The sequence below is a fragment of the Bubalus bubalis genome, chromosome 1 (assembly GCF_019923935.1).
Source record: "Bubalus bubalis isolate 160015118507 breed Murrah chromosome 1, NDDB_SH_1, whole genome shotgun sequence".
Classification (NCBI taxonomy): domain Eukaryota; kingdom Metazoa; phylum Chordata; class Mammalia; order Artiodactyla; family Bovidae; genus Bubalus; species Bubalus bubalis.
The window spans coordinates 171,027,736-171,149,631 of NC_059157.1; the positions used below are offsets into that span (position 1 = coordinate 171,027,736).

General features: G+C 42.0%; 1 protein-coding gene, 1 non-coding gene and 1 pseudogene across 2 annotated transcripts; 2 read left to right on the forward strand and 1 right to left on the reverse strand.

Annotated features, from left to right (window-relative positions):
* Positions 1 to 22,079: 22,079 nt before the first annotated feature.
* Positions 22,080 to 26,382, reverse strand: LOC102398042 (annotated as a pseudogene).
* PCOLCE2 (procollagen C-endopeptidase enhancer 2) lies at positions 26,100 to 118,527 on the forward strand. Its single transcript, XM_006078003.4, has 9 exons — positions 26,100 to 26,463; positions 27,461 to 27,569; positions 90,624 to 90,879; positions 97,188 to 97,312; positions 100,565 to 100,701; positions 108,454 to 108,608; positions 112,580 to 112,663; positions 114,612 to 114,779; positions 117,960 to 118,527. Exons 1-9 carry the CDS (start codon positions 26,381 to 26,383, stop codon positions 118,088 to 118,090), a joined length of 1,248 nt encoding a protein of 415 aa, XP_006078065.1. The 5' UTR covers positions 26,100 to 26,380; the 3' UTR covers positions 118,091 to 118,527.
* Positions 34,509 to 34,581, forward strand: TRNAG-CCC. Its single transcript has one exon. It is a non-coding gene; the product is annotated as a tRNA-Gly (tRNA).
* Positions 118,528 to 121,896: the final 3,369 nt, after the last annotated feature.

The window sequence follows — 121,896 nt, forward strand, 5'->3', positions numbered from 1 at the left end:
TCCCAGAGAACCACTCTGTGACCTTGTTGCTGTTGTTCAGTCATTCAGTCATGTCCAGCTCTTTGCAACCCCATGGACTGAAGCATGCCAGGTTTCCCTTTCCTTCACTTCCCAGAGTTTGCTCGAACTCATGTCCATTGAGTCAGTGATGCCATTCAACCATCTCAACCTCTGTGGCCACAAGGTCCCTCTGTGACCTTTGGAAATTCTTTAATCAACTTGAATTCCTGTTTTCTCATTCACAAAATGGAAAACAGTGACCAAAAAGGCAAAAAGAGGACACTAAGAAATCATACCTGTAGCACCTGTGGGCAGCAAATACCTTCCCACAAAGTGGAGCAGAGAGACAAAAACCAAGTAACGGGCACAAACATCATCTATGGAACACTTACTCCATGCCAGGCACAATGCCAAATGCTTCACATGCCTTACTTTATTTGGTTATATTAACAACTTAGGGCAATGTCCCCATTTTACAGGTGTGTATGTAAAGAAGTTGGGTTTATCTGACTCCTTAACTCCTCTGCCATATATAATGAGACATTGTCTGGATCTTATCTCAGTAAGCAGACATCCCTCCCACCTCTACCCTCCCTCCCAGTTCCAATATATTCAATATTCTCAGAGCTTGGCAGATCCTGGGGAGAGGCAAAGGGAATGAAGAGTCAGACAAACTTACAGAGGACCTGTGGGGAGGAAGTGGACCCATTTTGTGGTTCAGAAGTGTATAACGTGACCCTGACAATAGGCAGATGGGAAGGAAGAGCAAGAAGGAATTCACCTGGCAGGAATTCACTAGGAAGGAGGAGTCTGAACTCATCGCCCTTGGTTCACTGGGGAACGGTGGTGCTGGTCACTGAAGCCTTGGGAGATGGTCTGATCCAAGAGGGTCACCAGCGTGGAAGGTTCATAGGCAGGACTGTGAAGCTGGGGTGGAGCTCCTGAGAGAATCTTGAAGGGAAGAAGCCTTCTTCTTTGTATCTTAAGCCATCACTATGACCTGGAGCACTGGAATGAGACAGCCATCTCTGGCCATCAGGGCTGGACAAAGGGTCCAGTTTAGAAAGAGCAGCTGTGATGAAGGGTGGCATCTTCCTGAATTTTGGAGGTTTCAGTGAAGAAGGCAAAGGTTTTTGCAGCAACAGCCCATAGTCATGTCACCTCAAACAGTTCTAGAAAAAGAGTCAAGCTCTAGAGAGGATTGTTGAGGTGAGAGTCACAAGGCTGAGTGAGTAACGTGTTCCATCTGCCTTGGGTCGAACTGCCTAGAGACGGACTCTGAGATGGAGACTTGCAAGTAGGTGGCTCACCAAGGTGTTTAGTCAGCAGTGACACCTATAAAGAAGTGAGGAAAGCAAGACTGGGCAGAGGAGGGACTGAACTGCACTGCAGATGCAACAGAGGCCTGCCTAGCTGACTCCAGCCTCAGTGGGAACTGGGATGGCCCCTCAGAATGTTCCCAAACTGGGACTGGTCTTTTTAACTCCCACATAAACTTACCACTGGATGCCATTCTGGGGGAATGGTTGTAAATCTTGTCCTGTGGGAAATTCCTAGACATATACCAATCGGGAGACCTTAGCATCTGACACCTCAGCATGCTGACACCCCAGCAGTTGGGGCAATGATTGCCTTGGTCCCAAATGAGAGATCAAAGAAGCCCACCACAGCATACCCTGTACATCCATCAATTTTAAAAGTATTTCTCAGATAACTCCTCTAAGTCAGGCATCATATGGAGCACAAGAAACACAACAGTGATTGAGATGGACAAATATTCAGCCTCAAAGTACAGTTACATTTACTAAACTTTTCTTTGCTTCAGTAATCTCATCTACAAACTGGGTAATAATAGTTCCTAATGCAGAAGATTGCTGTTAAGAAGGAATGAGGTGCTTCCCTAGTAGCTCAGTGGTAAGGAATTCACCTGCCAATGCAGGAGACATGGGTTCGATTTCTGGTCCAGGAGGGTCCCACAAGCCACAGAGCAACTAAGCCTTTGTGCCACAACTATTGAGCTGGTGCTCTAGAGCCCAGGAGCCACGGCTCCTGAAACCTGCCTGCCCTAGGGCCCATGCTCCACAGCAAGAGAAGCCACAGCAATGAGAAGCCCGCACACCACAACAAAGAGTAGCCTCCACTCCCTGCAACCGAAGAAAAGCCCACGCAGCTACCAAGATCCAGCACAGCCAAAAATAATAAATTAATAAATAAGCTTATTTTTAAAAAGAGTGAATAAGACAGCATATGTAAAACCCTTAAATCCACCCAGTACACAGCAAGCTCTCAATTGTATTAAATGTTGTTTTCATGATGTGCAATGTCCACTCTGCAGTATTTGAGCACTGCCTGGAGAACCAGCAGGGCAGTCAGCTCCACCATTGCCATCTTCCCAGGCAAGAATTTGCATGAAGAATGGATCATCCCCCAAGGGACAAAGAGTTGGAACTCTGGCACTGATCCAAGAGCAACAGTGAGCAACTCCTGCAGGAGAGACGTGGTTCTCTGTAGTTTACCTTGTGGACTGATGGCCAGCCCAGCCCGCAGGGACTCAGAGAGGCAGAGGACTGCAGGAAAGACTAAATATTAACACACATGGTGGTTTGACTAATCTCTGTGGCCAACTGAGCACAGCCTGGCCCAGCCAGCAGCTCTGAGAGAGAGGACACTCACCGGGCAATCAACTCAAGCTCAAGTTCATTTTTCCCCTTTGGTGCTTCTCAACTATCTGTTCCCCTTCCCTGGACTTGGGCTTTGAACTGGGACTTGAACCAGGCACTGCATCCAGGAATTTCCCTGGACTCTATGGATTCATTTCCTTGGCTTTGTAACCACAAACAGCTGTGCCCCAACCTTCTTCTGGCTTACTTGTTGGCTGGGCACACCTGAGCCCTGTCTGTCAGGTAAGAGGGCCTGAATGGCAAAAACGAGAGCAGAGGGTATTGTCTTCACACGGAGTCCTTGTTGGAGAAGTGAGGAGACGCCATGTTTTAAAGGGTTTGGTCCTTTCAGCAACATGTTCATTGCCTCCGCTGTCTCTGAAGGCCCTGGACACTGCAGCGGCAGCCCTGTGCTTTGAGTACCTTGGCTTTAGCAGCCACAGAAACGCCACCAGAGGCCACCGCAAAGGGGGAAGAGGTTACAGGTCCTGAGCGATACCCAGAAGAACTGTTCCGCACATGTACACGGGACTCCTCGCTAAAGTCTCCAGGGACTCCCCAAATGATTTGGGAGGAAGCTGAGGTTCTGAAGTTCCCACATAGCAGGGAGGGATAAACCCAGAGAAATTCTAGTTTGTATGCTCTTGTGACCCTCTTTGTCTCTCCTATCTGCATCCAGCCAATATCACCACTCTTGTGTGTCCTGAGGTCTTAAGAGTTATTTATAGATAATTGACATTTGTTTTGTCATGTAGCTTCTATTCTCCCTACTACTAACCACAGTATAATTTCCCTTGAAATATCCATTGCAATTTCCCTTGAAAGAGTTGGGGAATCACCAACTCTTCTTCTCTCAGTTCATAGAATGAATATGGGGTTGATTGTACCCTTGGCTCAACATATGGACATGTGTCTCAGCCTTGATAATCAGAAAAAGATATATGACATTTCTTTTGGTCACACTGATTGGTTTGCAGATGGGCACATGATTCAGTCATAAAGCTCAATGAAGTTTTTACTGGGAGTCTTAGGGAATAATTACTTTTTCCCAACATACTTGAATGAGGTCTGCTGCTCCTGGAAGCATCTTCTAACCACATAATATTCGGAAATTGAACTAACACTGAAGATAACCAGAGATGAGAGTGTCTGGGTTCCAGTGATGCCATTGGATCCCAGATCTGTCTTGGGATTTTTCAATTACAAGGGCCAAACATCTTTTCAGTTAAAGCTGATTGGGTTGTTTTTCTGTCACTTGCAACCAAGAAAATAAAGACAGATGCAGTCTGTAACCTGTGCGCTGAAGGATACAGAACTTAAAAGGCATGCACGCTCACTTTAGTTTCCATCTCTCCTTTCATTTAATCCTCGTTTCAACTATGAGATGTATTAATAAGTAAGGATGAGGATTTTATTGTCCCATTGAGGAGGTGATAAAGCTATACCCTTGATATGCTGAATGACTTGCCCAAGGTTTTCTAGTTAATATTAATAGATGATGGAACTTAGGGTTGGTGACCTTCTCATTTGGGAGATAGAAAAAGTCAACAAGATCGGTTCACAACATGACTGGTGATCAGACCTACTTACTGATAGTACTGTGGTAAGGATACTTTTGAGAAAGAATCTAATACTGCAAACATTTTCTGTTTATATCCACTAATGTCATTTTATTTTGCCTTTGGTCATATTTATAACCCTAAGTGGGCTTCTCATATTAATGGAGACAAAAAAAGTGCCTGGAGGAAACAAACTCAGTTGATCAATAAGAATTTATCAAATACTGAGAAACTATTCCATGACTTTCAACCTCATCCCTCAGGTTTTCTGCCCTTGGCTCTCCAGAGCTGCTCACCCAGATCTTCTGAGAGAGAACAGAGTTGGGGAAAGGTTGCCACAAAAATCAGTTCTGGGCATTAGGGGGCTTTTAAACAGCCCTGGGTTTCCTATTTCCAAGCATGAATCACTCCTCAGCCTAGGAGTTCCAGCTGTGAGTGATGCCTAAGTAGATTTGGATAGACTGACTGACTGACTGACTGATGAACAGATTGGTTCTTTCCACTGTTAACCCAAAATTCTCCATGACGTCACTCTGTCCAGCTGCTAGGATGTGAATATCACTTATAGGAAAACTTGGATACAGACTCTTGCCCCATTCACTGATTCATGTAACAAATGCTAGTCGTATACCCACTATGTGTCAGACACTGGACTAGACTCTGAGGATACAAAACCAACGCATAGACAGCTCCTGTCCTCAAGAACTTTACAACTTGAGAGAGAGAGAGCCACCAATGATAAGAATAAGGGTTCTAAAGCAATTTAGGCGTTTTGATACAAATGTGTATGGAGTACAGTGGAGGGAAATGAAGGAAGTTCCACCTTGGGCAGGAGAGCCAGAAAAGACTTAGAGGTGATTGGTGCATAAAGTGAATCTTGAAAGAGAAGGACATATTTGCCAGTTGATGGAGGTGGGGTGGGGTGGGGTAACTCCATGCAGTGGAAGCAACAGGAATTTTCCATTTCAGTTGCACGAGACAGAAAACCTGACACCGGTGGGTTTAAAGAAGGGAATTGACTAGGAAACTGAGTGAGAAAACAGAGAGTCCCAGGATGGACTCATCAATCATGGTGGGATTCTGGGCCCGAGCACTGTCTTTAGGACCTGCTGTCTATCTCTCATCTGATTTCCTTTAAGATAGCTCCGGTGGCAGCAGATCTGACCCAACATCCCCTCAGATCTTAGCCTCAGAGCAAAAATAACTCCACATCCCACTCTTCACAGAAATGTCTCATTCTCCAAAAATGTTTCATGGCAACCCATGGGCTCTGGGGAGGGAGCAGTCAGATGCCCATCCCTGAACTCCTCGCTGCGGCCAGGGGAGTAGGAAGCTCTGATTTACTGCTGCCTGAGTCACTGTTCTCCCCCAGAGAGCCAGGGTGGAGCCTCCTTGCCAGGACAACTTGGACTAAAAGTGGGGAAGGACAATCCAGGCACTAAGAGCACAAGAATGGGGAGTTGACCACAAGCATCCGTTTCAGCTCTAGCCCTGCCAATCTCTGCTGCCTGGTGTCATTCAGACCAGAAACCTGGAACCAAGCAATTCACCACCACAGAGTCCCAGGTGAGCAGCTCCAAGTCAGAGTCTCCAAGAGGACCGATTTCTGGTCAACTCTCTTGTGAGCCTTGTCTTCTCTTGAGCCCATACTGTGGGAAAGGCTTTCTCTTCATTCCCACTGGAGAGTCCCCACCTCTAGGGGGAGCCAGCAAGCAGCTGCAGTCCCAGAGAGGCCCCTGGAGTCTCAGGGGAGTCAGCGCTGCCCCTGCCCCCGCTACCACCGTCCTCCCCAGGGACCTAATGAGGCCAGGCCACAGGTATTACCACCTCAGTTTTTTACTTTGTATTATGCTCTATTGGAATCTATGAGCCACTGCTTAGGAAGAGCAGCTAGAAGCCTACCCTCCCAGGAACTGAATTTCCAGTGTGTGCAATGGCCTCACTCCTATATTTTGGAATCTATTTCTACCTGCTCATTGCATGTTATCCTCAAAGCTAAGAAACATGCTCATTCTTGGTACAGTGTCTTCCTTGTCTGGAACTTTGGCTTACATATAGGTCCCTACATCTTCATAAACCTTCTTATACAGAGGAAAGGGAATTTAAGAACTGCTACTGCTAAGTCACTTCAGTCGTGTCCGACTCTGTGCGACCCCATAGACGGCAGCCCACCAGGCGCCCCCGTCCCTGGGATTCTCCAGGCAAGAACACTGGAGTGGGTTGCCATTTCCTTCTCCAATGCCTGAAAGTGAAAAGTGAAAGTGAAGTCGCTCAGTCGTATCCGACTCTTAGCCACCCCATGGACTGCAGCCCACCAGACTCCTCCATCCATGGGATTTTCCAGGCAAGAGTACTGGAGTGGGGTGCCATTGCCTTCTCTGATTTAAGAACACACACACATATATATACATTTTATAGGTAGATATATATATATATATGTTTAATTTTTTTTATTGATATATAAATTTCATACAACATCTACCTATTTTAAGTGTACAATTCAGTAGGTTGTGACAAAAGCATATACCCATGGAACCACCACCACAATTGAGCTATAGAACATTTCTACCTCCCCCAAAAGTCCTCTTGCACCCTTTGTTATCTATACTCATCCACTACCCACCCCTATTTCTGGTCCCAGAAAACCACTGATATGCTTTTTGCTGCTCCAGATTAGTTTTCCTGATTCAAAATGTCATATAAATGGAATCATATTATGTACTCTTTTAGGCTGGCCTCTTTTGCTCAGCATAATGTTTTTGAGATTCATCCATGTTCTGGCAGGCATTAAAAAAAGGTTCTTCCTTTTTTGTGACTGAGTAGTTTCCCATTGTATACACGTACTGCAATTTGTTTATCTACGTTCCTATTGTTGAACACCTGGGCTATTTTACCTTTGAGCTAGTATGAATAAAATGACAATAAATATTCATGTATAAGTCTTTTTGTAGACATATATTTTTATTTCTCTTGAGAAAAGATGTAAGAATGGGATTTCTGGGTCAAAAGTACATGTTTAACTCTTTAGGAAAACAGGCAAAGCAATGGGCTTCCCCTGTGGCTCAGCAGTAAAGAATATGCCTACAGCACAGGTTACATGGATTCAGTCACTGGATAGGGAAGATCTCCTGGAGCAGGGTATGGCAACCCACTCTAGTATTGTTGCCTGGAGAATCCCACGGACAGAGGAACCTGGTGGGCTACAGTCCATAGGGTCTCAAAGAGTCAGACATGACTGAGCACAGCACAGGCAAAGTAACACGGATATATTTACAGGACAGAGAATTGTAGACATTATTTTGTAATAACTTTTTTTCACCTAGTACAAAGTATTTATTTTAATTGTAAAAGAAAACTTAAATTATAAAATTGCCATATTCTTATTGTAAATAATTCATATATTCAGAAGAATGTAAGGTAAACATAGAAGTCCCTCTTGCAGTTGCTTACTTTCCAGATTTTTCATGCATATACAAATACATATGGATAAATATAAACATGTATGTGTGTATACAAATATGTACATGTACATACACAGAGACATCTATATTATTTCACAAATGGGATCCTATTATAACAATATTTAACAACTTACTTTTTAAACATATAAAACTTGATCATCGTTTCTTACCAGTACACAGAGATTTACTCCATTGCTTTTTTTTCCTTCCAGTTTTTTTGAGACATAATCTACGTAAGATTAGTAGTACTGTATAAGCTTAAGCTGTGGTGCATGATGATTTGACCCGCATACACCATGAAGTGATTATCACAAGTCCAGTTACCACCTCCCATAGGTATTGTGAACTTTAAAATGTAGTCACAACCTAGGAGTTCAAAGTCTCATTTTATTTGTTGGGAATTTTTAGGACTTCAGCCTGGGAGGCAGCATCTCAACTGACCCTGAGAGAGCTGCTCCAAGGAGGCACGAGGAGGAGTCAGTTTAGACAGAAGTTTTCAGCAAGGGGCAGGTAGTTTGAACACTGAAAGATTATTGTTAATTAAGGAAAACCAGATATCTCAGTTTAAGAAATTCAGTGCTTTTCTATATATGGGAAGATGCAAGAGTCTGGACTTACTGAAATCATTCCTTTCACGTGCATCTCAGCCATCTGGGGCCAGCAGCCTGCAGTTTGATTACTCATATTCTTAGTTCCTTGCTCACCATAGGGAGTGGTGGCAGCTTGTGGTGGAAGCTCGACTGCTGTCAGATAGCAGGCATTGCTCTTCCTGGGCTCAGAAATTCATATCTGGAGGGCTGGATTCACGGATGCCTGGGACATCCTTATTTATTGAGATGGCAGGAAATATTGCATTTCACAGTACAGAAGTAAAGAAACATAAAACTTTTTTCTTGTGATGAGAACTTTCAGTACCCATTCTCTCCAAAATGTTCACACATAACATGCAGCAGTGTTAATATATTTAACATGTTGTACATGGCATCTTTGGTTCTCATTTATCTTATAACTAGAAGTGTGTACCTTTTCACAGCCTTCATCCGATTCTTTTCCCTGTGCTGCCTTCCACTTCTGGTAACCACAAATGTTCTCTCTTTTTCAAATGTTTCTGAAGTATAATTGACATAAAACACTATGCTAGTGTCTGATACACAAGATGATTTAGTGATTTAGTATTTCTTTGAATGGAATATAATCTATAGAAATACTGAACTACTATGTTATGCAACTAAAACTAGGACACTGTATATCAACTATACTTCAATAAAAAATAATTTTAAAAAAGAAAGACAGATGGATATTTAATAGAGAATAGAGCACTCATAGATGTCAATACTCCAGGCTTTGGTTTCCTCATTAGCAAGATGGAAATAATATCTACCCTAATTCTTGCCACCATTGCAGTGGTCAGAATGGATAATGCATTCAATACATCATAAAGTGCTAAGCTGCACAGCATGGAAAAAGGGCCAAAGGGATTCCAAGGGAGGGGAGAGAGGAAAGGGTTTAAGTAGGACTGGATCAAGAAGGACCTGACCCTTGTATATTTGATGAAATCTACCCAACAGGTGGATGGATGTATGGACATACAAATAGGTGGACAGATGACATAGCCTCAAGAAATAAATAATTTAAAGACTTTAGAGAGAATATTAGATGTATATTAATTAAGACGTGTGTGTGTTTGTGTGCTCACTCATGTCTGACTCTTTGCAACCTCATGAACTGTAGCCTGCCAGACTCCTCTGTCCATGGTATTCTCCAGGCAAGAATACTGGAGTGAGTAGCCATTTATGTCTCCTGCTTAACAGGCAGATTCTTTACTACTGGGAAAGAATAGTAGAGCCACCTGGGAAGCCCTTTAATTATGATACATGTTTTGAAAAATCACATTGGCATAAAGAAGTTCCCCAAGAACTTCACCATACATATTTCTTGTTTTGGTGCTTAACTGAGGCAAGAGTGACAACTGGCTAGTGTGGTCCTGCAAGAAAGATGATGCTCCTGTGAAAGAAAGAGCATCATCTTGGCTCTTGCTTCAAAAATTATGTTATACCAAACTCCAGACTTTCTTAATATTATTTCTGTTCTGTGCTATTCTTTGTCACTCAGTCATGTCCAACATTTTGCAACCCCATGGACTGCAGCCTGCCTGGCTCCTCTGTCCATGGGGATTCTCTAGGCAAGAATACTGGAGTTGGTTGCCATGCCCTCCTCCAGGGGATCTTCCCAACCCAGGGATTGAACCCAGGTCTCCTGCATCGCAGGCAGATTCTTTACCAGTTGGGCTATTTTCTACTAAAAGTAAAAAAAAAAAAAAAAAAAAGTTACACAAGGAATAGAAAATGAAAGGGGAGAAGTGCACAAGTTCATTAAAGAATGCTTACTTTTGTGTGGTAAAAGCCTAAGATAATATGAAAGCTTCTTTTTCCTAAGATTTACTGGTTGCCCAAGTCCCTCCCTTACTGAGGTAGCCAGATGCATTGCTCAGGGTTAGGGGGGAGATACACTATCCCCTTTGCTGCTGCTGGAGCTCATGGAAGTCTTCGGAGACTAGAAGCCAAGCTCTTTCTCACCTTTGAGCTGGTGTCTCCTGTTTCCTTCATCCAAATGCTCTTTTCTCTTTCTCAAGCCTGGTTCTTTCTTATTATTCAGGTCTTGGCTTAAATATTATCACAGTGAGGATTCCCTGTTCACCCAGGGCTTTCTACCACAACATACTGTTTTAATTTTCTCTAGAGCTTTTACTAGGGTCAATATTTTTCATGTATTTATTTGTTTGCTTTCTTATTGTCCTCCTTCCCGACTGGAACACATGCTCTCTGAGGGGAAGGACTTTGTCTTTTTTTTTTTTTAATTATTGTGCACACATGGCTTCTCTCTAGTTGTGGTGCATGCACGGAGCTCAGTTGTTATGGCATGAGGGCTTGATTGCCCCTGGGCAGATGGGATCTTAGTTTCCCAACCAGGTATCCAACCCATGTCCCTATTATTGGAAGGCAGATTCTTAAAGCACTGAGCTACCCGGGAAGTCCTATGACTTTGCCTTATTTGCCATCATATCCCCAGTGCCTGGTTCCTGCTGAATAGTGGTAGCTCAGTAAATATTAGATGAGTGAATTAATGAGGTCACTCCTTGAAGAAGAGGAAGAGAAGGGAAATGATGACCACTGAGTAACTACCCAAAATAAACTGAGAAGAAACTGGCAGTGATTTGGGTTTAGACTCAAGAAGTAGGATGAGGCTTTCTGCCTTCTAGGGCTTTGTGTGTGTTAAGTCACTTCAGTCGTATCCCACTCTTTCAGACTCCATGAATTGTAGCCCGCCAGGCTCCTCTGTCCATGGGATTCTCCAGGCAAGAATACTGGAGTGGGTTGCCCTGCCCTTCTCCAGGGAATCTTCTCAACCCAGGGATCAAATCCAAGTCTCTTAAGGCTCCTGCAGGCAGGAGGAATCTGGCGGGCAGGTTCTTTCCCACTAGTGCCACTTGGGCTTGAGAGATGGCATAATTTCAGCTCTAGAAAAATTGAGAAAGTTTCGCTTTTGTAACATCTAGCTCTATCACTAGAGGATTCATATGTGCTGCACAATTAAATTCAAAACTAGTGTCTGATTTGATGGGCAAGATTTTATTAATGATTTAAACAATAGACCTAATTATAGTCCCTAATTATATATGTGACATTTGACCAAAGTAAGTATAAAAATATTTCTGATTTCTTTGAAACACTGTAAGTTTCACATATTGTAAAATTTTTAGAATTTCAGAGAGGCCATTGATTTTTCTAAAGACTCCTCTGAAAAGATAATTAAAGCTGTTTGTCCTAGCTTTCAAATATATTTTTAATTTTTATATAATTGTAAGTTCTTTTAAATCTGTACTTGGCTAAATAATATACAGAATTAAGATAATACGATTTTAATTCTAACAATTTGAACTTAACCTGTTGATAAAGCTCATTTTCAAGAGGAAGGGTATCAATCTCCAGTTGGTTATGTTGAAATTCTAACTGATCTAAAGTCTATCTTTTCCCCTGGGCTTTAAACACCAGGGATGGGAGAGGCAGGCTAAACCTGCTGAGAATGTTTGGGAGCAACTGGTCTTCACACCATACAACAAAAGAATCAATGAAAGGAAGGGCAAGAAAGAAGAGAGTGGGAGGTCAGCAAGGAGGGGAGTTCTCACAGTGAGAGAGATAAGTTATAAACATTTGCTAAGGCAAACACACTATTTATTTAAACACTTGCAAGTGAGAAGCTGTTTGACTATCTTGTAGACCAGGCCAATTTATTTAAAATCTAACCAGTCATCTAAATCAGTGCTGCCCCATAGCTGTGGCTCCTGGATACTCAAAATGTGAAGTGTACAACTGTGGAACTGAATTTTTAAATTTTATTTTAATTGATATAAGTTTAAATTTAAATAGTCACATGTGACTGGTGGCTGTCATTGAATAGCACACATCTGGATACTCAGCTAAAGTATGTTTTAATATACTGTTTCTCAGAACATTAAAGACATCATAGTTACGCTTTAAAATTAATGTAGGGAGCTAGTATTTTGGATAAGTGTAGATTGGCACCCCACTCCAGTACTCTTGCCTGGAAAATCCCATGGACGGAGGAGCCTGGTAGGCTGCAGTCCATGGGGTCGCTGGGAGTCGGACATGACTGAGCGACTTCACTTTCACTTTTCACTTTCATGCATTGGAGAAGGAAATGGCAACCCACTCCAGTGTTCTTGCCTGGAGAATCCCAGGGACAGGGGAGCCTGGTGGGCTGCCATCTATGGGGTCGCACAGAGTCGGACATGACTGAAGCGACTTAGCAGCAGCAGCAGCAGATCCAACCACAAAAATGTTGAGAAGTAGCAATAGCGAGAATCTCCTAATCTCCTTCTCATTGTGTCTAATGTTCTCATGTTTCCCTTTTTGGAAACCAAGAAGCGAGTTTCTCCTGTTTCTTTAGCCTTTTAGCAGAGATTAAAAAAAAAAAAGTCCAACCACCATGTCTTCATCTGAAATACTACCCATCTGGACACTCAGTATTCAGTTATTTGTTTTTGCCCTGAAGAATTCAGTTGTCTGCTGATATTCAATTTTTTCTTGGTGATAATCATTTTGGAGATGGAGAATTGTTGGCTTGCTACACTATCGGTTAAAATCCTTTGGACTGCCTATGTTTTCAGACCCACTAGAGCTACCTGATGGGAGGACAAGCTGGAGGAGGGTCCAATGGAAATGCATTAGGGTACAATTATTCTGGAGATAATCACATGGTTTTGTAGTTTTCATTTTTTAATCCATTTTTTAACTTGGTCTATCTTTTCCTCAACTACAAGTCTTTTGGTGGTGGTGGTGGCATGGGATGGTGTGGTTTTGGCTTAATTTTGTTTAAGAGAAGAGGAAAGGCAATCCAAAATGTCCTACAACTGCAAGTCTGGATGTCTTAGATTTGTAGGTAGCACAAGCAGTCTAGAAGAGACAGGCAATATAGGATGCCTGCTGTGTGTCTTATACCTTACTGCTGGTAAGTGTCTGTTGTGCAAGAGTGAAAAAAGGGATTTGGAGCCTTAAACATCCAAAGAAATGCATCATTACAAATAGTCCTATATACACTTTTAGTGGAGTTGGACCATGGAGGGCGCTAGACCTCTCTCCTAAAACAGAAGAACACAGTAATGCACTTGTTTGGGTGTTACAAAATTAATTTTTTTTCACACAAAATTATTTTTGTTAAATTTCACCTTTCAAATTTTGTACCATCACTGTGAATTCGTAGTATAAATTTTTATTCATATTATTTATTCTTTTTAATAAATTTATTGAATATAGTTGATTTACAATATTGTGTTAATCTCTGCTAAACAGCATAGTGACTCAGTTATACATATATGTAGATACATAATCTTTTTCATATACTTTTCCATTATGGTTTAATCACAGGATAGTGAATGTAGTTCCCTCTGCTTGCTTGTGTCCCTTGTTACCAGACAGTTAAATTCTTGATATAGCAGTCTTTACATGGGGGCAGAAGTGAAATGTTTCTTCCACTCTCACTGTCCTTCTATGCCTTCCAAAAACTTGAAAATAAAGTTGCCTCTGAAGATCATCTCCCAGGTGGCTCCATGGTAAAGAATCTGCCTGCCAACACAGGAGACACAGGTGACTCGGTTTTGATCCCTGGGTCAGGGAGATCCCCTGGAGAAGGAAATGGCAACCCACCCCATTATTCTTGCCTGGAAAATTCCATGGACAGAAGAGCCTGGAAAGCTACAGTCCACGGAGTTGCAAAGAGTTGGACACAACTGAGCATGCAGATATTGTACAATCTGTGGATAAAACCCTAAAATCTATCTACGTGGCAGCCATGGAGTATACCAAACAGTTGTCCCTCAGGAGAGAACCTGGGTTAAGAACTGTCATTAGCTGGTAGCCTTCAGCTGCCATACTTTAGGAATCTACTAAGATGCATGCCAAGGCCACCAGGCTATTCCCACTCAATGGCAGAAATACTAGAGCCAGGCCCTTCCTACCCAACCCAGGTCTCTAACAGGCTCCCTGCGGGAGCTTCTTGATGATGTGGCCCGGCTTTTGTTCAGGACTGCACTGTTACCCAAAGTTCTTCCAACCCAACCCCACTTCTTTCTCTAACTCCTTTCACAGGTGCCAGTCTGCATTGCAGTCTGAGGCTCCCCATCTACTCGTGCCTCCTCTTGCCTTTATCTCCCACAGGCATTTCTTGGACACCTAAGTCTGTACTAGTGTTTGCCTCCCAGAGGACCAAACCAACACCATACAAAATGAAAAAGATTAGTTCCCTTGAATTACCAAGGAGAAATAACCTTGAAGGGCATTCTCAATGGTGAGAATACAAGCTGGGTCTGCTCTATTCAACACTGTATATCCAGGACTTAGTGCAGCAATTGACATAAAATAGACTCTCAAAAATTTATGAAAGGAAGAGAGGGAGGGAGGAAAGGAAGATTTTGGATTAGCTGAGATTAAAAAATCGAATTAAACTTTGTTATTGTGTTGCTATTGGTCAGTCCTCAAGTCTTGTTTGACTCTGTGCAACTCCATGAACTGTAGCATGCCAGACTTCCCTGTCCTTCACCATCTCCCAGAGTTTGCTCAAATTCATGTCCATTGAATCAGAACCATAGCATTATAGGGAAAAACATGTAGTTAGAAGAGGCTGGTCAGTTTGGCATTTAGAAAAGGGCACTTCAAAGAGTAAAAAATCTGTTATTGCATTCTCAGCACTGTCTAGGGACGCTGCATATACACATTCAAAGCTGCATCCTTATCTACATAGGCATAAACAGTACATGTACAGAAAATGCTGGGTATATTATACATATATGTTCATATACTACTTTGTTCAGAATTCTCAATATTTACCAAAAATAAAGCACAAAGTTCAAAGGAAAATGAAACAAACAAACAAAATCTCTCCACACTGCCAATGGAAACATTACCAATTGAGAAAACAGACAATGCCAGCTCCAGGCACAGACACAGCACTTCTGTTGGTACAACTTCTCATTTGTGCAATTAGTTCTATACAGAGAGCCAGGGTACTCCTGTCATTAGCGTCTGGCACACATCCCTCAGTTAGGATGTTGCAATTGCAGTGTCCCTGAGAAGAGGCTCTGGACTCTGTCAAGAGCTGTAATCCTATTAAATTCCATCAAACAAGTCTCATGCAAATTTTTAAAATGAATAACCACTTAATATCCACAATAAATATATGTTGATGTGCAAACCTTCGGGCTTCATTTAAATTTATGCAAAGTGATATTTTCTTACATATATCTTCTTTTGCAATTATCTTAGTGGAAAAAAATACGTATTCAGATTTCAACTCTTTTCTTAGGAAAAATGAAGTTTTCGTTGGGATTATTTCAAAAGCATTTACAAGACTATAAAATGTCCTTAGAACTCTGAAGTCAAAGGCCTTGGGACACATACTTGAAGCTAGTTTTATTAACAGCATGGATTTAGAACTGTGTTCATAGCCATAATTTATATATATTTATATATAAACATATTCATGTACTATACTGCATATAAATTCTTTACACATAATTTTATATTAATAAATTCTTTATATATAAAGTTTTTAGAGAAATTCTTAAATTTAATTTTAATTTTCATTCATTCTCAAATTGCAATATTTCTACAGAAATGCTTAAAAGAAAACAAACTGCATAATTCACAGCACTCTAAAGAATGTCTTAATGATTCAGTCTCATAGTTCTGCAGTCTTTGTTTACATATAATATTTATTTGGATAATGGCTTTTAGCTAGTTACCTCACTTTTTCAAAAGCAATAACCCCTAAACAATCTTGCAACTCATAACAAACAAGGTTCAGATTGCAAACACAATTTTTTTTATTCCAGATGTTTAATGAGCAATGAATGTGAATCTTTTCCTTGAGGGACAAATAAAAGACAATTAAGTGGATGTAGATTTGCTAGTTCTGCCTGTGATTAGAATTGGTTTCTCCAAACAGCAGTTTAGAAGAGCGATGAGTAAGCAGGAAGTGACTTGTGAATGGAGTTAAGATAGAAAAAGATAAACCACCATTCCTCTTAGGAAGTCATGTTCAGCCTGTCATTGCGGTAATGTTGACACTATAAAATTATCATTGATTTTCTCTATTGTAACTTTCCCAAAATCAAAGAAGGACTTGGATTGAAAACAAACTCTTCAAATCCCTAGATACAATTTTATAGTAGAAGAGGCGCATCAGAAAGGACGGGGAACAAAATGGACACCAGTATCATGTTCCGGAGGCAAAGCTAATGGTGATTTTCTTCTTTCTCTTTTTAAATGTGCCCCAGATTTTATATCATAAGCATGCATTTCCTTTTTACTGAGGGAAATTTTGACTTAAAAAATAAAAAGATGAAGACATGGTGACCAAAGATGAACACCCACATAGCTTAAGAGAGAGTTTCAGTTTTCGCTCCTTGGTGCTGGTTAGGGTTGGGTCTGACACCAAACTCTTGAGCTTTGAGGATCAGTGAGGAGGGCATAGGACCTCAGGGTGGTCTAGGGCAAAGGGATCTGAGCTAATACTCTGTGGTACTCTGGTATTTCTTATTCCAGACTCCTGGTTCCTTGTTAATGGGCAATCACGGTGGCATTCCTCTAATCTCTGGGGTCCCATCACTTTCCCCCAAGTGACTCTACTGTGCTGCCTTCTTGAAGACAGCTGCCATCTTGGCATGACTCATGATTATGAGTAAAGTTGAGTCCTGGTGAGATAGCTGGATGAGTTAGCTACAAAAAACATCCAAATGACTTTTTTTTTTACTTAATTATGGGATGTATATCTAACAAATAAAAAGAAACCTCTTACCTAGAGTTAATAATAATCATTCTTTTAGGCAAATGTTTATCCCCAAAAGTCAACATAATAAAATCATTCGGAGGTGTTTTGGTTTGATTTGGTCATGTTGATAATTATACTCTTTACTTCATGGCCCTCAGTATCATTAATGTTCCACTCACTGAGGACTTTTTAGGATCAAGTTAGTTTTTTGATTAACACTGGTACTTATATCTTTTCTCATGACCAAGTCTCCTTATTCTGTGGTAGAATCTTGGGTTCCCAACAGAATCTTTTTCAAATTCTTGGAGGTTCATCTTCATGTGGAAATTGAATATGTTGTTTCTCTGAAGCATTTACCTCAGGCTCGCTCCTCTTTCCTATAACATCTGCTTACATGCTGCTTCCAGAGGGTAGAAGAACCTTTTCGCCAAAACCTCCAGTAGAAGAGATGCAGGTTTGATCCCTGGGTTGGGAAGATCCCTTGGAGAAGGAAGTGGCATCCCACTCCAGTATTCTTGGACAATCCTGTGGACAGGGGAGCCTGATGGGCTACAGTCTGTGGGGTTGCAAATAGTCTGAGGCAACTTAGCACTAAACAACAACATAAGAATCCTGGGAGAGCTCTCTGATTAGACAGTCCTTGGTCACACTCCCCAAGAGGGGCAGGTGAGGCAGAGGCTGGAGAAACACTGAAAATGGAATCAGTGTTCCTGGGTGCATATACACAGCATATATCCATCAACTCCAGGCACCATCTCCATGTACACTGAACTTAGAATCCCCTGCAAGGCTCTGTTGAATTGATGCGCAGTGTTGATCAAGAGCCTGGACTTTCTAGTCAATGTGAGTTCCAATTCTAGCATTTCTTTTACATATGGCAGGTTTTGGTTTATTGGTTAACCTCTATACATCTCAGAATCTTCACCTGTAAAAATAGTGATAATCATTTTTACTATATAGGGTTTTTGAGATAATTAAACAAAATATTGTGATAAAGCATTTATATCACAGTTTCTGGTGTATAATATTGAAAGTGAAAATGAAAGTCACTCAGTCCAGTCGTGTATAGTCATGGACTATACAGTCCATGGAATTCTCCAGGCCAGAATACTGGAGTGGATAGCCTTTCCCTTCTCCAGGGGATCTTCCCAACCCAGGGATCAAACCCAGGTCTCCCGCATTGCAGGCGGATTCTTTATCAGCTGAGCCACAAGGGAAGGCCATAATATTAGTGCTCAGTAAAAGTTAGAGATGGTGATGATGATTATGGTGATGATGTCGATGGTGATGATTTATCATGGAGTGCTTCCATTGGACAAAGTTTCATTCCAAACCAGGGAAATGTTGCTGACCTCTTTGTCCAATATGGGCAGATGAGTGGAGTTGGTTTCATTCAACACACATTAGGTTTCTTCGGGACCTGTTTACATAAAGACCACCTGGGAGCCGATTTCCTGAATCAGTTCAGTTGCTCAGTCATGTCTGACTCTTTGCGACCCCACGGACTGTAGCATGCCAGGCTTCCCTGTCCATCACCAACTCCCAGAGCTTGATCAAACTCCTGTCCATCGAGTCGGTGATACCATCCAACCATTTCATCCTCTGTTGTCTCCTCCTCCCACCTTCAATCTTTCCCAGCATCAGGATCTTTTCCAATGAGTCTGTTCTTCACATCAGATTTCCTCACTTAGTTCAGTTCAGTTCAGTCACTCAGTCATAGAGATAGGTTAATGGAACTTCATATATTCCCCTGTCTTGGACATTAATCATATTTGTGCCTGCCATTATTTTTTGAGTTGCTTTTTAATATTGAGAGAAATTTATTCAACATGCAATTTTATCACCCACAAAGAGTTGAGCTCCTAGCTTTTCTTGCAGCTGAGATGCAGGCACGTGACATGAACATTACCATATGGCTTGCAGGAGACTCATTCAAGAGATCCAAGCAAAGAGGGTCTGTGATGAGCTTTCCTTCTGTAGGTGGCAGCAGAGCTGTCTGGCCTTTGAGGTAGGAGTGTTGGAGACTGAATTTCACTGGGCAGAAATCCATGAGCTATGCTCACAGAGGTGGCAATGGCAATAAGTTGAAGTACTTGCATTTAGTGCTTAGCCTTGGTGGCAGCAATGTCAACAGATTTCTCATGGGGCCATTTCTGAAGCAAGGTTTTATCTGTTATTCTGGGGGAAATAGCCTTGAAATAAGTTTCTCCAGTTCTCTTAATGGTAATATAAACTACCTTCTATTTTAAAATACATTCCTTATACTGCTTGAGCCAGCCAGAATAAACTCAGTTGTTTGACGCTAAGAAGACTAACCAGTACAATTCCCTTCCAAAGGTCTGTTCTTAGGAGGAATAGTATGGCTACTAGTCATCATAAAAAAAAAAAAAAAAAAAATTGAACTTTTAATTTCCAAAATCCTTGGTCACAAGAACAGAGTATCTATGCACAAGAATTCAAAGATTACAGAGTGTTCCTAAATGTTGATAGTATCTAGAAAACTGAATTCAGGAAAGGCATTTCATCACTTAAGTATTAATATCATAGCTCTACACTATTCTATTTTCCTAGATAAAAGAACACAGGGAGATTCCAGTGTGATAGTTTTGAAGAATGACACACGTTATGGAAACAAACATCCTGAACATTGTATTGTCACTAACTTGGGCTGCATAAAAAAAAATTCCACACATTGCTTTGCACATACTTTTCATTTCCTTTATACATTTGGAGCACTTATAAATCTTGAGACTCGTGTGCTGCAGTTGGAGCAGTGTCAAGTTCAAGGAAGCACAGAGCACACCTGAGTTCCAGATACGGCTCATGCCTCTCAGAGAACAAATGGGAGGGATGTGAGGATAGAACCCAGATCCCTATTATGTCCTCTCTCGGCCTCTCCTCTTCAATCTGATGCAGAGCCCTCATTGTGGTTCAGGTGCCTTTCAGAGTAATTAGAGATGATCACAGCTGAGATTAAAAGGCCACTTAAAATGTACTGAAAACAAGTTCCAAATTTTCACAGCAGATATTGAAAAACTGTTTAGAATTTTACCTTCAAAAACAAAACTAAAAAATTTTAAATTAAATATTGTATAAACAAAATTTCATCTATATTTTCAGCTATGTGCCAATTCTCAAAATACTGAATCAAATGTGGATTTTCAGAATAATTTTCCCTATGAAAATGCATTTGAGCAAGATACAAACATTCTTCCCTCCACCTTTGACTTTCACAAAATCATAAAGTAGATTACTTTAGAAAAAAATAGCTTAGGGACTTTTAATTGTTCACATGGGCATCTCTAATATTTTTGGCATTAAAAATCTTTTTTTTTTGGTCAGAGACCTTTAGCTTTTTTCCTTCAGTTGTTCACTGGATGATTGTTCTAGGTTTTCATTTGTCAAAAAAGTCCATCATCCCTCCACTTCTTTCAACATCACTTGTTTCCATCTTGTGAGATTCTGGACCTTTTACAAGATCAGTACTGCACCATGAATTAAATGTGCAATGTATTTATGTTGCATTTTCAGATATTTGCAAGGTTGATGAACTGACCAGGTACTAACTAACAAAGAAGTTGACATATTGGGCCTAGCTAGGGAGTTTCCCAGGTGGCTCAATGGTAAAGAATCCACCTGTTATGCAGGAGACACAGGAGAAATGTGTTTGATCCCTGGTTCTAAACGATCCCCTGGAGTAGGAAATGGCAATCTGCTCCAGTATTCTTGCCTGTAAAATGCCATGGACAGAGGGGCCTGGAAGGCTACAGTCCATGGGGTCGCAAAGGGTCAGACACAACTGAGCGAGTGAGTACAGACAGTTCAGTTCAGTCGCTCAGTCGTGTCTGACTCTTTGCGACCCTGTGAACTGCAGCACGTCAGGCCTCCCTGTCCATCACCAACTCCCGGAGTCCACCCAAACCCATATCCATCAAGTTGGTGATGCCATCCAACCATCTCATCCCCTGTCGTCCCCTTCTTCTCCTGCCCTCAATCTTTCCCAGCATCAGGGTCTTTTCAAATGAGTCAGCTCTTTGCATCAGGTGGCCAAAGGATTGGAGTTTCAGCTTCAACATCAGTCCTTCCAATGAACCCTCAGGACTGATCTCCTTTAGGATGGACTGGTTGGATCTCCTTGCAGTCCAAGGGACTCTCAAGAGTCTTCTCCAACACTGCAGTTCAAAAGCATCAATTCTTTGGCGCTCAGCTTTCTCTATAGTCCAACTCTCACATCCGTACTTGACCACTGGGAAAACCATAGCCTTGACTAGGCCGACCTTCATTGGCAAAGTAATGTCTCTGCTTTTTAATATGCTATCTAGGTTGGTCATAACTTTCCTTCCAAGGAGTAAGCGTCTTTTCATTTCATGGCTGCAGTCACCATCTGCAGTGATTTTGGAGCCCAGAAAAATAAAGTCTGACATTGTTTCCACTGTTTCCCCATCTATTTGCCATGAAGTGATGGGACTGGATGCCATGATCTTTGTTTTCTGAATGTTGAGCTTTAAGCCAACTTTTTCACTCTCCTCCTTCACTTTCATCAAGAGGCTCTTTAGTTCTTCTTCACTTTCTGCCATAAGGGTGGTGTCATCTGCATATCTGCAGTTATTGATATTTCTCCTGGCAATCTTGATTCCAGCTTGTGCTTCATCCAGCCCAGTGTTTCTCAAGATGTACTCTGCATATAAGTTAAATAAGTAGGGTGATAATATACAGCCTTGACATACTCCTTTCCCAATTTGGAATCAGTCTGTTGTTCCATGTCCAGTTCTAACTGTTGCTTCCTGACCTCAATATAGGTTTCTCAAGAGGCAGGTCAGGTGGTCTGGGATTCCCATCTCTTGAAGAATTTTCCACAGTTTATTGTGATCCAGACAGTCAAAGGCTTTGGCACAGTCAATAAAGCAGAAATAGATGTATTTCTGGAACGCTCGCTTTTTCGATGATCCAGAGGATGTTGGCAATTTGATCTCTGGTTCCTCTGCCTTTCCTAAAGCCAGCTTGAACATCTGGAAGTTCACGGTTCACATATTGCTGAAGCCTGGCTTGGAGAATTTTTTTTTTTTTTTAATGCTTCAAAAAGCTTTATTGTTTCCATTTGGTCCAAGGCTTGAGAGAGGGCTCCAGGGTGTTAAAAAGCTGCCTAGTAGCTGCAGAGAGGGGCTTCAGGCAGCCCTGATGTTGGTGGGTTCTTCAATGGCCACTGGTCTCCAGAAGCTCCTAGTCGTGCTTGAGGGTGAGCCTTTCGAAGAGATACTCGCCCAACACAGCTTGGAGACCAGCCAGCCTGAGGAGGTTGGTCAGGTGGTCACCCATCTTCTTGATGAGTTTCACTTCCTCATCTAGGAAGTGGTTCTCCAGGAAGTCACAGATGTGGGGGTCTCCGCGGGCAGAAGCCAGGCCATGCAGATCCAACAGGGCTTGATTCAGGTTCTTCTCTACGAGAAGGGCGGCTTCCAGAGCGTCCTGGGTTTTACCCCACTCATCTTGAGCTGGCTTTTGCACGTCCAGGAAGAGGGTGTGGCCGCCACGCTGGTTTTGCTATTTCAAGAGACGCTCCGCGCCCTCGCGCTTCTCCTTGGCCAATTCGCGAAAAAAGTGACCCACACCCTCCAGGGCCACATCGTCGCGGTCGAAATAGAAGCCCAGAGAGAGGTAGGCGTAGGAGGCCCGCAGTTGCATGTTAACCAGGCGGTTGACGGCGGCCTCCACCTCTGTAGAATAATTCTGACGAATCTGGGAGCTCAGATTCGGTAATAATCTGGTCGGTAATAATGAGTTAAAAAATGTTGGCTGGTCCTGGTGATCGTGGACAGCTGGGTGGCTGACTCCAGAGGTTGCAACTGGAAAAAAGGTTGGAGGGTGGTCGGAGGCTGGAGCAAGGGGCGTCCCTGTGTCTGTTCCGTCCAAGCACTATTGAAGCAAGAGACAGATCTGCGGGGCCGCAGAGCACACTTCTGGCTTGGAGAATTTTAAGCATTACCTTACTAGCGTGTGAGATGAGTACAATTGTGCGGTAGTTTCAGCATTCTTTGGCATTGCCTTTCTTTGAGATTGGAATGAAAACTGACCTTTTCCAGTCCTGTGGCCACTGCTGAGCTTTCCAAATTTGCTGGCATATTGAGTGCAGCACTTTCACAGCGTCATCCTTCGGGATTTGAAATAGCTCAACTGGAATTCCATCACTTCCATTAGCTTTGTTTGTAGTGATGCTTCCTAAGGCCCTCTTGACTTCACATTCCAGGATGTCTGGCTCTAGGTGAGTGATCACACCATCGTGATTATCTGGGTCGTGAAGATCTTTTTTGTACAGTTCTTCTGTGTATTCTTGCCACCTCTTCTTAATATCTTCTGCTTCTGTTAGGTCGCTATCATTTCTGTCCTTTATTGAGCCCATCTGTGCATGAAATGTTCCCTTGGTGTCTCTAATTTTCTTGAAGAGATCTCTAGTCTTTCCCATTCTATTGTTTTCCTCTATTTCTTTGCACTGGTCACTGAGGAAGGCTTTCTTATCTCTCCTTGCTATTCTTTGGAACTCTGCATTCAAATGGGTATATCTTTCCTTTTCTCCTTTGCTTTTCACTTCCCTTCTTTTCACAGCTATTTGTAAGGCCTTCTCAGACAGCCATTTTGCTTTTTCGCATTTCTTTTCCATGGGGATGGTCTTGATTCATGTCTCCTCTACAATGTCACGAACCTCCGTCCATAGTTCATCAGGCACTCTGTCTATCGGATTTAGTCCCTTAAATCTATTTCTCACTTCCACTGTATAGTCATAAGGGATTTCATTTAGGTCATACCTGAATGGTCTAGTGGTTTTCTCTACTTTCTTCAAAATGTACACACAGGTGTTGATATTATGTACACACAGTTGCTGATATTATGCAGCAAAATACATTTGAGTGTGGTCTGATTTTGTTAGTGGTTAGTCCACTGGTGAATATCCTCATACTCTTATGACTTTGAGTCTCTGTGCAATTTGGTTTACTGCAAAGGCTGGGTAATATACACTTTGAACAACAAGGATCACCTCACCTACCACTCTGCATCCACAGGGTTTGGTCCCCTCCACCTTTACCCTTTCCTAGTGCCTGGAATTCTGTGGCTACCTACCATCATAGCAACACTGCATCTCTAAAGTCCAAAAATCAGTCTCACTGAAGGTTCTTACATGAACCTTCAGAGTCCACTTGGGTCTGTCTCAATTTTAACACATTAAACTTCTCAGGACATTAAAGGTTTATAATTTTGGTCAGAATTGTAATTCGAAGTTAAATATTTATTTCTAACAGCAAATAATAAGGTCTTAGTAAATTTCTAAAATCATATGGTAACATCCATGTCTTTTTACATATCTCAACAATAATAGAACTATCAGTGCTGAAACTCTAACTTTTTTAGTGAGGATATAAACACAGTAATAAACACAGTCATTATATAAACACAAATTAAGAAAAGAGTTGTTGTGTACTTATGTTCAAACAGTTATCTATCCACTTAGTCATGTTTAATACTTTTTTAATTTAAAATTTTGAAAACTTAGCTTAGTCCTAAGAATGAAGTATTTTCTGGCTATGATCACTTCAAATCATTACCAGAAAGTGAGTTGAGTAATATTTTCACTCTATAATTTAAAACTCTGACTTTTCAATAAAATATCATCTAAAACACATATGCTATTGGACAGCATACTCTTGAAACATGTGCAAAATAAACAATCATTTATTTTCCTATTTGCTGTTTTAAAACAATTTTATTGGGTTGAGGGTGTAGGTTTCAGGATGTAATGTTGTTTGCCAAATTCTGTAATCCTTTTTTTCATTTTTTAATGTCTCACAGGGTGTGGTGCCTTTAGAAAATTTTTTAAAAGTTGTAGTTCTTGGTGTATTTTTCCTTCACGTTTTCAAAAATAGTAAGAAAATCTAAACCCCACAGGGAAATTCTGGTTCCTACTATTGACTCCTGGAATCCACTTTTCTAAAAATAAGATTATTCTATGTAGTCAACTTTTGTTTATTTCCTTGCCAGGAGTATTTATGTTCTTAACACTGTAGGTTCTTAACACTGTAGGTTCATTATTAGAAATGAAGTCTTGGTAAGTACTATCTTAATGCTTATTATTATTATTCTGCTTAGAATGGTGAAAATAATGTAGGAGGAACATCTAAAAGGAGGCATGTAAATTCAGCTATATCCCTTTTGTGGGGACCTGGTCATTGAAAAACCTCAGTGAATCCATTCTGTTCTTGTTTTTCTTTTACTACTCTATGGTTATTGAGAAGCACTTAGCAAAATAAATATTTAAAATTAGTCTTGACTCCATAAGACTGCAATTGTTCTTAGAAAAACAAATTCTCTGTAAAAAGTAATTAATACTGCAGAAAAAGACATTGTTGGAAAATATCTTTTTAAAAAGAGAGAGATGCCAGCAAAGAAATACTATTTTCAAAACATAACAGGGGATAGTGAGAACTGATGATCCGGATTTTGTCTTATATTTGGCACAATAATGATAATTCGGTCACAAATCGCATGGCTGAAAACTTGTTTCTAACTCCTAATCCCTCTCCCAATAGAAACTATCTCCCTATTCTCACACACCAGTAAATACATAAAAGAATCTACTGACACTGTACGTGTGTATAGAGGGGTGTGTGTGTGTGTAGGTCCGTGTTTGCTTAAAGTAAGAGAATTAGGATAGGAGTTAAAAATATGATAGAATCCCTCTTTTATTTCCCCTTTCTGTCCTTGGAGCTGGGTGCTTGAAGGAGGAACCCTACGTTTTCCAGCAACCAGCAAGCGCCAATACTTTTTATTTAAAAGCAACTAGAGAAAAACACCCCCTAAACAAACCAAGGCCACACCACCCCCCATCATCTGTGGATCAAGGCACCAAGTCCCATTTGGGTACCACTTGGCAGGGGGTTCTCTTTCATCCTTCTCCTCACCGCCCCTGCCGGCGGGATGTGACCAGGACTGCGGGTCTCGGGGTGCCAGCGAGGAGCCGCCCGCCCGCCCGCCCCAAGGGAGGAGGAGGCTCCAGCCTGGGAGCCGCCCCCTCTCGCCGCTGGAGAACAAACGGGATATTCAGCAGTGGCCTGTGGCTGCCAGAGCAACTCCTCAGGGGACATCCAGCGGCGAAGCAGACTGCACCGTAATCGCCTCTAGAAAAGCGGCCCGGCCCCGCCTGCCGCGCACACCCAGCTACCTGGGCTACCCTGCGGCGGCGCGTGCGAGCGAGCGGGAGAAGCCGGGGTGCGGGGCGCGCCGGGGCGGGAGCCCGGGCGGGTGCGGAGCGCGCGGTGCTCCGGTGTGCGCGCCGGGGTGGGGCGAGCCCCGAGCGTCTTCACCAGCCATGAGGGGCGCGGGCGCCTGGGCCCCGCTCTGCCTGCTGCTGGTCGCCGCCGCCCAGCACTCGCGGCCGCAGCTCTCCGAGAGGTAATGCGACCCCCAACCGCACTCCTCCCCTTCTCCCTCCCTGCCCCTCGCCCGCTGCTTTACTTTACCGAGTCCGCTTTGGGGCGCCGGGGGACCCACGCGCCACCGGGACACGGGACGGCGCCCGTCGTCGGGGCTCCCTCCTGCGCCCCCAGTTTCGCCCGCTGGACGGCCCTGCAGCTGGCCAGCCACCACGTGGTAGGGGCTTAACCTGCCCTGGGTCTCCTCTGCCCGCAGCTTTATGCGGGTGCAAAGAAGCACTGGGGCCCAAATATGTGAACTTTGGTTTACTTCTGTTTTCTTCCCTGGAGACGCTTTGCCCAGAGGCTTAAGCCTACGGAAAAGCCCGAGTTGCCCGGCGCCCTGGAGCAGCTCTCGGAAAGTTAACTCTTCAACCTCTGAGCTGCCGGATGGCTCCAGGACCTGGGCTGGGGACTCGTCCTATGGCCAACTTTGGCATCTCCTTTTCCACCTCCATCACCATCAACATCCCTTTTCAGTGGGAGGCTCTGCCAATGGCCAGCTGTTTTCCAAAACAGGGAGAATTAGGCATCTCTCTTCATCTAGGAAATTAAAACTTTTCCACATTAACTAATTACTTGTCTATCTTTAAAACCATGCACTTCATAGAGCCTAGCTCTCACCCCTTCTCTCTCACTCCCCCCAGTTACATTTTCTATTTACCATTTTCCAGTGACATCTTATCACTTGATATGGACTTGATTGCATATGGATGGTGGATGGATGGATGGATAGATCGGTAGATTGATCTTGTTATTATAGTGTTACTACGGTGGAGATCATTGTAGCTGGACTGAATGTTTTATTAGGCTATAATTTAAATATTCTAAGAGCTAATAAGTATTTCAAATTCTCTATATGATGCAGGCACTTAATAGTATTCATTTTATCCCTATTAATAAACTACATCTTTCTGAAATTGACAGTGAATTGTTAGGCTCTGTTTCAGATTTCTTTTCCTCTCTTATTTTCCCAGACCTGTTTTCACATGTGGCGGCATTCTTACCGGAGAGTCTGGATTTATTGGCAGCGAAGGTTTTCCTGGAGTGTACCCTCCCAATAGCAAATGTACCTGGAAAATCACAGTAAGCAGTTGTTAAAAGATTATTCTCGAAAAATGAATACTGAAAACTGGAAGAGCTGCTGCTTTTTTCTTCTGGTGACAGAATTTGGGTTGGGGGTAAATGTCTGAAATAGTGAAATGTTGGCTTTGCCTCAACTATTTGGGAGATTTTTAATAGAACTGATGGTGTCCTGCATTAACAATTAGAAAGGGCTCGAGATAATGCTTGGAGGGATAAATTCTTAAAGCAGATGTGTTTTCTGAAAACCCAGTTGGACTCAGCTGAATTTCATGGGTTCAGAATGAAGGCTATTTTCAAGCAAAGGCCCCTTGTAAAGACTTTTAGGAGCTATTTATTGCTTGTGCCTTTCATAAATGTCTCCCAGTGGTGGATAGAAAATCAAAGGTAGTACTCACCTCTGACTACTTTATATCCATTGGAGGGCGGTTAGGCAAAAGAAAAAGAAAAAAAAAAACATCCTATTAATGTCTCTGACTTAAAACCACCCTAAAGGGACTTCCCTCGTGGTCTAGTGGCTAAGACTCTGAGCTTCCAATGCAGAGGGCAAGGGTTTGAGCCCTGGTGGGGCAAGTTCCACATACTTCAACTAGAAGTTAGCATGCTGCAGCTAAAAAGGATCCCACAACACAAGATCCTGCATGCTGCAGCTGAGACCTGGTATAGACAAATAAATAAATATTAAAAAAATTAAATGATTGTTCTCAGAACTGCATTTGGGGGCAATGGATATTTTTTAAAAACCACCATTAAAGGCAATCTAAAAATAGAGAATAATAATAACTTAGTGGGGAAAAGGGCTTCCCTTATGGCTCAGCTGGTAAAGAATGTGCCTGCAATGTGGGAAACCAGGGTTCGATCCCGGGGTTGGGAAGATTCCCTGGAGAAGGGAACGGCTACCCACTCCAGTATTCTGGCATGAATAATTCTGTAGTCCATGGGGTCGAAAAAAGTCAGACAGGACTGAACAACTTTTACTTTCACTTTCCGGGGGGGGAAATGCCTAAATGTCAAACAAAAACTAACAGAATGCCCAGGCTGGTTAGTAATAGCATAGATTAAGTTAAGTCAAGATAAGAAGTCAGATTTAAAGACAGCTAGCTTAAAAAAGAGAAGGCGATGGCACCCCACTCCAGTACTCTTGCCTAGAAAATCCCATGGACGGAGGAGCCTGGTGGGCTGCAGTCCATGGGGTTGCTAAGAGTCGGGCACGACTGAGCGACTTCACTTTCACTTTTCACTTTCATGCATGGGAGAAGGAAATGGCAACCCACTCCAGTGTTCTTGCCTGGAGAATCCCAGGGACAGGGGAGCTTGGTGGGCTGCCGTCTATGGGGTCACACAGAGTTGGACATGACTGAAGCGACTTAGCAGCAGCAGCTTAAAAAAAATAAGTCTGGATTTAGTCAACTAGACCAAGTCATCTTTCCAGTCAGCACAGTAGTGACTGTTATCTTCTGTATTTTTTCATTTTAGGGAAGTTGTTTAATAATTGAACATATTAGTTCACTAAAAGCTTCATTCAATGTCAGCCATGAATTATGATTTTTTTAAGTAGATACCTCTTGTTGAGCACTGTGTGCCAGAAGTTAACAGGCATAATTTTACCGAATCTTTGAAATCACTGTGAGAAAGTACTATTATTCCCATATTATAGATGAGGAAACTGAGTTTCCTCAGAGCAGGGGTATAAATGTTCCCAGAGCAGGGGTATAAATGTTCATGCTCAGTTGCTTCAGTTGTGTCCGACTCAATTGTAGCCCTGCCAGGCTCCTCTGTCCATGGGGATTCTCCAGCAAGAATACTGGAGTCAATTGCCATGCCCTCCTCCAGGGGTCTTCCTGACCGAGTGATGAAGCTCGGGTCTCTTGCATTGCAGGTAGATTCTTTACTGCTGAACCACCAGGGAATCCCCTCGAAATATTGATATTAGCATAAATGTGAAATAAGGCTCTGAAATAAACATGTAACTTGGTTTTCATGTTATAGTTGTGTTTCAGTTGTAAGTAAATGGCTATGAGTTAAAAATGATCCAAGGAAATTAGGGACTGAGAGGCATCTTGTGCCTGACAAGTAGACTCCATGGTTAGCCCAGTGTTTTGGGTGTTAGGGGCATTGTTAGTGTTGGCGGGACAGAGGAGGGTGTCCAGTGAAAGTTCTCCTTGACAAACTAGAGTGCTCTAGAGAGCCCTGACTACCCCATTCTTATGTATGGGGGAGGGAAGTATTAATGGATGCTGCATATGGATACAATGCAAAGGTGAGGTAGGTGGGCTCACATTTCTTCACTCATAAGCTGTGTGATGGATTTATCTTCTTTAAACCTCAGGATTGTTGTAAAGACAACATGAGATGGTACATATAAAGCTCTTGGGCTGAGTGCCTGGGATATAATAAGTGCTCACTAAATATTAGCCAACACTGTTACCCTTTGTTGCTGGTATTGACTCATCTTTCCTTCTGACCCACAGGCAATGTGGCAGATCACTGCCACCCACTTAGTATATTGGCTTAGCTGGGCTTGGCATCAGCTTAAAGCAGCTCATCTTTGATGGAACAATCAATGTTGTCACGTACCTTTAGGAAATTTTTGTACTTCAGTTCTCCTATAATCTTCTTGGGGAGATTCTATGTGAGTTAGGACTAGGTCAGCTCCCAGTTAAAGGGATCCAAAGTAACAGTAGCTCAACCAGAAGCTTGGGTTTCCCTGGTGGCTCAGTGGTAAAGAATCTGCCTGTCAATGCAGGAGACGCAGGTTCGATCCTTTGGTTGGGAAGATCCCCTGGAGAAGGGAATGGCAACCCACACCAGTATTCTTGTCTGGGAAATCCGGTGGACAGAGGAGCCTGGCGTGCTACAGTCCATGGGGTTGCAAAGAGTCGGACACAACTTAGCAATTAGAGCAACAACAAAACCAGAAGCTTGGTTCTCTCTTACGTGAAGGGATCTGGAGGTAGACAATCCAGAATTGGTGTGGCTGCTTCAAATCATTAGTAACTCAGTATCCATTCAGATGTGTGCTCAAGTTCCAGCCATCAGGTAGGTACATGGTCTAGCCAGCAAAAAGGAAGAGAAGAAGGGTACAGATCCTCCCTTTAAGGACATTGTGCAGAATTTCGTGCACCTCGCTGTTCACATCACATTTGCCGGTTACTAATTACATGGCCCTTACTAGCTTCAAGGAAGCCCTGAAATGAAGGCTTCTTGTCAGGAATCTGTGTGCTCCGCTAAAATCCAGAAGTCTTCTTTTGAATAAACATCTTCTATCACCTGTGGAAAGAAGGGAAAACAAGCAGACGACAGGCAGTCTCTGTGACATATTTATTTGTGGTTTGCCTAGGCTGCCCGAACTAATGTTCAAAAGTTGAGTAACAAATGCCAGCCTTTTTAGAAAAAAAATATATTTTTAGAAAGCATAGGTAATGTACAAGAAAGGACGGCACAATTTGTTTTTCTAGTGAAAAGCTTTATAGTTTTCACTCTTAGCTGGTTGATTCTATTTCAAGCAGCTGCCTCTTGTATGTTTGCATGTGAATAGGACCAAGAGCTTCCAGAGGAGCCCAGCACATTCTCCTGGTTATAATTGTACCCTCAGCAGAATGTTCACAAAAGCTGTGGATGCTCTCAAGGTTATAGTTTGACGGTATCTTCTTTTCTTCATATTTCACAAGGAAAAGAACTGCATCATTGGTAAAAATCTTTACAGTTCTTTCTAATGGTCCTCTGGTGTGTCAGAGTAGCTAAAAGAAACTCCCTAGCTTCTGTGTGGGAGAAGGCAATGACAACCCACTCCAGTACTCTTGCCTGGAAAATCCCATAGAGGGAGGAGCCTGGTAGGCTGCAGTTCATGGGGTCGCTAAGAGTCGGACATAACTGAGCGACTTCACTTTCACTTTTCACTCTCATGCATTGGAGAAGGAAATGGTAACCCACTCCAGTGTTCTTGCCTGGAGAATCCCAGGGATGGGGGAGCCTGGTGGGCTGGTGTCTATGGGGTCACACAGAGTCGGACACAAATGAAACTACTTAGCAGCTTCTGTGTGTCCCTGGGTTGATAATAGAAAGAGAACTATGGTTGGGCTACAGTTTGTAGAAGCTTGTAGCCCTAAGGTCTATTATTCATTCAACAAATGTGTTCGGTCTTGGATACCACTGGAGTTATGGTGAACAAGCTCCTTGCCCTCATGCAGCTAGCATCCTAGTTTGGAGAGATGAGGGAATTAATGTTTAAACAAACAAGTAAATAAGAAAATATTTAAATATTTCTTATTTAAATACGTAAATAAGTAATGATGAGTGAATTATAAAAATAAAGTGGCTACTACTTCACACCCATTAGGATGGCTATTATAAAAAATAGAAAATAACAAGTGTTGACAAAGAAGCGGAGACATTGGAACCCTTGTGCATTGCTGGTAGGAATGTAAAATTATGCAGCTGCTGTGGAAAACAATGGGACACTTTCTCAAGAAATTAAGCATAGAATTATCATATTACCCAGAAATTCCACATCAGGGTGTATACCGAAAAGAAGTGAAAGCTGGAATTTGAACAGATATTTATATGTCCATGTTCTTGGCCACGTTATTCACAATAGCCAAAAGGTAGAAGCAACCCAGGTATCTATCTACAGATGAATGGACAAACAAAATGCGGTATACAGAGGAATATTATTCAGCTCTAACTATTAAAGAAATTCTGACACCTGCTACAACATGGATAAACCTTGAAGACATTATGCTAAGTGAAATAAGCCAGTCACAAAAGGACAAATATTGTATGATTCTTTTAACATGGGGGCACCAAGAGTAGTCAGAATCAGAGAAAGGAAGTAGAATGGTAGTCTTCTCAGGCTGGGGAGTAGAGGAAAGGAGTTAGTATTTAATGGATATAGAGGTTCAGTTGGGAGGGATGAGAAGGTTCTGGAGTTGCGTGTTGGTGATGGGCGCACCACAATGTGAGTGCACTTAATGCTACTGACCTATACACTTACAATAATGGCGGAAATGGGTGCATTTTATGTTATGTATATTTTACCAAGATCAAAAATATTTTCAAAATAAAATAAGGGAATTTCCTCGTGGCTCAGTGGTTAGGATGCTGTACTTCCATTGCCGAGGATGCAGGTTCAGTCCCTGGTCAGGGAAATAAGATTCTGCAAGCTGCATGGCACAGTCAAAAGAAAAGAATAATTAAAATAAAACAGAGCAGTGGAGTATTAGATAATAATTGTATAATTCATTTACATGAAATATTCAGAAAAGGCAAATCCGTAGAGACAGAGTATTATCGATTAGTGCTTGCCTGTGGCAGGGGACAGGTAGGTATGGGGATTAACAGTTAATGGTCACGAGGGATCTCAAGAAGGTGGAAATAGTCTAAAATTGACCTATGGTGGTGGCTGTACAACTTGGTATTTTCACTAAAAGTGCACTTAAAATGGGTGAGTTTTATAATATGTTAATATTCCTCAGGAAATTTGTGAAACAACTAAACAGACATAATTTAGCGGTGGAATAGCAGGAGCAATGAATGAGGTGATCAGGAAAGGCCACTCTGAGGAGGTGACATTTGAACTGAGGCCTGAGTGATAAGGAGCCAGCCATGTGAAGGTCTGGGGAAGAGCATTTTAGGCAGAAGAAACAGCAAGCATCGGAACAAAGGCCCTGAGATTCAAAGAAGCTTGACTTGTCTGAAGAACAGCCAGGAGATCAGTGTGGCTGGGAACAGAATGAGCAAAGGGGATGATCAGAGAAGAAGTCAAAAAGGTGAGCAGGGCCTTGCAGGCCATGGTGAAGAGGTTGAATTTTTTGAGTAGGAAGCTACCAGGGAATCTTGCAGAGGAGTCAAATGATCTGATTTTTTTTTTTTAAGATTTTTTTCTTTGATGTGGACCATTTTTAAAGTCTTTATTAAATTTGTTATAATATCATTTCTGTTTTATGTTTTGGTCTTTTATCCTTCAGGTATGTGGGATCTCAGCTCCCTAACCAGGGATTGAACTCGCACACCTGAATTGGAAGGCAAAATCTTAATTAACCCCTGGACTGTCAGGGAAGTCCAGAGATGATTTGATTTGAAAAGATGATTCTGGCTGCTGTGTGGAAGACGAGTTGTAGGGAGCTAAGAGTAAAAGCCAGGAGACCATTTAGGAAGCTCTGTGGTCTCCAGGAGCGAGAAGGTGGTAGAATGGACAGGGTAGTTACCAAGGAGATAAAGAAATATGGAGCCTTCTGCCTAAAGCAGTTGTCTTAGAGGTTCTGAATGCAGCAAGGGTGGAGTGGTACCAGCCAAGAGGCCCGATCCTCCAGGCTCTCTCTGGACCCTTCCTTGTCACCTGCTCCAGATAGGGCTGTGTTCTGGTATAGCCTCAAACAAGGCAGTTTATTAAAAGCTTTCGGAAAGCCAGTGGATCCAGTCTACCTTCCAGCTCCTGCAGTCAGTAAACTGAGGAGTTCCCACTGGTGACTCAGTATCATAGAGACCCCTCAAGATGGAAGAGTCTCAGAGTAGCCCTCAAACTCAAGTTCCCATAGCTAGAAATATCCCACCTCTCACCCTCATCTGCCTCCCAGTCCATTCTTCTAGACTGGAGATGTGTCCCAGCAGGGTGGCTTTCACCATCAAATCCTTGTCCTCAAACTGTGTCTTATCACTGGGGGGTTGGGGAAGTCTGATGTTAATGTCTGTATACTTTGAGAAAGGTGAAGGCTAGTTAGTGGTCACAAGCAAACTTTCTAGCCATTTGTATTGGACTTTCTGATATGGAAGTTCAATTTGCAGAGTGGAAATTTAGATTTGTCCTTAAATTATAGTACTTAAAAGAATTCATTGCTATTCTGTGGACAACTGCACTGTCTAAATGTACAATCAACATTGGCTATTTAAATTTAAACTTAATTAAATTTAAGTTACACATTTTAAATCCAGTTCTTTGGAACTTCTCTGGTGGTCCAGTGGCTAAGACTCTGCACTCCCAATGCAGGGGATCCAGGTTCGATACCTGGTCAGGGAACTAGGTCCCAGATGCCAGAACAAAAGATCCTGCATGCCACAACTAAGACCCAGCATGGCCAAAAAAAGCTTTTAAAAAATCCAGTTCCTCGGTCATATTTCAAATGCTCAGTGGCCACATGTAGATGGCAGTCACCGTATTAGACAGTATTTAATATGAATATGTCCATCATCACAAAAAGTTCTTTTGGACGGTGCTGTTGTAGATAACGTTCAAGGTTTTGTTTTTTTTTTTAATTGGAATGTAGTTCCTTTACAACATTGTGTTCATTTCTGCTGTATAGCAAGTGAATGAGCTATATCCCCACCCTCTTAGACCTCCCTTCCAACCCCCCCGCACCGACTTCCCACCCTTCTAGGTCATCACAGAGCACTGAGCTATGCTCCCTGCTCTGCACAGAAGCTTCCTGCTAGATACCTGTGTTACGCGTGGTAGTGTATACATGTCAGTGCTACTCTCAGTTTTTCCCACTGTCTCCCTCCCTTGCTGTGTCCACATGACCATTATCTAAGTGTGCGTCTGCATTCCTGCCCTGCAGACAGGTTGATCCATACTGTTTTTCTAGATTTCATATATATGCAGTATGACCCTCATAACTCAAAAAGACACATGTGCTCTAATGTTCACTGCAGCACTATTTACAATATCCAGGACATGGAAGCAACCTAGATGTCCATTGATGAATGGATAAAGAAGATGTAGTGTGTGTGTGTATATATATATATATATATACACACACACACAGGAATATTACTGAGCCTTAAAAAGGAAAGAAATTGAGTCAGTCGTAGTGGTGCGGATAAACCTAGAGCCTGTCGTATGCAGTGAGGTTAGTATTCAGTTCAGTTCAGTCGCTCAGTCGTGTCCGACTCTTTGCGACTCCATGAACCGCAGCACGCCAGGCCTCCCTGTCCATCACCAACCCGCGGAGTCCACCCAAACCCATGTCCATTGAGTCAGTGATGCCATCCAACCATCTTATTCTCTGTCATCCCCTTCTCCCCCTGCCCTCAATCTTTCCCAGCATCAGGGTCTTTTCAAATGAGTCAGCTCTTCCCATCAGGTGGCCAAAGGATTGGAGATTCAGCTTCAACATCAGTCCTTCCAATGAACCCTCAGGATTGATCTCCTTTAGGATGGACTGGTTGGATCTCCTTGCAGTCCAAGGGACTCTCAAGAGTCTTCTCCAACACCACAGTTCAAAAGCATCAATACTTCAGCGATCAGCTTTCTTTATAGTCCAACTCTCACATCCATACATGACCATTGGAAAAACCATAGCCTGACTAGACGAAACTTTGTTGACAAAGTAATGTCTCTGCTTTTCAATATGCTATCTAGGTTTGTCGTAACTTTCCTTCCAAGGAGTAAGCGTCTTTTGATTTCATGGCTGCAATCACCATCTGCAGTGATTTTGGAGCCCAGAAAAATAAAGTCTGACACTGTTTCCACTGTTTCTACATCTATTTGCCATGAAGTGATGGGACTGGATGCCATGATCTTAGTTTTCTGAATGTTGAGCTTTAAGGCAACTTTTTCACTCTCCTCTTTCACTTTCACCAAGAGGTGATGTCATCTGTAGGTGGTGTCATCTGCATATCTGAGGTTATTGATATTTCTCCTGGCAATCTTGATTCCACCTTGTGCTTCATCCAGCCCAGCATTTCTCATGATGTACTCTGTGTATAAGTTAAATAAGCAGGGTGACAATATACAGCCTTGACGAACTCCTTTTCCTATTTGGAACCAGTCTGTTGTTCCATGTCCAGTTCTAACTGTTGCCTCCTGACCTGCATACAGGTTTCTCAAGAGGCAGGTCAGGTGCTCTGGGATTCCCATTCCTTTCAGAATTTTCCACAGTTTATTGTGATCCACACAGTCAAAGGCTTTGGCATAGTCAATAAAGCAGAAATAGATGTTTTTCTGGAACTCTCTTGCTTTTTCCATGATCCAGCGGATGTTGGCAATTTGGTGCCTCTGCCTTTTCTAAAACCAGCTTGAACATCTGGAAGTTTACGGTTCATGTATTGCTGAAGCCTAGCTTGGAGAATTTTAAGCATCACTTTACTAGCGTGTGAGATGAGTTGGTATTAGGTTTTACTAATTAATTTTGCTGACTGTGTTCTAAAAAATGTTCAAATCAATTTTCCTGAGTGTGTTCTAAAAAAGAGATCAAATAAGAGAATTTGAGGATTAAGAAATTTTAAAATATTTTGTTATCAGTGATGGGGTTAAGGGTTTCTTAGTTTCCTTTATGAGTTGATGTTCCCTACTGTGACCTAGGGAGTGTCTGCATAACATACTAAGCCTGCATACATAGGGGTGGTCAGGAGTTAAGTATGATTTGACAGCTGAAGGATGTCTAATTTTTAGAAACTGGTGGCTGGTCTTCTAAACAGGCTTGGAAGGACATGACTGGGTTGAGGCAAAAGTCATCCAAAGTGATTGAAGGATAAGAACTGTTAATAGTAACTGCACCTGTATCAAACCTGGCAACACGAAGGGAAGCTCCACTTACTGACATGTCACCACCTGGACCTCTCTGTTACAGTGGTCCTTGTGCTGGGCACATATGCCCAGAGGGCCAGGACTGTGCTGGAGACCGTCCTGCCAGAGATCCCCCCCGCCCAAAAGTCAGGAAGAGTGGACCATTGTCAACAAGAGCACAGCCAGTGGGATATGGCTTACTGCTACATTGGCAAGGCACGTGTACGAAGAGCCCCCTAGGCATGGTTCTAGGTGCTGGAGACACACAGATGAATACGTGGGAGATGTGAGCACGGCGGGCTGGGCAGCTTGGGATGACGTGTTTCCCAGGCTCTGAGTGGGAAGGGAGGTAAAGCCCAATAGGCACCTTGACTTCTTGATTCCAGAGGCACAAAGATCACCATTCTATTAATGGTTTCCTGATAAATTCATTGCTAACTTGCCACATCACCAATGCTTCTAAACCTTGACGGTCTCATCCATAACTTGTTCATTATTCAGTCTCACAGTAGAACTAGAAATTCATAGTGATGATTTGAAACAATTTTTTAAAATAAGAAGACCATACATAGGTAGCAAAATAACACCTTGCGAAAGCAATTCTCTTCAGAGTCTGACTTGGGCTGCATGTGGCATGGCCAGCTAAGTGGAACCAGCTGAACCTTTGTTTATAGCCGCTATGCAAATTAGAGGAAACTTGAAGCCTAGAACCTTCTGGGAACTCTCCTCTACTAGGTATGTAGAAATCTTTCTTTTAAATTGGTTCCTGACGTTAAAACTAAGTATTCCATCTGAATTGCTGTTATTATCTAAATAAATAGCAGTTGGTATGCAGATGTCAGTGAAAATTATTTTGTCCTTACATTTAAAAGTGGGCATCATTAACAAAACAGTTTTTAAAAATGAGATAATTCATGTATGTGGTCCTATTGTTATAAATCATCATTGAAATTGCAAAGTATTTATTTATGATTTATATCTCTTCATTTCCAATTTTTTTTAAAGGCACTGAAATTAGAGAGCAGATTATTGAAGGTTTCAGTTATTATTTTTGGCAGAAATCTGGCTTGGGAAAAAAACCAGCTAACATTTGAGCAGTTTAAAATTTGGTACTGGAGGTTCCTTTAACTCTGAAGTAAGTAATGTGGGCCGATCAGAAAGTCACAGACCTATGCCAGAAATGGGAGAATTACAGCAATGAATAGAGTCAGTCCCATTTAAGCTGAAAGTATGTGGCAAAATTTTCCTTGTTTAGCTGATTCATACAGAAGAAAAAAGGCATCGTCATATGTAGATCTTCAGGTTCCCCAAGTAATATACGTACTGTCAATTTGATAACTACCTTTTTTCTGTTCAACAGCAATTAAATATACTAGTTATTATGTAGGTCACAGATCTAAAATAATAACATGTAGTTATTTCATCTGCATCCTATTCTGTGATGTCAATGGATACATGTTATGTCCATTTCACAAATGGTGAAACTGAGGTCTAACGCATTTCTATCTTTACAAATATCCCTGAAAATGGCATGAAAAGACTAGCACATTTCTAACTTGGTGATACAAATGCACACTTATGCCCTTCTATAACAAATAAACAAACATTCATTCAATGCTTGTTGAGCATCTACTATGTACTGAGCATTGGGTGGGGTCCTGGGAGTAAAAGGGGAAGACCTAGTTTCTATCCTTAGGGAGTTTATAATCTGGTAGGGAGTAGTTAGGGTTCCCTGGTGGCTCAGTGATAAAGAATCCACCTGCCAAAGCAGGAGACCCGGGTTCGATCCCTGGGTTGGGAAGATCTGGGGAAGGAAATGGCAACCCACTCCACTATTCTTGCCTGGGAGATCCCATGGACAGAGGAGCCTGGTGCACTGCAGTCCATGGAATTGCCAAACATGAGTCAAACATGACTTAGCAACTAAACAACAACAGAAAATAGTTGGGAAAATCAAGGACTTCCGTGATGCTCCACTGGTCCACTTGCCAATGCAGGGGACACCAGTTCAGTCCTTGATCCGGGAAGATCCCACATGCTGCAGGGCAACTAAGTCCATGCACAACAGCTGAGCCCGAGCCCTAGAGCCTGTGAACTGCAACGATTGAAGCCCATGAGCCCTAGAACCGGTGCTTCACAATAAGAGAAGTCACCACAATGAGTAGCCCCTGCTTGCTGCAGCTAGAGAAAGCCTTCATGCAGCAACAAAAACCCAGTGCAGCCAAAAATAAATAAATGGATAAAATTTTTTAGAAATAAACACCTTAAAATAGAAAATCAATAGCAATTCTGTTGTGTAAATAATTATGCTGCTCACTGTAAGTATAGTTTTAAATATTGATAATGTGGAATAAGGCTTATGAGATTTTAAAAATTATTGAAGGTTTTAGATGATTTAAATGAAAATAGTTCTTACCTCATGCAAAGAGTAAAAGATGCCATGACTCATTTTACCTCTGTGCTGCTCTGAGACTTGAGAAATTGTTATATGCCCTTTGTTTGACAGCACAGGGCTATGTCACAACACATGCCTTCATATTTCTAAGTATGCCTAACAAACAATGATGTATAGGCATTCCCGAACCATGGGGGGATTTTGTTACTAATGTGTGTTAAAGTCATCATACGGAATACATCCTCCAAAATCCTGATTAAATTTAAATGGCATTCACATTTAGTTTAAAGAAATGATAGACTGAAATTTTGATTGGGATGTACATCATCCCCATAACCTTCATATGGCTTCATGAAAATAAAGCAGGGGTGGGACATGGAATTTCATGGAAATTGATACATATAGTGATTATTTATTAAGATTAGCACTAGGTATATAATTTGAGAAAACAAATAGGGAATTTAGACAGGAACTCAACATTTAAGTCCCTTAATTATACTGAAGGCTATAGCAAAGAGTTCTAAAATTACTGTAATTATTATTTGCCTGGCATAACCACAGCAGGACAGATAGGGGAATGGAATTTTGGCCTTCAACAAATATTTCCTGGCTTTAAACTACATGTAGGATTTAGAGTTAAATAGAGATTTAAATTCCAGTCTTAACTGTGGGGTTTGTCTTAATGTACATATACATTGGTTGGACTAGGCTTCATTATTTCAGCTGCCTGAGTAGTAATTTAACCCAGTGCTTGACTTAATATTATTTATATCTAAGTCCTTAGTAAAAATGAGTACAGTTAACAGAAATGTCTCATACCCAAACTTGATTGTATGAACAAGAGCGCCATAGCTGCTTGTTGTTTGTTTCTTAATTAGGAGAGTGTCATTCAGAAACTTTGTGATTCTTACAACCCTTGTGTGTGTGTGTGTGTGTGTGCGCGCGCGCGCACGCTCAGTTGCTCAGTTGTGTCTGACTCAGTCGTGTCTTAGACTGTAATCTGCCAGGCTCCTCTGTCCATAAGATTTCCCAGGGAAGAATAGTGGAGTGGGTTGCCATGGCCTTCTCCAGGGGATCTTCCCAACCCAGGGATTGAACCTGCATCTCCTGCATTGCAGACGAATTCTTTACCCACTGAGACATTGGGGAAGCCCCCTTATGACCCTTAAATTGTCCCAGTGAGGTTTCAGTTGATAAAACGCTGAAAGAATTAAAACGTTTCCCTTGCTGCCTTCCATCCTTGTGAGAAGGAGGGAGGAATATAGATCCTAAATAAATAAGCCAAGTAGATGACGTTTTCCCACTGGGGTCTCAGTCCAATTTTTCTGAATGTGTTTATTTTGCTGTTTGCTTTTAAGGGCTTCTGTTGCTTGTTTTTGTTTTGTTTTTCTTTGCTGTCTCACATGGAAATCAAATATGTTTTTGTTGATTGACAACATGATGTTTTATTAATGTGCTTATTTGTACTGCCTGTATTTTTAGTGCTCGGTGAAGGCAGATGCCTTAGAAAGGGCTTAATGAATAGAGAAGGAAATGAGAGACCATGAAAATGAACTCCTCTTTGGGTATTTTTTCTAAAAAAGATTCTCTTTAATAATATATTAATGACAAAAAGTCATTTTTCTGAAATATTGCTATAAAAGAGCACAAATATTACAATCTAAAACTCTCTATTAAAAAGCTGTCTAATAAAGCAAGGGGTAAAACACCCAGAAGTGATTTTAAGTATTTTATTATTAAAAAGACTGGTGGAGTTACTTTCCCAGAGTTCCCTTTCTCAGAGTTCAATTTATGATATGGAATTATAGGCAAATTTGAATTGTTCCAAGAATTTTGTGGATTCCTTGCTGTTGGAATGGGTTGCCATGGAGTGGTATTTCTCCTGGAGTGGGTTTCCATGTCCTCCTCCAAGGGATCTTCCAGACCCAGGGATGGAACCTGAGTCTCCTGCATTGCAGGCAGATTCTTTACTGACTGAGCCACCAGGGAAGCCCTTGAACTTACACACCCACCCCTTATAATTTAGCAACTTTATCAACAGTGGCAATGGCACTTTGGGGGTATTCTTGAATTTCTTACTCTAGGAACTTGGGAGAATAGAAGGGTTTTCTTCAGTTACATTATTTCTTAGATCATAAACGTTAATGTGGCAGGTCTCTGCAAAACCAGTATGCTGCTGCTGCTTCTAAGTTGCTTCACTTGTGTCTGACTCTGTGCGACTGCAGAGACGTCAGCCCACCAGGCTCCCCCGTCCCTGGGATTCTCCAGGCTAGAACACTGGAATGGGTTGCCATTCCCTTCTCCAAAGCATGAAAGTGAAAAGTGAAAGTGAAGTCGTTCAGTCGTGTCCGACTCGTAGTGACCCCATGGACTGCAGCCTTCCAGGCTCCTCTGTCCATGGGATTTTCCAAGCAAGAATACTGGAGTGGGGTGCCATTGCCTTCTGCGGGAAAACCAGTATAAATATCTGAAAATAAATGGAACACCCATAGAAATGTGGGGAGTTGCAGTTAAAGCAGGACAAGTCCTGCCCCTAAGTGTCACCTCTCTTTTACCACCTCTCCAACACACTGCTGAGCATGACACATAATAAAATAGTGTTTGCCAAAGTGCGGAGGGAGAGGGAGATCTTTTAGTCACAGATGGGCTGTTCCATGGACCAGGCTGAGAAGAAGCACAGGGAAGCCAATGGAGATTGGATTGCTGTTTACTGCTCCCAGAAAGGAGTTGATATTGTTACTGACAAGGGTTCTTGGCCCTTCTTAATCAATGGAGACTGATAAGAAGCCAGACAAGAAATTCAGGCAAGGCTTCATTGGGGCCCCTGCAGCAGCAGAGGGGAGTGGAAACAAGTAACACGCTCCCTTGCTCATTCCCTGAAGAGGGGTGAGCTGGTTCCTCATATGGGGTGAGGGTAGGGGTGTGTCCTGGGGTTGGGTCAGAGGCGTGGCTGAAGTGGTTGGCCCACCCCTGAGGTGGTGTTGAGTGCAGGGGTCATTCACAGTACCCTGTTTTTGCTCCTGGCTCTTCAGAAGTGGCAGTTGGGTATTTGGTCTCTTTGTATCTTGTTGTCCAGAATTTGCCCCAGCTGCACATGTGCATGGCTCAACTGCATATGCGCACGGTTATTTTTAGTCCCTTAAAATTTCTTTATATTTTGTTGATGGAGGAGATGTTTTTCCAGGTACAGGCACTGCAGCAAAAAGTCTGAAGTCTCAGCCTGTCTCAGTGGGGGTGTGATGGAGGTCTGACCTAGACTTCCTAAAAGCCTGGGCTATGACTGATCTTCTGTGAATAAATCATACTTCATGACAATTTAAAGTACCTACCAGAGATCAGGTGCTGGGTTGGGCACAGAGACTGTAATGATTGGAAAACCATGTCCCAGAACAGAGCTTGGAATAATAAGGAAGAGTCAGTAGTCTGGGAGATGTCCGGGAAATGAATCATGGTAGCACATTGTGCCCGGGTTCATGGTGGGACTTTGTGAGTATGGCATTATCCAGTAACTAGAAAAAAGGGCACTGGCAAGTCATGCTGAAATATCGTTCAGCCATTTGCTAGGAATGTGATGCAGTTTCCAGAACTTTCCAAAGTTGGTTATCATGGCCAGACCTGCCTCATAAGGGTAGTGTGAGGATTGAAGGAGGTAGTAGATGAAAGGCCCTTGGCACAGCGCTTGATGCAAGAAAGTACTCAATAAATGTGTTTTTTTTTTCAACCTCTCTTCCAGGGTTGTAATAAGGCATAAAAGTGTGGTGTTTGTGTAGAATTTGTCTGCAAGCCAATGCATTTCAAACTGGATGGTAATCCCTTTGGGGCATGGCTAGCTCACACTGGAAATATCCATTCCTACTTACTATGTCCTTTCTTCACTTAAAATATGGTCTTTCATAAGACTTTGTCAACAGAAGCGCTTCCAAACCTTCCCTGGTTCTCCTCAAGCCATGGGCCCTCAACCAACCATCCCCATCCCACACCACCTGAGAATGCCCTTTAACTTTTTTTTTAATTACTTTATTTTTTAATTGAAGGATAATTGCTTTACAGAATTTTGTTGTTTTCTGTCAAACCTCAGCATGAATCCTCCATCAGATCAAATCAGATTAGTCGTTCAGTCGTGTCTGACTCTTTGCGACCCCATGAATCGCAGCACACCAGGCCTCCCTGTCCATCACCAACTCCCGGAGTTCACTCAGACTCACGTCCATCGAGTCAGTGATGCCATCCAGCCATCTCATCCTCTGTCGTCCCCTTCTCCTCCTGCCCCCAATCCCTCCCAGCATCAGTCTTTTCCAATGAGTCAACTCTTCGCATGAGGTGGCCAAAGGACTGGAGTTTCAGCTTTTGCATCATTCCTTCCAAAGAAATCCCAGGGCTGATCTCCTTCAGAATGGACTGGTTGGATCTCCTTGCAGTCCAAGGGACTCTCAAGAGTCTTCTCCAACACCACAGTTCAAAAGCAGTAATTCTTCAGCACTCAGTTTTCTTCACAGTCCAACTCTCACATCCATACATGACCACAGGAAAATCCATAGCCTTGACTAGACGAACCTTTGTTGGCAAAGTAATGTCTCTGCTTTTGAATATGCTATCTAGGTTGGTCATAACTTTCCTTCCAAGGAGTAAGCGTCTTTTAATTTCATCCTCCATAGATATACATATATCCCCTCCCTCTTGAACCTCCCTCCCATCTCCCTCCCCATCCCACCCCTCTAGGTTGATGCGGAGCCGCTGTTTGAGTTTCCTGAGCCATAGAGCAAATTCCCACTGACTATCTATTTTACATATGGTAATGTAGGTTTCCGTGTTACTCTTTCCGTACATCTCACTGTCTCCACCCCTCTCCCCAATGTCCATAAGTCTGTTTTCTATGTCTGTTTCTCCATTGCTGCCCTGCAAATAAATTCATCAGTACCATCTTTCTAGATTCCATATATATGCGTTAGTGTATGATATTTATCTTTCTCTTTCTGACTTACTTCACTCTATATAGTAGGCTCTAGGGTCTTCCACCTCATTAGAACTGACTCAAATGTATCCCTTTTATGGCTGAGTAATATTCCATTGGTTATGTACCAAAACTTCTTTATCCATCTGTCAATGGACATTAGGTTGCTTCCATGTTCTAGCTATTGTAAATAGTGCTGCAGTGAACATTGGGGTACATGTGTCTTTTTCATTTTTGGTTTCCTCAGGGTACATGCCTGGGAGTGGGATTTCTGGGTCATATGGTGGTTTTATTCCTTGTTTTTAAAGGAATCTCCATACCGTCTTCCATATGAAAATGCCCTTTAAGTTTTAAAACTAAGATATTAGAGGCAGAGAAGTAATTGCCAGCTAAAAATTAGAAATAATTTTTTGTCTTTAGAGATGGAGATTTTAATTCACTTTTGGAGCCTCAAACCATCAGAATAGTCCCCATTATTACAAATTAAGTAATGAATTTATTCATTATTCCTAATAGAGACACTTCCATGAGTATAGTTTCTGGAGCCAGACTGCCTGGGTTCCAACACCAGCTCTACAGTTGTGGTGGAGAATCCCCAACGATGACCTTTAAATGGCCTCACCTTCCGGTGTTCACGCCTTCTCCTAGCCTCTCCAAACGTTGCATCTTGATTGACCTGATGAAAAAATAGAATGAGGCAAAAGTGACACTACATGACTTCTGGAGTTAGGGCATAAGAAACCTTAAAGCTTTTGTCTTAGTCTCTTAAAACATGAACTCTGGGGAAAGCTAGCTGCCATGTAAGGACGACCATGCTGTGAGGAAGCCCAAGCTAGCCCTGTAGCGAGGCTTCATGGAGAGAGAGAGAAACATGGTCAGATAACCCCCAGCTGTTCCAGTATTCTGAGCTAGGGTGAGTGGAAAAGCCATCTTGGAGGACCAGCCCAGTTAAGCCTTCAGATGACTTAAGCCCTAATGGAGAACTCATAGTAATTGCATGAGATAATTCAAGCAAGAACCACCAGCTGAGACCAGTGAATTCACAAAACCATAAGAAATGAGAGTACGTGAAAGAACCCACCTGCCAGTGCAGGAGATGCAGGTTTGATCTCTGGATTTAAAATAGCTTCTGGTGGAGGAAATGGCCACCCACTCCAGTATTCTTGCCTGGGAAATCCTATGGACAGAGGAGCCTGGAGGGCTACAGTCCATGTGGTTGCAAAAAGTCAGACACGACTTAGCAACTAAATGATAACAACACTGCTATATTTAAAATAGATAACCAACAAGGACCTACTATAAAATAATAATAAATGTATTATTAAAAGAAACGAGTACATTGTTGTTTCAAGTCATCAAATTTTGGGGTTGTAACTTACTAGCTGTATGAGGTTGAGTTTGGAATTTGTTAGTTTCCTCCATGGCCCAGTTTCCTTGTCTATAAATGGCTACTATATGGCTATGACATATAGCCAATGTCTATATGGCTACTAATACTCCCTACCTCATAGGACCACTTTGAACATTAAGTTAGCTATTGCATGTACAGTGTTAAGAACAGTGGTAAATGCTAAAATACTGTTAGCATGTGGTAAATACTAAAACAAAGATATTTTTTCAGTCAGGAAATATTTGCTGAATGCTTAGTATGTGTCAAGTCTTGTTTTATATTCTGAAGATACAGTACTGAACGTTCTTGCATTGATGATGTTTACTTTCTGGGGGGAAAGAGAGACAATAAAATAGATCACTGATTGTAGGATGGGAATGGGTACCATGAAGACAGTAAAAGAAGATGATACAATAGAGATTGATGCTGATGATGTGACATTTGAACTGAAACCTGAATGATGCAAAGCATTTCCCCACTGATGTTCCCTGAAGAAATGGTGAGGTCATCATTGCTCTGAATGCAGATGACTTGGTACGTGGCATTCAGCAACTTCTGAGGTTTCTTGCCTTTGTGAATATGAAATATCTTCCAGATGATTATGAGTGCAAAGGCCTTACTGACGAATTAAGGTTAGCTCCTGTGGAGAGAGTAGTGGATTTGGTTTGCTTTTTTGTCTATTTATGTTTAAATTGTTTGGTGTTTACTTGAGAAAGCTGCTTTAGAATATAGGGAGGGTGGGGCTTAAGGGTCAGTTTTTGTGAGTAGTGTTGCCTTGGGTTCCAGGTGACACAGTGGGATGCAGAATGGGAGGTAGGTGTTCTCATCATCCCAGCTCACAAGTTTCTGCAACCTTTGTCGGGGGAGGGAGGGGGGGGAGTAGTGCAGAATCTTAGGAGCATCAGGAGATAGCACCCTTGAAATAGATAGAGGCTTCCTCTTTATCGACCTGTTCAGGGGACTTGGATGGCACATCAGTTACCAGGAACATTCTGTTTATCCATTTGTCTGTGAAGGAACACTTGGATTATTTCCACCTTTTGGCAATTTTGGATAATGCTGCAGCAAAGATGGATGTACAAATGCCTATTTGAGTCCCTGCTTTTAATCCCTTTGGGCATACCCCTTGGAGTGGAATTGCTGGATCATGTGGTAATTCTTGGCTTTTTCAGGAGCCATCAATTTGTTTTCCTGGAGAAGGAAGTAGAAACCCACTTCAGTATTCTTGCCTGGAAAATCCCGCAGACAGAGGACCCTGGTGGGCTACAGTTCATGGGATTGCAGAGTTGGACACACTTGGTGACTGAGCACGCACACACGCAACTTACTTTCCAGCAGTAAGAGAAGAAAGACCTGTGAATACTATCACTAGGGAGCCAGACTGCTTTGTGGGCCTGTGTAGATATCCCTTTGGGATACTCCAAGGCAACTGAGATTTTAGGAGGGATTCTGGCACAGTCATCAAGTTAATATGAACCTGCACCTTTGTTTTTAGGGATTACAGCTAAGCATGTATTGTTTGGGGGATGCATATATGTTCAGTTCAGTTCAGTTCAGTTGCTCAGTCATGTCTGACTCTTTGCGACCCCATGAATCGCAGCACGCCAGGCCTTCCTGTCCATCACCAACTCCCGGAGTTCACTCAGACTCATGTCCGTCGAGTCGGTGATGCCATCCAGCCATCTCATCCTCTGTCATCCCCTTCTCCTCTTGCCCCCAATCCCTCCCAGCATCAGAGTCTTTTCCAATGAGTCAGCTCTTCGCATGAGGTGGCCAAAGGACTGGAGTTTCAGCTTTAGCATCATTCCTTCCAAAGAAATCCCAGGGCTGATCTCCTTCAGAATGGACTGGTTGGATCTCCTTGCAGTCCAAGGGACTCTCAAGAGTCTTCTCCAACACCACAGTTCAAAAGCAGTAATTCTTCAGCACTCAGCTTTCTTCACAGTCCAACTCTTACATCCATACATGACCACTGGAAAAACCATAGCCTTGACTAGATGGACCTTTGGTAGCTGAAAAAAATTTTTTGGAGCAAAAGCTTTATCAGAAGCCAGGCAGCTAGCCTAAGAGTTATCTAATATACTTGTTTTTATTATTATAATTGTGAGTTACAGTTTTAATGAACTTGCTTTATTATTCTCCATAAATCTTATATATATTTATCCATATAAATCTTAGCAATACATATATTATTTCATTACTTGCATCATTGTATTTAGGGATTACAGTGGTGTAGAGACAATTTATAGAGACAAATCTTAGCTATTTATATATCTGAAAATAATGAAACTGTATTTCTTGTTAGAGAAATGAATCATAGAATTATTAAGTCAGAAAGGAGTTCCCAGTTAACATTCCTAGCTGTCTCTCTATCCCGCAGTGAAGACGGGAATCTACTTCCTCTGTGACCCCAAAGCATCCGGGGAATATCTGTGTTACAGCACTGATCACTGATCATCTGTTCACTAATCTGTCTTCTGTACTAAACTGCAAAGCTCTTGAGGATGAGATCCTTGTTTTAGTTTTCTGTTCTCCTAGTAGTTTAACATAGTGCTTGACACATGCAGTAGTAGCTGAGTGAAAGAATGAATGTATAAATGAGTGAATGAATGAGTGAACAGATCCAATGACCAAACCTGATTTTAGGCAGAACAGCACAGAAGCTACAGATCCCTGCAGAAGAGTATCTATTTGTTGCCAAAGCTCTCTGGGGAAGGAGACAATCTGAAGATGTTCATAATCTGCAGAATGCTGCTGCTGAAAGAAACGTTCCCTTCCTCCATCCTCCCTTGTGTCTAGTTGTGTTACACGTGTGTGCTGTCTGCACTTCCCCCAGGGTTCATGCATTATAAGTCGCTGTATGGTTGTACTGGGTGACTGCCAGTCAGTTTGCGTATCAGTGACACGAGCGAACGACACAGCCTGTGGATTGAATGTTGATTTCTGAATGTTTACTTTCCTTGCCAGTATGGGTGAGCAGTCTTAGATGCATCATGGAGTGAAGCTCTTCTTTGCCTTCTGTTCCACTGCGCAGTGTTAGCATACGTGTACTCGTGTATGTATTCATTTTGTATAGGCGACAGTACAGTGCTGCACTCTTCGTGTTGACTTTCAAAGCTGCAGCTTTACATAGACAACCATTTGGGACTGGAATCTGTAAATAATAAAACAGAGAAATCGATGAACAGCTAATATAAATTAAGAGTGTATTCTACTAGCTAGTTCACTTTGGGAAAAATGTTATTGATTTTTCAAGCCAGCCAGTCTTACGAAAACGTGAGTGATATAGAGCTGAATGAAATGGGTTAGATTATAGTATCATTGTAACATTTGTAGAATTGTTTGGTGAATGAGTGTTTATAACATCCAGTCACAACATCTTAAGTGTTATATTTAAGTTTACATATTTCATTCCATTTACGCCATACATCTTTTGGGGGAAAAAAAAAAGTCATTTGAGGGGAATTGTTCACATCTTGTGAGGTTGAATTAACAGTTAAATTGTCATCTTGTTGCTGATGATACTTCTTTCTGGCTGAATAGCGATTTCACACTTCGCTAAGATATGTATTTAGTGATCCTGGGGACCTTTATCAGGGGAACAGACATAGTGGCTTGTGTTGCAAATCCAGGCAACAAGAGACAAGATTTTTCTTTCCACTTGATGTTATTTTGTGAGCTGTGATAAAGACACAAGATGCAGCATCTGTTAGGGACACAACAGGGAACAATGCTAGTATGGAAATTGATGAAATGATTTTATTTGATTTATGCAAAAAATATTTACTGAGCAATGTGTTCCAGGGGGGCTTCTCTGGTGACTCAGTGATGAAGAATCCACCTGCCAATGCAGGAGATGCCAGTTGGATCCCTGGATCAGAAAGATCTCCTGGAGAAGGAAATGGCAACCCACTCCAGTACTCTTGCTTGGAAAATTCCATGGGCAGAGGAGCCTGGCGGGCTACAGTCCTTGGGGTCGCAGAGTCATACACAACTGAGCGACTAAACAACAACTGTGTTCCAGGCACTGTTTGGGCACCAGGGATACATCAAAGAACCTGGCAGACAGAGCGTCTTGCCCTCAAGGAGCTTTGCATGCCTGGCATGTGCTGGGAGCAGCGAAGAGGCCTGTGGTATGAACCAAGGGAAGGGGAGCAGATGCTGAGGTCACACAGGGAAGTGAAAGTTGCTCAGTGAAAGTGTGAAAGTTGGTCAGACAGAGAAGTGAAAGTGTGAAAATCGCTCAGACTCTTTGTGATCCCATGGACTGTAGCCTGCCAGGCTCCTCTGTCCATTGAATTCTCCAGGCAAGAATACTGGCATGGATAGCCCCTCCCTTCTCCAAGGGATCTTCCTAACCCAGGTCTCCCACAATGCAGGTGGATTCTTTACCATCTGAGCCACCAGGAGATCACATAAGGCCTGGAGACCAGTGTGAGCAAGGTAGTCTTATCAATCAGAGTCTCCATAGAAAACAGCACATTCAAAAGATGATGATGATAGGGGGTAAGTGTTGTTTACAAAGAAGATGTTTTAAAAGGTAAGGGAAGCCTGGAGGAGGGAGACATTACTAGAACACAGGAGTCAACCCATGATGACCTCAGAAAGAACCAGGGAAGTTAACATCCCGATCTCACTCTTCCTAGTTTCAGTTTCCTGTTGAGGGCTTCCCTTGGCTCCAGCACCCTGAACACAATGGTTGATATATGGATCCAGATCAACCATCCAGGAAGGGGAGTAGGGTGGAGGTGGGAAGAGAATGGACCCAGAGGGGCCAATGGAAGGCACTGGACATGGGGAACTTGTGTCAGCGGTCTCCAGAGAAACAGGACCAGTAGGAACTAGATAAACATATACACACATACAAACATATGCATCTGTGCATATAAATATGCAACATGTATATGTATATACGGGCTTCCCAGTTGGCTCAGTGGGTAAGGAATCTGCAATGCAGGAAACACAGGAGATGAGGGTGCTATCCTTGGGTTGGAAAGATCCTCTGGAGAAGGAAATGCCAACCCACTCCAGTATTCTTGCCAGGAAAATCCCATGGACAGAGGAGCCCGGTGGGCTACAGTCCATAGCGTCACAAAGAGTTGGACATGACTGAAGTGACTTAGCACACATGCATACATATATACATCCATATATACGTGTGCTGTGCTGTGCTTGGTAGCTCAGTCATCCATGCAACCCCATGGACCACAGGCTCCAGGCAAGAATACTGGAGTCAGTTGCCATGCCCTTTTCCGGGAAATCTTCCCAATCTAGGGATCAAACTCAGGTCTCCCATATTGCAGGCGGATTTTTTATCATCTGAGCCACCAGGGAAGCCCAAGAATACTGGAGTGTGTAGCCTATCCCTTCTCCAGGGGACCTTCCCAACTCAGGAATTGAACTGGGATCTCCTGCATTGCAGGTGGATTCTTTACCAGCTGAGCTACCAGGGGAAGCCCCTCATATATACATCAAATCAGATCAGATCAGTTGCTCAGTCGTGTCCGATTCTTTGCGACCCCATGAATCGCAGCACGCCAGGCCTCCCTGTCCATTACCATCTCCTGGAGTTCACTCAGACTCACGTCCATCGAGTCAGTGATGCCATCCAGCCATCTCATCCTCTGTCATCCCCTTCTCCTCCTGCCCCCAACCCCTCCCAGCATCAGAGTCTTTTCCAATGAGTCAACTCTTCACATGAGGTGGCCAAAGGACTGGAGTTTCAGCTTTAGCATCATTCCTTCCAAAGAAATCCCAGGGCTGATCTCCTTCAGAATGGACTGGTTGGATCTCCTTGCAGTCCAAGGGACTCTCAAGAGTCTTCTCCAACACCACAGTTCAAAAGCATCAATTCTTCGGTGCTCAGCCTTCTTCACAGTCCAACTCTCACATCCATACATGACCACAGGAAAAACCATAGCCTTGACTAGACGAACCTTTGTTGGCAAAGTAATGTCTCTGCTTTTGAATATGCTATCTAGGTTGGTCATAACTTTCCTTCCAAGGAGTAAGCGTCTTTTAATTTCATGGCTGCAGTCACCATCTGTAGATATAAATATATACACACGTATACATACACACATATACCAACACATGCGTGTGTGTGCTCAGTCGCTCAGTCATGTCCAACTCTGCAATGTTATGGACTGTAGCCCTCCAGGCTCCCTGTCCATGGAATTTTCCAGGCAAGAATCCTGAAGTGGGTTGCCATTTCCTCCTTCAGGGGATCTTCCCCATCCAGGGATCAAACCCGAGTCTCATGTCTCCTGCATTAGCAGGCGGATTCTTTACCACTGCTCCACAGAAGTACATATGTAAAGAGATTTGTTTCAAGGAATCAACTTATGCGATTGTGGAGGCTGGCCAATCTGAAATTTGTAATGCAGGTCAACAGGCTAGCACTTGTCAGTCGGGGTCGAAGATGTTGCAGTCCTGAAGCAGAGTTCTCTCTTCCTCAGGAAAACCTCAGTTTTGCTCTTAAGGCTCTTCAGCTGATTGGATGAGGCTCCACCTTATCAAGATAATCTTTATTTTAAGTGAGGTGATTGTAGGAACTTCAGTGGTAAAGAATCCACCTTGCAGCGGACTCAGGTTCAATCCCTGGACTGAGAATTAAGATCTCACATGCTGCAGGGCAACTCAGCCCTTATGCCACCACTACGGAACCTGAGCGCCACAACTAGAGAATCTATTAGCTGCATGGAAAGAAAGATCCAGCATGCCACAACTAAGACCCAACACAATCAGATAAATAAATAAATAGAATAATTAAAAAAATAAAACAAGGTGATTGTAGATGTGAACACATCTGTGAAATACCTTCACGGCAACACCTAGATTAAGTGAATCTAATTAATTAGATTCAGTTAGAATCTAATTGTGTGAGATTGAATCACTGGGTGCTACAGGCCAGCCAAGCTGAAACTAACCATCCAGAGCCAGTGCGGAGCTCTGGGCGAGCAGTGACACAACATAATGGGTGTTGTAATAGATCCCTGGATGCTATGTTAAGAGCAAAGCATGGGGGGGAGGGGGGTGGCAGGGATGGAAGAGGGGAGGTTGGTTAGGTGGCTCTTTCTATAATTTAGGCAAGAAGTAATGATGCTTGGACCAGCATGGGAGCCACAGAGGAGTAGGTGAGAGCTGGTTAGTTTCTGGATATACTTTAAAGTAGAGCCAATAAGAATTGTTGATGGACAGAATGTGGGGTGGAAGAGACAGGGAAGAGCCAAGGATGGCTTCAAAGTTACTGGTTTGAGCATACCGGAAGGATGAGTCCAAGTGTGGCAGGGAAGGTGGGATGGAGCAGATTTGCCGGGGTGATCAGGGGTGGTGTTTCAACATCCAGAGTGTAAGCTGGAGTGTACATCCGACCCCACACCAAAATGTCCTCCCAAATACTGCTTAACTCGGAAAGAGAACAGGTGGCAGTTAACAGTTGGATTCCTACTGAATCAGTGCTTTAGGAAAATAAGGAAAATACAAAAATGATCACATGACATCAGCGAGCCCCCATCTTTAAAATTTGCAGTTCAAGGGACTAGCTGCAGTAAAGGATATGCTTAGGTGTCTGGCAGCTGAAGATAAATGTGCTCATGCAAGTTTTTGAAATGAAGTGGCATATAGAGTTAAAAAAAATAGCTTTGCTTCACTGATAATATTGATAAAGACATTTCTTTTACTTCAAATGACTTGCTCTGATGTATGACGGCAATAAATCATGTTTCTTGCCTAGAGTAAACCTATTATTCAGATCCATAATGTCAGTATTTTACATTAAAAATTAGGAATTAGAACCTTTTGAGATTGAATTGGGGTACATAAGGTTTAGTTGCTGAGAATTTGGCATATTCCCAACACTGGATGTTTTTCTTCACTTTTCAGAGAAATAAATCAACAACTTAATAATAGATATGTTTTCTAACCACACCCAAATGCTTCAGCAGAACACACTTTCTAGAGCTAAATGTTATCATAGACAGAATCAGGAACCCATTCACTGTTCCTGCCCAAATTGAAACAGTCAGCTTTCTAGGCCTTGAGTGTGATAAACCCATCAACCTGACATTTTGCAGAATGCTGTCATTTATAATGAGAAGTCACTCTGTTATTCTGGATCCTGATTTGATTTGACTCACCAGAACTTTCCGACAGAGCCAGGAAACACTCGCTGCCTTTATTGACATCCTATGATTCTTACTATTTTCTAAGTTTTAGAGACAAGAATAAAAAACAAAACTGACTGCCTCTGGGACTATTATAAAATGTATTGGTACACTTTTTTTGTGAAAGTGTAATTGATTTACAATGTTGTGTTAATTTTTGCTATACAGCAAAGTGAGTCACATATATATATATATAGAGAGAGAGAGAGAGAGAGAGACAGAATGTGGTCCACTGGAGAAGGGAATGGCAAACCACTTCAGTATTCTTGCCTTGAGAACTCCATGAACAGTATGAAAAGGCAAAATGATAGGATACTGAAAGAGGAACACCCCAGGTCAGTAGGTGCCCAGTATGCTATGGGAGATCAGTGGAGAAATAACTCCAGAAAGAATGAAGGGATGGAGCCAAAGCAAAAACAATACCCAGTTGTGGATGTGACTGGTGATAGAAGCAAGATCCGATGCTGTAAAGAGCAATATTGCATAGGAACCTGGAATGCCAGGTCCATGAATCAAGGCAAATTGGAAGTGGTCAAACAGGAGATGGCAAGAGTGAATGTTGACATTCTAGGAATCAGCGAACTCAAATGCACTGGAATGGGTGAATTTAACTCAGATGACCATTATATCTACTACTGCTGGCAGGAATCCCTCAGAAGAAATGGAGTGGCCTTCATGGTCAACAAAAGAGTCTGAAATGCAGTACTTGGATGCAATCTCAAAAATGACAGAATGATCTCTGTTCATTTCCAAGGCAAACCATTCAATATCACAGTAATCCAAGTCTATGCCCCAACCAGTAACGCTGAAGAAGCTGAAGTTGAATGGTTCTATGAAGACCTACAAGACCTTTTAGAACTAACACCCAAAAAAGATGTCCTTTTCATTATAGGGGACTGGAATGCAAAAGTAGGAAGTCAAGAAACACCTGGAGTAACAGGCAAATTTGGCCTTGGAATACGGAATGAAGCAGGGCAAAGACTAATAGAGTTTTGCCAAGAAAATGCACTGGTCATAGCAAACACCCTCTTCCAACAACACAAGAGAAGACTCTACACATGGACATCACCAGATGGTCAACACAGAAATCAGATTGATTATATTCTTTGCAGCCAAAGATGGAGAAACTCTATACAGTAAACAAAAACAAGACCAGGAGCTGACTGTGGCTCAGATCATGAGCTCCTTATTGCCAAATTCAGACTGAAATTGAAGAAAGTAGGGAAAACCACTAGACCATTCAGGTATGACCTAAATCAAATCCCTTATGATTATACAGTGGAAGTGAGAAATAGATTTAAGGGCCTAGATCTGATAGATAGAGTGCCTGATGAACTATGGAATGAGGTTCGTGACATTGTACAGGATACAGGGATCAAGACCATCCCCATGGAAAAGAAATGCAAAAAAGCAAAATGGCTGTCTGGGGAGGCCTTACAATTAGCTGTGAAAAGAAGAGAAGCGAAAAGCAAAGGAGAAAAGGAAAGATATAAGCATCTGAATGCAGAGTTCCAAAGAATAGCAAGAAGAGAAAAGAAAGCCTTCCTCAGCGATCAATGCAAAGAAATAGAGGAAGACAACAGAATGGGAAAAACTAGAGATCTCTTCAAGAAAATTACAGATACCAAGGGAACATTTCATGCAAAGATGGGCTCAATAAAGGACAGAAATGGTATGGACCTAACAGAAGCAGAAGATATTAAGAAGAGATGGCAAGAATACACAGAAGAACTGTACAAAAAGATCTTCACGACCCAGATAATCAGGATGGTGTGATCACTGACCTAGAGCCAGACATCCTGGAATGTGAAGTCAAGTGGGCCTTAGAAAGCATCACTACGAACAAAGCTAGTGGAGGTGATGGAATTCCAGTTGAGCTATTTCAAATCCTGAAAGATGATGCTGTGAAAGTGCTGCGCTCAATATGCCAGCAAATTTGGAAAACTCGGCAGTGGCCACAGGACTGGAAAAGGTCAGTTTTCATTCAATCCCAAAGAAAGGCAATGCCAAGAATGCTCAAACTACCACACAATTGCACTCATCTCACACGCTAGTAAAGTAATGCTTAAAATTCTCCAAGCCAGGCTTCAGCAATATGTGAACCGTGAACTTCCAGATGTTCAAGCTGTATTGAGAAAAGGCAGAGGAACCAGAGATCAAATTGCCAACATCCGCTGGATCATGGAAAAAGCAAGAGAGTTCCAGAAAAACATCTATTTCTGCTTTATTGCCTATGCCAAAGCCTTTGACTGTGTGGATCACAATAAACTGTGGAAAATTCTGAAAGAGATGGGAATACCAGACCACCTGACCTGCCTCTTGAGAAACCTGTATGCAGGTCAGGAAGCAACAGTTAGAACAGGACATGGAACAACAGACTGGTTCCAAATAGGAAAAGGAATACGGCAAGGCTGTACTCCTTGTCACCCTGCTTATTTAACTTCTATGCAGAGTACATCATGAGAAACGCTGGACTGGAAGAAGCACAAGCTGGAATCAAGATTGCCGGGAGAAATATCAATAACCTCAGATATGCAGATGACACCACCCTTATGGCAGAAAGTGAAGAGGAACTAAAAAGCCTCTTGATGAAAGTGAAGGAGGAGAGTGAAAAAGTTGGCTTAAACCTCAACATTCAGAAGACGAAGATAATGGCATCTGGTCCCATCACTTCATGGGACATAGATGGGGAAACAGTGGAAACAGTGTCAGACTTTATTTTTGGGGGCTGCAAAATCACTGCAGATTGTGACTGCAGCCATGAAATTAAAAGACGCTTACTTCTTGGAAGAAAAGTTATGACCAAGCTAGATAGCATATTCAAAAGCAGAGACATTACTTTGCCAACAAAGGCCCATCAATCAAGGCTATGGTTTTTCCAGTGGTCATGTATGGATGTGAGAGTTGGACTGTGAAGAAAGCTGAGTGCCGAAGAATTGATGCTTTTGAACTGTGGTGTTGGAGAAGACTCTTGAGAGTCCCTTGGACTGCAAGGAGATCCATCCAGTCCATTCTGAAGGAGATCAGCCCTGGGATTTCTTTGGAAGGAATGATGCTAAAGCTGAAACTCCAGTCCTTTGGCCACCTCATGCAAAGAGTTGATTCATTGGAAAAGACTCTGATGCTGGGAGGGATTGGGGGCAGGAGGAGAAGAGGACGACAGAGGGTGAGTTGGCTGGATGGCATCAATGACTCAATGGACGTGAGTGAACTCCGGGAGTTGGTGATGGACAGGGAGGCCTGGCGTGCTGCGATTCATGGGGTCGCAAAGAATCGAACACGACTGAGCGACTGAACTCAACTGATATACACATTATTTTTTACATTCTTTTCCATTATGGCTTAATCATAGGACACTAAATATAGTTCCCTGTGCTATACAGTAGAAGCTTGTTTTTATCATTGGCACAGTTTGTAGTCACCCCTCTTGTTTATGTGAAAATACTATTAATTATAAGATGTAAATGAGTTTAATTTTAGACTTTTTCAAAACAAACCTAAAGTTGACAAAGTATATATTCTCAGTATCCATAAAATGGTCCTTGGAGGTCGAAAATTTGAGAAACTCTATTTAAGACGATGCTCTTTTGATTTACAATGTTATGTTAATTTCTGCTATACCGAACTGCTACTGAACTGAACTTGGATCCTCTTGTCCACCCATGTGACATAGGCAATCTACTGACACTGAGTACAGTGTTTATTTGCAGAGCACCAAGCAAGACCAGCAATCTCTTCAAGAAAATTAGAGATACATTAGGGAACATTTTATGCAAAAATGGGCACAATAAAGGACAGAAACTGCAAGGACATAACAGAAGCAAAAGAGATTTAGAAGAGGTGTCAAGAATACACAGAACTGTGGATCCAGATAACGACGATGGTGTGATCACTCACCTAGAGCCAGACATCCTGGAGTGTGGAGTCAAGTGGGCCTTAGGAAGCATTACTACAAACAAAGCTAGTGGAAGTGATGGAATTCCAGCTGAACTATTTCAAATCCTAAAAGATGATGCTGATTAAGTGCTGCACTCAATATGCCAGCATATCTGGAAAACTCAGCAGTGGTCACAGGATTGGAAAAGGTTGGTTTTCATTCTAATCCCAAAGAAAGGCAATGCCAAAGAATGTTCATTTCATTTCACATGATAGCAAGGTAATGCTTAAAATCCTTCAAGCTAGGCTTTCAGCAGTACATGAACAAGAACTTCCTGATGGATTTAGAAAAGGCAGAGGAACCAGAGATCAAACTGCCAGCATCCACTGGGTCATAGGAAAAGCAAGAGAATTCCAAAAAAAGCATCTACTCCGGCTTCGTTGACTACCCTAAAGCCTTTGTGTGGATCACAACAAACTGGAAAATTCTTTAAGAGATGGGGATACCAGACCACCTTACCTGCCTCCTGAGAAATCTTTATGCAGGTCAAGAAGCAACATTTAGAACTGGACATGGAACAGTGGAACAACGGACTGGTTCTGAGTTGGGAAAGGAGTACATCAAAGTTATATATTGTCACCCTGCTTATTTACTTTATATGCAGAGTACATCATGCAAAATGCCAGGCTAGATGAAGCTCAAGCTGGAATCGAGATTGCCAGGAGAAATATCAAGAACCTCAGATATGCAGATGACACCACTCTTATGGCAGAAAGTGAAGAGGAACTAAAGAGCTTCTCGATGAAGGTGAAAGCAGAGAGTGAAAAAGCTGACTTAAAACTCAACATTCAGAAAACAAAGATCATGGGATCTGGTCCCATCACTTAATGGCATCAGATAGTTAAATATATCCTTTGAGGAGGAACTAAGACTCTTGTTTTTTCACTGAACTGTTGTTTAGGCTATCATTACTTTTCTTGCTTAACTGCTTTTCTTTTATTTCTGAATTCTACTACATCTCTAATTAGTATAGCTTCTTGAATCTGTTCTCTGGAACTGAGGGAAGGCCCAGGAGACTAAAGTCTTTCTCTGCTGCTAAGTCGCTTCAGTCGTGTCCAACTCTGTGCGACCCCATAGACGGCGGCCCACGGGGCTCCGCGGTCCCTGGGTTTCTCCAGGCAAGAACACTGGAATGGCTTGCCATTTCCTTCTCCAATGCACGAAAGTGAAGGTAAAATCGCTCAGTCGTGTCCGACTCTTAGCAATCCCATGGACTGCAGCCTACTAGGCTCCTTCATCCATGGGATTTTCTAGGCAAAAATACTGGAGTGGGGTGCCATTGCCTTCTCCAAAGCCTTTCTCTACAAACAAGAAATAGGAGACATGGAGGGGCTTTTGTGCCTCAGAAGGCTCTGAAGGGTCCTGCTCAGGTTCACTCCCCACTTCCCTTTGATACTCCTCAATCCTGAGGGGAAGGGAGGGGACAAGAAAGCTCAGTAAAGTTTTGGATTGGTTAATCATAAACTTAGCTGGATAAGTCAGTTTTAAGGAGACTGGGTTTCATTAACAAAACAGGATAAATTGGATGTGGCATACAGTAAGAAGTGAGTTTTTATTCTAGATCACAGGGCAAGGAAATGTGACTAAACTTTACAGCAATTTGTTATACAGGTTCATATCAATTTCAGACTTCCTAAATAGTGGGTTTTAAGTTTGCACAATGTTGTGGGTGGCCTTAACTAGTGGCTGGGTTATAATAGATAATACTTATAATTTTACCCAGTATTTATTGAGCTTTTAATAACTGGCAGGCGCTGTTCTAAACTCAGTAGATTGATAGATATATGTTCTTACCACCTGCATGACATTGCGTGTTTCTGCTTATTTTAGTTTGGGGTTTTTAAGGTATACTTTAAATAGAGTAAAATGCAAATTTAATGTTTACATTTTAGTGTATTTGACAAACACATTACACCTGTGTAACTGATACCTCCATCCATATAAATATTTCCAGCATGCAGAACCTTCTCTCTCCCTTCTTCCCCATTTGTTCCATATCCCTCCATGGCAAAAGCACCATAGATTAGTTTTTCCTATTCTAGAACTTCATAAAAATGGAATAATTTGGAATGCATTCTTTTTCCTTCTTCAGGGTTTACTCAGCATAATGTTTTTGGATTTATCTATATTGTTGTATCAGTAGTTTATTCCTTTCATTGCTAAGTATTATTCCATCGTATGAACCACAATTTGTTTATCCATTCTCCTGTTGACATTTGGGCTGTTATTAATAAAGCTGCTGTGAATGTTCTTCTGTAAGGTTTTTTAATATATACATGTTTTCTCTTGCATAGCTACCTAGGGGTGGAATTGCTGAGTCACGAGATCGGTATATGTTTAACTTCATATGAAACTGCCGGATCAGTTTCCAAAATAGTGACCCTTTTACACTCCAATGGTAGAAAGCAATGGTAGAAAGTTCTGTACGTTCCATGTTCTGGCATTTGATATCCTCATCAGTCTTTCTAATTTTAGCTGTTCTAGAGAGTGTACAGTAATGTCTCACTGTAATTTTAGTTTGCATTTCCCTGATGGCTAATGAAGTTGAACGCTTTTTCATGTGCCTGTTGGTCTGGCTTTGTGACATGTCCAAGTTTTGCTCCCGTGTTTCTTAATTGGATTATCTGTCTGTTATCATTAAGTGGTAGGAGTTCCTTATTTATTCTGAATATAAGTTCTTTGTTAGATACATGTATTGCAAATATTTTCTTATCATCTGTGGCTTATCTACTCATTTTATGAGTTTCTTTGGATGACCAGAAACTGAAAATTTTTTGAAGTCCAGTTTATCGGTTTTTACTCTTATAGTTGCTTTCTTGCTACCCAGGGTTCTACAGATATTCTTCTATGTCTTCTTTTAGAAGTATTATAGATTTAGCTTTTACATTTATGTCTATGATCCATCTCAAATTAATTTTGTGAGATGTGAGGTGGGAGTCAAGATTCTTATTTTTCTGTGTGGATTTCCAGTTCAGTTTTTCAACATCTTTTGTAGAAACTGTTGCTGATTGAGAAATTAAAATGAGAATCCCAGTGTTCCTAACAAACAGATTCTTTAAAAGGTACTGTTGTCAACTCACTGTAATTCTGTGTGGTAACTTCATCAACTAAACTTGTTAGGGGTGCCTTGCACGTTCCTCCTAACATGAAATCGATGTATGAAATCAGGTTTTGCAGTGTGACTCAGATGCTCATCTTTATTACACATTAAGTTTTGATGCTTTCTGTTTGAAATTTGAAACTATTTTAGGGTTAACAATTTAGAAAAACAGGCAAAACATTTGAATACACATTTCACCAAAGAAGATGTACGAATGGTCAATAAATATATGAAGATATGTTCAGCATCATTAGTCACTAGGGAAATACAGCCCTAAACCACAATGAGCTATCACTTCCCTTCCACTAGGATACCTATCATCAAAAAACAGATAATTTTAACAAATGTTGTTGAGGATGTGGAAAAATTGTAACTCTTGTATACAGATGGTAGGAATGGAAAATACTATAGCCACTTTGGAAAACAGATTCTTTTAAAGTTAAACATTTACTAAATGACCCAGCAATTGCACTCTTACGTGCACACATCTGCATAAATTTTGCACAAAGATGTTTATGAAAGCACTATTAACAATAGCCAAGAAGTAAATACATCTCAAATATCCACCAACTGATGAATGGATAAATAATACATGGTATGTCACACAATGAAATATTACTTGCCCATAAAAGGGAGTGAAGTGCCAGTGAAGTTTGTGCTACAACATGCGTGAACTTCAAAGACACCATGCCAAGTGAAAGAAGCCAGATGCAAAAGACCACGTGTTACATAATTCCATTGATATGAAATATCCAAAAAAGCAAATGTATAGAGATAGAAAGTAGTTTAGTGGTTGTCTGAGGCTGGGCATGGGAATGAGGAATGACTGAATGGGCTTGAGGGATCTTTTTGAAGTGATGAAAATGTTAGAAAATTGGATCAAGAGGGAGTTCCTGGTGTCTGGTGGTTAGGATTCATTGCTTTCACTGCCACGGCCTGTGTTCAGTGCCTGGTCTAGGAATTAAGATCCTGCAAGATGCATGGTGCAGCCAAAAAAATTTAACTTAAAAGTAAAAATAAATTCACATATAAAAAATTGGATTGTGATGATGACTGCCCAACTCTAAATATTTACTAAAAATCATTGAGATGAATCAGTGGTATGGTTTGCAAGTTTTACCTCATGTATCCTTAAGAGGAATCAATTGTATGATTTGTAAGTTTTACCTCAGTGAAGTTTCTTGGTGTTTTTTTTAAGTTTTCAGAATTGGAATGGGGTCTGAGATACTAAAGGAACACTAAAACCCTACTTGACACCTGTGGCCAAGTGGGGACTAATAAAAGCAGAACCGCTGTCTGGCATTACAGGGCTCTAGTTTGAAGAATCATTTTCTTGAATTAAAAACCCACACGATAACACCACCTTGGTATCAGCCATCCCTGTAGGCAGCCAAGAGCTTTGAGGAAAGGGTGAAATTTTTTTTTTTTTTTTAATTTTATGAATAAGCCCAAGGTTTGCAGTTGCAGAAACAAGAACAGACAGGGGACAGTGTGGAGGCGGAGCAGGACACCACACCAGGCGGTGTTTGACATAACGACCTCCGCCCTGCCGTGACTTTTCAAACCATCTGTGCCAATTACACGCCGTCTGGACTACTGAGTGCGTTCTCAGCTTCTCTCCAATTTTCTTCTTCCCATCCACGAGTGCCTTCTTTTTGTGATTTTCCCTAAATGTGCTGTTGTCACAGAACATTTAATTTAAATATCACACCATCTGAGCAAAAGGATTCAGCGTCTTTTCTCCTGCTGACTGAACTCTCCTCTGGGAGTCCTGAGGTTTTTCTTAAAAAGCATGTTCGTTTATCCACTTGTGTTTGTAATTTCATTTACATTTTTTGAAAAGCTTCCTTGGGGAATGGGGCTCTGAGGGGAGGAGAATTTATGAGCAGAGTTAGCGAGCTTGTTGATCTTGGGAAGACAGTAGTGGAAATAATGGAGAAGCTGCCTCTGTTTACGCTCCTAACCGCTGTACCAAGGACATGCCCTTTGAGTTGTGGCTTCTGGCATCTCTCAGCCCCGCACACACCCTCCTCTCTTACCCTCGCCTTGTGGCTTCACATTTGGGAGACATGTGGCTAGAGTAAGAGTCATCCCTGGCCTCACACTGTGTTTTCGCTTATAAAAGTTTTCCATGTCCTCTTTCCTGAGAGAACGACACCTTTTAAAATCATTCCCCTCCTTCCAACCATCATTCCAGCTGCCTTTTGATACTGAAATTATAGTCTGATATCTGATACTTGTCATGTTCAAAAGCAAACTTATGACACCCTCTCTCTGTCCATCCTGCTTTCCTCTAAAACAAAACAAAAGCTTTCTCTCTTTCTCACTGTTCTAATGTGGATGGTGTGGGCTTGAAGCCTCAAGGTCATCTTAGAGAAGTTTCTTTTCCCTGCCATTCTCCCTTTCATCTCCACCACCTTAAGTGAACCCAGGTGTCCCTTGCAGATGCCCACTGTAAAATTAAATCAACAGGGGAATGTCATTTTTTTGCCTACCAGATTGATATGTCTTGATTGCATCAGTGTAGCTGAGGGTGTGAAATGAGAATATGCATTAGTTCAGCTTTTTCTTGGGTATATTTTGTAATCATCTAAAATGCCCATACTCCTTAACTTGACCGAGCCATTTCTAGGAATTCATCCTACATAAATATTCCCTTAAAAACAAGAAGACTTATATAGTTGTGATCATATAGTAGTGAAAATTAGAAACATATTGGCATGTGTTAATCACGCAGTTTCAACCCCACAGACTGTAGCCCGCCAGGCTCCTCTGTCCCTGGGATTCTCCAGGCAAGAATACTGGAGTGGGTTGCCATTTCCTTCTCCAGGGGATCTTCCTGACCCAGGGATAAAACCTGGGTCTCCTGCACTACAGGCAGATACTTGACTGCCTGAGCCACCAGGGAAGCCCCATGAAACATACTAAAGGGAGAAAAAGCTGTGATTGTTTCTATAAACTATAGTATAGGCATACACTAGAATAAAGCCATTAAAAATGATAACATAGCTGTCTTTTAGTTCTTTTGAGTCCTCCATAGCATCTAGCATTGTTCTTGGTATTTAAGAATAATGCTTAATAGAATAGAAGAAGCATTATTCCAAGTGCTTAATAGAATCTGGCTTTTGTTTTTAAGCGTGTTCTTATACATAATTTCATAATGTAGTGTTACAAATAACCTAAAATATAGTGTCATCATTCTTATTACTTTCTATCAAACATGCTTAAAACTTATCTTTATCTATGATACAGAGAAAGAAAGGAAGGAAGGAAGAAAAAGGAATGAGGGAAGGAAAGAGAAAGGCGGGTATTTATCAGTAAGGAAAAGTGAGAAAGTGAAAGTCGCTCAGTTGTGTCCAACTCTTTGCGACCCCATGGTCTATCCAGTCTGTGGAATTCTCCAGGCCAGAATACTGGAGTGGGTAGCCTTTCCCTTCTCCAGGGGATCTTCCTAACCTAGGGATCGAACCCAGGTCTCACGCATTGCAGGCAGATTCTTTACCAGCTGAGCCACCAGGGAAGCACTCAAAAAAGGAAAGGGATAAGATAAATGTTAGTCTTTATAAAAATCACCTTAGTGACTTTTGGCTAAGCATAGTAGATTAAATGCTTGTGTTTCTGCCTTCTCTCAAGATCCCACAAAAATTAAGGTAAGGAAATTTAAAAATTTAAACCCACAAGGACAAAGGGAACTGGAGTGGAACTAACAGTAGATGAGAGATACTGACAAAATTTTGGAGGGTAAGAAAGCAGATGATCAGTGGTAACCGAATTAGCAAAGGAGAGAGAATGAAAATTGTGTATCTGCCAGAGGGGAGGGGGGCAGAGCCACTGCAGAGCAAGCTGATTTGTGCCACAGAATCCCTGAAAGGAACTGGAGGTGCCAGATTTCTTGGAAGGCAGCAGAGCAGGGGTGGTTAAAGACTGGAGTTATAGTTGAAAGCCTTTTAAGAGCAATTGGGCTTCCCAGGTGGCACTAATGGTAAAGAACCCGCCTGCCAATGCAGGAGACATTAGAGATGCAGGTTTGATCCCTAGGTTGGGAAGATCCCCTGGAGGAGGGCATGGCAACCCACTCCTGTATTCTTGTCTGGAGAATTCCATGGACAGTGGGGCCTGGGGGGCTATAGTCCATGGGGTCGCACAGAGTTGGACACGACTGAAGAGACTTAACATGCCACACGTAAGAGCAATTAACCACCTCAGTTCCCTCCCCACTCCCTGCAGCATGGGCACCTCCCCTGCCTGTTGCCTCCATCATGGTACGGCTGCTTCTTCAGGAACCAGAGGGATTCTGGACCTGGGAACTGCAGGCCCAGCAGAAGGGGTCAGGCTAAGGTGTGGCACTGAAAACTGGGTAATTAAAGTCTGCATGTGGAAAGGGGAGGCCCTCCTGATCCCCTTATTCTCTGCTCCTTTCATGAAAGCAAGGTCTTTACCCTTTGGGCAAGGCATTGAAGAATCTCAGAGAAAATGAATAGCCCCAAAGGAAGGCCCTCCAGACACTGACTTTTGGGAGACTCAAGGAAAAAGTCAGTCTGTCCCCAGTCACACTGTAGTGATCAGTCCTGCCACAGAGCTTTCTGTCAGCCTGGCCCCAGTTCTGAATATGAATAGACAGCTAGCTGAAGGTCCCTAGATATTTGAGGAAAACCTCTTACCTGAAAGAGTGGAGCCCCAAACAGACAAAAACCAGAAACTCCAAAGAAAGAATGTACAGAGGGCAGAAGAAAATTTCAAAATGAATATTGTTATCTCAGAGAGATCAAAAAGATTATTGTAAAATAAGAACAGGATACTTAAAAAAAGAAACAGGAAGATAAGCAAAATGCTCTTGGAAATTAGTAACTTGGAGAAATGAAAAAATCAAGAGAGGAGCTGGACGATAAACCTGAACACACTCAAAAAGTAGAACAAAAGGAGAAGATAAGATATTGCAGAGAAAAGGAGATTAGGGAACCCCTGTATGACCAAGAAGAGTTCTAGAAAAAAAACAACAGAATATGAAGGGGAGGAAACTATCAAAGAAATAATACTCAGCACAATGAATGGAAAAAGATAAACACCAAGGCACATCTTTGTTAAACTTAGATGAGAAAATCCTTTCTGGAGGAGGGGGAATCACGTAGAAAGAGAAAGGAACATTAACTTATTGGAAACCAGAAGACAGTGGTGAACAAGTCCTTTAAAATTTTGATGAGAAGTATTTTAAGCTACAATTCTATACCCTGCCAAGCTGGCAGACAAATGTGAGCACAGAATTAAGGTGTTTTTAGAAATGCAAGATCTGAAACTTTTCATCTCTGTGTGCCCTTTGTAAGAAAACTATGAGGGTGAGCTCCAGCACAATGAGGGAATAAGGTAAACAAGAAAGAAGCCATAGGAGCCCCGTGGGGATTTCCTGAGTTGATGATGAAGGGAAATCCCAGCCTCGCAGCTGTGCAGCTGCCAGTCCAGACTGGAAAGAGAGAGAGGACAGGAGGGCGGAAGGTTCCAGAATCATTGTTTCCAAGAGGAAAATGGAATTCATAGGACACCAGTGCCTGCCCATTATTGTGAGGGGTTTGAGTGACAGGCACGAGGACCCTTAAGGAACAAGGCAACTTATTAACCTAAGAAAAACAAAAAATTATACAAGAATTGTAACAACTTAGTTCAGCAGTGAGTAATATGTATGTGGTCACAATACTGAAAATTCTAAATATTGATTTAACCAGAATTTTGATGATTGGATTCTCTGGTGGCTCAGATGGTAAAGAATCTGCCTGCAGTGAGGGAAACCTGGGTTCATGCCCTGGGTTGGGAAGATCCCCTGGAGGAGGAAATGGCAACCAACTCCAGTATTCTGGCCTGGAGAATCCCATGCACAGAGGAGCCTGGTGGACTATGGTCCAAGGGGTCACACAGAGTCAGACACAACTGAGCTACTAACACTTTCCCTTCTTGATGAAGGAACGGGGGCAAAGTAGTGAGTAAAGAGATGAAGTTCTAAAAGGATAAGTCAAGAAATAGCAGCACAAGCATTTTGTTAAAAAGCAGGAGGTAAAGGCCAGATAAAACAGATGAAAGAGTTAATTTGATTGTCCCCGAGTAGTGGAAATCAGGGATCGGAAGAGTCAGGGCTGTTATTTTCCATTAAAGTCTTGTAGTGCTCTTTTAAATTATAAAATAGCATGAAATTTTTGGATAAAGGAATCAGGTTTATAATTTTTTTATTTTAAAATTTTATTTATTTTTGGCTGCACTGGGTCTTCAGAAAGCTGCATGGGCTTTCTCTAGTCACGGCTAGTAGGGGCTCCTCTCCAGTTGTGGTGTGGTGGCTTCTCTTGTTGTGGAGCATGGGGCTCTAGAACTTGGTTGGGCTCGGTAGTTGTGACTCATGGGCTTAGACGCCCTGCAGCATATGGAATTTTCTGGGACCAGGGATCAAACTCGTGTTCCCTGAATTGGCAGGTAGATTCTTAACCACTGGACCACTAGGGAAGTCCAGGAATTAGGTTTAAAAACAACTTGAGTTCTTTCTTGTAACAACCTAATGTGGCCACGTGAACCCTGTTTCTTACTCCTCGAGGAGAACATTGGATGCTCACATTTGCATCTGTTTTGCTTGAAATGTGTTTATTACCTTCCTGTGACTTCTCTCATCCCAGAAGGGAAGGGCTTTCTGTTTCACTCCTAGTAAAATAGTAGAATTTTGTATTCCTGGGCCGTTACAGATTTCTCAGATGAAATCACAGATTACAAGATTGTTTTCTTGAAAATATTTCAGATTTTTTTCCTTAGGTCACTGCATAAAAATCAATGCTGTCCTATAAAAGCTTTAAAAAAAAATTACACCCACATGTTCTTAAGGAGAAAACCCCGGGTACTGTATGACAGAAAGGCCCCTCACTAGCAAAGAACAACCCTGGCTTTTGTATCTGTTACCATTAAGCTTCGCTGTCAGAAAACATGAAACAGTGGCTTAGGGTAGAAATGCTTTTTCTCCAAGAATCTCCACCAATCATGTTTATCCCATTCTGGATTAACTTGTGTTGACATCTTCTAGAGAATTGAAAACATATCCTAAAATGACTTAAGTAAGTACCTTGTTCCATATTTTGAAGGCATGAAAAAATTGGCTAGCTTTAATCTCTGTGACCTATCTGCAGTCTGCTGAAACACAGCTAAGAAGAAGCAATGAATATCCTTACTGTAAAAAGTATCGATTATATTCAGGTTGAAAGTGCGTGTGTGCTAAGGCATGTCCAACCCTTTGCAACCCCATGGACTGTAGATGAGGAAACAGGCCCAGAGCAGCAGTATAAATGTTTATGCTCAGTTGCTTCAGTCGTGTCTGACTCTGTGATTGTAGCCCTGCCAGAGTCCTCTGTCCATGGGATTCCAGGCAAGAATACTGGAGTGGGTTGTCATGCCCTCCTCCAGGGGATCTTCCTGACCCAGGGATCGAACCCAAGTCTCTTGCATCTCTGGCATTGGCAGGCAGATTCTTCACTACTAGTGCCACCTGGGAATCCCATGCAGATTGAGAAAATATAACAAAGCAGACAGCTTGGGATGGGTGCTTTTACAAATCAACTTCTTTCTCCTGAGGTCAAGGAAAACTTCTCTCACATGTCTTAGTGAAGCCCTAACTTACTCCAAGCAACTTCCCTGGTGGCTCAGATGGTAACAAATCCTGTGGCCTGAGTAGCCTGGCAGGCTATAGTCCATGGGGTAGCAAAAAGTCTGACATGACTGAAGCGACTTAGCGTGCACAGCTTGCTCCAGGGAGGCACTGTCGGGTCACAGGGAACCTCGGAGTCTGTTTTCTCCAGCATGATGTATGATGCTGTGCCAGCAGCTGGTATTTAACGAATACTTGTTGGTTTGCAGAACAAATAATCAAATACCATAGAAATTCCCCAAACTGTTCACAGATCTGAGATGAAATGATTGGAAACTGTTCCCCATCTCCATTCTAATGATCTTGGAGAGAGCAGTGACCTGTCCTGAAGAGAGATCTTAGTTCCTTGCCCATGATTGAACCTGGGTGGCCTGGATGAAAACCAGGAGTTCTAACCACTAGATCACCCGGGGCTAGAGGCTAGAAGCAAAGAGGTCCTCCATTTGAAAGCAGAAATGTTTCTAGGAGGAAAAAACTGTAAAAACAGGTACAAAGTATATTATTGGAGACACAGTACAAGGTATGGGAGAGCACACAGAGAAGCAGTTTATTATTTAAGACAGACGCTAGGAAGAAATACACACCCAGAAAGGTGTGTGTGTCCTGAATGAGGAACACAGAAAAGGGGTGATTTTAAATCACTTATATAGTTCTTCCGGGTCTTTGTTTGAAAGTGAAAGTCACTCAGTTGTGTTCAACTCTTTGAGACCCCATGGACTATTCAGTCCATGGAATTCTCCAGGCCAGAATACTGGAGTGGATAGCCGTTCCCTTCTCCAGGGCTTCTTCCCCACCCAGGGATCGAACCCAGGTCTCCTGCTTTGTGGGCGGATTCTTTACCAGCTGAGCCACAAAGGAAGCTCAAGAATATTGGAGTGGGGTAGCCTATCCCTTCTCCAGCTGATCTTCCCGACCCAGGAATCGAACCAGGGTCTCCTGCATTGCAGGCAGATTTTCTTTACCAACTGATCTATCAGGGAAGCCCGGATCTTTGTTTACCTTGGCCAGTTGTCTCATTTCTTTTTCCACACCTGACCTGTTCTAGGACCCTCCCCAACAACAAAATGTGCAACATTTTGCTAAGATGGAGTCCATTACTGCAGAGGCCTGTGGGTGCAAGCCCACACTTCTTACAGGGTGGTGCCCCCTCCCTTTTGACCCCGAAGTAACCTTCCTGCACATGTGCAGACAGGGAAGTTTTCCTTGACCCCAAGAGTGGTCATCTTATCTCTGCTTCTGCAGAGCTCAGTTTCTGCCACTAGCTTTGTCCTTGGAGTGTCTGGGTGAAAACAAAGCTTCAGTTTTAATCCACTTGACAAACACCAGCTGTCCAACCCAGGAGCCATCTATCTCCTACCTAACTTTCACTGCACTTTTTTTGATACCTGGCCTCCAGCTGCCTGTGGGTTCAGACTCAGACACAGATGAATCAAAATGAAAAGGTCCTGTCTATGGAAGGTTCGCAGTCCTTCTGGAGGCAGAGAACACACACCCCAGGCCCTGTGGGCCCCGTAGATGCTGAGGGATCTACCAAGAGAGCAGGGAGAACAGTAGATGAGTGGGCTCTGGGAGCAGAAAGACGGAAGATAACATCTCCCTGAGTGTGGACATTGGTGGAGGACTGGGAGGCTGGTGGGTTCCTAGAAAGGTGCCGCTTGGCCCAGAATTTGGGATCAGGGTGGCAGTGGATGGTCTGAGACAGGAAGAAAGAATTCCAGGCAGGGGATGCACATGTGATCTCATAGAGGTGGAAATGGAAAGGGGCTGGGTGTGTTCAAGGATGGGTAGAAAGTCAGAAGGGTGGGCCTCACACACTATTATTCTAAGGAGTTTGGACTTCATTCTCCAAGTATCAGGAAGCCATTCTTTCACCCTTTTATCCATTCAGCAGCTCTTCATTTAGTCAACCTATGGTTTTTATTTATGTATGTATGTATTTATTTGGCTATACCATGGTGGCCTGTAGAACTTCCCCAACCAGGGGTTGAATCTGTGCCCCCCTGCAATGTGGGAGTATGGAGTCTTGATCACTGGACCATCAGGGAAATCCTTTTTCTAAATTTTTAAATTTTAATTTTTTAATTTTTATGGCCATGCCATTTGGCCTGCAGGATCTTAGTTCCCCAACCAGGAATTGAACCCAGGCCCCTGTAGTGGAATCTTAGCATCCTAGCCACCAGATCATGAGGGAAGTCTCTCAACCTGTGGTTTTTAATGGGACAGCTTCAAACTTTAGAGGAAGGACCCAGGTGCCCTGAGGCCAGGATAGCCAGGTGTCCTCATTTGTCCTAGACCATTCTGATGTGTACCTGTCATTCAGGGCATCTCATGTGGTTTACTATTTGTTGTGGATTTTTCATTGTTTTAAAAGGCATATTACTCCTAAGAGTTGCTTCAGTAATCCAAGATGGGTTTGGTAGAGCTTCCCTTGGTGGTTCCATCTTCTGCCGAGATCGTGTCTCGAAGTACATATTTCACATATGCAGTGTGCAGAATTCTCTCTTAAACATGTGGTTAGATGAGAAAGACAAATAGTGAGAACTTGTCTCTTTTTTCCCAACATAGCTAAGACCTCTCAAGGGCAGTATTCAGGACACACAGTGATCACATGAGATAGCTTGGACTTCAGCCACTGTGTTCAGTCTTAGGTGGTGAAAGGATGAGTATTTTATGCTTCTGCTCCCCGCAGCCACGTGGCACCAGTGACACATGAGGCCGCCAAGCTTCCAGTGGGCTGGTCCCATGGACAACATGGGAAGTATAGATTCATTGTCCATTAAACGTATGCTGGGAAACAGAGGCTGAGCTGTTCTGTTTAAAATAGTCTGAGTGCTCTTGCTAGAATGGTTTTGTTATTTATTGCTTGGTATAAATCTACAGCTCTTTGCTGTATAAATCTTTATTTTATTGTTTGGTAGTGATTTTTTATTTTATTGTTGGGTAATGCTTTTTTTATTTTGCAGTAAATCCTTTCAGGAACAAATGGCCAAAAAGGCAGCTTGTGTTTAGTGAAAAATTAAGTAGTGAATTTCCAGTTCTCAAGAAAGGTGATGATGAATTGCCCAACTTGCTCAGATTTGTCATCACTTACATCCACAGTACAGTACTAGTGATGTCGTGAGCCACAGGAGAAGCAGAAGAGGCCCCAGTGTGAAAAGATGTGAGCAGTTTCCTTAAAAAACTAAGAGCTACCATATGATCCTTCAATCCCATTCCTGGGTATATATTGGGAGAAACTGCAATTCGAAATGATACATGCACCCCAGTGTTCATTGCAGCATTATTTACAATCACCAAGGTATGGAAGCAGCCTCAATGTCCATCAACAGATGAATCGATAAAGGAGGTGTGGTAGATATATAGTGAGACACTAGTGAAAGTGAAGTCGCTCAGTCGTGTCTCACTCTTTGCAACCCCATGGACTGTAGCCTACCAGGCTCCTCCGTCCATGGGATTTTCCAGGCAAGAATACTGGATTGGATACTACTCAGACATTAAAAAGTGATGAAATAGTGCCATTTGCAGCAACATGAATAGACCTTCAGATTATCACACTAAGTGAAGTAAATCAGACAAAATGTGAAATCTTAAAAAAAAAAAAGATACAAATGAACTTACATGCAAAACAGACATAGATCCACAGACATAGAAAACAAATTCTTTGTTATCAAAGGGGAAGGGGGAGAGGAATATAGCAATTTGTGATTAACATATACACTCTACTATATAGAGAGTAAACAATAAGAACCTACTGTATAGCACAGAGAACTATAGTCCTTATTTTGTAATAACCTAAAATGGAAAAGAATCTGAAAGAGGATATGTATATATATGTCTCCCTGGAGAAGGGAATGGCAAAACACTCTAGTATTCTTGCCTGGAGAATTCCATGGACAGAGGAGCCTGATGAGCTACAGTCTATAGGGTTGTAAAGAGTCAGACACAACTGAATGACTAACATACACACACAAACAAACACACACACACACTCGTGCACACATGCACACATATATATACCAGTTCAGTTCAGTTGCTCAGTCATGTCCGATTCTTTGTGAACCCATGGACTGCAGCACGCCAGGCTTCCCTGTCCATCACCAACTCCCAGATACACACACACACACACACACACACATATATATATAATTGTTTTATTTATATATATTTGTATATAGTTATATTTTATATATATATATAACTGGATCACATTGCTGTATACCAGAAACTAACACAACTTTGTAAATCAATTATAATTCAATACAAAATAAAATAACTTCATTCAGAATTTTTTAAAAAAGGGATACTCTACATTTAAACCTAACTTTTTCTTCTATCCCAAGCAAAACCTAAACCCAGCTCATTGCCCAGTTGCCTGTCTCCCCATCCTGGCTGGAATTTCCTCAGATCCTGTTGCTCTGGGTTCTGCCTTATTGCTTCTTCAAGTTTTTCCCACCAGAATTTTCCCTTGCAGATAAGCCAAGTCTTCAGTCATAAGATCCATTTCTTTTCCCAGCTGGAGCAGCCCCACTGGTTTCTGACCCTCTTCTCACCTTCACTGCCCAGCCACAGATAAAGGCATTGAGGGGTCACGATGGTGGTGCCAGTTAGACTTTGCAGGAGCCATTGAATTTACAACACATACCTCAGTGACGCCTACTGAATTCACTCACTTTCCTGATTGCTCCAAATTGTCTGTCACCTCTCTCGCCATTCACACAGCCTGAGACGGTGCCCACTTTTTCGGTGGCCATGTTATAATGTTGATTTGTATAGAACTTAACAGGCACCAAAAAACAACAAAGACATCTCTCCAGTTGCCTGTCACCGAGTTGCTTGGTCAGGACAACTGACTCATGTCAGGATAATTAACCCAAAGTGCAAAGCTGTACCCCAAGTCCCCCAAATCTTGGTGGCCTAGTACAACAAATGGAAATTCCTTTTTTAAAAAATTATTTTATTCAGGTATAGTTGATTTACAATGTTGTGTTCATTTCTGCTGTACAGCAAAGTGATTCAGTTATCCATATATATACATTCTCTTTCATATTCTTTTCCATTATGGTTTAATTACAGGATATTGAATATAGTTCCCTGTGCTATACAGTTCAGTTCAGTTGCTCAGTCGTGTCCGACTCTTTGTGACCCCATGGACTGCAACACGCAAGGCCTCCCTGTCCATCACCAACTCCCCGATTTTACCCAAACTCATGTCCATTGAGTCAGTGATGCCGTTCAACCATCTCATCCTCTGTCGTTCCCTTCTTCTCCCACCTTCAATCCCTCCCAGCATCAGGGTCTTTCTAATGAGTCAGCTCTTCACTTCAGGTGGCCAAAGTATTGGAGTTTCAGCTTCAACATCAATCCTTCCAATGAACTCTCAGGACTGATCTCCTTAAGGATGGACTGGTTGTATCTCCTTGCAGTCCAAGGGACTCTCAAGAGTCTTCTCCAACACCACAGTTCAAAAGCATCAATTCTTCAGCACTCAGCTTCTCTATAGTCCAACTCTGACATCCATACATGACTACTGGAAAAACCATAGCCTTGACTAGACGGACCTTTGTTGGCAAAGTAATGTCTATGCTTTTGAATATGCTGTCTAGGTTGGTCATAACTTTCCTTCCAAGGAGTAACTGTCTTTTCATTTCATGGCTGCAGTCACCATCTGCAGTGATTTTGGAGCCCAAAAAAATAAAGTCAGCCACTGTTTCCGCCGTTTCCCTATTTGTCATGAAGTGATGGGACCAGATGCCATGATCTTAGTTTTCTGAATGTTGAGCTTTAAGCCAACTTTTTCACTCTCCTCTTTCACTTTCATCAAGAGGCTCTTTAGTTCTTCTTCACTTTCTGCCATAAGGGTGGTATCATCTGCATATCTGAGGTTATTGATATTTCTCCTGGCAATCTTGATTCCGGCTTGTGCATCATCCAGCCCAGCATTTCTCATGATGTACTCTGCATATAAGTTAAATAAGTAGGGTGATAATATACAGCCTTGATGTACTCCTTTTCCTATTTGGAACCAGTGTGTTGTTCCATGTCCAGTTCTAACTGTTGCTTCCTGACCTGCATATGGGTTTCTCAAGAGGCAGATCAGGTGGTCTGGTATTCCCATGTCTTTCCAATTTTCCACAGTTTATTGTGATCCACACAGTCAAAGACTTCGGCATAGTCAATACAGCAGAAATAGATGTTTTTCTGTAACTCTCTTGCTTTTTCTATGATCCATGGATGTTGGCAGTTTGATTTCTGGTTCCTCTGCCTTTTCTAAATCCAGCTTGAACATCTGGAATTTCACGGTTCACGTATTGCTGAAACCTAGCTTGGAGAATTTTAAGCATTACTTTACTAGCATGTGAGAGGAGTGCAATTGTGCAGTAGTTTGAGCATTCTTTGGCATTGCCTTTCTTTGGGATTGGAATGAAAACTGACCTTTTCCAGTTGTGTGGCCACTGCTGAGTTTTCCACATTTGCTGGCATATTGAATGCAGCACTTTCACAGCATCATCTTTCAGGATTTGAAATAGCTCAACTGAAATTCCATCACCTCCACTAGCTTTGTTCGTAATGATGCTTTCTAAGGCCCACTTGACTTCACATTCCAGGATGTCTGGCTCTAGGTGAGTGATCACACCATTGTGATTATCTGGGTCAGGAAGATCTTTTTTGTACAGTTCTTCTGTGTATTCTTGCCACATCTTCTTAATATCTTCTGCTTCTGTTAGGTCCATACCATTTCTGTCCTTTATTGAGCCCATCTTTGCATGAAATGTTCCCTTGGTATCTGTAATTTTCTTGAAGAGATCTCTAGTCTTTCCCATTCTATTGTTTTCCTTTATTTGTTTGCACTGATCACTGAGGAAGGCTTGCATATCTCTCTTTGCTATTCTTTGGAACTCTGCATTCAAATGGGTATATCTTTCCTTTCCTCCTTTGTTTTTCGCCTGTCTTCTTTTCACAGCTATTTGTAAGGCCTCAGACAGCCGTTTTGCTTTTCTGCATTTCTTTTTCTTAGGGATGGTCTTGATCCCTGTATCCTGTACAGTGTCACGAACCTCAGTCCATAGTTCATCAGGCACTCTATCTATCAGATCTAGTCCCTTAAATCTATTTCTCACTTCCACTGTATAATCATAAGGGATTTGATTTAGGCCATACCTGAATGGTCTAGTGGTTTTCCCTACTTTCTTCAATTTAAGCCTGAATTTGGCAATAAGGAGTTTATGATCTGAGCTACAGTCAGTTCCTGGTCTTGTTTTTGCTGACTGTATAGACCTTCTCCATCTTTGGCTGCAAAGAATATAATCAATCTGATTTCGTTGTTGACCATCTGGTGATGTCCATGTGTAAAGCCTTCTCTTGTGTTGTTGGAAGAGGGTGTTTGCTATGACCAGTGTGTTGTCTTGGCAGAACTCTATTAGCCTTTGCCCTGCTTCATTGCATACTCCAAGGCCAAATTTACCTGTTATTCCAGAAGTTTCTTGACTTCCTACTTTTGCATTCCAGTCCCCTATAATGAAAAGGACATATTTTTGGGGTGTTAGTTCTAGAAGGTCTTGTAGGTCTTCATAGAACCATTCAACTTCAGCTTCTTCAGCATTACTGGTTGGGACATAGACTTGGATTACTGTGATATTGAATGGTTTGCCTTGGAGATGAACAGAGATCATTCTGCATTTTTGAGATTGCATCCAAGTACTGGATTTCAGTCAGACTCATTTGTTCACTGTGATGGCTACTCCATTTCTTCTAAGGGATTCTTGCCCACAGTAGTAGATATAATGGTCATCTGAGTTAAATTCACCCATTCCAGTCCATTTCAGTTTGCTGATTCCTAAACCGTTGACATTCACTCTTGCCATTTCCTGTTTGACCACTTCCAATTTGCCTTGATTCATGAACCTAACATTCCAGGTTCCCATGCAATATTGCTCTTTACAGCATCAGACCTTGCTTCCATCACCAGTCACATCCACAACTGGGTGTTGTTTTTGCTTTAGCTCCATCTCTTCTTTCTTTCTGGAGTTGGTTCTCCACTGATCTCAATTAGCATATTGGGCACTTACCAACCTGGGGAGTTATCTTTCAGTGTCCTATCTTTTTGCCTTTTCATACTGTTCATGGGGTTCTCAAGGCAAGAATACTGAAGTGGTTTGCCATTCCCTTGTCCAGTGGACCACATTTTGTCAAAACTCTCCACCATGACCCATCCATCTTGAGTGGCCCTACATGGCATGGCTCATAGTTTCATTGAGTTAGACAAGGCTGTGGCCCATGTGATTAGATTGGTTAGTTTTCTGATTGTGTTTTTCAGTCTGTCTGCCCTCTGCTGGAGAAGGCTAAGAGGTGTATGGAAGCTTCCTGATGGGAGAGACTGACTGAGGGGGAAACTGGGTCTTGTTCTGATGGGCAGGACCATGCTCAGTAAATATTTAATCCAGTTTTCTGTTGATGGGTGGATCTGTGTTCCCACACAAGAGGCTGACCCAGACTTGCCTGTGAGTCTCCAGGAGTTTCCAGCAGAGGCGTGGGTTGGCGTGGGTTGGTGGTGGCCTGCTGTAGGGTTGCTTCCCTGGTGGCTCAGAGGTTGAAGCGTCTACCTGCAATGTGGGAGACCTGGGTTTGATCCCTGGGTTGGGAAGATCCCCTGGAGAAGGAAATGGCAACCCACTCCAGTACTCTTGCCTGGAGAATCCCATGGACAGAGGAGTCTGGTGGGCTACAGTCCATGGAGTTGCAAAGAGTTGGACATGACTGAGTGACTTCACTTTCACTTTGCTGCAGGGTTGGGGGCACTGAGTGTAGCAGTGCATGCATGGGATCTTTTGAGGGAGGTCACCATTATCTTCATTACCTCCACCATAGTTTGGCCCCAGGTCAATAACAGGCATGCTATACAGTAGGACCATGTTATTTATCCATTCTATTTGGAAGAGTTTGCATCTGCTAGCCCCTAACTCCCAATCCTTCCCTCCCCTGGCAGCCTTCTCTATGTCTGTGTGTGCATGCTAAGTCGCTTCAGCCATGTCTGACTCTGCAACCGCCCTATGGACTGTAGGGCGCCAGGCTCCTCTGTCCATGGGACTTCCAGGCAAAAATACTGGAGTGGGTTGCCATTTCCTCCTCCAGGGGATTTTCCTGACCCAGAGATCGAACCTGCATCTTTTACATCTCCTGCATTGGCAGGTGGATTCTTTACCACTAGCGCTGTGTGTGAAGCACTCTATGTCTGTGAGTCTGAACAGATGGTGATTTCTTGCTTATGACACAGTCCAGTGCTGTTGGATGACTGTCCTGGACAGCTCTTTTGAGCATTAACTCCTGTGTGACTCTGCCTTCTCTTAGAACCTTCCTGTTTCCTCTGTTGAGTTCCCTCCTCAGAGTCAAAAGAGAACTCTGAAAGGATTGGGCAGAGACATTTATGGCTAGGCCTTGACATGGGTACCTGACTTTTCTCACTACATCCCATTGGTCCGGACCCCAGCATCTGGCCTTACCTAACTGCAGTGCAGACTGGGACATGTCAGCTTCCTGTGGGGCTGGGGAAAGGACTTGAGATCTTAAGCACCTCCTCAGCCCCTGCCTGTATCAGGCCACAGGAAACATAGTCGGGAAGGAGTCAGGAGACCTGGCCTCTGCTGCTGACTTGCTGGGTGCCTCTAAGTCATCACAACCACTCCGAGCAGTTTCTTCCTTTTCAGAAGCGTGCCACTACCGCTTGCCTTGAACCTGTTTGTTGTTGATTTTTAGTCACCAAGTTGTGTCCGACTCTGTGCCACCCCGTGGACTGTAGCCCGCCAGACTCCTCTGTCCCTGGGATCTCCCAGGCAAGAAGACTGGAGTGAGTTGCCATTTCCTCTTCCAGGGCATCTTCCTGACCCATGGATTGAACTCACGTCTCCTGTGTTGGTAGGATTCTTTACCACTGAGCCACCAAGGAAGCCCATTAGTTAAAGTACATTGTTACATAAACTTAATGTGCTAGTTATAGGCTTTGTGGTCTGCTCTGTTTTAAAAAATTAAGATTATGGGTGTTTGGGGACTTCCCTGGTAGTCCTGTGACTAAGACTCCATGCTTCCGATGCAGGGGGCCTGGCTTTGATCCCTGGTCAGGGAACTAGATCCCGCACGTGCCAACTATGACCCAGCACAGCAAAATAAATAAATAAAATTTCTTTTAAAAAAAGATTATAAGGATCTCAGTCATTTATTAAATAGTTACTTTTTGAACTCATGTAATAGCCAGGTATTAGACTAGCTGTGGACAAGCTGTGGTCTCGATTGTACATCCTGGTGGAGAGACAGATGAAAATCTATAAAGATATAATATGGTTATGTGGATGACATGATCTAAAGCAACTGAAAGACTCAGGAGAGGGGCCCTCTGGAAAGATGACACTTGAGCTGAGTGTTAAATGATGAGGTATGTAGCAGCAGATGTGTGAATATCAGGGAGGAGAGTGTGCTGAGCAGAGGGGCCTGACTGTGCAAAGGCCCTGAGGTGGAGAACAAGCCTGGAGGGTTACTTGAACAGCCAGATTGTTGCATGACAGAGAAAGATGAGGCCAGAGAGATAGGGGTATTATACGAGGCCTTTCCCTCTCTGTGCCTCAGTTTTCTTACCTGTACACTGTAAAACTGGGCTAACATCACCTTCATAGGGTTGCTGTTATTAAATGGAATAATATGAGTAAAGTGCTTACAAAGAGCTGTGAAAAGAAGAGAAGCGAAAAGCAAAGGAGAAAAGGAAAGATATGCATCTGAATGCAGAGTTCCAAACAATAGCAAGAAGAGATAAGAAAGCCTTCCTCAGCGATCAATGCAAAGAAATAGAAGGAAACAACAGAATGGGAAAGACTAGAGATCTCTTCAAGAAAATTAGAGATACCAAAGGAACATTTCATGCAAAAATGGGCTCGATAAAGGACAGAAATGGTATGGACCTAACAGAAGCAGAAGATATTAAGAAGAGGTGGCAAGAATACACAGAAGAACTGTACAAAAAAGATCTTCCTGACCCAGATAATCACAATGGTGTGATCACTCACCTAGAGCCAGACATCCTGGAATGTGAGGTCAAGTAGGCCTTAGAAAGCATCACTACGAACAAAACTAGTGGAGGTGATGGAATTCCAGTTGAGCTGTTTCAAATCCTGGAAGATGATGCTGTGAAAGTGTTGCACTCAATATGCCAGCAAATTTGGAAAACTCAGCAGTGGCCACACAACTGGAAAAGGTCAGTTTTCATTCCAATCCCAAAGAAAGGCAATGCCAAAGAATGCTCAAACTACTGCACAATTGCACTCATCTCACATGCTAGTAAAGTAATGCTTAAAATTCTCCAAGGCAGGCTTCAGCAATGCGTGAACTGTGAACTTCCAGATGTTCAAGCTGGTTTTAGAAAAGGCAGAGGAACCAGAGATCAATTGCCAACATCTGCTGGATCATGGAAAAAGCAAGAGAGTTCCAGAGAAACATCTACTTCTGCTTTATTGACTATGCCAAAGCCTTTGACTGTGTGGATCACAATAAACTGTGGAAAATTCTGAAAGGGATGGGAATCCCAGACCACCTGACCTGCCTCTTGAGAAACCCATATGCAGGTCAGGAAGCAACAGCTAGAACTGGACATGGAACAACAGACTGGTTCCAAATAGGAAAAGGAGTATGGCAAGGCTGTATATTGTCACCCTGCTTATTTAACTTATATGCAGAATACATCAGGAGAAACACTGGGCTGGATGAAGCACAAGCTGGAATCAAGATTGCCAGGAGAAATATCAATAACCTCAGATATGCAGATGACACCACCCTTATGGCAGAAAGTGAAGAGGAACTCAAAAGCCTCTTGATGAAAGTGAAAGAGGAGAGTGAAAAAGTTGGCTTAAAGCTCAACATTCAGAAAACAAAGATCATGGCATCTGGTCCCATCACTTCATGGCAAATAGATGGGGAAATAGTGGAAACAGTGTCAGACTTTATTTTTGGGGGCTCCAAAATCACTGCAGATGGTGACTGCAGCCATGAAATTAAAAGACGCTTACTTCTGGGAAGGAAAGTTATGACCAACCTAGATAGCATATTCAAAAACAGAGAGATTACTTTGCCAACAAAGGTCCGTCTAGTCAAGGCTATGGTTTTTCCAGTAGTCATGTATGGATGTGAGAGTTGGACTGTTTAGAAAGCTGAGTGCCAAAGAATTGATGCTTTTGAACTGTGGTGTTGGAGAAGACTCTTGAGAGTCCCTTGGACTGCAAGGAGATCCAACCAGTCCATTCTGAAGGAGATCAGCCCTGGAATTTCTTTGGAAGGAATGATGCTAAAGCTGAAACTCTAGTACTTTGGCCACCTCATGAGAAGAGTTGACTCATTGGAAAAGACTCTGATGCTGGGAGGGATTGGGGGCAGGAGGAGAAGGGGACGACAGAGGATGAGATGGCTGGATGGCGTCACCGACTCGATGGACGTGAGTTTGAGTGAACTCCGGGAGTTGGTGATGGACAGGGAGGCTTGCTGCTGCTGCTAAGTCACTTCAATAGTGTCTGACTCTGTGCGACCCCATAGACGGCAGCCCACAAGGCTCCCCCGTCCCTGGCATTCTCCAGGCAAGAACACTGGACTGGGTTGCCATTTCCTTCTCCAATGCATGAAAGTGAAAAGTGAAAGTGAAGTCACTCAGTCGTGTCCAACCCTCAGTAACCCCATGGACTGCAGGGAGGCCTGGCGTGCTGCAATTCATGGGGTCGCAAAGAGTCGGACACGACTGAGCGACTGAACTGAACTGAACTGAATACACACTACCCAGGTGTGTGACTGTAGGTACAGTGAGGATTCTATTCCTACCTCAATGGGAAAGCTTTTGAACAGTTTTCAGAAGAGGAGTGTCTCCATTTTGACTGGTTCTCATAGCCTGGGCTTGAGGTAGATGGGGGTTTCCACCCTCCTTTTAAACATGCAGGTAAATAGAGTTGGGTTTTTTTAATCCCCAGCCAAAAAAATTTCTTTTCTAAACATCACATGTTATTTCCATGAATCAAAATGTGTGTTCTGGTTTCCAAATGCTTATACAGTTCAATGTTTCAAAAGAGTATTTACATAGACACAGAATATACATGAATAAGATCTTGAGGCTTTGGATTTATCCCCCTCTTGAGGCACCGCCAAATATTTGTACATAATTTGTATGTACGTTGCCCTGGATTACATTTGGGGATATAAATGAGCTGACAACAGAGCTGCTATGCCTCTTGAACTTTCCATAAATAAAATGTGGTCAGTGTTTTAGAACACACTTTCCCCAAGGTCTGTTTGTGGAACAGGAGAATCTAGATTAAAACAAGGGCTTTTTTTTTTTTTTAAATTAGAGTATAATTGCTTTACAATATTTTGTTAGTTTCTGCTGTACAACGAAGTGAATCAGCTATATGTATACATATATCCCCTCCCACTTCAGCCTCCTTCCCCCCCCACCATCCCACCCTTCTAGGTTATCACAGAGCACCGAGCTAAGCAACCTATGCAAACCATAATTCGAAAAGATACGTGTACCCCAGTGTTCTCACAATTCGTTCTGTTCATTCAGTTTTTAAGTTGTATCTGACTCTGCAACCCCATGGAGTACAGCCTGCCAGGACATGGAGCCAGGACGTGTGTGTGCTAGTCACTCAGTCATGTCCAACTCTTTGTGACCCCATGGACTCTAGCCCTCCAGACTCCTCTGTCTATGGGATTCTCCAGGCAAGAACACTGGAGTAGGTTGCCAGTTCCTGCTCCAGGAGCTTGGACAGGGAGGCAACTTAATATCCATTGACAGATGAATGGATAAAGATATATAGTACATATGTGCGTGCATGCTCAGCCTTGTCTGACTCTTTTGTCACCCTGTGGACTATTATCCACCAGGCTTCTCTGTCCTTGGAATTCCCATACTGGAGTGGGTTGCCAGGGGATGTTCCTGACCCAGGGATCAAACCCATGTCTCCTGCAGCTTCTGCATCAGCAGGCAGATTCTTTACCACTGAGCCACCTGGGAAGCATGGTATTAGTCATAAAAAGGAATGAAAAACAAGGGCTTTTTAAAAAATCAGGCTTTAGAAACAGATTTTTTTTTGCTTAAATTAGTAAATGGTGTTTTGGGGAAAGAAAAGCTGTAGATATAAAGGAGCGTTCCCATTTCTGTGGAAATCTACTCCTCCACACAAAAGAAGCTGACTTCTATTTGCATTTCCTTATAGTTTCCTGAAAATGCAAACAACCAGCCTAGAATGCAATTCCCAGTTCATTTTCTGGCAGCAGCCCTGGCATTGGCATTGAGCGACTTGGCACTCTTGCCTGTGACCGTGAGGACATCCCAGGAGCTGCGGGGTGAGCTGAGGTCATTGTTGCAGCGCCGGGCTTTGGCCGACGAAGAATTCAGCTGCTGATAGGGAAAAACACGAATACAGACTTATTTTTCTACAGGCAGATAGTTTATCCCCTGGTCAATTTGATCTCACAAATCAGTGGCCTTGTCTAATATGTTACTCCAAGAAAGTGTCTTAATTGAGTTTCTGCATTGTGTTAGCATTTACAGGAGATTTGAGAGATAAAGTTTCCCCAAGGATATGTCTTCTTCTTTTTTTTTTTTTTAAAGAATGACCTGGAAAAGAGAGAGGCCTTCTAGAGTTTTGCTGCTGGATAGGGTATGAGATGTTAAAACTCAAAGAGGCAGAGCCACCCAGGAGGTACCTTGTCCAGGATTTGTGTAAAGAACCTAATGTCCATTTAGCTCTTGATGGATTCATTCATTTAGTAAATCTTTATGATACAACTCTGCTTGCAGCCATGGGTTGTCCAGAAGCTGGGAATGCAACAGTGAACAAGGCATGGGGATCCTTACCTTCTAGAACTCCATCTTTCAGGGAAAACAGACAGGGGCCAAGTAAGTGGGTTGAGCCTCCCAGGGCTCGGAGACCCGAGGGCCAGGCTGTTAACTGGGCAGAGCCCATTTTGAAAGGAGGACGTGGGAGGGGTCTGGATACACCTCCAGGAAGAGATGACCTTGAAAATGAGACCCTGAGCCTGAGTAAGAGAAGGGCAGAAGTGGAAAAGTGCTCTAGGTAGAAGAAATAGCTTACTGAGTCCCTGTTGTTTTAATTTCTCCTGCTTCTCTTCTTCCTCACCCTTGAAAAAATTCAAGGATGCCCATGTTGGAAAGTGATATGTACAGCATTATCCCACTTTCATTCATTTTTAAAACATACATAAAAACACAGTTATGGATTTTGCATGGATACATATACAGGTATATTAATTTAGCTTTTTGAATAGCACAGAAGGAAACTCACTAAATTTGTGAATGTTTGCTTCTGAGAAAGGCAGGGGAATGAGGCTGTACATGAGGACAAAGAAAGCTATTTTATCTGAAATTATTTATTTACTTTATTGAAGGAGACTTTAAAGAATGTTAACAATAATCAATTCTGGCTTGTTGGTATCCAGGTGTATATTACTTTATGTATCTTTCAATATTTTTTTATACTCCTAACAAAGAAAAACCAAGGGTACAGACTATAGATTCTTGAAGTGGAAGGTCATCTTCAGAGAAGATGCTTTCCAAAATCCTTTAGAATGATAATCCAGGAACTCTTAGCAGAGTTCACATCACAGGGCAGCAATCTTCAGTTCAGTTCAGTTCAGTTCAGTTGCTCAGTCGTGTCTGACTCTTTGCGACCCCATGAACCCCAGCACGCCAGGCCTCCCTGTCCATCACCAACTCCCGGAGTCCACCCAAACCCATGGCCATCGAGTCGGTGATGCCATCCAACCATCGTATCCTCTGTCGTCCCCTTCTCCTCCCACCCTCAATCTTTCCCAGAATCAGGGTCTTTTCAGATGAGTCAGCTCTTTGCATCAGGTTGCCAAAGTATTGGCGTTTCAGCTTCAACATCAGTCCTTCCAATGAACACCCAGGACTGATATCCTTTAGGATGGACTGGTTGGATCTCCTTGCAGTCCAAGGGACTCTCAAGAGTCTTCTCCAACACCACAGTTCAAAAGCATCAATTCTTTGGCACTCAGCTTTCTTTATAGTCCAACTCTCACATCCATACATGACCACTGGAAAAACCATAGCCTTAACTAGATGGAACTTTGTTGGCAAAGTAATGTCTCTGCTTTTGAATATGCTATCTAGGTTGGTCATAACTTTCCTTACAAGGAGTAAACGTCTTTTAATTTCATGGCTGCAGTCACCATCTGCAGTGATTTTGGAGCCCAGAAAAATAAAGTCTCACACTGTTTCCCCATCTATTTGCCATGAAGTGATGGGACCGGATGCCATGATCTTAATTTTCTGAATGTTGAGGTTTAAGCCAACTTTTTCACGCTCCTCTTTCACTTTCATCAAGAGACTTTTTAGTTCTTCTTCACATTCTGCCATAAGGGTGGTGTCATCTGCATATCTGCAGTTATTGATATTTCTCCCGGCAATCTTGATTCCAGCTTGTGCTTCTTCCAGCCCAGCGTTTCTCATGATGTACTCTGCATATAAGTTAAATAAGCAGGGTGACAATATACAGCCTTGGTGTACTCTTTTTCCTATTTGGAACCAGTCTGTTGTTCCATGTCCTGTTCTAACTGTTGCTTCCTGACCTGCATACAGAGTTCTCAAGAGGCAGGTCAGGTGGTCTGGTACGCCCATCTCTTTCAGAATTTTCCACAGTTTATTGTGATCCATACAGTCAAAGGCTTTGGCATAGCCAGTAAAACATCAGTCTTGGTTCCTCATATAAAGATGAACAGCATTGTGCTATAGTGAAGGGTTCTCTGCAACGTGCATCTCACTTGCAACAGAATTTCTCTTGGCCTTCAGTGCAAGATGGCCTTTATCTAGTTCCAGGAGACCCACAGTGAATACTGATCTCCCCTGAAATCTTCCCTCCAAAGAGTTTTTGTTAGGGTTGTTGGATTTTGTGTTCAGAGTTACACGCTGTAACCCATTTTCTATTACCAACATATTTGTGTCTTGTTCTCAGAGAAGCTTCAGCTTTTCATTGCATCCAGACCAAGTAAAGAACGTTGGAGAAGAAATGATTTACCCATAGGGAATGGATTTCCAAAGCTTGGGTTACATTTCAACAGCCTCACTGCAGTCACACTATTTTCTCAGTGACAGAGAACTGAGAAATTACCAATGAAACAAGACTATCATGTCCTGTATCCCTCCATATTGCAGTCATCAGAAGACTTCACGACAGCCTTCCACATTTCTTATAAACTTTAGGCTCTGGCTTATGGTCACTGTTTTCAGCACTAATCTTGTCATTATTCACAGTCATTTCAACATCTGTGTGGATGATCCCTTTGGGTCTTTTATCTTCTCTTCTCCATCACTTCTTAGTCATCCACATTCATTGTCATTATCCTTGCCTCCACCACAATCTACAGACTTTATTTTCTTGGGCTCCAAAATTACTGCAGATGGTAACTGCAGCTATGATATTAAAAGATGCTTGCTCCTAGGAATAAAAGGTGTGACTGACTCAGAAAGCATATTAAAAAGCAGAGACATTACTTTGGCAACAAAGATCTGTCTAGTCAAAGCTATGGTTTTCCTAGTAGTCATGTATGGATGTGAGAGTTGGACTATAAAGAAAGCTGAGCACCAAAGAATTGATGCTTTTGAACTGTGGTGTTGGAGAAGACTCTTGAGAGTCCCTTGAACAGCAAGGTAATCAAACCAGTCAGTCCTAAAGGAAATCAGCCCTGAATATTCATTGAACGTCTGATGCTGAAGCTGAAGTTCCAATACTTTGGCTAACTGATGCAAAGAGCTGACTCATTAGAAAGACCCTGATGCTGGGAAAGAGTGAAGGCAGGAGAAGAAGGGGATGACAGGATGAGATGGTTGGATGGCATCACTAACTCCATGGACATGAGTCTGAGCAAGCTCTGGGAGATGGTGAAGGACAGGGAAGCCTGGCATGCTGCAGTCCATGGGGCCGCAAAGAGTTTGACACGACTGAGCCACTAAACAACAACAACTGTCCTCACCCCACTGAGTCCTGACTTCTGTCCTTTTAACCCAGCGTGGATTCCATAGTCCACCATTGTGGTCATTCCCCTGCCTATGTCCCCTCTCCCTTCATCATCCTAACTTGGCAAATATCCCTCCACCTCCCCAACCTCCCCCCACAACACTGCTTAAATTCAACTCTGCCTACTCTGGACCTCCCACCTAGGGAGCTGAACATGGCTGGGGAGAAAGAGAATACAACCATGCAGAGGACTCACTTTTTTCCTTTTAAATGAGACATAGTTTATGTACAAGATTATGTATGTTATAGGAATACAACATAGTGATTCTCAACTTTTAAAGGCTACACTCCATTTATAGTTATTAACATTATAAATTATTGACTATATTCCCTGTGTCATACACTATATCCTTGTAGCTTGTTTATTTTGTGAAAGTGAAAGTCACTTAGTCGTGTCTGACTCTTTGCGACCCCATGGACTATGAAGTTCATGGAATTCTCCAGGCCAGAATACTGGAGTGGGTAGCCTTTCCCTCCTCCAGGGGATCTTCCCAACCCAGGGATCGAACCCAGGTCTTGTTGATTTTGTACATAATAGTTTTTACCTCCTACTCTGCTCCCTTTGCTCCCTGCCCTCTCCCCACTGATTTGTTCTCTGTATCTGTTAACCTGCTTCTTTTTTTACATTCACTAGTTTGTTGTACTTTATAGATTCCACTTTTAAGTGATATCATACAGTATTTGTCTTTCTCTGTCTAAATTATTTCACTTAGCCTAATACTCTCCAAGTCCATCCTGTGCTGTGCTTAGTCACTTAGTCGTGTCTGACTCTTTGTGACCCCATGGACTGTAGCCTGCCAGGCCTCTGTCCATGGGGATTCTCCAGGCAAGAATAGTGGAGTGGGTTGCTGTGCCCTCCTCCAGGGGATCTTCCCAACGCAGGGATTGAACCCAGGTCTCCTGCATTGCAGGAGTTTACCGTCTGAGCCACCAGGGAATCCCAGAGTCCAAGTCCATCCATGTTGTTGCAAATGGCAAAACTGCATTCTTTTATGACTAATATTTCATTGTATATATGTACCACATCTTTATCCATTCATCTACTGATAAACACGTAGGCTGCTTGAATATCTTGACTTTTGTAAATAATGCTGTTATGAACACTGGGGCACAGGTGTCTTTGAATTACTGTTTTTGTTTTTCTCAAATATGTACCCAGGAGTGGAACTGCTGGATCATATGGTAGAGAGGACTCACTTTTAATTCATTTACTTCCAGTGGACCTCAGCACTCATGGCAGCCCTGTTACACTTCCCTAATCTGTTACACCGGAGAAGGCAACGGCACCCCACTCCAGTACTCTTGCCTGGAAAATCCCATGGATGGAGGAGCCTGGTAGGCTGCTGTCCATGGGGTCGCTAAGAGTCAGACACGACTGAGTGACTTCACTTTCACTTTTCACTTTCATGCATTGGAGAAGGAAATGGCAACCCACTCCAGTGTTCTTGCCTGGAGAATCCCAGGGACGGGGGAGCCTGGTGGGCTGCCGTCTATGGGGTTGCACAGAGTCGGACACGACTGAAGCGACTCAGCAGCAATCTGTTACCTATTCATCTGTTCTCAAACTCCCAGTAGCTCCTCCCGTATCCACTCTTTTGCTGCTGATGACCTCATTCTCTATTTTACTGAGAAAAGCAAAGTGATCAGAAGAAAAGTTTCATATGCCACCACAGCCTCATGTACCAACCTCCCTGCATCTGCCTGCCTTCTGCTCACTGGGCAGACCATCCGTGCTCCACGGTGTCTTAGATCAGCTCTCCCCAGCCTGCTAATGTCCAGGCAAAACAGCCACGTCAGAGTCACCAGTGACCTCTGGTTGCTAAACCCAGTGGTCATATCTCAGTCATCATCCTACTGACTAAAGAGCAGCGCCCGATTCCGCCAATCGTCTTTCCTGCTTGACACACTCTCTTCGTCTGGCTTCTGGGCACCACATCCTTCCTCTGGTTGCCTCCTACTTACTGACTCAGTCCCTTTGGTGGTTTGGCTTCATCTTGGAGACACGATGACATTGGAATGCCCCAGGACTCCATCCTTAGACCTCTATCCTTTTTCATCTACACTCACTTTGCGGGTGGATGAGTGTCATAGCTTTGAATTGCCCTCCATAGAGTTTATACATTTACGCAAATAGTCATTATTCACTCAAGGACAATCCAAATTACTTTAGTTAGAAATGTTTTTCTTAACTGGGAATTTTTCAGTGATTCATGGAGAGCTTGCCTACAGTCAAGGTAGCAGATGTGGCATCACATTGTGATAATTTTCTGATCATGGGATAAAGAAAGATTGTATGCAACAAAACAAAACAAAAAAAACCAAGGACATTCTGCAACAAATATCTCAGTGAGAATGTTTAAAAATTAAATTGGGTTTTCTGCTGTCATCTTCTTAGACTGTGGCTTTAGAGCTTCTGATGTTCATACTTAAGATAAGCCTCCAGCAATTAGAATGCAACAATGGTAAAGCTAAAATATCCCCCTTCTTGTGATTACTGGGTTATAGTTTCTCTGTTGGGTGTTATGTGTTTGATTAAAAAAGGCACGTAGCACTGACACACTTCTTATTATAGGAAAAAAAAATTTCATGTCACTTATTAGTATGGAGCACTTACCAACATGGGGAAGCCACATACATGTGATGGCGTCTGTTGATCCTTAAGTCTGAGATGGTTAATTAAGATGAAGCGAACAGTGTTGCTTGTGGATCTTTGTTGGTTTTAAATCACTGATCTTTGTCATCTGTAGGTTTTTACAGAATGAAATTCTTATGCTATCGAGTGCGAAACAAATCTGATCAAGACTTTATGACTAAACAGCTTATATGAAGAAATTAAAAGATAGTGTGAAATAAATGGGGCTTTTGTAAGAATCCTGTCAAATGCTTTTGTAGCCATTTTTCTCTACCTAGTCAGGGAACAAGGAGGGAGGAGGAAATTATGGTGAAAAAAGTCTTATGAGAAAGTGGAGAAAGTGAAAACGCATCTTTTTCATCAGTGTATTATGTTTCAAGGCTGCCTAGTATATAGTTTTCACCTGGAAAACAAAAACTCAGTGACTTTGAGAAGAGCTGATTCAATAATTAATCAATATAATCAGTATGGATAATTGATCTGGCCTCTTGAGGACCCAAAGTAAATTATCTATAAATTACCTACACAGTTGCCAAATCACTCTTTGAGTTTGAATTTCATAGAAACATTCTATATCTTGAGATTGTCCTATTGTGTAATTTGTAAGAATTGACATTTCAAATGTATCTTTGCCGAGCACTATGTCTGAGTGCCATGGTGCTTTAGAACGTGCAGATGTGAGATGTGTGCTAAGATCCAGTCGGGCTTGGTATTCTTTGTAAGCTATGATTTGCTAATTAATAAGACTGATCCAGGAACTTCCCTCATGGTCTAGGGCTAAGACACTGTGCTACCAATGCAGGGGGCCCAGGTTTGATCCCTGGTCAGGCAACTAGATTGCACATGCCTCAACTAAGAGTTCGCATACTGCAACTAATAAAAAAAAAAAAAAAAACCCAAAACGCATGCTGATACTAAGACATAGTGCAGCCAAACAAGTTAATAATTAATTTTCAAAAATAAGACTGATCCAATAGTTTGCAACTTTGAGACAGACTCCCTAAGAATAAGCTCATGTACCCTAGAGAATTGTGGAATTTGTGAAAAGATAATAAATGTTCGTCTTTTACTGGGAATGCATTATGGTAGAATGCCTTTTCTGGCCTCATTCAGTGTTGAAGGAAAAAAGCATGATCTGGGGTATTAACCTTTTCTCTGCTCATTTCAGTAATTGGCTTAGACGTGAAGATTTCAGACACCATTTCCATGACACAGTTTTCCCCTTGGCTGTTTTCTTGGCAGGTTCCAGAGGGAAAAGTGGTAGTTCTTAATTTCCGATTCATAGACCTGGAGAGTGACAACCTGTGTCGTTATGACTTTGTGGATGTGTACAATGGCCATGCCAACGGCCAGCGCATCGGGCGCTTCTGCGGCACGTTCCGGCCTGGAGCCCTTGTGTCCAGCAGCAACAAGATGATGGTGCAGATGATTTCTGACGCCAACACAGCTGGGAATGGCTTCATGGCCATGTTCTCTGCCGCGGAACCAAATGAAAGAGGTATTGTTCCCACATTACAGCAATAATAAGGGCCCATAGTTACTGAATGCCTCCTGTATGTCAGGCACTGTTCTAGGCACTTAATCCAAAGTTTAAAAGCAATTCTTCTCAGAGAGCTAATAAATACCACCAGATCATCAAAGTGTTAGTCACTCAGTCATATTTGATTCTTTGCGACCCCATGGACTATACCTCACCATGCTCCTCTGTCCATGGAAGTCTCCTTGCAAGAATACTGGAGTGGGTTGCCATTCCCTTCTCCAAAGGATCTTCCCGACCCAGGGACTGAACCCGGTCTCTGGCATTGCAGGCAGATTCTTTACCCCTGAGCTCACCAAACCATCAAGAGACCATTAAAAAAATCAGTCTTGCCAATGGGCAGAGATGGACTGGGTGTCTGGGGTTAGCAGATGCAGACTGATATATATAGAATGGTTAAACAACAAATCCTACTGTATGGCACAGGGAATTATATGCATGTATTCGGAGATAAACCATATACAAAAATCAGTATTTTTTTAAAGCCCATATATATTCTTATAAAATTCAAATGTAGAAATTCATGGAGTAAAAAATGTGAAACCTTGCATACAGATATAGAGACTTTTCGCCCCATGGTAGTCCCCTCTTAGAAACAGCCATGCATGGCTAGTGGGTCCCATACATGCTTTGTGCACTTACTTACTAGTTTGTACTTTTGCAATAACTTTTAAAATGTATAAGTGGGGTATGCTTTCATATTGTTTCACAGCTTTTTCTTTTTGCTTCGCCCTACAAGTTGGAGTAGTTTGACATCAGTACATGTGATCTCCCAAGGGTAGAAACCTCCGTCCTTGGAAGACAGCTGCAATGGCCGAGATCTGCAGCCTTCTGCCTAAAGGCACTGCCTAATCTTTTCTTGCCTTGGACTGTAGCTCAGCCTCTCTGGTTTGAGATATTAGAGTACAGAATCTGGGGCTGACAGAGCAGCCAGAACACTTGGGAGGAAATCCTGGCTGGGAGCTTCTGAAGAATTGAGGCACAAAATATACACATAAAATCCACCCAAATCTTTGGCTAACAGCTAAACTCTACATATATGGGGGAGAGCCCAGGTGGCCTGGCACAAAAGCATTATCTGGAATATGAAGAAACCGATCCAAGATACAGCTGCTGCCCATTAGCAGGGTGACAGACTTCGAGCTTGGATATAGCCAAGTTGAATGCCTGCCAGAACAAAAATCACTTTTCATTGGAACACAGTAGAATCTAGAGACTTTATAGTGTATCATAATGTATACACATATACATAATGTATATACATACACATATGTATATTCTTTATAGTGTATTCATAATGTCCTGTATCCAATCATCTGATGAAACCAGGAAAGTGTGTCTATATACAACAAAAAAAGCAGTCAATAAAAATTGACCCCCAGGCCTTCCCTGGTGGCTCAGTGATAAAGCATCAGCTTGCCAATGCAGGAGATACAGATTTAATCCCTGATCCAAGGAGATCCCACATGCTATAGAGCAACTAAGCCCGTGCACCGCAACTGTTGAGCCTATGCTCTAGAGCCCAGGAGCTACAATTACTGAGCCCACGTGCCGTAACTACTGAAGCCCATGCACCCTACAGCCTGTGCTCAGCAACAAGAGAAGTCACCACAAGGAGAAGCTGCACGCCACGAGAGAGTAGCCCCCACTCACCACAACAAGAGAAAACCCAGTGCAGCAACAAAGACCCAGCACAGCCACAAATAAACAAATAAACAGTTTTTTAAAAACTGCACCTAGCCCAGAGGTTACAATTAGCAGACAAGCGTTTTAAAGCGGCTATTACACATATGTTTAAAGATTTAAAGGAAAATATATGTGTAAGAAAAATAAACTGATTGAGAATCTCAGAAAAGAATACAATGGTAAAGCTAGAGCTGAAAGATAGAGACTATGAAATTTTGAAATTTATCTGAGGGACTTACAAGTAGATTGGAGATGGTAGAAGAAAAATGCAGTGGTTCTGATTAGAACTGATTCAATCTGAAGAACCAGTAGGAAAAAGATGAAAAAATGACAGCCTTGGAGATTAGTGAGACAATATCAGGTGGTCTAACATATGTGTAATTTGTGTCCCAGAGGAAAAAGAGAGTGATAAAAGTGCAGAAAAAAGGTATCTCAAGAAATAATGGCTTGGAGCCACCCAAATTTAGTGAAGAACATCAATTTACAGGGCTAGGAAGGTTAACAAACCCCAAATGAGATAAGTAAAAAATGAAGCCACAGCTGGCCACATCATGATGAAAGAAATCAAAAGATAAAGAGAAAATCTTAAAATCAATCAGATAAAACCTAAATTACATATAGAAAAACAATGGTATGAAGGATGGCTTTCTTTTAATCAGAAACAGTAGAGGCCAGAAGGCAGTGGAACAGCATCAACCCAGAATTCTATAACCAGGCTTCAAAAATAAAAGTGAAATAAAGACATTTTCAGATAAACAACCATGTCACAAGAAATATTGAAGGAAGTTTCTTAAATTGAAGGGAAGTGGCCCCACAGGGTAACTGAAAGGTAACAGAAGGATTGAAGGCCACTGGAAATGGTAAATATAGCAGACTATGTATTATTTTATTTTCTTCTCTTCATTTCTTTACCATCTGTCTGTTCAAAACAAAAAGCTTCACTGCGTATTGTGGCAAGTATAATATATGATATAAAATATATGACAACAATGGAACAAAGGATGGAGAAGCAAGTGGAAATATACCATACATGAAGAAATATTCTGTTAACTCTAAAAGGCTGTGATAAGTTAGAGATGCATATTGCAGTCCCTAGAGAATCCATTAAAAATGCCTTTTTCATTTTAACTAAAAGCCAAAAGATTAAAATGAATACCAGAATTATTTAACCCCCGCAAAGAGGGCAGGAAAGGAAGAAGAGATGGAACAAGAGAAAGATGTGACAAATAGAACAAAATAGTAGTTGGCACACTCAATCCAAGCATATCAATAAACACATTAAATATAGAGGATTAAATACTCCAATTAGAAGACAGTATTAGAATGGGTTAAAAAGCAAAGCCCAACCATAATTGTCTACAAGAAAGCACTTGAAATATGAAGACAAAACAGGCTAAACATAAAAGGGTGGAAAAATATGTACCATGCAAACTTCATTAAAGTGAAAACTAATGCTTATAAAAAGATAATTTTACATAGATAGCCTAAAGAATAGGAAAAACATTTGCAAAAATACCTCATAACGGACGTGTATTCAGAATATATAAAGAACTTAAATAACTCAACAGTAAAAAAGATCCCAATAAATATAAAAATGGGCAAACAGCTGAACATTTACTTTCCAAAAGAAGATACACAAATGATTCATAAGTGCATGAAAAACTGTTCAGTGTCATTAGTTAACAGGCAAATGCAAATTAAAAACACAATGAGACACTGTTACATACCCACCAGGCTGGGTTGAAAACAAACTGACAGCACTTAATGGTGGCAAAGATGTGATGCAGCCAAAGTTCTCATCCCGTGAGAGGCATAAAATACTAAAACCACTTGAGGACATATTTTAGTAGTTTCTTATGAAATTAAACATCTACATCTACTCTTGGCCCAGCAATTGCATTCCTGGGTATTTATATAAGAGAAATGAAAATACAAGTCCACCAAGAGATTTGTACAAAAATGTTCATAACAGCTTCATTCACAGTAGCCCAGCCTGGAAGCAACCCAAATGGATATCAGCGGGAGAATGGGTGAACAAATTGTTGTTTCCACACCCCAGAATACTACTTAGCAATGTCAAGGAACAAGCTACCAATACACACAGCAACATGAATGCATCTCAGACATTGTGCCAGGCAAGAGAAGTCAAACACAGAAGAGGAACACCATATGATTCCATTTATATGAAGCTCTAGAATAAAACTAATCTTCAGTGAAATCTTTCAGAGAAGTGTTGTGGAGATCCAGCACATTGACTGGTGAAGGATACAGAAATTTTGGATACATACATCATAGGAGTGTGGCTCACACAGGTGTAACCATTTTTCAAATTTTTACAGCTAAGATTTGTGCATTTCAAAGTATCAAATTTACCTCCCTCAAACCTATTAAGTAATAATAATAATAGTGCAAGTGGTGGGCATTGGCTAGCTATATTGATAGAATAGTAGAATGATGGGATTTCCCTGGTGGTCCAGTGGTTAAGACTCCACACACTCCCAGTGCAGGGGCCTGGGTTCAATCCCTGGTTGGGGAACTAAGGGTCCCCATGCCACACAGCATGGCCAAAAAGGATAAATAAATAAAAATAAAAAGACATTTTAAAAAAGAATAGTAGAATGATGATACTTGTTGAAACTGAACGACGAATACATAGAGATTCATTATATTGTCTGCTTGCTTTGTATATGCTTGAAGTTTTCCATAAACAAAAAGTTGTAGAAATTATTCCAACCACTATTTTTATAATACATTGTCTTCAATTTAAAGAATCCTTTTAAGAATGATTAGCTTCTGTGTCAAATATTTTATTAAAGTATATGAATTAGTTTCAGTTTTTCTTTGTTGGTTAAATACAAGTAAAATTAAATTAAAACTTGTATTGAAATATCTTTCTAAAATTATTTCAATCAACCCTTTAGTACATATGCATAGAGATGTCTGAAATGCGTTTGTCACATACTTATTGTGGTTAGTTTTAAGTGGTGGGATTTGAGGGAATCTTACCCCAAATTCAATCCCTCCCCATCCCCCCACGGGAAATAAGCAGTTTTACTAGGAGTCTAGATGTGTCCCGGAGAAGGCACTGGCAACCACTCCAGTACTCTTGCCTGGAGAATCCCATGGCCGGAGGAGCCTGGTAGGCTGCAGGCCATGGGGTCGCTAGGAGTCGGACACGACTGAGCGACTTCACTTTCACTTTTTCCTTTTATGCATTGGGGAAGGAAATGGCAACCCACTCCAACGTTCTTGCCTGGAGAATCCCAGGGATGGGGAGCCTGGTGGGCTGCTGTCTATGGGGTCACACAGAATCGGACACGACTGAAGCGACTTAGCAGCAGCAGCAGATGTGTCCAGGAAGCCCAGTTCAGTCCCAGGGAAGTGAGGCTATTATTCGCACAGGCCAGGAAGCTAGCATTGCAGAATATTCTCTTGAAAACCAAGTGTGAAACCAAACCTTCATCCTTAGTATCCTCACTGTCAGCACTACTGCTGAGTCTGGCTCTGGTGAAACTTCTGGAACCTCCTAGTGAAATAATGAGATTTGTGCCTAAAGGGAGAACCTTTAGCACGGCTGAGTCTGGGCTCTACATTAGGTTAGGCTCTGGGTTGGGAGAAACAGAGGAATGGGTGGGGGGCAGTCTCATCCCCCCACACAAGGCCATCTCAGTGTGCAGGCGAGGGAGGAACCGAGGGTTTGGGGACAGAGGGCATACAGGGACGCAGGCTGAAGAAGCACAGTCCCTGTCAAACCATGCAGGCCTGTGCTGTGTGGTGTGAGGGCGCCGCCAACAGCCCCTTCCTGAGGCTCCTGGGGGCTAGCCTTCCTGGTTCTGTTCTGACGTCATTCAGAGCAGAAATGCGCATGCCCGGCACCAAGTCCAGGGGCATGGTTAGCTGTGAGGCTCAGAGCCACCCCACGCGACACGCGTACCTGTTAATCCGGCAGACTTTTCTGGGGCAGTCACTTTTCTCAGACCAGGAGAGAGCTTGCCCAACATCAGGCCAATCTAGAAATCAATCCTACCTTTAATGCTTTTCTGTATCGCTGACAGTTTTATAAACATATATTGTTTTGACAAAATTATTCTTGAAAATTGTGAAAGATTTATAAACAGCTTTCTAGTAATAAGAGTTGTCTATAATAACTCATTCAGACTGTGTCCATGGACCTGAATTTTAGCCTTATTAATAAATACCCCTGCCTTGAGTTCTTAAATGTATAGAATTGGTTGAGCCTGCATGGTGTTTGAATGTGTGAGTACCCCCCCAGATGTTTTGTCTCATCCAAAAAATGGGGAAAAGAAGAGAGTCTATGGCCCTCATTTCACTCCTTCACTCTCTTATGCTGATGTGATCTGTCAGGTAACCTCGAGATCATTCTGTGTGTGCGTATGTGCGTGTGTGTGTGTGTGTGTGTGTGTGTGTGTGTGTGTTTAAAGGAGACTATACTACGATTTTTTAAGGGAAAAACTAAGAGCATCTGCTACTGCCTTTATTATACTGTCAATATTCCAAGTTCCTATTTCCACATGGTTGCATTGCCATAAACGTGGACGTTTTTTCATTTTTAATAACTTCAGGTGATCAGTATTGTGGAGGCCTCCTTGAAAGACCTTCCGGCTCTTTCAAAACCCCCAACTGGCCAGACCGTGATTACCCTGCAGGAGTCACTTGTGTGTGGCACATCGTAGCCCCGAAGAATCAGGTAAGGTTCCCTGAAAACATGAAGAAAGTATGCATGTGTGAATTGCCCAGTGTGAACTGTTAAGATAACAGGCAAGGAAGGCCCTGCTGGACACAGGATTTCTTCATGCAGAGACCCAGGTTAAAGTTGCCTTTGTGCTCTCTGACTTGCAAAGTCATGGATTTAATTTCCCATTAGAGAATTATAATTTTCAACAGGTTTAAAATACAAACGGCCTGCAAATCCCACATGAGGTTGTTTAAACACTGTGGAAGGTGTTATAAGCACGGGTTTATGAGCAGCAGTGACCAAGTGCAGGAGGACAACAAATCCCCAAGTTTACGTACACCTCAGGTTACCCTCTGCTCACAGAGCATCATGTCCTGGTAACAGCCCTCCGAATCACCAAATCCAAAACAGCCAGAATGCTTCACTTCAACAAAGCCAGTACAAGCACATCACATCATTTTTTCTAAGAACAAGGTCTCTGATATGAAAACTGCTGTGCTCCATGATGCTTTTTCTTTTTCTTTTTTTTGGTTGCTGTTTAAAATTTGTGCAGGTTCCCCACAAATACCTATTCATTGCTCTAAAACAATCAACAGAGATCTAGTTTTCCAGTGTTTATTAGTTTGTGGTTATATAAATTTTTACCCTTTCTGGGGACCACTTTCAGATATTAATTTCAGGACAGAAGTTAGCATGAGAATAAACCAACTCTTTGCTATAGGATTTTGAAAATGACTTTTAAAAATTATTGTTATGGGAAACATTATAGACTTTAATCCAAACAGTGTATGGTGAATATTACGATATTGTTAAAAAAATTTTTCTAACTTGATCTTTTGTTTACACAAATACTACTTGCCATATATTCATTTCCTTAGTGGAAAATTATTCAGCAAATATACCACGCAGGTCAGTGATTTGAGTGCACATACACACACATACTTTGATCATAATCCTAAAACTCAGTTTTATGTTTAAATGAAAAATTTACTCATTTATTTGATAATAAAGGATTCTGTAAATCTATTGAACATTTTATAGTTTAACATTTAAAAATTAAATTTATCCAACATTTAAGCTATTACGTAATTCTTGAGATTGTATTGATCATTTTTCTCTTTGTGTCATTTGTAAATATGTTAGATTAAGTGATTTCCATTTAATTATACTTGCAGATTACAATTTGCCATCTTTTTCCCAAGTTTTTCTCTTTATTTAAATTACATTTAGATTTTATTTATTTAATTTTTGGCTTTAGCCAATTGAGTCTCTAGTCATAGTTGTAGTATCTGAAATCAGTGGAAACTGTCCAAATGAGAAAAATAATATGAGAAAATTAAGTCTTAAGTAATTTCTATGTAAATCTTTGGGCATTTTCTTCTATTAAAAGATATCTTTTAAAAAAATCATAGCTTTCCACTTTACCCTCTTTATTTTTATTTTCTCTCCCAAAATTTGTAACCAATTTCTAAGTACAAAAAGTTCAGCCAATTTTTTAGTAACCTGGAATGCATTTTCTTTCTGACCAATGAAAAGTTACAGGACCCAAAGGGGAAATATTTTAATGTAACTTAAAGCAGTGTTGAGTATGAATAAGCTATTATTCACCCTTTCCTGGTGCTTTTGAAAAGTGGATAAATATGTGGATATGTGGCAATCATGTTCAAAGCCAAACTTCCCTTTTATGTCTCTTTGTGATGTCACTCCTATTACAACTTCACCGACATTACTGTCCAAGTCTTCGCTAGCTAACAACTAATAACATCGTGACTGTCCTAACATGAGTTAACACCTATTATCTTCTGTGGGACCAGTCTCTGGGTGCCATGGGTATTTATGAACCCAGTGAGACTTCCTTTGATTTATATAGTGGAGGTACTCTTGAAAGATCTGCTTTTATAAGGGGAATGATTGCTTTTAAATCAAAACTTCCTATCGACTTGAATATTTTAGGACACTATTGTTGGTACCAGTGCCAAAAAAAAAAAAACTTCAGAAATTTAACACTGACTTTGTGCATTCATGCTTCTATGCAGCCTCTTCAAAAATCAACCAGATCACCAAGCACGCTGTGCTTGGCAGACACAGTCCTAAAACATACTTCCAGAAAACATCAGAGTCAATTCCCACTTCCCTGAACCTCTGGCCCTGAAGAATTTGAGTTCTTTGCATGTGATGGGAATATTAGTCTCCTTCCCTTGAAGGTAGAACTGCTGTGTCCACCCATCTCAGACAACCAAACACGTACACAAACACCACATCCCAACATACACTACTACAGGGACATTGTAGGTAATAGTTTTTATTTCTATTCGTTTTCCTCTAGAGAAGAATGAAGTTGGTATACAGCCCCAATTTCCACTCCAATACAAACCCAATTTAAGTCTTAATATTGATTGCTAGGATTATGTAGTGTTTCCATACTTTCTTAGCTGTAAGTGAACAGAGTTCCCATGTTTTAAGATCCTAAATCAGTAACCTTAAAAATGCATTCTAATATACAGTTGTTGTTTAATCACTGAGTCGTGTCTGACTCTTTGCGACCCCGTGGACTATAGCCCACCAGGCTCCTCTGTCCATGGGATTCTGTAAGTGCAGACAAATACTGTTTGACTCCACTTGTATGAGGTACCTAGAATAGTCAAATTATAGAGTCAGAAAGTACATTGGTAGATGCCAGGGGCCGGCGGTGGGGGAGGAAGAATGGGGACTTGGAGTTTAATGGGGACAGAGTTTCAATTCAGGAAGGTGAAATGTTCAGGAGATGGATGATGGTGAGAGTTGCACAATGTGAATGTAAGTGCCACTATACAGTCCATGGACTTCTCCAGAACACTGGAGTGGGTAGCCTTTCCCTTCTCCAGCAGATCTTCCCGAACCAGGAATCGAACTAGGGTCTCCTGCATTGCAGGTGGGTTCTTTACCAACTGAGCTATCAGGGAAGCCTGATTAAAATTGTATGTTTTATATTATGTGACTTTTACCACAATTAAAAAAAAACATTAAAAAAAGATCCTAACTAGGGTTGATCTGGGCTTAAAGTGATCTTTTGAGATAATTAAAAATGAAAGCAAGAGAATAACACAATGTTGTTAACTAAAGAAGAAGTTTGAAAATGATAAGAAAACATTTAAAGAAGGTGAATACATTTTTTTTAGGAAGGAAATACACGATACCCTTACAAACCTGAGGAGAGGAAGAGTTCTGTTTGAGGTTTTTCTGCACTACCCCTTTGACCCTTCTAATGTTATGCTTTCACTAAAGCTTATAGAATTAAAGTTTGAGAAATTTGATGTTGAGCGTGATAACTACTGCCGGTACGATTACGTGGCTGTGTTTAATGGTGGGGAGATCAACGACGCTGAAAGAATTGGAAAGTATTGTGGCGACAGCCCCCCTGCGTAAGTAGCACCTATTTTATTTTAGGGGCTCTATACTTGTTTCTTATAAAATTGTCTGATTGTTTTTTAATATATTTTTAAAGTATGTCTTTCTTTTTTTTTTTTTACTTTTATTTTATTTTTAAACTTTACATAATTGTATTAGTTTTGCCAATCATCAAAATGAATCCACCACAGGTATACATGTGTTCTTTATTCGACTACGTCAGGTCTTTGTTGCAGCACGCGGGATCTGTGTTATGTTGTGCACGTGGACTCTCTGGTTGTGGCGTGTGTGCTTCAGCAGTTGTGGCGTGTGGGGTTAGTTGCTCTGCAGCTTGTGGGATCTTAGTTTCCCGACCAGAGATCGAACCCAAGTCCCCTGCATTGCAAGGGGGAGTCTTAACCACTGGACCACCAGGGATGTCCCCTAAAATTGCCCAATTATATTGTATTTTCTGGAAGGTGTTGTGTTGTTTTGTTCACAAATTCTTGGGTTCCTTCCCAGTGGAGTCCCATACAGCAACAACACAAAGACTAGCCAATCCAGAGAGCAAGGCAGCATTAACAAGAGAGCAGAGAGGCCTGGGCAGCTGGATAGATACACAGAAGCAGAGTTGGTGATGCCCCAGGCGCAGACTGCCCTGCGAGGGGAGCTCCAGTGTCATAGCAGAATGAGGAAAATTCTAAGGAAAAATTTGGGGGCTGTTTATTGAGAATCCAGATGAGGAAACCTGGAAGCTTAGGCTAGCTGGATGCAGATGATTTTACCTGATCAGAGGTCTGTCCTGGACCTTTGGGGGCTTTATGCTTCCTCACATGGTTGCCCAAATTCTTGCTGAGTAAGCCCTGGTAGCTCAGACTGTAAAAAATTCACTTGCAATGCAGGAGACCTGGATTTGATCCCTGGGTTGGGAAGATCCCCTGGAGGAGGGCATGGCAACCCGCTCCAGTATTCTTATCTGGAGAATCCCATGGACAGAGGAGCCTGATAGGCTATAGTCCATGGGGGTCACAACAGTCAGACACGACTTAGCAACTAAACTACATGTCACACCTTCGCATACAATACTAGTAAAGGTGGCAGTTTAAATGACTACTGCTTGCCTGCAAGTCACCATTGTGCTAATTTAAATAGTCTTTCTTAAAAAAAAGTCTTTCTTACCCTGTTCTTCAACCTAGTGAGAGTATCTGCATCACTTGATCTTAGTGAATTTCTGTGATTTCCCATAGGCACATTAGAATTAAAGCACAGCATTTTCTTTATTTTTTTTAATTTATTTTTATTTATTTCTTTGGCTGTGATGGGTCTCAGTTGTGGCATTCCAACTCCTAGTTGCAGCATGTGGAATCTAGTTCTCTGAGCATGGATCAAACCTGCCCCCTCTCCCCCAACCCCCCAGGCATTGGGAACATGGTGTCTTAGCCAGTGGACCACTAGGAAAGTCCCAAGTCACTTTCCAGGTTAGATTCATTTATATTTATTAAGTTTGATAATAGTAAGAATTTGAATATGTACAAGTTAGTAGTAATTTAAACATGTATGTAATCAGTTGCTCAGTCACGTCTGACTCTTTGTGACCCCATGGACTGTAGTACCCGCCAGGCTCCTCTGTCCATGAGATTTTCCAGGCAAGAATACTGGAGTGGGTTGCCATTACTTTCAAAATTACTATACACAAATTTGGCTTTGGAGATGGCTATGTGACACCAATGTGGTTGAATTAATTTTCCTCCCTCCCCCCCGCCCCCCACCGCAAGGGAGATAATAAGGAAAATTGGCTGGTTTTGGCCTTGGCTTCTGGTGAAAGGAAGAAAAAATAGTCTCTGATGGGAATTTTTAACCAAAAACCAGTCCACATGTGAATTTGAGGTTATAATTTACACTACCTGACTATTCCCCAAAAAATGCAGTCAGAAACTTAAAGAATTTCCAAGTTGTGAGTGCCCACATGGTATGACAGAGGAAAACACAAATCCTTGCTGAAAGAATGCATCTTAACTTAGGCTTTAAGAATTCCTATGAATAAAGTTTCAAGAACTACAAGTACTAATCAAAAAAATCATGAAACATGAAGAAAAAGCCAACATAAACAATCAGCAGCAGAAACAAGCTATAATCAGACCTACAAAGGCCTAATTATAGTAATCAGTAAAAATATAGTTTATATTAAATATAAATTAAATATATTAATTAAATATTAACTACATAATTACTATATATAGTAAAATTATGAGATACAGAATGTAAAATAAGTATGTGAAAAGAAATTCATGTAAAATATATTACTTGAGAGCCTTTAAGGTACAGACTGTTGAAAGTGAATAAGAACCAAGAGACTTTTAGAAATGATCAAATAGATTTAACAAAGAGTCTAACAGAATTTCCAGAACTGAGATACATAATAATTTAAACAAGAAAGTTAATACATATGTTAAATAGTTGATAGACATAGTTCCAGAAGGGATTTAAGGTACTGAGAAATAGGTATGAAGTGATTGCCTGGAACATGGCACAAAGAGACAGATGGAAAATATGAAAGAGAGGTTAAGATTCATAGAAGCTAGAGTAAAGGAACCTAATATACATTAATCAAGGTTCCATAAGAAAAAATATAGAATATAGGAAATTTAATGTTTGAAGAAATACTAGCTGAGCGATTTCCAAAATGGAGGAGAGATATCAATGATCAAATATGAGAAGTCAATAAAGCCTAAGCAATATATGTTTTAATAGATCCATGCCTACATGTATTATAGTAAAACCACAAAACAGCAAAGAAGGATATTAAAAACATCCAGGAAGAAAAGACAGATTATCACAAAGAGCCTAACAACTGACTTCTCAGTAGCAACAATGAAAGTTAGATCTTGGAAAAATATCTTCAAAATGCTAACACAAAATAACTGTCACTCTAGAATTAATTACCCAGAAAACCTTCTCTTTTGTGAATGTGGGTGAAATACAGACATTTTTAGTTGAATAAGAGCTGAGATAGTTTACTACCAACAAATCCAAACTAAAGAAACTGCATTATGACTTTAAATCAGGCAGAAAGGTAATGACCACAGAATAAAAGACTAAAATGCAGGAACAAACACTGAGCAAAGATATTGGATACAGAGTTGAAGGATTCTCAGGTCTCTGTGTTGTTTGAGAATCGGGTGAAGATATTGTGAAACTTTATAATATGCCAAAGTAAGTATGGATGGTAAATTGAGGTAGAAATGAAGAGGTAGAAGGTTGTAAACCAACAGGCTTGGTCTAATGGATATATAGAGAACACTGTAGGACTTTGCTGGTGGTCCAGTGGTTAAGACTCCACTGTCCCAACGCAGGCGGCACAGCAGTTTGATCCCTGATCAGGGAACAGTTCTGAAGGAGAAGAACTGGCAGGAAGATTTGACCTACCATGATGGAACAAGGTCAGAAAGCTGTTGTAATTAAGACAGTGTGGTTTTAACAGAAAGATAGAAAAACTGACTAATGAAAACACCAGAGAAGCCAGAAACACATCCATGTGTCTCTGCAGAGTGGGCACATTCCAGAGTCCCACAGGTCAGCGGCCAAAGGTTGGCCCTGTTGAGAATGGGGGCAGGGACCCTTTTTGTTTCCATGGAGAAATGAATTGTGTTCATATCTATGTCACACAAAAATCAATTACAGATGGGTTACAGGTGGAACTTAAGTGAGAAGTTTAAATGAGAATTTCTGCTCATCAAAACACACCTTAAAGGGAGAGAAAAGAGAAGGCACAAAACCAAAACAGATGTTTGTAAAATATCTGATATACGTGACAAAGACCTAGGTCTAGGTTCCAGAACATATCAAGAAATTCTTAAAAGTGAATAAGGAAAAGGTAACAACTCAGTAGGAAAAATGGGCAAAGGACATGAAAAGGCATTCCCAGAAGAAGAAAGCTACACAGTGAATCCATCTTTGAGAACAATGTAAATTGTTACCGTCACTTTGGAAATCAATTTGGCAATATGTACTAAAATTGAACATGAACTTGTATCCTTTAACCTCATGTACAGTCTATACCCTAACCTTCTGGTGTGTCCACTAAGGACACTTTTGTCCTCCTGCATCACAGAACGTAAAAGTGTTCCCTTTAACATTGTGTGTTCCGGAGGGAGAGTAAACAGCCCAGTGTTTATCAACAAGAGAATAGTCAGATTCTGTTGCAGTTCACACTCTATAGCCATGAACATAGTAGATAAATCTCACAGTTGTAATGTTGCTGCTACTGCTGCTGCTGCTAAGTCGCTTCAGTCGTGTCCGACTCTGTGCGACCCCATAGACGGCAGCCCACCAGGCTCCCCCATCCCTGGGATTCTCCAGGCAAGAACACTGGAGTGGGTTGCCATTTCCTTCTCCAACACATGAAAGTGAAAAGTGAAAGTGAAGTCACTCAGTCATGTCTGACTCTTAGCGACCCCGTGGACTGTAATGTTGAGGGTGGACAAAAAAGACCGAAAAAGACACACTATATGCTTTCATTTATATGAAGTTTAAGAGCATACAAACCTATAGGTTATATGGATTCATGATACAGACCGTTGTTCAGTCGCTCAGTCGTGTCCGACTCTTTGCAACCCCATGGACTGCAGCATGCCAGGCCTCCCTGTCCATCACCAACTCCCAGAGTTTGCTCAAACTCATGTCCATTGAGTCAGTGATGCCATCCAACCATCTCATCCTCTGTCGCCCCCTTCTCCTCCTGCCCTCAGTCTTTTCCAGCATCAAAGTCTCTTCCAACAAGTCAGCTCTTCACATCAGGGGGCCAAAGTATTGGAGCTTCAGCATCAGTCCTTCCAATGAATATTCAGGGTTGATTTCCTTTAGGATTGACTAGTTTGATCTCCTTGCTGTCCAAGGGACTCTCAAGAGTCTTCTCCAACATTGCAGTTCAAAAGTATCAATTCTTTGGCACTCAGCCTTCTTTATGGTCCAGCTCTCACATCCATACATAACTACTGGACAAACCATAGCTTATATAAGTAAATCTGTAAATAAAGGAAGGGAAAGAAGGAGCACAAACTCAGGGTAGCGGTTGCCTCCACGAGGGTGGGTGGGGGCGATGGGGGCGCCGTTGAGCATCCCTGGCTTCCTGAGAAGTTTGCCTGGAAGAGCTTGGACCAGAGGAATATCTCCCCACAGTCAGAGTACTTCTGGGGTGGGGCAGTACAGAAAGTGAGAAAACCTCTTTGGGGAACTTTTCCCCTGTTAGATGTGTGACTAGGAGGAGGAGTGTTGTGACTTGCAGGACATCACCAGCATCCCTGTGCCTGATTCAGCGCAGTATCAGTACCATTGGATTCAGTTCAGAAACATTTACTATATATACCCCAGCCATGTGGTGGGCACGATGTTAGGGACCTGGAACTCCAAGATTAATAAAAAATACAGAGGTGAATAGCAGGAGGGGCGGAAACAAGGCAGACAGGTAAATTGGCAACAAAAAGTCTTGGGTGGATTTCTGACAAGGAGTCCTTTGGTCCAGTAGGGACAAGTGGTGGGGAAATTGGGGGAGATTATGCTTCTTGAAGCTGAGTCTTGAAGGAAGAGTGGAAGTTAGATACAGAACAGAGGATTCGTTCCAAGCAGAGTTTGATTGTAAAGATACACAGAGGAGATGGATGCTGTTCTGGAGCCTACGCCTTGAGTGGGGGAGAGAGAGAGAGGAGGCTGAGAGTGGAGTGGACTCCACATCGTGCAGACATGGGGGCCCTCCCCATGCAGGTGGGGGAAATGACAGGACCGGTGCCCCTAGAACCCCTCCTAGACAAGAGCAGGGAGGAGGCTGTGCAGTGGTCCCAGTAAAGACAAGGAGGTGAAGGGTGGTGAAGATGAGGAGGTGGGTCAAGAAATATGGTGGTTGGTTGGCTGCAGACAGTTCTCATAGCCAGTTCTGTAAGACAGCAGTGAGCATCCTTCATCCAGTCCTGGGATTTGCTAGTGGGGAGTGGGCACACATGAGATGTCCCCTTGCCTTTCGAGTGATTTGTAGCATTAATTTGCAAATGCAACACTTGGCCTTCAGTACATTTATGGCACTGCAGTTCTGTCACATTCATACTAAAGCTCAGTGGCAGCATAGCTGAAATATGTCTTTGTGACAAAAATACTCTTCCTTGAGAAAATTCAGCTTCCAGTATAGTGCTGCCGAGATTAGTTCATACAAGAGGCAGTGAATGATCACTATAATTCTAACATCGTGCCCATAAGGCTGGCTTGGTTGGATCGTCAGGCTTTCTTTGCTGCTTACAAGAAGTGCTTTTTGTAATTTTATCATCTAAACAAGGTTAACATGTCTTATTTGTAATTGTAGTTGAGAACTGTGTTTCATGCACGCTGTGTTTATTTCATGGACTATTTTCAGAAGCAGGATTAAATATTCACGTTTGTGGCTTGATGCTCAGAAGCATTATTTAAATGACCTTGGTCCCATTTTTGTGACTGGAAGGCAAAAGGGAAGTCACAGAGCTCGTTCTTAGGTTTGGTTCATGTCTTGGCTCGGAAGGCAATAACCTTCAGGACAGAGAAGACCCTGCACTGTTCTCCCTGGTGGTCAAGGCCAGATCTACCTTCCCCTCCATGCTTCCAACTCAAAGTAGCTGATAGGTGAGGGAAAACAAGAGTTGCCTCATGTATTTATTGTCCAAGATGCCTAAGAAGTGGTTTGGCTGAGAAGATGCCTCAAAAAAGGAGTTTAGACAAACCACCAATTAATTTGGTTAAATAACTAATTTTTTCCACTTCTGAATTAAATAGTTTTAAAATGGAATTAGCCAAACAGCATTTTTAAACCATTGTTTAAATAACAATAGCAAAAGATTAGATGAAACTACCATCTTTTATAATATAGTTATCCCCTAAGATTTAAGTAAGAGAGCTTCTGAGCCTCAGTAATTAGCGCTACTAAATCTTTAGTCCCAACTAACCAGCACGCCCCTAAGATTGCTTTAAAATTAGATTCTTAATGAGGTTGTTCATGACCACCAAAACAAAGTAATCACTTTCTCTTTCTCCTTAAGAGCATTTTGCTACCCAGATTACGAACAGAAAGGTTTCCATTTCAGGCACGCGTGAGAACTCTTATTAACAATGAAATGAAAGTCCCATTAAATTCTGCGTGGCTTTCTTATCCCTAGGTGACCAGCCCGCTAAGATGATTCCTTTCGTTGTGTCTTCACAGGGTGTGGAAATTTGTTCACCAGGTTTCTCCATCTGATTCCCCATGGCCAGCAACCCCTAGCTCCCCAGGCCAGCCGGAACTGAGTCTTAGTTCAAAGATGCTGTGCGGTCGCTGAGTCAGACCAGACCCTAGAGCGCTTATGAAGCACCAGCTGCAGCTTCAGTGCTTACATTGTCCCTCATGGCATCTGGTCCTGGGTTCAAATCCTGACTCTCCTACACACAAGCGGAGGGCCTTGGGCAAATCACTTGAACTCGCTGATCTTCAGTTACCTGTTCCATAAAAAGGGGATAATAACATGGTTGCTGTGAAAGCACAATTCAACAGTTTGCAAAACGCTCAGTGCCTACCTGAGCAAACGCTCAGTAAATGTTAGCTATTTGCGTGAATATTGAGCAGGTTAAGAATGCCATCTTCTTAAGTCTTTTAACTTTTCAGTTTAAACAGAGAGTAATCTATTGTTGGAAATTAAAGGAAAGTTAGTTCTACATTTCAGAGGTTTCCCTGACACTTTTAAATATATATATATATATATATATATGTATTTTTAAAACTTTTTTTTCCCTTTTAGGCCAATTGTATCTGAGAGAAACGAACTTCTCATTCAGTTTTTATCAGATTTAAGTTTAACTGCTGATGGATTTATCGGTCACTACAAATTCAGGCCCAAAAAATTGCCGACAACCACTGCACTGCCTGTTACCACCACCTTTCCAGCGACTACAAGTAAGTCTGCTTTGAAATTTCTACTCAGCCTTGAGTATAAGAAGAATTCTTCTGAAGTGGGCGGGTGGGGGAGGGGGGTGGCGGAAACACTGATCAGGAGGGAAATACTTGAAACTAAAATAAGTTAAATAAGACAAAAACTTACATAAGAGAATAATATGATTCCATGAATGAAAGAAAGTATAATATATAAGAATGCTTATAAGCTAATAATTTTAAAATGTTATCCAAGAAAATGATGGTCACTTAAAAATACTAGGAACCCTATTATAAGTATAGATCATAACAAGCATAATTTTTCTTTCTTGGCATTTATAAAATCATGTTTTTCTTTTTATTACATAGAACTGTAGTATTGGGGGTTAAAATTTCAGGGCCCTGATTCCTGCCTGTTTTCATTTCTGCCAGTATTTGGGCTTTGTTGTGGGGAGGGGTATGATCCAAAATGTGCCATACAAAATATATTATTTTTTTAAACTGAAGTAAATCAAACAAAAATATTCTATGTATTGTAGACACCAGCTGGGGGCCTCTGGTCTGGGTATGACCTAAGAAATGCAAGGGCAACAGAGCGTTCTTGTTTCTTGTCTCTACACCCTGTCAGCACAGCCCACCAGGATTTCAGGCCTCAGATCTCAAAATCTAAAAGGGAGGAGAAAAAAGTGGAAGAGGGAATCTAAGGTTAAGGCGTGAAATGGGCTGAAATAAGCCCAGCTTTATTGCCCACCATTTTCTGCTAGTTCGCAGAGAGGGCTGTCCTGAGTACAGACACTTCCAGAAGGGTGATTTTTCTGAGACTCCGCAAGCGTGCCACCTTGTGGCCCGGACGTGTACTGCTGCACATCGCAGGAATATTTCTCCAGTTCTCTCAGTGGACCTTGGTGTCCTTATTCTTCCCAGAGAATCATCTGTCTACACCCATGTGGTTCTCAAGCTTTTATATCCAGTCCTAAACTTTCTCTGAAGTTGCAAACATGAATTTTTAATTATCTCCTACAGGTTTGCAACTGCTAGACATTGAAAAATATATCAGATTTAACTCATTTCTATCACACTATATTCTGTCTCATTTCTGCTTCTCCACCTGTTTTCCCAAGCCTGGGCCACAGCATCTGTAGCCACACTCCTAGGGTTCCCTTGACTTCCTCTATCTTAACTCCCCATGCATGCCCTGCCCCTTCCCCCCACCCCCAGCAGCGCAGACTGTGTCTCTCCCCCACTTAAATTTGCTGTCTACGCCTATGCCTTCCAATACGGTGGCCACTTTCAGATGATTGAAACGTGATTAGTGCAACTAAAGATCTGAATTTTTAACTTCATTAAATTTAAAAAGCCTCCTGTGGCCAGCGGCCAGACCAGAGGACAGCGCAGGAGCCAATCTCCTTCACACTTTGTCCCTGGGGCCTCCCCTTCTAGCTTCATCTTTGGGCTCTACCACCTTGCTCTTTATGCTCTAAGTATTTGGGATTTTATCCTAAGTGTGGAGGAAGCTGTTGGTGGATTTAAGCAAAGTTCAGGATTAGATTCTCACTTAATGTTGAGAATTCACCTCACTCAGATGTTGGTGAGACTTTAAACAAGAGCAGGAATAGAATGGTACCATCTGATTTTGTGATGTGGAGGCTGCCGGACACCCTGGCAGGGATTGTGTGAGCCGAGTGGTGCAAGTAGGTGCTGAACAAGGGCGAGGGGGCGTGTGGAGCATGGCAAGGAAATGAACACCAAGTCCAGCAACTCAGTCTGAGGGTTTGGCCCTGAGGAAGGGAGGTAGAGAGCCTGAGTGTTTGAACGTGGTAAAGCTAGGGAGAAGTAGCTTGCAAAGAGGGAAAACAGAAGGGCGGAGCAAGGGAATAAGTGAGGAGGAAATTTTCACAAAGATGGCAGGGTCTGGCCTCCAGAGGCTGTGCAGAAGGATAGACCTTAGGCCAGAGGTAGGCAGCCTCCTCTCTTAGGAGAAGAAGGAAGTCAGGGTACAGATGGAGACAGCTCGGAGGTCTGGTGGAGGACATTTTGTTCTGTGATCTTTGTTTTCACCAAAAAATAGGCAAGGTCACCTGCTGAGAACAAGAAGAGAGGTGGGAGCCCTGGGGGTTGTGGGGCAGTTTGTCACTTGGATGAGGGTCTGTTTGTGTTCTCAGCTGTCTGTGAGCAGGCACAGAAAGAGAAGAGAGTCTTCTACTGGACTGCTAGAGGGCAGAGCAGGAACAGGTGTGTAAGTATTGTTAAGAAAGTGACTGAACTAATGGACCATGAAAACTACGTGGAAAAGCTAAGGAATTAAGATGGGCCAGGGCGATGTTGAACCTCTAAAGAAAGAAAGAATAAGTAGTCATGAAAGTAGGAGAGTGAATAAATAAGCATAAAGGAGAGGAGGTTCTGTTGGATGAAGGATGAGAGATTAGTGATGAGACTTCAGCAGAAGGACACGTGAGCCTGGGACTGAGGGGCGAAGATGGACCAGAGGGAACATCTGAGATGGGGGGACAGGGTTGAGGCTACAGCCAGAGAGCGATCGTCCCCAAGGAGGGAGGACCCACCGAGATGCTTGAGGGAGCACATGAAGAGGAAAGCTGAAAACCCCGTGCCACACTTGGGTGTGCAGGGCAGCAGAGAGCAGACAGGAAGATGAAGAGTGTCAGGGTGGGCCACCCACCCAACCTCCAGACTAATGTCCTGAGGCCAAGAAGGAGCTGGGTTCAAGTGGTCCACGTAAGAAGATGCTCTTTCATCAGACAAGGAGAACCTCTAAGGCACTTAGCTTTGGACTCAGTGAATTAGATAAATTTAGGTCTCCAACTTTTAGAGCAATATTCCCTCTAAATGCTTTCTGAGCTCTTTCTCTACTATATATATATTTATATATGCTATTATGTATATTTTAACATTAAACTGTGTATATTTTAATATTGTAATCCACTTTAGATCCTTTTGGAGATAAGTAGGGATACAAATTAAGATTAAATTCACAGAAGGGTTAGCAGACATATTAGAAGGGCAAATTCTTACCCGGTATGTACAGCTCTATGACAGCTGTTCTGTTTAGTTCTTCCTAACACGTTGCCACATGTAAGGGAATCATTACCAAATGTTTTGGAAACATTTTTAATGATGAAAATGAGGATTCAATATTTTCATTTCGTTTCATAAGGATTAAATATTATCATCATATCACAGCTTTCCAACCTTGGCACCATTTACATTTTTGGCTAGATAATTCTTTGCTTTTGGGGGCTGTCCTGTTCACTGTGAAATGTTGAGCAGCATCGCTGGTTATCTGCCTACTAGACGCTGGTATCATCCCCTAGTCGTGACTGCCAAAAATATTTCCAGAGTTTACCAAATGTCACCTAGTGGGAGAAATCACCCCCATTGAGAACTACTGTATTTATCTATTTAGCTGTACTTTAAATTTGTCTACTTCTCAGTTCTTAAGATCCTTACAGGCAATGACAGGCTCAAAATAGCACACTTCATCACATGAGCATTGTTCCCCAAAACCTGTAATGCTAACATTTGGGTAATTGTGTATTTCAAATGCATCAAGTAAACTGCCTCCGCTCTCAGGGGAACCCCATAAGATTCCTTTGGTGAAGTGAAGAGTTAACCTATATTTCCTGTGTTCTTATTTGTTATTCTGGGTTTTTGGTAAGCAGGGCACATGAGACTGTATCTATTTTTGGTTACAGCATTAGTTATATATAAAGGAAGAAGAGAATAGGGCTAAATTTGGGTTATCTTTGATCTCAGGTTTAAAGCTCAGCAGAGGGCATTGAGTTACCCTGAGGAAATTAAGAGTAGAAGTTGGTAACATGAGGAATATCCTTTGCAGGGTCTTTAATTATTTCATTGCAGTGACAGATTGGTGGCTCAGAGAAATAAATGAGAATTTTAAATGGACTGATTCAGAGCTAGACACCAATTATATATGCCCTCATTTTCCCGAATCTTACGTATTTCTCCTTGGAATGAAGGTTTAAAGCCCACCATGGCCCCGTGTCAGCAGAAGTGTAGACGGTCGGGGACTCTGGAGAGCAATTACTGCTCGAGCAACTTCGGTAAGAAAGAAAACCGTCTTTCCTCTTTAATCAGAAACCCGAAACTGCATGCTTAACCTCAAAGGAACTGCCATGAATGGGACGGTAGTGGGTCAGTTACACTCTGCATCTACGCAGGAAAATATTTTCCTCCACGCTAAGGTGTGTTGCACCATTTGAAGTGTTAGAGTTCACAACTGAGAAAAATGTGTGCAGAAAATACGTTTTTCACACAAACTTAAAACTTAATCATTTGGCCTGGTACATGACCCTGCTGTTCTGTGTATTCTTGCTAGCCCAGTGTTTCCCCCACCCTAGGAAAAAAAACCCTGCATCTTTTTTTTTTCTCACATAGTTTTCATGTTCTGAGTATTTTTTCACACATCTGTAATTCAACTTAAATAAATCAGAAACATATCCAAGCTGGCCTCTCTCAGAAGAAATTCAAGTATTTCCTCTGCAGTGTCCCTCCAGAGGATGAAATTAAAACTCGGAAATCTGAAATCCATTTAGAAACTCTTATAAACTGGAAGATATTGGGGAGATATTACCTAATGAATCAGAATTCCTAGAGTTTTTTTTTTCCAATTAAAAAATCTTGCACGTTCTGTGAAAACTGCTTAAGAGCAAATGATCCCAAGTTGAATTATGTTGGTTTTGTTTGAAAGGAATATGGAAGAAAAGTCTTATCAGGAAAAGAAAGTTGCTACGGCCTAAATAGGTTACCCAACACAGGGCCTCCCAGAAGAAGCTTTGCTTGCTTTTTCTTATGCCTTCAAGTGATAACTGCAGCCCAGATTGACCATATTGTAGTAAAGATGTGAGGACAGTAAAGAATCTAGGGCCCTCTAGAGGGAGGGAATACATATATGTGTATATGTATACACATATAGCTAATTTGGGGCTTCCCAGGTGGTGCATTCAGAGAAGGCAATGGCACCCCACTCCAGTACTCTTGCCTGGAAAATCCCATGGACGGAGGAGCCTGGTAGGCTGCAGTCCATGGGGTCGCTAAGAGTCGGACACGACTGAGCGACTTCACTTTCACTTTTCACTTTCATGCATTGGAGAAGGAAATGGCAACCCACTCCAGTGTTCTTGCCTGGAGAATCCCAGGGACGGGGGAGCCTGGTGGAGCAGCAGCAGCATCTTTCTTTATGTGGCTCAGAAGTAAGACTCTTCTCTGAGTGTTACATGGTAAGAAAAGAGTTACATAATGAAAAGCAACAGAATTTTGCTAGAGTTTTTTCTAACCAAGGAAATGTTTAAAGTTATACCTCAGTTCTATACTTTGACTTGTTCATTGAGATAAAAAGGATGGATAAGAGAGAGAATATGAAAGACCCAGAGGGACTTCCCCAGAAATCCAGTGGCTAAGACTCCAAGCTCCCAATGCAGGGGGCTTGGGTTCAATCCCTGGTTGGGGAACTAAGATCCTGCATGCGGCAACTAAGACCCAGCTCAGCCAAATAAATAAATAAAGAGAGGAACCAGGGGGAGATACAAAAAAGATAAGTGCTCACCCACACAGACACAAGGACTCAGACCTTTATGGCTCAAACCTCCATCATGCAACTTCTTATTATGGCACTGCCTTAAGGATATACAGTCCTGTTGAGTATTAACAAGCAGAGGTGCAATTACCATGTTTGGTAATTGATCCACACGTTGGATAAAACATTGGAACAAGTCTCTGTCTCAGCAACCGACTGCAGTTTGGTAGTTATTTTGGTTTTTTTCAATGCCTAACAGCTAGGGTAACATTACAGCCCCATGACTCCTGGTTTTCAACCTGTATTTTGATGACAGATATACAGAATTAAATTTAATGACTCTTATTAGGCCCTTCTTTCTAACATTAAAATGTTTCCCATCTGAAAGTCAGAGGAATGTATCAATACAACTATTTTCAGTTCTGCTTACATTGGTCTTCACTGTCCTATGATTTTAAAAATGTTTCCTTTTGCAGTCTTGGCCGGCACTATCATCACCACCATCCCTCGAGGTGGGAGTCTGCATGCCACGGTCTCGATCATCAACATTTATAAAGAGGGCAATCTGGCAATTCAGCAGGCCGGCAAGAACATGAGCGCCAAGGTCCTCGTGGTCTGCAAGCAGTGCCCACTCCTCAGAAGAGGTGAGCAGGAGGAAGACTCCAGGCTTTCTTCTGGGGGAGCTCAAGGGCCGAGAAGGGGAAAGGAGAGCCTCTCCGAGCAAGTCATGGATCTTTCCATGCCATGGCTGGTCTAGAGAAGTCAAGTCATGGCTCATGTATTGCCCACTTCTGATGGAGAAGGAGGGCCTTTGGCGTCAGGCAGAATTGGGCTCCAATCTCAGTTCCTGTCACTTGTGGAAGAAGACAGGATAATGGAAATGGTCAGTGAGTTCAAGAAGCATTTGAAGTTGGATCAATAGGGAGCAGACAGAGAAAGAGGTTCAGGAGAAAGGGATTTCCAGTTACTGCACTTAAAGTACCAGTACTATGTGTAGAGGAAAATATCTATCAAGGAATAGGAAATTCAGGGACTTCCCCGGTGGTCCAGAGGCTAAGACTCTATGCTCCCAATGCAAGGGGCCCGAGTTCAATTCCTGGTTCAGGGAACTAGATCCCACATGTTGTAGTTAAGAGTTCACATACCTCAGTGACGATTGAAGATCCCGTGAGCAGCATCTAAGACCCAGTGCAGCCAGATAAAAATATTTTTTTTTAAAAAAGGAGCAGGAAATTCAGAGTTGATGTTCAGAAGAGAGAGGTATCTATGGGCTAGAATAAAAGATCTGGGGCTCATCTGTAGATATGAGATTATTAAATTCACGGGTGAGAGTGAGTTTATTAAGATAAATTTTAGGAAAAGGAAAGTTACCCTATAGCCAGAGGCACGTGATTTTTTTAAAATAGGTATATAAAAGTAATGTATGTTCTATGGTTTTTGAAAAAGTTAAATAAGTAGTGCATGCTTAGTCTCTTTAGTCGTGTCTGACTCTTTGCGACCCTATGGACTATATAACCCGCTAGGCTCCTCTGTCCTTGGAGATTCTCCAGGCAAGAATACTGCAGTGGGTTGCCATGCCCTCCTTCAGGGGATCTTCCCAACCCAGGGGTCGAACCCACATCTCTGATGTCTCCTGCATTGGCAGGCGGTCTTTACCACTAGTGCCAACTAAGTAGAGAAGGATTTAAAATAAAAAGAGAAGCCCTTTCCCTTTCCCCAGAGGCACAATGAAAAGCTCCTTCCAGAAAGTTCTGTCCCTGTAAAAATGTACGTACACATGTAGACAAATGGGATCTTTCTACACGTATTCTGCTCAAACGTGCCTCCACATGATATGTACGTGGACAGCTTTCCTTCAACAGCACATACACAGCTCTCTTTCTTTGGAATGGCAGTCATGGCAGGCACGCCTGGCACTCCACTGTGTGATGAACCACGACTTCCCATCCGACATCAGCTTGTTCCTTTCCTCAGTCTTATTACAAACCTCTCCCACAATCAAAAGAAGCCAAACCTCTAGCACACACACAGAAATACAGATACATTACATACAAATACATTAAGAAAGCTTTACTATCAATTCAGATTGTTCAGAAAAATCAGAGGCCAGCAGCTTCACATTGACTCTGTTTTTGAAAAAAATTTATATATTGTGAGAAAATCTTTCTACAATAAAATGGAAAAAGCCAGAAAGGGAAATTTTGATCAGTTTTATCATAAAAATTTGATCTTCAGAGCTTCATATAACATTATAAATGAGATTAAAATGCAAACAAACATGATAAATAAAATGGTAGAGTAACTTTTTAAACACAATGGATAAGAGGTTGATATTATTTAAGTAGTATTAAGGACTTGATTTCTGAACAGAAAATAATTGGTGATTTCAAAGCAAAATGTAGAAGGGATATAATCAAGAATAAATTATAAATTAATACAGTAACATTGTACCTCACTTCTAAGAAAAGGAAGTGAGCATCAGAAAAATAAGACCAACACCACCTTATAGTTCATTGAAAAAGCAACATAGTACAACTTTCATATGCTCACATACTGTTGCTCAGAAATTACACTCTAAAACATAGTTTCTTGAAGAAATAATCAGAGATGAGCACAAATATGCATGTAAAGACTTCCCCGGTGGCTCAGACGGTAAAGCGTCTGCCTACAACATGGGAGACCTGGGTTTGATCCCTGGGTTGGGAAGATCTCCTGGAGAAGGAAATGGCAACCCACTCCAGTATTCTTGCCTGGAAAATCCCATGGACGGAGGAACCTGGTAGGCTACAGTCCATGGGGTCGCAAAGAGTCGGACACAACTGAGCATCATTTACTTTTACTATGCATGTAAAACACATAAATTCCAAATAATAATCCCATTGACTCTTAAGAGGGAATAGTAAAGACTCTGTAAAAGGTAACACTTCTTTCCAGAAGTATCTGGAATAGCAAATAATCCAGGTCTGGATACTTACTGTCAGATCTCATCTCATCAGATCTCATACTTACTGTCATCTCTCTTATGGTGACATCTGCCCACCCAGCCTGCTGAGCCTTTACAGGCTCAGGACCATTACGATTATAGTGGTGGACCACAGAGGAAGGCTTATACAGGGGAAAATGTCTCTTATGACACGCAGTGGGAAAGGAAGAATAAAGGAGGTGGTAACACATTTTTCTGAAGCAATGCAAATCTTCAGAGTTGAACCCAACATACCTCAGTGTGGGCTCCAGTCTAGGCCTACCTACCTTAGTCAGACAAACAGATATATAAAAAAATAGAACAACAGATAGAAGTACTTTTTAGTACATATCTTTTTAGGGACTATAAGAATGTAAAGAAGTATATGGTCCAACCATGCCCTCAAAAAACTTACATAGTATAAATGTTGGAAGGGTTAATAAAAAGTTCAAGACAACAACGGAAGACAGTGGATCAATAGTTGCCAAATGCCTGGGGAGATCCAGAAGCCTCGTGGGCCCAGGAGGGGCCTTCTGAAGACAGCCCCTTGAGGAAGGAGAGCTTTTCCTAGGAATAGTGTTTGTATAGAACGCTCAGTAAATACATTAGACCTTATGCAGAGCTGGACCTGACCGGATCTAATCATTCCATCCAGTTTCCTAATGTAAGCAGAGCTGGAACATTCTATTCTGTCAAAGTTAGATTTTTTTTTCAATGAGAGTCTTAAACAAGATTTTATGCTAGAAAGAACAAATATCTAATTACACGATTTGTAAAACATTTACCTGGAGGTAAGTTATAGTCTAAGTTGTTTCAAACCAACACACACAGAGAAAAAAATTAATCTTACATTCTCTTTTAGGTTTAAATTACATAATTATGGGTCAAGTGGGTGAAGATGGCCGAGGCAAGATCATGCCCAACAGCTTTATCATGATGTTCAAGACCAAGAATCAGAAGCTCCTGGACGCCCTGAAGAACAAGCAGTGTTAACACTGTGTCCATTTAAGCTGCATTCTGTCACTGCCTTTGAAAGATCTTTTTTTCTCTGTAGAAGAAGAAAATTTATAACCTGAAATATTGAGCATTCAGAGAGATTTACTCTTCACAGGATGTAGGTAGGAGAGTTGCTGATGGAAGTTCTGTTGCCAGCACGGAAGAGGAGCAGATATCTGATGGGAAGCCTGCAGACTCAGTGGGGTGATGTGACTAAATGTATCAAGCGTTGACAGTTTGGAAGCAGTTTATTTATGTATCTCTGTAAAAGGATATTTTAGAAATGAGTTGTGTGAAGATGTAAAAAAGAGATTTTTATACGTGCAATATTTATAGTGATATTTGTTTTACCTTCAAGCATTTGCTCTGAGGTGTTATATTCTTCTCTCGCATTTTTAAAACCAGTGCTTAATAAATATTTTTAAATGATTATATAACTGCCATTAAACTTTTTTTATTAAAAAGTGGAACACTATGAAAATAATATTCCCTGGTATTTACCTGTAAGATTGTCCTTGTATCAAGGGGCTTCCCTCATAGCTCAGTTGGTAAATTATCTGCCTGCAATGCAGGAGACCCAGGTTCAATTCCTGGATCAGAACGATCCCCTGGAGAAGGGAATGGTAACCCACTCCAGTATTCTTGCCTGGAGAATCCCATGGACAGAGGAGCCTGACAGTCCATGGGATCGCAAGAGTCGGACACGACTTAGCGACTAAACCACCACCACCAAAAGAGCAGTCCAAGGACGACAGGAACCAGTTGGATCCAGTCTTGTAAACAGACTATAATTCTTTTCTGCAGAACCAGAGAATTGAGAGCTGGAATGGTGTCCCTCAGGAATCTCGTTCAGGTCCTTCACTTTGTAATGGAAATGGAAGCTCGGGTATATTTAGTAACTTGTCCAGGGCACACACCTCCCAAAAGACAGAACAGGCAATCAAGCTCAGAAGTCCTAAGTCGAAACCCAGTGCCCTTCCTGCCACTAGAAGAGGTCTTCTCTGCCCCAGAGGAAAACTCCCTCATCTTGCAGAGTTCAGTCTTTGTTTCCCTAGCCTAAATCAAGTCATTTTATAGGACTTGAATTAGAAGTACAGAAATTAGAAGGGCGCCTCCCACCGCTATTTTGTTCATCCCTAGTTAACTGGGTCAGGGTGTATCTACTGGGATGCATTCTGCCGTTAAAAAATCTATACTCACCCAGGAGAGGAAGAACTATAAAAGGGCTCCCATCGTGTGCAGAGCTACTTAAAACGCAGCCGTACCTGCCAGGGGTATGGTAACCAGCCTCAGGAGGTTGTTGGGCGGGAGCTGCAGAAGAGGGAACAACTGTCCCTATCCGAAGAAGGTAAAAAGCACACCAGGGATAAACACAGACTTGGGTCATAAGGTCTCCCATAGCTGAAGCAATGTTTTAGAAGTAAGGGAGAATACTCCTTTGGGTAAAAATATTAACCCCCAGCCCTAGACATGACCAGACACTCAAAGAGCAGAAAATGGAAATTCAAAAGGAAGAATCCTGCTTGGGCAGCTAAGAGAGTACAAGAAAGCAATGAATGTGGGCTAGTTTGAGGGTCAGGAATCATTCCTGAACTCTCCCAGTGGGGTGACCATCAGTACCAGGGAATTAAGGGCATCCCTGGTGGCTCAGCAGTAAAGAATCCACCTGCCAGTACAGGAGATGTGGGTCGACATAGGTTCAATCCCTGGGTGGGGAAGATCCGCTGGAGGAGGAAATGGCAACCCACTCCAGTATTCTTGCCAGAGAATTTCCATGGACCGAAGAGCCTGGATGGCTATAGTTCAAGGGGTTGCAGAGTCAGACGTAAAAACTAGACAACAACAACCAGGGTATTCACCAGCTGAGGAAGTGGATGAACTAGAAGAGCTGGTGGGTGGCTTCCCTGGCCAGTGCCACCTTTTAGAAAAGCCCTCTCAACCCACAGAGGGCACAGGGCAGCTGCGAGCAGCCAGGATTTAACTGTGGAATCCTGATTGATCTCACCCTTCTCTAGACAGCTCACTACCTTTCAAGAATGCATGTTGTGGGACCTTGGAAGCAATTACCAAAGATTTTAGCATTTCTTACAGAAACTTCTATTGGTGTACCACAGATAGCAGGCTTGCAGCCATCAGCTTCTTTCACAACCAGTGGAAATACCTCCATAGGTTTCTGAGAGAGGGTTGGAGTCACAGTGAGGTAAAAAGAAATCCTGACGATTCATACCACTGACATCTCTGACAGAAGACTTAGAACCGTTGACGGGATTTGTGGTTAATAATAGATGGCAATGATTTGTCTTTTTTTTTTTTTAACAATTTTTTTCTTTTTTTTTTATTGAAGGATAATTTTTTTTACAGAATTTTGTTGTTTTCTGTGAAACCTCAACATGAATCAGCCATAAGTATAACATATATCCCCTCCCTTTTGAACCTCCCTCCCCATTCCACCCCTGTAGGTTGATACAGCTGCGATGAACAATGGGATACATGTGTCTCTTTCAATTTTGGTTTCCTCAAGGTATATGCCTGAGAGTAGGATTGCTGGGTCACATGGGGTTTTATTCCTCGTTTTTTAAGGAATCTCCGCACCATCTTCCGTAGTGGCTATATCAGTTTACATTCCCACCAACAGTACAAGAGTGTTACCTTTTCTCCACACCCTTTCCAGCATTTACTGTTTGTAGACTTTTTGATGAGGGCCATTCTGACCAGTGTGAGGTGATATTTCATTGTATTTTTTATTTGCATTTCTCTAATAATGAGTGATGTTGAGCATCTTTTCATGTGTTTGTTAGCCATCTGTATGTCTTTGGAGAAATGTCTGTTTAGGTCTTTTTCCCACTTTTTGATTGGGTTGTTTGTTTTTCCAGTATTGAGTTGTATGAGCTGCTTGTATATTTTGGAAATTAATTGTTTCATTTGCTATTATTTCCTCCCATTCTGAGGGTTGTCTTTTCACTTTGCGGATAGTTTCCTTTGCTATGCAAATACTTTTAAGTTTAATCAGGTCCTACTTGTTTACTTTGGTTTTTATTTCCGTTACTCTAGGAGGTGGGTCATAGAGGATCTTGCTTTGATTTATGTCATTGAGTGTTCTGCCTATGTTTTCCTCTAAGAGTTTTATAGTTTCTGGTCTTACATTTAGGTCTTTAATCCATTTTGAGTTTATCTCTGTGTGTGGTGTTAGAAAGTGTTCTAATTTCATTCTTTTACATGTAGCTGTCCAGTTTTCCCAGCACCATTTATTGAAGAGGCTGTCTTTGCACCATTGTATATTCTTGTCTCCTTTTCAAAAATAAGGTATCCATAGGTGCATGGGTTTATTTCTGGGCTTTCTATCTTGTTCCATTGGTCTATATTTCTGTTTTTGTGCCAGTACCATGCTGTCTTGATGACTGTAGCTTTGTAGTATAATCTGAAGACTGTATCTTTGTAGTATAATCTGAAGTCAGTAAGGTTGATTCCTCCATCTCCATTTTTCTTTCTCAAGACCGTTTTGGCTATTCGGTGAATTCCATATGAATTGTGAAATTTTTTGTTCTAGTTCTGTGAAAAATGCCATCGATAATTTGATAGGGATCACACTGAATCTGTAGATTGTGTTTGGTAGTATAGTCATTTTCACAATATTGATTCTTCCTACTCAGGAACATGGACTATCTATCTGTTTATGTCATCTTTGATTTCTTTCATTCAGTTCAGTCGCCCAGTCGTGTCCGACTCTTTGTGACCCCATGAATTGCAGCACGCCAGGTATCAATCCCTGTCCATCACTAACTCCCGGAGTTTACTCAAACTCA

Bases quoted from the DNA above. Each gene is read 5' to 3' on its own strand.
- PCOLCE2 (XM_006078003.4), top strand. From the start codon at position 26,381: ATGAGGGGCGCGGGCGCCTGGGCCCCGCTCTGCCTGCTGCTGGTCGCC. The intron at 90,880-97,187 runs GTATTGTTCCCA...TAATAACTTCAG, and splicing joins CGCGGAACCAAATGAAAGAG to GTGATCAGTATTGTGGAGGC. The intron at 100,702-108,453 runs GTAAGTAGCACC...TTTCCCTTTTAG, and splicing joins TGTGGCGACAGCCCCCCTGC to GCCAATTGTATCTGAGAGAA.